The 144,179-nt window shown below is 39.0% G+C and overlaps 4 protein-coding genes across 7 annotated transcripts; 2 read left to right on the top strand and 2 right to left on the bottom strand.

Annotated features, from left to right (window-relative positions):
• Window positions 1-2,961: 2,961 nt before the first annotated feature.
• Window positions 2,962-9,334, top strand: LOC104585850 (phosphatidylinositol/phosphatidylcholine transfer protein SFH1-like). Of its 2 annotated transcripts, XM_010242859.3 has the most exons (11): window positions 2,962-3,327; window positions 3,412-3,440; window positions 4,482-4,565; window positions 4,688-4,741; window positions 5,267-5,344; window positions 5,495-5,548; window positions 6,098-6,157; window positions 6,231-6,326; window positions 7,904-8,005; window positions 8,195-8,275; window positions 8,692-9,334. In XM_010242859.3, the coding sequence occupies exons 1-11, from the start codon at window positions 3,273-3,275 to the stop codon at window positions 9,010-9,012; spliced, it is 1,014 nt and encodes a 337-aa protein (XP_010241161.1). In that variant the 5' UTR covers window positions 2,962-3,272; the 3' UTR covers window positions 9,013-9,334. The 2 variants fall into 2 exon arrangements, with proteins under 2 accessions (XP_010241161.1, XP_088752728.1); XM_088896602.1 differs by lacking the exon at window positions 6,231-6,326.
• Window positions 9,335-24,263: 14,929 nt separating this feature from the next.
• Window positions 24,264-35,285, bottom strand: LOC104585851 (WEB family protein At5g55860-like). Of its 2 annotated transcripts, XM_010242861.3 has the most exons (4): window positions 34,814-35,128; window positions 34,570-34,652; window positions 27,082-27,299; window positions 24,264-26,279 (listed from the first exon to the last, which is right to left on the bottom strand). In XM_010242861.3, exons 3-4 carry the CDS (start codon window positions 27,262-27,264, stop codon window positions 24,474-24,476), a joined length of 1,989 nt encoding a protein of 662 aa, XP_010241163.1. In that variant the 5' UTR covers window positions 27,265-27,299; window positions 34,570-34,652; window positions 34,814-35,128; the 3' UTR covers window positions 24,264-24,473. The 2 variants fall into 2 exon arrangements, with proteins under 2 accessions (XP_010241163.1, XP_010241162.1); XM_010242860.3 differs by lacking the exon at window positions 34,570-34,652 and having other exon boundaries at window positions 34,814-35,285.
• Window positions 35,286-41,647: 6,362 nt separating this feature from the next.
• Window positions 41,648-101,326, top strand: LOC104588709 (geraniol 8-hydroxylase-like). The gene is made up of 3 exons (XM_088895043.1): window positions 41,648-41,811; window positions 41,878-41,956; window positions 100,706-101,326. Exons 1-3 carry the CDS (start codon window positions 41,648-41,650, stop codon window positions 101,324-101,326), a joined length of 864 nt encoding a protein of 287 aa, XP_088751169.1.
• Window positions 101,327-130,785: 29,459 nt separating this feature from the next.
• PGLP2 (2-phosphoglycolate phosphatase 2) lies at window positions 130,786-134,794 on the bottom strand. Of its 2 annotated transcripts, none has more exons than XM_088896764.1 (11): window positions 134,591-134,794; window positions 134,414-134,481; window positions 134,198-134,293; window positions 134,021-134,092; window positions 133,856-133,927; window positions 133,560-133,619; window positions 132,994-133,046; window positions 131,998-132,095; window positions 131,806-131,905; window positions 131,165-131,268; window positions 130,786-131,038 (listed from the first exon to the last, which is right to left on the bottom strand). In XM_088896764.1, the coding sequence occupies exons 1-11, from the start codon at window positions 134,679-134,681 to the stop codon at window positions 130,938-130,940; spliced, it is 915 nt and encodes a 304-aa protein (XP_088752890.1). In that variant the 5' UTR covers window positions 134,682-134,794; the 3' UTR covers window positions 130,786-130,937. The 2 variants fall into 2 exon arrangements, with proteins under 2 accessions (XP_088752890.1, XP_010245044.1); XM_010246742.3 differs by having other exon boundaries at window positions 134,198-134,290; window positions 134,591-134,793.
• Window positions 134,795-144,179: the final 9,385 nt, after the last annotated feature.

Below are 144,179 nucleotides of genomic sequence, written 5' to 3' on the forward strand. Positions count from 1 at the left end.
AGAATTGGATGCCATAACAAGCACGGGCCAAAACTAATGGCTGGCCGTGATGGGTGTTTGATATGAGATGATGAATTCAGATCAAATTTTGGTTTGGTTAATTCAAATATCGAAAGCGGCAATTTCACGTGAGGTGCCAGTTGTTGTGCATCTCTTTCTTTTTTTATTTGAAAGTTGTGGGTGGACAGGGGTCCATGTGGCAAGGTTTGGCATCCACCATTCCCCAAACCAACATTAAATCATTTCCTTTTAGGGATATCATCTAAAACTCTTCACTACTTTTTTCACATTTCTCTTATCACAATTTTTCAAATCCTCCAAAGAGGCCCTTGTGAATGAATTAGTGAGTTGTTTATATTGATTTCTGATGGAAGTTGTCGATAATTTAAGTATTATTTTATATGACTAAATTACCCTTGAATGGTCAATTAAGTTTATTAAAATATATATCTTGAATATATGCTGGTTGGTCTAGCTGATGTAAACCTGGGTCTAGGTCAAGGGTAATTTTATCATAAACATATTTAATAAGGACGAGTAGCCATTCAAGGCTAGTTTGTCTTGTAAAATACTTAATGCTTATAGAGGCAATTTCTATTAAGAATCACCATTTGTGATCTAATGGTCCATTTGGTTGCCGAGAAAGGATGGAATGGAAAAGGATGATGAGAAAGAAATACATTTTTCCCATTTTCGCATCCGGTGTTTGTTTCCAGATAAACATTATGATCAAAATTCATTTTCCTGTATTTGTTTTCTATGATCAAGTTTGTCATCCTTTCTCACATTCTTCAATGACCTTGCATGGTCGACCACATGATATAAGATATCGCAATCACATTCTACAAAAATGATAACTATCATGTTCCATATTGTACATGGTACTTGCTTGCATTACATATTCTTTCTCATTTCATATAATATAAGATAATCATAGCTACTAAGCTGATCGCAAGAAAATATTAAATCTAAGATCACCTGTTAACTGAAACCAAAATCAAATGCTTTGTTGTTTGTGATTACTTGAAGCAAATGACTATCCAATAGAAGTTAGATCTGGTTCAATCATGCCAAATCTAAACTTACCTTCATCGAGAACGCCGATAGTGAGATCTAGATGACCAAGCACGGATGGAGCCAGTAGTGAGATTTGGATGGCCACCCATCAAACAGAACAAGAGTAAAAAGGGTATCAAAAAGAACGGGAATGAAGAGATAGTGTTGGAACTACACTTATCGTCCAATGAGAATGTTGGAGATGTGACTGTTGGACGAGAAGAAGGGAGGCGATGATGTTTGTGAGAGGTCTCTTGACAAAATTTTCTCGCCTTTTTTCCTTTTTCAGCAGGGTCTCACCATGGTTTTCAAAACCAGACCGGACTGGACAGTCGGACTAGAAAAACTAGAAACCGATCACCTAACCGGTTTTGTTTTTCCCCAAAACCATTGATTTTGGTCAGCAAATCGCTGAACCGGCTGGTTAACCGTTCAAACGGTTTTGACCGTTTTTCAATTTTCTTTTTAATTTTTTAATTTTTTTGTTAGAACCGGTAACCAAACTCCTGACCAGTTCGACTTTAAAAACCATGGATCTCACCAAATTAATGCGCCCCCGCTTATCAATTTTTGGGAACCTATGTCCCTAATGGTTCCTTTCCTTTCCCAAGTTTCCATTTGAAACAAACACACAGAAAAAAAAATATTCTTCAAATATGCTTCCTTTCTCATCCATTTCTTAGAAATCAAACGCACCATAATGCGAATTTTGGAAAAAAAAAAAAAAACACATTGGGGCTCCTTAAATAGATTTGGGTTTTTGGATAAACTATCCCCCTTGTACTATGGGGTTAGTGACAAATATCCCCAAACTTTCATTTGCCACAAAATACCCCTGCCCATTTACAAATGACGAATGCATTAAATTATCAAAATATCCACATGAGCTTTCCTTATTTTTGTTCTTCACCCTTTCTCTTAAATGCTAATTTATCAAAAATGCCTCCATTAATTTCTTCAAAAAAATAGCTAAATTAACGAGAATCATTTCATCGTCATAGATTTTTTTTTTGTATTTCTTGTTTAATTTCATTGACGTGAATATCTCTTCATCTTAAAATATAAAACTATCAACTTCTTTCTCCAATAAATCAAAAAAACAAATAAAATCATAAATTTATAGCTATAAAACCTCTACTTTGCATATCTTAATCCATCCAGAAACCTACAAGAATCTATTACAGCATTTTAGAGAGGCTTCAATGTTATAATAGAAAACTAATTGAATCATAAATTGTTTAAATAAGTAAAGGGTTGTTTGTAGATTTAAAAAAAAAAAATTAATCAACTGAACGAAAATAATTTTTAAAATTAAGGTACTCTAATGAATGGGTATTTATCGAAAAGTGAAAGTTCATGGTTATTTGTCACTGACCCCGTTGTAGGGGGGTTTTGATTTACTGATTTACCCTTTTAAACGTTGAAAAGTCATGTCCCTTATTTCTATTCTTATTGGATGGTCGAGATCATCTTGACATGGGTGGATGTCATAACTCACCCTCTGAATCCGGGGTTCTCGTGGGCTCACGGCTGTTCTACACCTACCAATTATCAGTATGCATGTCAATTACTATTTTATTTAATTTTTTTGAAAAAAATGTACATTTTTTATTTATAAAATTACCAATCAGCCCCAACGCGTAACTTTCTAATGATGAGACGTTTTTCATCTACGGTTCTACACATACTTATCGGCACTGTACCTCATTTGGTTCTTTGCTTCCTCTGATCCCTGACAACAGTGTATATATACACTGCTCCGATCTTCTACACTTTTTTCTATACTTTTTCATGCACTTCCATTCAATCTGTGACAAGTGTCCCCAAACGGGTCCCACACTCAAATTGCTATACTTGTTTCATCCGATTGGAATCTATAATTTTTTTCTTTTTTTTTTTAGATTTATGGAAATTTGTGTTTCTGCCTTTCTGCTTTTTTTCTTTTTTTTCTGAATTAAAGCGAAGCGAAGCGAAGGTGGGAATTGAATTGCAGGGAGAGGGAGGGGAGGACTCTGAGGAGACCCGCATTTATTGACGCTCCCCTGTTTTCTTTTTCTTTTGGTTGGGGTCAGCTTCTGTGTCATCTTTTTCTTTCTCTCTTTAATGGTCTTCTTCTCCATCGTTCGAAAACAGGGGAGACAGAGAAAAACTAATATTTCAGAAAAAAGGATCCTCGAATAACTATATTAAACAGCAATTTTGGCGAAAAATAGAAAATGGGTACCGCCTCTCAAGATGCGATCAAGCAATTCCAAGCTCTGATGGACGATGGTTAGCTCCTTCGATCCCCATTTTCTGTGTTGCTGATCTTGCATTGACGATCCCTGACTCTTTTTTTTTTGTCTGTTGTTGCAGTGGACGAGCCATTGAAGAAAACATTTCAGGTACGCATTCTTGAGCTTCTTGATCTATGTTCCCTATTTCTTCTGTAAGAATTCCGTGTGTATATGCATATATTCGTGCCCATACAGGGCTCTTCACTGAGATCTGTCTATACTGTTGTGCAGCTTGAGCTTTATGAAGTTGATCTTGTTAATAATTGTTCTGTTTTAAAAATTACTCAGTTTTGCTCTTGGACCGAGATTTTGTTCCAGTGCTGCTGTGTACAGTTTTTGTTATAATGGACATTTTTTTTATAATTTTTCTTTTCCTTCATCGTATCTTTTTTTTTTTTTTATTATGGTTTCATTTTGAAACTCGGGTTGCAGTTCAGTCGGTACACTAATTGTTTGTTCCATTAAGGTTGTTTGATCTATGTAATTTAGTGTTATCTCTGAACTCTGAGAGTCTTAATAGCTACATGGAATTTGCCTAATTACTTTTCTTGCTGTGAGAGTTTATCTGATTTTGTTTTAAAAATTGGGAAGCCTTATGTCGTCTTCGTTTTCAGTGAGCATCATCACTGAATGCACAAAACGCCACTATTTTGTCTCAGCTGACCCACAGGCTAACTCAACTTCGCTTTAATCCCAACTATTTGGGTCGGTTATACGACCATTTCTATAATTTCTTTTTTCTTTCTATTCTCTTAGTTGAAATTAGCTGGGGTTACATGGTAGCCAGACAATAGGTTTTCGGTTCTCATATCCAGTACAATAGATATAGACCTCATCTTTCTTCTTTCTGTAAAAGTAAGTTGAGAGCTGTCTTATGCAGCAGGAAGCAGGCCCAATTTTTCTTTCTTTTTCGCTTGAAAAGCAGGCCCAGTAATGTAAATGTTGTATTCAAGTTTTGAATTTTCTTTTCTATCAATTCCCGTTTTATGGGGTTTGGCTAAAATCAATTAGATCCGGAAAAAGAATGTGCTTTTTATTTATTTTTCTCTTGCATGTTACATGCATTCTTTTGTTCAATTGGAAAATTATATTGATATTTGAAATTTGGATTTTCTATAATCTGATCAAGGTTTGTTTCATGATGCCCAGAACATGCATCAAGGATACCCAGCTGAAACTTTAGTGCGGTTTCTAAAGGCAAGAGAGTGGAACGTCACCAAGGCGCATAAAATGGTTGGATACAGTTATATTGATTAAAATCTAAAATATTCTGCTAAATCATTTATACTTCTATGTCTAAAAAATCCAATTCTCTCTTTCTTTATTTGTGATGAAATATCTTTGTCTTGTTCCAGTTGGTGGACTGTTTAAATTGGAGAATACAAAATGAGATTGACAATATATTAACGGTGAGTGTTTGTATTAAATGTGATATACAATCCATTCTGTAGTTACCAGTCTGGGAAGAACAAGAAAAGATAAAAAAGGGTCTAATACTTTCTTTTCAGGCTTTGGTATGAGTTGAAGTCCAAACTGATATTTGGGCATCTTTTCTTTTGCATGTCTTACGTCAGCCAAATCATGTATGGCATTTATGTTAAAAAAGGCAATTATTCAATGCTGGTCTGCACCATATGAGGTCTTGGAAGGGATGGAATGAATACAGACCTAACCTCCACCTTTTTAGAATGAAGTAGCAGCTATCAGTCTTGAACCTTACACTTGTCAGCCTGTAATTTTACCATCACACCAAGCAGTGGCCCCTAATTGGCATTTTCCGTTGATTGACTAAACTTAATTGTGTTTTTTTTTTTTTTTTTTTTTATTGATAGGTTTCTTAGGAACTTCAGTGTAGTTTTTAAAACAAACCAAGAAAAGTAAAAACAAGGTCAATATGGTAGTTTTACTAATTTACTTGTTCTTTCTTGATGCAGAAACCCATAATTCCTATTAACTTATACAGAGCAGTTCGTGATTCACAACTTATAGGGTTGTCAGGTTACTCAAAAGAGGTCTGCATACAATTTCCATTTTCACCCTGTATTCAATCTGTGCATTTGTTTTTCTGTGACATTAGGTTCTCTTGCAGTTGTAGACAAAATCAACCATGCGAGCAAAGATTTGACATTCTAATTGCATGTTCTCCTTTCTTTGTCTGACAGGGCCTTCCTGTCTTTGCCATTGGAGTAGGTCTAAGCACATTTGATAAAGCATCTGTAAGTAACCATACTAGTAAAGTTCTGCCCAAAACGCTTAATGATTCTCAAAAAGGATTTGTTAGCAGTAAAGCATGGTGTGGAATACAATTTGAATGGAGGCTTTAAAAGTTGGTGTCTGGATATACCAGATACCAGTAATTTAGAAATGTAAAGAAGCTGAAAATCTAAGGTGTGTCACATTGAGTAGGATGTGACTTGGGTTGTATTAGATTGATTATTTGTTAAATTTTGAATGGGCCCATGCCCAATCCCAAACCTGAGCTCAACTCATTGTTTGTGCCAACTTTTGGAGTTGGCTGTACTTAAAAGATTTTTATCCTAAATTTATGAAACAACAGACCCCGCATTGGCGGGAGCCGCATGAGCTGGGCTTCCCTTTATGTTTAAAGGTACAATTATAATTACTTGCCGTTTAAATTATATACTCTCCAACATAGAATGGTGCATTATTGGCATATCTTTGAAGGAAGTATGTAATTTTCGTCTTTGACTTACCAGTAAATTTCCACTGTGTAATATTTACTTGTAAACTTTCCTTTTATTTAGGTCCACTACTATGTGCAGTCACACATTCAAATCAATGAATATCGAGATCGTGTACTTTTGGTAAGTACAATATCTGAAAATTCACATGCTTGTTTAGTTCCTGTTTCTCCTGTCTTACTACTTTCTTTTGTAGCCTTATGCAACAAAAGCATATGGGCGACATATTAGCACCTGTGTAAAAGTTTTGGACATGACTGGTCTAAAGTTCTCAGCTTTGAGCCAAATAAAGGTATTTCCTGTATTAATATCTTACATAAAAATGTGTTAAAAATGATTCTTAATTTAGCTCTTGTGATTGATATGTAATTTTTTTTCCTTCTTTCTTTCTTTATTTCCTTTTCCCTTCACTCCTTTCCCCTTTTTCCATCTGGGCTTTGCACGCACAGAGTTCCTTTCCAACCAATCACCCAGAAAAGGAAAAAAAAAAAAAAAACAGAACAAACTAGGCCATTTTACAATTAAGTGATATTTCTCAGAGGTTGCACCAAACAAACTAGGACATCAGAAAGTCATTTTGCCAGACTTTAGAGATCCATTAAGGCAAGAAAATGCCACCTAAATCTGTTGTTACATTATATTCTTTTACCAACATTAACAAAATACTCTCAAGGTAAGAAATAAGCTGTTAAAACTCCAGAATTAATGCTATCATCATCACCATTGCAACCATCATCATTATCTGCCACAACCCAGCTAAATGTGGCATTTTGATAGATATAGCTAAATGCGATTGATAGAATGAATTTTGTTCTCCAATTATGTTCTAAGTTAATCAGATAAAAGATCTGAGAATCTCAACCCAGGACCCTATTTGTTTGGTAGGGACAACCACTTCTATTCACTTACCTTGTCAACAAGTGGCTGTACTGCTGAGTCTCCTCAAAATGTTGTCATTTTTTATCTTATATCTTTTCATTTCTCCTCTCATCCATCTCAGTGTCTCCAGAATTACGTTCTAGTGTTCTGTTAGAAAGGCATAGCCAGCTGTGTTGATTGAATAAAACTCCTGAAGCACGCTGGACTTTATTTGCCCAACTTTAATTCTATTGCTTGCATTTCTTCCAGTCTCTCTCTCTCTCTCATGAATAATTAAACCAAGATATTGATAATACCAATAACATAAAAAGGAGTGTGTTGGCACTAACAGTTTAGGCTTGATAAACATTGATGAGTTTTAGATATGGTAATGTTGCATCTTGTTGTAAACTATTAAAAATGGTTCACCTATGTATGAAATATCTGAACACACACACACATGCAAAAAACACCAGAAAAAGATCAATTACCAACAGGAGTGAGATATATATTCCCCTTAGCTCCTTGAATATGGATAACTTGTGCAACAGTGGGAACTTCAGTTCAATTGTCCTATACTTGGCAGTAAAATAGCCAATGGCCCAGTATCTGAGATGTGTCACTCAGCATCCCTCCCAATATGGATGTGCAGGATCAAACCCACATAACTGCAGGCTCTTTGTGGCAAGATCTTTGGACCACACATGCACCCTGCATAAGATTTGAACAAACAAGAATAGCCAAATTATGTGGGTAATTGTGAGAGGACTTAACATCACATTACATTGCAAGTATTCATATTCTGATATAAAATTCTTGTTTCTTGTTCTTAACATACCCAAAATCTTAGCAAATGTCTGGACTGGTCTCCTGTGCTTATCCGGTTATCTGAAAAGTCCTAATTTGTCTTGTAAAGATAAATGATTATAAGGTTCTGTTCTCTCTATGGAACATTCTATATGAATGAATCTTCTCATTTTAGTTTTATTATTGTTTCATCTGTTGATGCAGCTGTTGACTACCATATCTACAATTGATGATTTGAACTATCCAGAGAAGACAGAAACATATTACATTGTAAATGCTCCTTATATATTTTCATCATGTTGGAAGGTAGCTATTGTCCCCTTCTTGGGATTTAATTCTTTTACCTTTATAGGTTACCCTATGCACATCCAGTTTAAAACTTTAAATTACTTTCCATCAGCATAGTTATCATTATTTCACTATAAGCAAGTTTTGTTCCTTTCTATCGTCAACAGTTTTTAGTGTGCCAACAACATCTTGATGAAATGTTGGCAGGTTGTGAAGCCTCTTTTACAAGAGAGGACAAGACGGAAAGTTCAGGTGCTGCAAGGTTGTGGAAGAGATGAGTTGTTAAAGGTAGTATATTTTTCCTCCATGAATTATTTTACTTGGATATAGACTACTTGAATACTTTGAAATGTACCTTCTTTGTAATAGTTCAATGTAAGTAGGGAAGTTGATATTCAGATAGTTTGGAATCTTAAAAGAAGTTAGGTTCCACACTTTGGTGAGGCTACACTTGCCTTTTTTTTCTTTTTCCCTACTGACCTCCCATTTAATTTCGATAGCAAGAGTTCATAGCATACTTAAGTGAAAAGATGTGTAACCCGAAGAAGGTCAAGCATGGAGTTGCTTGATATGCTGTTGGTAACCTAAATTTTGGTATTTCCATTACATGGGCTTGGTCCTGCCATTTCTTTCACAACAAACTTAAGCAATTTTATGTTGAATGACTGTAGCTTTAACATTGTTGGCCTGCAACCTGTATGCAGATAATGGATTATGCATCTCTCCCACATTTCTGCAAAAGAGAAGGCTCTGGTTCATCTCGACATTCTGCCAATGGAGCAGATGATTGCTTCTCCCTAGACCATGCATTTCATCAAGAGCTATTCAACTACATTAAGCAGCAATCAATGAACATGAAACCAGTTGCACCAATAATCAAGCAAGGGTCTTTCCATGTTGATCTGCCAGAGCCAGATCCAGAAGGAACCAAGATTGCTCTAACAATAGAAAGTGAACTTCACAAACTAGAAGATCGGAATGGTCTTTCTCGTTCACTAAGCGGCATGAATATGCATGGAAACTAAGATCAGAGATAGTCTCTTACTGTTAGGTAAAGAACCTCAACAGTTGATGCCCAATCACATGGTGAGATCTACAGCTATTTTAGGGTTTCATTATTCCTGTCATTGTCAATGTATCTATTGGAATGTAATGTTAGTGGCTTGCATCATCTTGATGCACGTGTTGTAGGAAAGGCTAATTTTGTTTTCACTCTTCACTCCACTTATCACCGTTAGGCTGGGCCAGTTTGAAGCTAATATTGGCCTGAAATGGAGAAATGAAAGTGTAAGCTTTTACTATTAAGTTAATATAATATGAGATCCTATGCCTAATTTGTTTTGAACATACTTGGTGTAAGCCGGTGGATTTGGCAGTCGTGGTCTATCTTGGAAACCCAGAGGAAAATGACCATGGGGGGCTACGTCAGAGGTTACAAAGAGACTAAAATTTGGAGAAATGGTAGGACTGAGGAGAAAGAGAGAGGGAGAGAGAATTTGGGTTTTGGATCTATTGAGTATATTGGGCTGGGCCCCCATGTGGGTATGGGGCTCCTATTTATGATATTTTTTTATTTAATTAATAATTAATATTTTAGAATGTTCTGACAGACTGACACTAAACAAGTGGAAATGGCTTCAAGTAAATATTGGATTCGGACAGGTTTGATTTAACTCGGGTTCTTGCTGGGTCAACTGCAATAATGTACTTTAATAAATTTACTGTTTTGTATTTAATGGGCATAAACTAATTTGGGCCATCAATATTTTGGACCAATGGAGTTATTTTATACTTTTTTTTCCTTTTCCAACCTTTGAAGCCCATTAGGGTTGCATCTTGCATCGTGAGAAAATGATGAAAGCTACTGAAACAAAACGCTGAGAAATGTGAAAAAGCATGTTTTATTTATTTATTTTTTTTCAGGTTGGAATATGATCATTACTTCTCTCCAGAGTCCAGCCCATCATTCCAAAAATAAAAATAAAAAATCAAACACTTCCTGTCATTCTTCTAAGGACACTCTTGTGGGGGTGGATAAGAGAGAGAGCTTAATTAATCTTAATCAATTGGCTAACAGTCGTTTCTAATTGTAGCTATTATTATCCATCGTAAAACAGAAACTGTTACATATGTTAGGGAACTGTGCCTTAAGAAACGGCTCCATTCACAAGCCCTATATAAATAATACCCCTATTATCCCCTTTTATGGCATAACTCTTGTTTTTTTCATCTCTGTTCGTTTGTTTGTTTCTACTTCTTTTACATTTTAGATTTTTTTTTTAAGAAGCAACCATAGACATTGGAGAATGGAGCCCTTAGCCATAGTTGGATTCACCGGGGGAGTGATCGGACAGATTGGGTTAATCATCTTACGGTTCCGGCCAGTCTTCAACTTCGTTAGTCGGCTGATTGAGTGCCTTCGACACCCTCGCCCACCTCCTCCTCGAGCCATCACGGCTGAGACGATCTTCGACGCCATAGAAGAGCGCCTTCGGGCTTGAATTAGGAAACTACCGTGTAAAATTACTCTATTTACATTATGAGTTTGACTATGATACTACGAATACATCATATCTGAAAAACTTGTGATCAATCAACCCGTATGATAAATATATTAACCAATCAGATGGTATTGTTTTTATCAAAATTCATATGATTTTTAATTGGTCAAAGCTCTTCTGATACCATATCTTTTCGACATCATAGATTCGGCCTCAGAAGTCAGAACTTGGACATTAAATCTGAGAAGGGGCTATTCAAGTCAGACTTGAGGAGAAAGGGTAATACGTCACTGCTTATGTAGAGTTGAGACTTGAGAGCTTTTTTTCACCAGCAAAAGCGTGAAGGAATCGTTTTTCAAATTTTAAAAGGTACAGAGTAAATACGGCACATGCCCGACAAAACACAACCTCTGGCTGAATTAAGGTTGACTCAAATACAATCTCTAAGCATCTAGAGAATGATTTACTCTTTCATGTTAGCATGGTGCATGCGTTTTACTCTTTTCCTCATTTTTTCTTCTTTGGTTGAGCATTTTCAAGTTATTTCAAATATCGGATGCCAACAACTTTTTTTTTTTTTTTTCTTTTTGCCTATGTGATGCCTAGCTGCACTCGGAACCATGGTTTTAGAACCGTCGTTGACTTGGACGGTCGGACCATTTGGCCCGGAATCCGTCCATGCAACCGGTTTCATTTTACCTCAAACCTGATCCCTAGTAAAAAACCGTTGAATCAGTTAACAACCCGTTGATTTGGATGGTCGACCCATTTAACATTTTTTTACTATTTTTTTTATTTTTTGTTAGAATAAGTCGTCCGTTCGAATCAGACGTTTGAACCGTTGACCCAAAAACCGATGACCAGAATGGTTCTATTTCCAGGTCGTTTTTTAAAACCATGCCCGAAACCCAATGATTTTGGCAACAAGAGCTCCAACTACACCATTTTAGATGTTTCTTGCAATGGAAACAACGCTTTTCTTTTTTTTTTTTTTTGCCCTAACTGGTATCGGGAACACATTGTTTCATGTAACAAGAGTTCTAGCTATCCTGGCAACAACCTTGATCTCAACTTGAGTTCAAGTGTTCAACTTCCAGAAGGATCTGCCTTGTTGGTTTGTATGGTATCTTCTATGCTTTTCTCCATGTTGCCATCTAGTTGAAGCCTTAGTGCCTTATGGCCTTTTTTCTGGTTATCTTTTTATAAATTTCATTTCACCCTGGCTGAGTTTGGAAGGAGTACAAATAATGTAAATATGTAGAGTGCAAAACCTTATATTTAGTATGCATTTACACTGTGCATATTTGCATTTGTATTCTTTCCAAACTGGGCCTAGGTTATATTTGGCTGCGGTGCAAATCTAAATCAGATACAAATTTTAGACACGGTTCAGTTTTGCATCTATTTATTTGCAACTATGATTCACACTTTTACCTGATATAAAATTTGTATTATTTTGTTTGATTTACACTCACTAGCAATGTAAATTTTATTTCTCAAAATATGATAAAAAAATTTTCATCACCTCCTCCTACTTCAATTCTCTCATATAAAGTGAAAACCATATCATCTAGCTTCCTAACTCACTCCCAAACAAATAGTCATCTTTAACTCTATTACTCCATGGGACTACAAAACAGGGGTAATCCATCCCCAAAACCCATAACCCCCCCCCCCAACCTTGGTGTAGGTGGGGCCACAGCATTTTACTTCCCATATTACTTTTCAGTTTTCACAAACAAATAAGACAAGGTCAAATCTAAAATAAAAGTAAATTACAATTTACACTCAGCCTATTTCCACTCTCATGCATTCACACTCTCATCTACCACAACCAAACACGGCCTAAAGGTCATTTTCAGACATTCCATTACAAAGTGACGTAATTCTAAATATTAACAGGCATAGTTTACATGCAGGATTAAACTAAAATTCAATGGTAGTAAAACATTATTTTCGAGTGTCTCAATTGGTAACACACCTGGTGAGTTTGGTATCCCATTATTTGTTCAATGATGAGACATCCTTTCAACTGAGCCCTACAGATATTCCATTATTTGTGGGCTATACTGTTGGATTTTAATCTCATAAGAGATTAAATCCAAAGGGTTTGATTGGTCAATTATATGAGAAATTGCACCTACACATTTGATTGAAAAATTAGCTTTTCTCTTACAAAACCCAGTTTTGAACTTGTTCCACATTGGAAAATTATAAGCTTTGTTTTCAGTATTTTAATAGGAGCTGATTTACACTCCTTAGAAATAGTAGAGAAGAGTATGGGGGTTTGATACCGTGCGCGCATGTGTGCGGCGCAACGTTGATGACCGTTGATCACCGTTGATGTGATGTTGACCGTTGATCACCGTTGATGAGATCAACGGTCATGATGCGATCGGGTGTGATCAAGAGGCACAATTCAAAGTCAACAGTCATTAACTGTTAACTACTTTTTAAACAGTCGCAATGTTTGAAATTGTGACTGTTCAAGGTGCCTTCTCTAAACCAGCACCTACCTTTTCTTCATACCTCTTCATAAACTATTTAAGGAGCATGAATCAGACTTCAAAAACACACATTTTCGAAATTCACTCTCTCTCTCTCTCTCTCAGTCCGATCTGCTACAGTCTCATAGAAGGTTTCCCCGGAGATTCTTCAACTTTGCTGGTTGCAGATTCTCGCCCAAGGCTCTGTTGTATCCTGGGAATAGATTTGCCTGTAACCCAACAGCAAACTCAGTGAAACTGAGCGGGGGCAAATAACGTTCTAAAGACAGTGTCTTCAGACGCGCCTCAGATCTTCTCCTCTAAAGTTACAGTGACCCCATTTTCCAACAATTTTAGAACGTTATTCTGTAATGGAGGTAGAAGCAAGCATGACTTCAATCAAGATGATGAACCAAGATCTTATTTGACTAGACCAGCTCGATGGAGCAAACTCCAGCCGATGACAAGACAAGATGATATTCTTTCTAACCACACTAAAACTATACTATCTGTTGGACTCGAATCTGCAATCACTTTCTGAACCCACTGACAAAGACTCAGAAAAACTAAAGAAGGAAAGAGCAAAATGAGAAGATGACTCATTTCTATGTCGATGACACATACTGAATGCCTTATCAGACCGGCTCTACAACTTCTACAAGGAACTTACATCTCCAAAAGAAATCTGGGAGGCCATGGAATTAAAATACAAAGTGCAAGAAGCATGTACAAATAAGTATCTTATTGCAGAATACTTTGACTTCACCATGAACGACCATAAACCCATACTGGAGCAAGTTCATGAACTATAGGTGATAGTCAACAAAATTCGATCCATTGACATCATCCTTCCTGAATCTTTCCAAGTGGGAGTAATCATTGCCAAACTTCCACCCTCTTGGAAGGATTACAGGAAGAAGCTTCTGCACAAGGCTAAAGAACTTACCTTGGAGCAAATTCAGCAACACCTTTGTATTGAAGAAGAGTCTCGGATTAGAGATAGTAGGGGTAAGACCCTGGCCAGTATGCTGAACTCTAAGGTCAATTTTGTGGAAAATGGATCGAAAAAGACTAACCCTGCATTACAAGTAAAGAAGAAGGATGGGAACTTCAAGAAGAGCAACAATAAGAAAGGATCTTGCTATGTTTGTGGAAAGAAGGGGCATTATGCCCGAGTCTGCCAACATTGGAAAGACGAAACCAAGTCTGCAAACATGGTAGAAGACAATCTAGTGGCCATGATTACTGAAGTCAAGATGGTAGAATCGTCTTCTGGATGGTGGTTTGATTCAGGAGCCACAGTCCATGTTTGCAAGGACAAGTCCTTGTTCAAGACATATGAAGAAATGACTGATGGCCAGGAGGTACAGATGGGAAACCAAACATGTGCCAAAGTTGCTGGAAGAGGCAGCGTAGAGTTGAACTTCACATCCATAAAAACACTGACTCTTTTGAATGTTCTCCATGTTCCTAACATTAGAAAGAACTTGGTCTCAATAAATCTTGTCTGTAAGAGGGATTCAAAGTTGTCTTTGAATCCAACAAACTAATCCTATCCAAGAATGGGATGTTTGTTGGAAAGGGATATGGTTGTAATGGTATGTTCAAATTAACTATTAATGAAGGAAAAGTTTCTGCTTATATTGTTGATTCTTTCTCTTTATGGCATGATAGATTAACACACTTGTTGAATACTTTAAAAATGAGTTTAATTCTTTCTGTGAAGAATTTGGAATAATACATCAGTGTTTTGCTCCCTATACCCCTCAACAGAATGGCCTGGCCGAAAGGAAAAATAGAACACTTACAAAAATGATAAACTGCATGTTGTTAAAAGCTAATGCACCCTTAAACCTGTGGGGAGAAGCACTCCTAACAGCCTGTCATTTACATAACATAATTGTTTTAGAGTTAATAACAAATGCCCATATGAATTATGGATAGGAAGAAAGCCTAATTTAGTATATCTAAAAGTGTGGGGGGTGCTTAGCATATTATAGAGTTCCAGATTCTAAAAGAACCAAGTTAGGACTCAAAGCTAAGAGAAGTATATTTGTTGGATATGCAGAACATAGAAAGACCTATAGGCTTTTAGACTTAGAGTCCAACATAATAATTGAAATTAGAGATGTTGAATTCTTAAAAAATAAATTGTGTTATGAATCTATAGAAAATGAATCCACAGAAAATGACAGATAACCTGAAAGAGAAACTCAGATCTCAATACCTGTTGATAATAATGAGACTAAAAGAAGAAATGACACAACTGTAACACCTACAATAGGACCTAGAAGAAGTCAAAGACAAAGAACAGAGAAACACTTAGGTTCAGATTTTATCTCTATTCAGTCAATTGTATTTTTGGTTGAGGGTAATAGAGAGAAGATTTTAAATAAGATACCTATTGTCCTAAACATTGAAAATGATCCAAAAACCTACAGTGAGGTCATGACCTCTAGAGATGCTGCATTTTGGAAGGAAGTTATAAATGATGAAATGGATTCAATAATGTCAAATAACACATGAGTACTAGTAGACCTGCCTCCAAAATCAAAACCAATAAAATGTAAATGGGTATTTAGAAGAAAATACAACACTGATGGAACTGTACAAACTTTTAAGGCTAGATTGGTAGCTAAAGAATTTAGTCAAAAGGAAGGGATTAATTACTTTGATACCTATGCACCAGTAGCTAGAACAACTTCTATTAAAACACTCATAGCATTATCATCAATTTATCACTTATCTATTCACCAAATGGATGTTAAAACTGCTTTATTAAATGGTGATTTAAATGAAGAGGTTTATATGGAACAACCAAAAGGATTTGTTCTTCTTGGAAATGAGAAGAAAGACTGTAAACTAGTTAAATCACTATATGGATTAAAACAAGCACCTAAACAGTGGCTTGAGAAATTTGATTCTTGCATTCTAGCTTTTGGTTTTAAACATAATAGTGCTGATAGATCCATTTACTCAAAATTCACTGAAAATTATGGAGTAATTGTATGTCTTTATGTTGATGATATGCTTATTGTGGGTACAAATATTGTTGGCATAAATGAAACTAAAAACTACTTATCCTCCGTCTTCAAGATGACAGATTTAGGAGAAGTAGATACCATCTTGGGAATAAAAGTTAAAAAGCATAGTATGGGCTATGCATTAAGCCAATCACATTATATTGAGAAATTTAAGAATTTAGGGTTCAAAGAATATAACACGCCATATGATTCTAGTATAAAGCTAGTAGAAAATACTGGTAGAGCAATTGCACAACTTAAGTATGCTAATGCAGTAGAAAGTTTGATGTATGTTATGCTTTGTATCAGACCTGATATTGCATTTGCAGTAAGTAAACTCAGTCGGTTTACAAGTAATCCCGGTGCAGAGCACTAGAAGGCAATTGGGAGAGTTCTTGAGTATCTCAAGAGAACCTTGGAACTTGGCTTGTTTTACTGTGATTATCCAGCTATACTAGAAGGGTACACTAATGCAAGTTGGATTACCGGTAATGGAGATAACAAGTCCACCTCTAGATGGATTTTCGTCCTTGGTGGGGTGCGATCTCTTGGGCATCCAAGAGACAAACTTGTATATCTCACTCAACTATGGAATCCGAATTCATAGCCTTAGCGGCTGTTGGAAAATAGGCTGAATGGACTAAGAATTTATTATTGGATATAAAACTTTGGCCTAGTCCTATACCTCCAATTTCCATTTACTATGATAGTGAGGCAACTCTATCAAAAGCATACAGTGGTACCTACAATGGTAAGTCTAGACATATAAGTCCGAGACATGAATTTATTGGGCAATTGATTTAAGATGGAGTCATCGCTATAACCTGTGAGGTCAAGTGGAAACATGGTTGATCCTCTTACCAATAGCTTGGCCAGAGAATTGGTAAGAATGACAACCAAAGAGATGAGATTAAAACCCTTCACTTAGTCATTTGTAATGGTAACCTAACCTTAACTAAAAAACCATCAGTATTAGGTTTAATGGGTAACAACAAGTTACAACAATGTGACTATTAGCACTGACATTGAGAAATTTCCTATCACAACATAAACAGTGTTGTCCGTTATGATGAGAGGTTGAGTTAAACTCTTAATGAAGTTCTGAAATGTGTCAAATAACAGAACACATAGTGGAACTTCACCTATGTGAACATAAAAGTGGTGCCACTTTTCATGAGAGTTTGGGTTTGCTCTCGGGATTATTCATGAAACCAAGAAAGAAGCACATGGACATAACAATGCTGAGCAAAACTTGAAATTCTTGTAGAGACTGGACATTTTTGTGCGTATGGGTGTCTCCGGTCTGTTTTGAGAGTAATTGGTTTAAGGTCTTACCACCAATAACTTTGACAAGGCTCTGAGATATCTATATTAACAAAAGGTTTAAGTTGATAAACACCTTTTGTATGCATAATTGTGTCATAGTAGTTTGAATTGAGAGAGAACTATGTAATTGATCAATCAATGTGGGGGATTGTTGGATTTTAATCTCATAAGAGATTAATTCCAATGGGTTTGATTGGTCAATTACATGAGAAATTGCACCTACACACTTGATTGAAAAATTATCTTTTCTTTTACAAAACCCAGTTTTGAACTTGTCCCACATTAGAAAATTATAAGCTTTGTTTTCAATATTTTAATAGGAGCTGATTTACACTCCTTAGAAATAGTAAAGGAGAGTATGGGGGTTTGATACCGTGCAACGCGCGCACAATGAGGCGCTTTAGAAGCGCGTGCGCAAAGTGCGGCTTTGGTTTTGGTGCGATGCTGACCATTGATCACCGTTGATGAGATCAACGGCCATGATTCAATCGGATGTGATCAAGAGGCACAATTCAAAGTCATCAGTCATTAATTATTAACTACTTTTTAAACAGTCACAGTGTTTGAAATGTTAGACAGTTTTGTATGCCCTTAGCTTCAATCAGAATGATGTACTTTATGAGTTTATTGTAAATGAATAAAAGGGCATATTTGATTCATGTTTCCTTGGTATGTTTCTGTGTAATACCCTTAAACTGGACACTTAATGAGACTCGTGTTAGTTTAGAATGTTCACAGCCAGTGGGTCGGTCTGGGGAGACCTATCCTAATAAGGCTGACACTGTGGTGCCACCAAGTCGGTTGGGGTGGCCTGTCTCAGCTGCCAGGGTGAGACCCTAGGCACATACAGTGTAGGATTAATTGAATCTTTGAACATGACCAGATTTCTAGTGATGCCCTGGACCTTGGAGATTAATGGGCAAAACTGGAAAGTTACACCCGACCCATAGACTCGATTATGATACTGCACTACGTGTCGGATTGTTCTGTCTTTGATGTACCAATCAGTGAGATCTTTAGCGGGGGTCAAAACCTGGGTATGTTGGGATAGTATGAGAATTCATCTGAGTGGGTGATCATAGTGACAAGATCAGCCCCTTTGTCGGACAAAGGTAATGATCGGGGATGTACTCTCACTGATGGAAACCAAGACTGCCGGCAGCCGATTTCAATCATTGAGATTTGTTTTTGAAAAATATATTTTATATGAGATATAAAAGTATATATATTATAGTTTCTAAAATGTTTGCAAAAGGTTTTAATTCCCGGGATCCATATAAGCAGAGAGTGCAACACTGTTCCTTGCAGCCGAGGGAGAGGTCCTCTCTTGTCGGGCAGTGTTTGATCATTATGGGTTGAGAGGTAAGTGTAAGACCATTGAGGGTAATACCTGATGGGTTAATTTTGCATCTGCCCATAGTCCCTAGGTGTTACAAGGTGGCTTGGCCCAGGACCACTTAGGGTAAGTGTTGGGCTCATAGAGCCCATTCGATGGGTTTCAGGCCTTGTAACAAAGGCTGGGCTGAACCCATGTGGCTGATGTGTAGATCAATGCTTGGGTCCCATGCCATACAAGGAAGCCCAACTAGGCAACAGTTAGGAAGGCTAAGTGAGCATATAAGCTTAATGGGCCTAAAGCCCATTTCGAACTGGACTATTTTAATAAGTTAAATATGGGCGAATTCTGAGATAGATCAGCAGATAGGATAGGGTCTTAACCCCATCCACTCAGAGAGTCCAGATCTGAATATGATTCAGATCTAGAAACCCCCTAATGAGATTAGGAGAGGGCTGATCTAATATGCAGATAAGATAAGGGTTTATCCTTATCACCTAAAGAGATGATTGATCCAAACTAATCTTTTAGAATTACAAAAGAAGGAGGGGGCGGTAGCCTTTAGTAGAATGAAATAATCAGATCCTCTTCAGAGCTGAAATCACAGAAGAAAGATTTCTGCAATCCCTGCAAAGATCTTTCTTGTCGCCTCCTTCCTGCAGCCGCCAGACATCCAGTTCGATCTCCAGTTGTGGGAGAAGTCAAGATTCGATCTTGACATCAGTTCTTTGAGAATGAATTGACAAGAAGCTGTGCTCACGTGCCATTCTGTTGTTTCTTGCAAATGACAGAATTCTTGGAGAAGAATACTACTGATTCTGCTCCATCCTGCACTGCGCCATCTTCAGTGGGAGCAGTCTTTAGATCCTTCCTTGGGCGTGAACACCTTCGTTGGGAGATATTGTTTCTCCGTATCAAGTATAACCCTCTCCTACTCTTTTTAGTTTAGATCTGGTTCAGTTTATGGTTCAAGATTGATCATTGAAAATATGATTTTCTAAATAGGGAACATGATTCCCAATTGAAGGGAGAGAAAATTTTTGAAATTCGCCCCTTTATTCCGCAAGATTTGGGCATCCATACGATAGATCTCTCATCCCTTCATGAAATTGTGACTGTTCAAGGTGCCTTCTCTAAACCAGCACCTATCTTTTCTTCATACCTCTTCATAAACTATTAAAGGAGCATGAATCAGACTTCAAAACACACATTTTCAAAATTCACTCTCTCTCTTTCTCAGTCCGGTCTGCTACAGTCTCACGGAAGGTTTCTCCGGAGATTCTTCAATTTTGTTGGTTGCAGATTCTTGCCCAAGGCTCTGTTGTATCTTGGGAACGGATTTGCTTGTAACCCAACAACAAACTCAGTGAAACTAAATGGGGGCAAATAACGTTATAAAGACAATGTCTTCAGACACGTCTCAGAGCTTCTCCTCCAAAGTTACAGTGACCCCATTTTCCAACATATACCAGCAACACAGGCCTAGGGGATGTTTGGTATCAATGTCGTTTATCAAAAAAATGGTACTACACTAGAACCAGTTCGGCGTTTTCATTTTTTGTCACCCTTCATGCTGTTAGGTTCAGGTGTTTTTTGAAAAAACGATAAAAAACGCCCATGCCTTGTAAATCACAATCTTCTTAATGCATGAAACATCATATTTAACGTTTGATGCATCGGTGAGTCGTTGCTCCTAACGGAACTCTGATGTAGTACTGATTTGTACCAAATAGATTGCAAATACAAGAAAAGTGATGATGAAAATCACCTTTCCAAACAGAAAGAAGGTGAAAAAACGTTGCTTTACTACCTATCTAGCAGAAACAAAACACTACCAAACTGATTAACATGCACCAGCTTGGGCGTACGTGTTTTTCTTTTCTTTTTTTTTCTTTTCCTTTTATTTTTGTTGTTGTGAAATCGGGCCTGAAAAACGCCCACATTACCAAACACCATCCTATTAGGGGTATTCTCAAACAGAGTTTGGATTTGGTGTAAATATATGACCAATCATGAGTATACACACCGGAGTTCCATATGCATATGCATGGGACTCACATGTGGTAGGGCCTCCATGTGTACAGAACACTGGTGTGTTCATTTGTAATTAGTTACCTAGCGCTGTTTGTACAATTTTTTCTGTAGCTGTTCCCAGCACTTTCAACATTGACACGTAGGGTTGCAAACGGATCGGATTTAGGGTATACCTGATCCAATTCAATAAGAAATCCGACTGATCGGATTTGAATTCAAATATCTTATTGAATATCCGATTCAATTTCAATTGTAATAAAAAAAACTTGTTGGTAAAATATAAATAATGTATTATAATATATAATATAATAATTATATAAACAATATATATATCTACATTTATAACTAGTGGATCGAGTTGGGTTATATTCGAATTTTGATTCGCCAACTAAATGGGTCGACTTTTCTGATTCGATCTGCTTTGTTAGAATCAGGGGGTATCCGGTGTTTTCCAATGTGAATTGTTTTTCTTGTTGCAAGTTTCAAAATCAAAATAAAACTAACTGATGTGAAAAAAAAAAAAAAAAAAAGCCATGTTCTTGGTTAATTGATTATACGTGTTTTTATTTTCAAAATTAAAATAAAAATCATGTTCTTGAGTTTCTAGTTTAAGGAACATGCTTTCATCTCGTTATTTACTATCATGTTTCATAAATTATATAGTTTCTATATCACAAAAATTGTTTTTATTTTAAAAATCATCATTTTTATGGTTTCAGAAACATGCATGTATTGTGTTTTTGAAACAAAACCAACTTATTCTTGCATTCCAACACAGGAAACACAATTAAACAACATTCATGTTGTAGAACGCCTCCTTTAACAAAATAAATTGAAAACATATCTAGTAGCTTCACTTTTTTACAGATGACTAAAGGCCCATTTGGTTCACAGGAATAAGGTTCTGGAATCGGAATCAAAATGGGCCATTCCATTCCAACTGGTTGGTTGGGCTGAATCAGAATCCTTTTCCCATTTTTGGTGGAATGGCATTCCCATTCCAACTGATTTCAACTATGGAATAGACCCTTCTGATTCTGATTCTGATTTCGAGAAATCTTCAAATCCAGTTCCTATTCTGACTGCAAACCAAACAGACCTTAACATGTTTCTTTGTGTTTTTGTTGCAACAAAATTGTATTTTCAATTCAATAACTACTCCTAGTCTCATCAGAGAAAAGCCGAAATGAAGCTTGAGAGAATGGACAGGATTTGAATCAGCCACTGTATCAGGCACAGGCAATGATGCAAGTGGTATAAGTTGGCCAGCAATCGGGTTGATGCCTTGTTGGGAGTGAGGGGCCTGGTGATGGGGTGGGTGGTGGTTCTTGCTTCCAACGGATGCAAACAATCTTGGGTCCAATTCCATTTCAGCCACCATGTGTCCAACCATGATTCCTGCAGACTGCGAACTTGCAGACTCTTGAGCCTTGGAGTGGAGCCTACATCTTCTTCACCTTATAACCTACGTTTCCAATCTGTTCTCTCTTACTACTTCTGACTGAAGTTTCTTCTTCTTCTTCTTCTTCTTCAAGTCATCATTTCTCCGTTTCACTGCGATTGCCTGGTTTTCCTTCCATTCCGTGATCGTTTGAAGTTTATATGATCTTGCGTTTTTATTGCCATTCCTTGCTGATGTTGTTTTTGAGATTATATGGATTTTAGCTGAGATTCATTTAAATTTCTTTATGGGTCGTTGAAGACCCTTTGGGCCTGACCTTCTGAAGAACCTCCTCGGCTGGATGTCTTGATTTGAATCAAGGTAATCTGTTTTTCATGAGTCGTGTCTTGTATATGTAAATCCTAATGTTGGTATATTTAGAAGTATATATATTGATTTCTTATTCATCTCCATCAGTAATTTCTGCTCAATCTAAATAGATAGAAAAGCTTAGGAAAGAACTTGATATCTGAATCTGAGCCCGGAGCGCTTGAGCTATCTGGTTTTATATTCTAAATGGTACAAATTAATTCTATAGACGATGACTGGTATACATCGGTCGTACATATCACACAGACGAACAACAACAGTCAACAGCGTTAAGTGGTGGGTAAATTGTAAAATAAAGCTTTTCTGGGAACCAAACATCCAACGTGGTGATGTTCTGTTATCCATGTCTAGCTTCTCTGCAAAATTTCTCTGATGATGATGATCATTCATTAGATGAAAGTTGTTAAACACAGAAGACAGAACAGTTTCTGTGTTTGACTGTGAGTTGTAATACCGTGCTTTCTTACTTCTGATGGAAACCCGTGAGTTAATTAACGGCCATGGCCATGCATACAGCATTAGCAGTTTCTGGGTTGATGATCCCTTGATGAAGACAGTCCATATATTACTATGCTGTGGTTAATAGTTGATTTAAAAGGTTAAGACAGACAAAACTCGGAATGAAATGGATAGAGTACTGTTAGAATGCATGATATTGGGAGAAGTAGCGAAGCATATCAAGCTAATTGAGCTCAATCAGAAAACCAGTTTCTGGGTTGATGATCCAGTTCTCAAGATCAGAAGAACCTTAGGCCTTATATCCAGCCCCTTGGAACTAAGTTCCAGGAGTTGCAGACAGAGGAGTTCAATTCAGTTCATGGGTTATGCTCTGTAACCGTCCAGAAGTCGAGAACAAAAAATGGTGGTAATTACATCTGATCTATAATCCTTCACTGGACTGGTAAACACGTTTCTTGGAAGGAAAACAATTTGGATACTCGCAATCTCCTCTTACCAGGTTGGGTTTTGGTCCTTGGAAAGTTAGTTCTACGATAATCACCGTTACAGCCATGTTACTGTCTTTGTTTTTGGGTTCTGTTGAGCATTGTTCCTTCTGAACCCTGCAGCGAACTTGGAGAAACAGACGCACAACTTGAAACGCTTGGTTCGAACTCCCAAAATTATTAATGCAAGTAGATGTACATCCAACTTCTTCACAGTTTCAGGATGTCAAATGCGAATTGGGATCTACCATCACCATGTATAAGCTGTGCAGTGTGAGATTATGTTAGTAGAGGGTTAGAACGTGTTTTGTTGGCAGGTGATCCGGATTCGCCAAATGCAAGGTGTTATGCTTTTGTCCCTTCTCTGCTATGGTTTGTTGTTAACAAAGATATTCCATTTTCGGCTTGATGCTGATTTACTGAAAATCATTGCAACATCGAAGCCACATCATCAGCCTTGGAGAAATCGGCAGTGAAATCTGTTTGATTGGCTGATTTTGAAAAAAAAAAAATTTTGACCAAAAATCGATTGTTGAAATAAACCTTTTTTCAGGAATAACCATTTTCGGTGATTCTCCGATTTTTAACTTATTCTGATTTTTTGAAGATGATATGGCATCCAATGATGCGTCAAATAATAACTCCAATACAGAAATAATCAATTCTTGTTTAAAAAAAAAAAAATCACCAAATTCTGAAAAATCAGTAAGGAAAGAATCCGCATGGATGCCAAACATCACCGTAGTTTATACATGCACCATTAATAACTTTCCCCCTAAACCCCTTTTTTGGCTTTTCTGTTTTGTAAATTGTGATGAAGCCGCTGGATTACAAAATGTGATAGGCTTAAGAAGATTTATGAGCAATAAATTCAGTCTCGTTCTCTTATTTTTTTCTCCCTCTCATGACAGAGACAGATAGACAAAAGGAAGGAAAAAAACAGAGTGATCTACATTCCCAATATACAAAAAGCAAGGCATATTATGGATGTTTTTTTTTTTTTTTTTTTCCTTCATGACCCCATTCACACGTGCACAGACAATCATATTCATGGCTAAACAAAATTCACACAGGTTTCTCACCAGGGAGATACGAGGGAGACCCACCCTCAAGTTGGCTCTTCTTCTTATGATGATGGAAGACGCCGCTCAAATTTGGTATCAATGCCTTCATTGCCACAGGTATTTTATCCTTGTCCATCTTACGGATTGAAGAAACGTTCTCTGATGGGTTATGCTTCTGAATGTGGTGGTGGTGGTGGTGGGCATTGTGCAGAGATGTTTCCACAGGCATCTGTGTCTCTGCCAGAATCCGGCTTGCAGCTTCAGTTGCCCTCTTTTGCTCTCTCTCACGCCACCTCTTTAGCTCTCCTTCTATTGCCCTCTTTGCTGCCTCTGCCAATTCTGCCCTCTTCAAAGCCTCCTCCGTTGCAGCTTTTATCTCCTCAATCTCCTTCTCGTTTGCCTCCAACCTCTTGAGAGCTTCATTTTCACTTGCCTTCACGGCTTCCACCTGAGCCATTGCAGCAGCTACTTTCATTTCGGCCAACTTATCAGACTCCTCAACTTTCCGGCTCAAAGATTCAAACTCCTCCTTTGATATTGTGATATTGGCACCAGATTCAGATGTTGATGCACGAGCTGCATTTGTTCTTTCAGACAAATCCTTAATCTGATCAAGGGCTTTTGCCTCTGCCGCTTTTGCTTCTTCAGCCTCCTTCAATGCAACCTGTAGCTTCTCTTCTGCTTCTTCTAGAGCAATCTGGGTAGCTTGAGCTTCCTCCCTCAGCTCTTCTGCCTTTTTCATCATGGCTTCTGCTTCAGTCTTTGCATTTTCAGATTCTGATGTTAGCTGCAGCAGTGTTGAGATCAGTTCATCAGAAGCACGTTTTGCTTTAGATTCTTCAGCAAGGGCTGCCTCAAGCTCAGCCTTGCTTTTCCTGAGCTTGACATGAAGATTCCCAGCAACAGATTCAGTTTCAGTTTCTTTCTCCTTTAATTCTAAATGCTCTTTCTTAATGCTCTCTAGCTCCAGCTTAAGGGAGTCCACCAAGCTCCGGAGGGAGCTCTCTTCTTCTGCCACTTTTTGCAGTGCCTCTTTGGCATCATCAAGATCTAGTGTCACAGTTTTCACTGAATCCAAATCAGAAGCCCGGACATCTTCAATCTCCTTTTGCAGAGACCCTATCTCAGCAGCTGTTTCAGCTAGCTTTGCCTCAAGGTTCCTGGTAAGTTCGGGGTCGAACTCCTTTTTTATGGATTGAAGCTTCTTCTCTGCTTCTTCCAGAGCAGCTTTGTAAGACTGCCGTTGAGCATCTTTTTCTGCAATAATATTTGCCTGCTCCTCCTGGGCTTGCAAAGAAGCAAGCTTTACATGGATAAGTGATTCTTGTGCTGCCACTATCTCCTTTGAGAGTTCACTAGCCCTCTCTTTGCAAGTATTCGCTGCACCTTCAGCCTCTACTGCTTGCTGGATGGCAGCAACTTTTGCTTCCATGGATGCCTCAAAATCTTGGCGGATTTTACTGAGTTCCTGTTTTGCAGCATCAAGCTCAGTCATAGCAGCAGTATACTGTTCTCTTGTCCTTTCAAAGTCCTGTTTCCAAGCACCACCAGTTCCTGCAAGGCCTGTAGAATTTTCCTCTTCTAGTTGCTTAACCTGATTTCTAGCTCCTTCTGTTGCTTTAATTGCACACTCCTTGGATTCGTTTACAGTTTTGAGCTTGTTTGTCAGATCCTCAACAGTTTTTTTGGCCTTTTCAAGCTCAGCATGTGCTTGGACCTTGGTGGTTTCAGCATTTCTCAACTGTTCTTTGAGCTTGTTTAGTGCTTTTTTGGCCAAATGAAGCTGGGTCTCCTTTGCGAACACCCTCTGAAGCACAACAAAAAAGAAATTGGGAGAAAAAAATTTAGAGGACCGATTAATTTAGCTGGCACAGAAATCACAGAATATTGCAGCCTGGCTGCACCAAGCACAAAGAAGTACCATTCCGATGCACAATCAGCTGGCTCTGAGATGATATATTGAGCTAATAGGGTTATCTCATACTTAAGTCATTGGCACATTAGGAAAACTATGTAACATGGTACAAAGGTGATCTGGCCAACTTAAAAACTATATTTTTATCAATATTAAGAGACTAAATTTGGAAAAAATAAATTGTTATCAGATTTATGAGAAATCAATTGACTATTGATTATCATAGCCAAGGTTCAAAATTTCAAATATTACATGTCAGTGAGTATCATATGATACATATCAGTTTTTGAAGACAAGCATACCCTAGATTAAAAGAAGGCCATTACCTAATGTTGGTTCCAGCTATCAGTGGTCTTGGGAGGAGTAGACTGGATTCAGTTCTAGCCTTTGGCATTTTTTTGCACAAAGAGGCCACTCTCAGGCTTTAACCTGCATTCTCACGCTTGCCATCCCAAGATTTTACCATTACACCAAGTAATGGCCCCTCAAGCATACCCTAGATCAATAACCCGTTTTTTCCTTTATAATGGAGAACGGTTTCAGAACTACATGAAGTATTATTAATAAATTCCTCAAATTCAAGGTGATAAATGTGATATAACAGCAGAACAGACAATGGACGTATGGAACAGCTAATGTTAAAATGGTAATGATCCTCATCTAGATTTTCAAATACAATTAATATCAGAAATACCTCTATAGGAGGTTTTGACTTTTTAATGATAGGTTTCTCCCCTGAGAAAGCTCCTACACCGAACAAATTAACAGCATCTTTGACAGACTGAAATGGTGCCCTGGTATCTATCTCTCCCACCTCTGCTCTTGGAGAACCTGTAGTATTTTGGCGATCTTTTGTGCTCATATTGCTCTTCTCCATTGCTTTATATGCTTTTGTTGTCCTCCAATGTCCACCTGTTGATGTAGTTCAGGAAAATTATAAACATAGGCTGATATTAGGTGAAATACAATGAAAAAAAGGATGCATTTTTTATTGGTTACATATCAAATGTTTTCAAACATCTAAAAGCTAATCTGCCACCTGGGTGAATCCATCAATAAGCAACAAAGGGTTGTTTGGCTGCAAGGAAATCCAGTCCAAAAATGAGATTGAGAATCAAATGGGGGGAGAGGGAGGGGGGGCTTTACTCATTGTTCCATAACTTCTGAGAATGCAGATGATAATAAATGCGGAGAATGATGCAAACAATAAGTTTAGATCCTCTGCTGAAAAAATCATGTATATAGCACTCCCATAGAGATCTCTGTTGATACCAGCAGCTGTATCATGGTGCATATGGAATGAGATAAATCTATAGATTTTCCATGGAGCAAATTTCTTAAACTACCCCTACTGTTTAGTTAATTGACAAACTGTACCCTTACTGTTTAACTATTGTCTTAAACCACTCCTACTGTTTCTGACAATTAACTAGCTCTACCCTTGCTATTGGCATCCATTAATGTTTCATCAAAATCCGTACACACGTGATACCACGTGACGAATAATTTTTTTGAAAACCCAATATACCCTTTGTCCTTTTGTAAGCTGCCAGGTAAGAATCAGCGCCAGATTGGTGGGAGGATCATGCGTGCCATTGTCACTGCCGCTCACTCTCGTGCTAAGGTCGCCATGCATGACCTGAAGGATGGAAATAAGAGGAAGATAGAAAGGCGGGAGCCGAATAGAGCTCCTTGGCGGCAATAAAAATTGAAGACCCTTGCAGCGACCAAAATCCAAAGTAGCTTCCCCATTCAGATAGAAGTTGATGCTGGGAGTCCCATTTGCTGAAGTGGATCAAAGCACATCTGTGTTTGTCATCCATGGAGTAGATCCAGATTCAATGACGGCCGCCTGAGTTACCCTTGTTTGTTCTATCCCTCTCCAACCACCGGCAACCAGTGACAAGAAGCCTCTCCCTTCTCTCATTTTCTCATTCCCTCCCCCTTCTCTTATATTGGTTTGCAGATGTAAAATCATTAGGTGTTTTAGGTTCACCGTATCTCCTCACCTAGAACCATGGAGATCACCTCGGATTTTGACGCATTTGCCACCAGTAATGATTTTTCTAAGGCCGATTTAGTAGTAGACGGAGAATGTGTGTTTTACAGTGGTTGGGTTTTCAAAAAATGGAGTGTAGCTGAGGTCCTTGGTCTTATGAGCACCGAATACAGATCGAGTGAGTGCTTTCTATGGTGTCGACAAAACGGTGAGAGACAAAATAGTAAAAGAATCTCTTTAGACCGAGTTGGGAAGGTAACAGGAGTGACCTACGATCGAAGCCAACGATTCTGAAGGGTGGGTGAGAGAAGAAAAGTGAACATCCAACGACAAAAGGGATGATGAAGAATGGAAAAAAAAATAGTAGAAAATCGTTGGAGGAGGGGGAAAGAGATCAAGAAGGAAAGAGAGGAGGAAAAAGGAAGAGAAAGAAATGTGGCTGGAAGGGGGGTCTTTCTTCCACCGTCGTGTTCGGTGCTTCGGGAGGTTGAGGACGATGAATAGTGTTGGTGAATAGTAGATTCCACCAAATGGGCCACTACCTTCTCTCTCTCTCTCTCTATTGATAACTTGGGTGATAAGATCAAGGAGTCATCCACAGTGACCATGCTGAATAGAGAGCTTCTGATAAAAATGTAGAGTTCTGATCTGAAAAGAAAATGCAGAGTTATTTGTACTTGATCGACTCCTCAGTGGCTTGAGGTCTTTATGGTCATTGCTCGTTTATCAATCTTCAAATTACCAACGAGGATCAACACCCGGGATTGAAGGATAAATTTGATATTTAATTATATTTTGAAAATATGAGAAATTATGAAGGATAAATTTGACTTTTCACTTTTTTCTGTCAATGTTTAACGGCAATGGCAATTGTCAGAAACAATAAGGGTGGTTAAATAGTAAGGGTACAGTTTGTCAATTAGCTAAATAGTAGGGGTAGTTTAAGAAATTTGCCTTTTTCCATGACAAGGGAATATATACACAGGAGTTGATCAGCAAAGTGTTGGGTGTTATTCAATATTGGTTGTTGGCACAAGAAATGTTTAAGGATTAAGAATTAAGACCCTAGCATGGACTAGCTGATAGGGTCTTAAATAAAACTAGACATTTTGACAAGGAAAAGATCCTACAGAAAATACGAGTAGGCAACCAGACAACTCTTAAATAGAATAGATAGTACACGACCTATAATTATAGAAAGTTAGATGATTGATTGCTCCTTGCATATGGTTGATGATTCAAGTATAACAAACTACAGATAGAAGGTTTTTGAATCCTTTACAAAGAATAGTCTAATACCAAAATGTTTCTATTAGTCATAAAAAAAAAAAGAAACAGTCACATACCAAAATAGAGGGGTGTAGCTGGACATTTGTGTGATAGGAGAAAACCACATAGATTAAAAGGAAAATTCTATAAAACAACATCTTTAGGCCAGCTATGTTGTATACAGCAGAGTGTTGGACAATCAAGAAACAACATCTTTAGAAATGAGTGTGGCAGAAATGCAAATTGCTAAGATGGATGAGTGGAAAACTAGAAAAGGTAGTAGGACCAGGAATGAAGCCATCCGTAGGAACCTAGGAGAGTTCCAATAAGTGATAAAATGAGAAAGAGTAGATTAAGATGGTTTGATCACATGCATAGAAGACCACCAACAGCTCCACTTAGAAGAAGTGATTTGTTACAGGTGGAAGGGGCTAGAAGAGCTAGGGGTAGACCAAAAAGGGCATAGATAGCAGTAAGAAATTATTTAAGCACTAATAGTTTAACAGTGGATATGATTTTAACTAGAACAGATTGGCAAAACAAGCTCCGATTAGAGAATTTGCTCTCTGATAAATGCCTCATGACCTCTCTTTCCACCTAAAACCCACTAGAAATGCCTATTTCAACAATTGTACTGCCTACTACCTTCCTCATCAAGGCAATTGGTGATCCACCTCTACTCCATCAACTCCCTCAAAGCAATATCAATGCCTGTAACCATGGGACTGGTTGCAAATAGAATTAACAAATTAACAATATTTTTCTGATCAAAGAAAGTGGTGTTCCACCTCTACTTATACTAGAACTTCTGAATAGACTCCCCCATAGCCAAACTAATGATCATTGTTAAATAATAGTGAAGACATTAATTATCTATTTGGCACAACTTACCAATCCCTAGCAACCTAGGTTACTTTCTCAACAAAGCGAGTGGTGTTTTACCTCTACTTATATAAAAAATTCTGCATAGACTCCCTAAAAAAGACTCAATGGTCATTGCAAAATGGTATAGGAAGAGAAGACATTAACCATCTATTTGATACACAACTTGCCAGAACATGAAGAGGATGGGGCCATTGTTTTAGAATAAGCACCTTGAGTGCACTTAGGCACACAGGTGAGCTCAATCCTCTAATACGCATTTCTACATCTTTATATCCATATCTAACTCATCGGATAGGGAATAAAGTCTAATTTGTTTTTAACCAACTGACAGTCTTATCTGACACCAAAAGACACCCTTTCCACTTTAAGGATGTTTTCTTTCTTTTAAAGCCTTCATATACACAACTTTTGTATCTTGTTGATGACCTAAACATGCCAAACCGTCTTTTTGTTTTCTATTTTCATTTTCAGGTAGGAGTCTCAACCATAAGTCTTACTCTAGAACCTAGTGTCATAAAAATGCCAACAAGCAAAATAAAAGCATCAAATGGCAACTGATCTTTGGTTCCTGCTCCCAATAGAAGAGGAATTATTAGTTGTCGAATCTACCAAAGGCAGCAGAAAAAAAAATAGAAGGGGACAAATAAAGCTAAAAAGGAGATTTACAGCAATTAGCATGGCACCAGGAAGGATATGATAAAAAATACTAATATTCATAAGAACCTAGTATTAGACCCAATAGATAATGTCATGATAAAATGAGGCTTAGTTGAGTTGAGTGATGAAACACCAATTATAATGTGAAATGTAATCTGAAAAAGAAAATTTATGGGAACTACAAGTTGAGATTCACTGCCACTGGATGTTGTTGGGATGTAAGAGATAAGGAAAAAAGGAAAAAAGATCATATCTCAAATATCAAGTGAGATTGCTGCAAAATGCAAATGACAAATTATGTAAATTTATATAATTCCATGAAATGATAACCTGATACCAATTAACATAAAAAAATGAACACATAATGCTAAATATCGTGTATTCTACTTTTTATTTAAATGAATTTTCTTTTGCAATAAAAAACATAAAAAGGGTTAATGGCTTTGTTGTCAACATTATTTCAATAAAAAAACATAAACCTTAGATCCCAGTCTCTAAGGTTTTCATGAGGTTAAAAGGTGGTCTATTCGGATTGGGACCTAACAAGCTCGTCAGAAAACCAAAGGATTAGTCAAAAAACGACAACAAAACTGTACTAAAAAAACTAGAAAAATGCTAGAAGTGGCAATTTGGGGTTTGAGTGTCTTGCTTGGTATTTGTTGGGCATCAGGCTGTTTTGGTATTCTAGTTTACTTCGTCTTTATATTGTATTGTATTGTTATGGGTAAGGGGCATTCGTTAGTTGGGTCCTTTTAGTTTGTTGGCTGATTTGGGTTTGTTTTGTCTCATTGGTTTTTTCTTTGGGTTGGCCTTTCTTTTCGGGTGATTGCTTATCACCTTCCTTGTATCTTCTTTTTTTTGTTTTCTTTTATCTTCAAAAGAATATAATGATAATTGTTATATTAGAAGGATATGATTCCTTAATTTAGCCTTCCTAGAGTCAAGATAAACCTTTCCTCAGCAGGCAGCTGCTTCCTCACTTCCCAATGCAACTATGCAAAGCCCACATACACGTGTAGTCATTATTATTAGGAATATCAATTTTCAACCACCTCATGAACTGGAAGGATCTCTCCATTTGAAATATTTACATAGTCTAGAGAAACTCAATTTTGTCCTTAAACTCAAGCACCAGTTCACAACTTCACACATAAGTGAGAGATACAAAGACCAAAACAATCCTCAACAAAGAATGTCATCTACATATCTATATGCTAGTAGTGACCCGTGTGATGCTTGGGCAGCTGTTTGAAATGGAATTTTTAATGGAAAAAATGAAGTAATAACAATTCACCAAAGTTTAGTACTAATATATTTATAATTATTTGCATATAAAATAATAGAAAAATAATTTTCTTTTTTCTTCTTTCTAAATTATTGAGCTTCAAACATATTCCTTTTTATATAATTTGTATTATGCAAAGTACTTAAATTAAGTGGATAGACATGATGAGATCAATGGCCAAGTTTAAAAAGAAACAATTTTAAATTTGAATTGACCAAGGTAAAAACAATTGAATCAAAAGAAACCATGGGGGACACGGTTCATGCAGAGGTCCAAGCTGTTTTACAGAGGGATCAAATTGGAAAAGAGTTGAACCTCAGAAATCTGGTCATAGAAGGAGACTCCAAAGTGGTAATTGGGTGGCTGAAAGAACCGGAGGCAGTGGCTTGGCCTTTCAGGGGAAGATGAGAAGATTCAAATGGCTAACTTCTAATGTAACAATCAGAATTCAGTGGGAGAGAAGATCGGAAAATGGACTGGCAGACATACTAGCTAAGAAAGGGGTGAATAGGAGTCAACTTTTCTGGGCTATACTATAATTTATTTTGATTTCTGAAGCTGCATCTCACGCCTCTTGGGAAAACTAAATGTTGTATCAATTGTAAACCATTCTTAAAAATTTTTAATGAAATGCTTTATTATTCATAAAAAAAGGAAGCCATAAAACTCATCTATGTTAAATTAATAAATAAAGGAGAAAAACCTGACAACAGATAACCCATCGAAAAGAGCAATGATCTCCCTAGAATTTTGTAGAAGAAGAATATTGATTCACCTCATATTGTTTAGGCAATGGGGAAAAATAAGATAAATAAATCATTTGATGCAAGTTGTGCTATAATTGAAGATGTTTTTGACATCTTAAAAATAGATGTTTTTGAAGAAGAATAGGTTCTTTGGTTAGTTAAGTTCATGGGAGACATTTTGAAACTTATGTTATTGACATTTTGGGTGGAGTTATGGTTGAGTAAAATTAGGAAAATTTAATAAAGATGCCTAATGTAAAACTTAAGTTATTAGGGTTTGTATACAGGCCTCACACGAAATCTCCCCTTCTCTCCTTCACACATGTGAAATATTAAAAACCCTCTTATGCCTTAATTTTCGCTATTAAAATATATTTTTTGAAATAATAAAACCATTCTTAACTCCCTCCCTCTCTCTCTCTCCCCAATGGTCAATGCTGTAACATCTCTCCTAAAGGGCAGCCCAGTGCACGAGGCTCCCGCAAATGCAGGGTTTGGCTGGGGAGGGACAGAGTATGCAGCCTTACCCCCTGCACATACAGAGAGTCCATTTCCAAGATTTGAACCCTACCCAAGTCCCAATGGAGCAACCCAACTGTTGCGCCAAGGCCCACCTCTCCTTCATTAAAACCCTCATTTCCTATTAAATATCTTTGTAACTCTTTTTTTTTTTTTGATAGATAATATCTTTGTAATTCTTTTAACCATGTCTAATTAAACATGGGTATAAATTAGATGGGTTGGGTGGGGTTAAGTGCCAACACTAGACCAACCTTGGCTTGGAACCAAACTGATGTCAAAACCCAAATTTGCCAACCTAAACCTATCCAAATTTCTATTCAACCCTATGCTCCATGCATTTGCATGGGTTTTCTTGCTAGTACTATGATAGTTTTGAAGCAAATAGGGTGTTTCTTATCATCCATCCCATTAACCAAAATTCATGGTAATTATACCTATCATCTACCACAACTCCGCATAGACCCATATACTTGGTACTACATAATTTCTTGTTACCCTCATGGATAACCGTTTTATATAACAAAAATCTGTGAATTAGCGGATAATGAATGAATATTCTTGATAATATATGGGCCAACAGGAAATTAGATATTCTGTCAACAATAACAACAATAATAAATGGGCCATCAGGCTGTTTTGGTATCCATCCCGTTTCACGTTTCGAGTTTTTCTTTAACAAACTGGAAAGTAATTTCCTCACAATAATAGCTTGAACATTCCAGCCGTGCTAATCTTTTTTTATTAAATCGAAAATATATAAAGCACAAAGTCTCTTCGAACTAGTCAAGAAAAAAGTATTAGTCATGAAAAAGAGTTTACCCAATTATTCCTTTAATCTCTTTGTTGTGAAAATGACGTTTTTATCCGGTTCTTGTACTAGATGGCCTGTATTAATTTCAGGTCTGCGCTTATGAACAAACAACGTTATCAAAGAAAAGGGTATTCTACCAAGAAATCAAAAACGAAAGAAAGCAACGAAACGTTAAATCCTTTAGGTGAAGGGTGGGAGGGGGGGCATGAAAGTAGAAACAAAGCAATAGAAAAGAAAGGAAAGGAAGAGTACCTGAAAATTACTTAGCCGAAAACCCTAATCAAAGCGTATCCGGAAGCGAGGAGCGAGGGTTATAACCCTAAAAAACGCGAGTAATCACGAAAAGATCTATCTAAGAATCTCCGTCCAATAATAACCATGTACAGGCTTAAATAATGGAGTAATCAACGACAACGAATCCTCTTCCACTTCTCCGATCATCTTGTTTTACTATATTCCCCCTGCCCGAGGATCAAAACTCTATAAATCTCCTAAACCAACACGAAGCACGAGAGAAGACCTTTCGGATCCGTCAAAGCTCCCGAAAACCAAATAACGGGTTCCTCCTCCTCGTCGGTAGAGAGAAGCGGAATTAAATGATTTGCAGAATTTTGAAAATATCCTTTCGTGGATTGAGCGTGTCCGGAATCCGAGAGGGGCTGACGGAAAATGACAGAAGTTGCAGAAGAGAGAGAGAGAGAGAGAGATGGGGAGGTGGGGGTTTGAAAGTTTGAAAGTCATATTTGGGACAATTTTATATTTCTGCATGTCTGTAAGAGAGAGACAGAAAGGAGTCCCAGGTCAGCACGTAGCACCGTCCAAAACTCCAAATCCTGAAAACATGTCAATGTGTGGAGAGAGAGAGAGAGAGAGGACAAAAACCAAATTAAACCCTCGGGTCCGGAGTCGCAGTTAGTTTTTCTCTCTGGAATCGCTCGACCCGGCCCATGTCGGCCCACTATTTTCAGTTTTTCTAGATGCTGTTTGTTTTGCGGTTTTTTCTGTGTTTCTGATTTTCCATTTTTCGTCCTCCCGCGTTCCCAAATTCCAAATTCCAAGTCTCAATCCCAATAAAGCAAACAAGGACTTTGGTTTTTTGGTCTTTTTAGAAATTTGAAGGCGAGGATCATAATTTGTAACTTTTCATCATCAGAGACAGCAGAGGCCGTAGTAAGCTCGATGCCGGATCCCCAGAAATCTTTTTTTTACGTTGTCTCATCTCACGTAAAGAAGAGATTCTCTGGGCCCACCACCTGGATATCTTACCACCCTTCCGCTTCCTAAAAAAAGTGCCATAATTAATAAATTTCATTTCCGTCCCAAAAAACAGTGTTGCCTTTGTGGGCCCCCGCCTTGGGATGGAAATGATGCATCATACACATCAAAAGTTGATCCAACCCGCAAACCCAATCCAATACAAAGAAACGGGTTAGGGTCCCTTATCACACAACCCCAAAAGGATTTCGGGTTGGGATAGGTCACGGGTCACCACTGGGTAACTAAAATTTCAAATCGGTGTTTTGACTAAAATGATTGAACCATTCAATCGTTTGAATCGGATGAATAAATCCATATTTAACGTAAACTTTGTTGATTTGGTCAAAGACCGCTTGATTTGATTTGGGAAATTCTAAATCGTTTGAGTCGGATGAATAAATCCATATTTAACGTAAATTTTGTTGATTTGGTTAAAGACCGCTTGATTTGATTTGGGAAATTCTAAATTGAACTATTGATCCATTTAGCATGGGTCAATCGATCAACCCTAATCAGAATATTTAGGGTTAAGGCTTAGTTTTTACACGAAATGATCCCAAAATGCTTTGACCCGAATCGATTTCGGATCTACACATTTCCTTCCACTTTTCTAAAGTGGGACCGCAAAACAAGTGTAACTCACTCACTCACGGAGGGATGGCGAGATGAAATGATTAAAAAATTGTAGAAATTAAATTAAAAAAAAAAAAAAGTGCCACCTCGAGGGAGGTTGGTGGGTGGGGGGAGGCTAGGGTGAGGTTGTCCTGGAATTGTCTGTTTGTCACCCACTTTCCAAGGTCCCAAAATAAATCCTCTCTTTATTGGTGTCATTTTGTTTCGTAATAACAGATGAATCGGATGTGAGATGAATAGCTTATTGTTTTGTCTTTTAGCGAATATATTATGCAAAAGAGCAGAAGGTTACATGCTTTATAACGGTTAAAGTTGAGGTTTTTTTTTTAATTAAGTTAAAGTTGAAGTTGATTGACTAGTATTAGGGCTGCCGTAATTGGGTTGGATTCGGATTAGACTCAACTGCATCCAAATTTGATTTGATTCTTTATAACTTAAATCCAAAGCCATTGAATTTGTATTACATCAGAACTAGCGGAGGGGCCCTGATTCGCAAGGGTTGGAATGGAACCGTCGATCTATTGATCCGGTCTCTGGCCAAAAACCATTCAATCAGTTAACAAATTATTAATTTGAGCAATCGAACCATTGACCTATTGAACAATTCAATAATTTTTTGTCATTTTTTATTTTTTTAATTGGGAATCATCTAGGCAACCGGTTTCGTTTTATTCTAATCTCGGTCCCTAGCCAAAAATTGTCAAATCGTTCGATGACCCATTGACCTGGCGGTTGAACGGGGCCATCCATTTGAACCAAACAGTCAAATCGTCGACTCAAAAACCGGTGGCCAGAACAATTACGCTTTCAGTCACATGCTCGAATAACATAACACGTATGGTACTGCTAAATGGACCTCACACACTCAATTTTTTGCCTATAATTTTTGTTGTCAGAACGAGTCGTCCATTTTGTTATTTTTTAATTAGGAACCGTCCAGGCAACCAATTTTGTTTTACCCCAATACCGGTCCCTGGCCAAAAACCGTTGAATCGGTCAACGACCCATTGACCCGAGTGCTCGAACTATCAACTCATTAACCCGTTCAATGGTTTTGGCCGTTTTCTTATTGTTTCTAATTTTTGTTGTTAGAACAGGCCATCTGTTCAAATCGAACGATCGAACCACCGACCCGAAAACCAGTGGCCATAATGGTTCCATTTTCGGGTTGTATGAGTTACATGCTTGAATGACATAACATGTATGATACTGCTCAATGGACCTTATACACTCAATTTTTTGCTTGTAGTTTTTGTTGTCAAAATGGGTCATTCATTCAAACCAAACGATCGAACCGTCAACCCAAAAACCGGTGGCCAGAATGGTTCCATAATTTTTTTGCTTGTAATTTTTTGTTGTCAAAACGGGTCGTCTGTTCAAACCAAATGGTCAAACCATCGACCCAAAAACCGATGACCAGAACGGTTCCGTTTTCGGGTCGTATGAGTCACACGCTCGAATGACATAACACATATGATACTACTTAATGGATCTCACAAACTCAATTTTTTGCCTATAAATTTTGTTGTCAGAATGGATTGTCCGTTTGAACTGGATGATCGAACTATCAACCCGAAAACCGGTGGTCAAAATGGTTCCATAATTTTTTGCTTGTAATTTTTGTTGTCAAAACAGGCCATCTGTTCGAACCGGACGGTCGAACCATCGGTTGTCAAAACGTTATTAACAACATTTATCAATAATAGTAAGTAATTATACTATTTAATTAAAAAATCATTAATGATAGTTTTAATAATATTATTTAGTTATTTTTAATGTAACAGTAATTATTAAGTTTATGAATAAGATTTATTAACAATATTCATTAAATTAATAATTACCAAAATTAAATTAAATTAACAGTATTTATAGTAATAGCCAGTAATTATAATATTTTATTAAATAATCAATAACAATACTTTTACTAACATTTTTAATTATTTTTAATATAACAATAGTTACTAAATTTATTAATAGTATTTATAATTTTAATTTAAAGTAAAATTAAAGTAAATATCTATTTATTAACAATATTTATAAACGGTAATTATTAATTATAATTACTAATTATATATTTATTAAATTACTGTAATAATCAGTAATTATTAAAATCGGGTTACTAAATTTATTAACAATATTTTAATTTTAATTTAAAGTAAAATTAAAGTAAATATCTAGTTATTAACAATAATTATTAATTACAATCATTAAGTATATATTTATTAAATTACTGTAATAATTAAATTATTAAATTAGTGTAATAATTACTCACGTGGGATCTACTTGCATGAGTAGATTCCATTTCTTGGATGTAGAGAGCATCCATTTCCTATTAATATATTTGATTATTTATAACCTAAATCCAAAAGCCATTGAATTTGTATTACATCAGAATTTATTAGGGTTATCAACGGGTCAGGTACAAATAGAATAAATCAATGTTTTGGTCGAACTATTTGGACAGGAAACTGATCAGGCAACTGATTCTATTTTACCCTAAACTCAGTCTTCGACTAAAAATTGTTGAATTGGACAATGACCCATTGGCCCAAGTAATCAAACCGTTCAATCCATTCTATAGTTTTTTAGCCATTTTTTATTTTAATTATTTTTTTTTGGAAATTATCCAAAACCCACCATCAATTTATCTAAATTCTCTTAAACTCACCAAAACTTTTCAAAACATCCAAAATTCACCATGTCAGTGAGATTTTATTTTCTAAAACTCTTCATCCGTTACAACACCATTAAATTTGAATGACCCAATTTATCCACGTCATCCTAAGTGCATATTTCATGACTAAACTGCCCCTGAATGGTGAGTCAGCCTATTAAACAATTTTTTTGACCGAAATGCCCTTAAGCACCCAGTCCTATTTCATATATAAGATTCATTAGTGAGAGTCTTTCTAGCTCCCAACCGTGTTCTTCTCTCAACGAGTGTTCTTGTTTTCAACCCTCTCAACATCAAAGGAAGGGTCTTCTTGTTCTCAACGTCCAAGGTAGGGCCTTCTTGCTCTCAATGTCCAAGAAAGGGTTCCTCACTAAGAGTCTTTCTTGCTCCAAACGGGAAGTCTTAAGAGATTTGCTCTACCACGATCTCTACTGTTTGTTTGCTTTCTTAGGTGAAAATATTTACTCCTTGCTCTACAACGATCACTACTTTAAGAGACTCTTTTGAAGGTTAGGGTTGGAGGTTCGTCACTCGTATAGAACGGAAATGGAAGCAAGGTGTTTTGAAATTTCTAATCCATCTTCATTTAATTCTGATGAGGGCAGATTTGTCCCTCCAGTGAAATTAAGACACGTGGCACTTCGTGACAACTAGGCGACACCCAGGCAACAACTTACCAAGTTGGTGTCACCCCCGAGCACCGGCCTGGCGCGGCCTGCGGGCGGCCTGCACGCCGCATGCCTGTTGCCTGGCGCGCGGCCTGCACGAGGCTTGCGCGCTGCTTGGCGCGCGGCCTGCGCGTGGCTTGCGTGACCTGGCCGACCTGGATCAGCCTGGCACATGATCCGACCTGGCCGACCTAGCCGACCTGGATCAGCCCGGCACATGATCCGACCGACCCGACCTGGCCGACCTGGCAACCCATAAGACGCCCACCGATAAACAGCATGCATAACCCACGAGCTCGGTAGCTCACCAAGAAGCTCACCAAGGAGCTCGGTAGCTCACCAAAGAGCTCACCAAGGAGGTAGGCAGCTCTCCAAGGAGCTCGCCACCAAGGAGCCAGGCAACTCGGCAGAGCTCACCACAAGCAGCTCGGCATAGCCCAAATGAGCTCGACATAGCTCCCCCGGGCAGCTCGCCACTTGTAGAGTAGCTCGGTACAGAAGAGTAGTTTGGTGTATCGCAGGAAGATCTCCTGCTTGACAACCGTACCTAACAGATCTGGTGGCAGCGCCCACATCTCTTGCCAGGCGGCGTCGTGCCTGCCGTCTCTAAAAAGAATAGCATGCCTGACGAGTCCGTACCCTGTAGCAGCAGCCTGCACCTGTCACCTCAGTCCTGGCAGTAATGGCTTGGGCAGTGGCGGTTACGCCTAATGTGACTGGGCACCACTATATAAGGACTCTGACCCCCAAAGCCAAGGGGGGAGGGGAATGGAAAAATGGAGGTAATCCCTGCTCTCTAGCTCTCTCATTTCTCTCCAAGCTCTCTGCAATCAGAATGCTAACTTAGGCATCGGAGAGTCCCGGTCGGGTAAACACCCCCGGGTCCTCTGATTCAGTTCTCGCAGGTTCCTCAGCTCCCACCGCCTACAAAGAGGAGGAAAGGATGGAGTTCTCGCAGGTCCCTCAGCTCCCACCGCCTACAAAGGAGAGAAGATCACCTCATGCAGAGGGCAGTCGGGTTGTGCTACACCAGGGAGCTCCACCACCCTCTAAGTTACAGGACGCCTAGGAGCAGGTCAAATGACGAGTCCACCCAGGCAGTTTACCACCAGGGAGCTTGTCACCAAGTATCTCTCCACCAGGGAGCTCGTCACCAGGCAGTTCTCCACCAGGGAGCTCGTCACCAGGCAGTTCTCCACCAGGGAGCTCGTCATCAAGTAGCTCTCCACCAGGGAGCTCGTCACCAAGTAGCTCACCACCAGGGAGCTCGTCATCAAGTAGCTCTCCACCAGGGAGCTCGTCACCAAGTAGCTCACCACCAGAGAGTTCACCACCAAGTAGCTCATCACCAAGCAGTTCGCCACCAGGGAGCTCCATCATCCTCTGAGTCACAGGCCACCTGGGAGCAAGTCAAATGACGAGGTACTTAGCCAAAAAAAATTGATACATCACAAAAATTGGTACATGACCAGAAACGGTTACATCAAATTCCATCTAAACGTCTACTTGTATGGTCACTGCTTGTTTAGTCCTTTTTTACTTTGACTAAATGTCAAAGTATTCGGAAAATGGTTTCAGCCAATACATATGGAAGTATTTTGATGTTTATGCTTAGCACCTTCCCATCTAGCTTCCTCATTTTAGGCTTTGCCTTCTAAAGTAGGATGGGTCTATCAGTTTTTTTTAGTACATATTAGACTTTTTTGCTGAGTGTAATAAAAGATCCAAACATGACTATTCAAATCAGATGATGAGAGAGGCAATAATCCGACCGTTCTTCTTCTCAGACAATGAGAGAAGTAGCAGTCGGTGAGAAGTTGCGGACTGTATTCGGACTACTCTTCTTCTCAGACGATGGGAGCAGTCTTGATGAGCATCCGACCATTCTTCTTCTCAGATGAAGGTATGAGAGAAGCAGCGACCGGTGAGAAGTTGCGGACTGTATTTGGACTGCTCTTCTTCTCAGACGATGGGAACAGTCTTGATGAGCATCCGACCATTCTTCTTCTCAAACGAAGGTATGAGAGAAGCATCGACCAGTGAGATGTTGCGGATTATTCTTCTCAGTCTGTTCTTCTTCTCAGATGCATCCTGTTCTTCTTCAATCTCAAACGGAGGGGAAGCAGCGGCCAATGGAGGAAGAAATTAGCGGCTAATGCTTGGGTTTTGGGTTGAATAATGATGGGGGTAATTTTGGTATATTGCAAAATGGATCGAAAATAATAAAGAGTAAAATGGTAAATTAGCGATGCTGGTTAGTCAAGTTACTGCTATCTCACTGGTATGGTGAGTTTTGGACGTTTTGAAAAGTTGTGGTGAGTTTAAGAGAATTTAAATAATCTGATAGTGGGTTTTGGACAATCAAACCGTCGACTAAAAAACTGGTGGCCAAAACGGTTCCGATTCCGGTCAGTTTTTAAAGCATTGAAATAAATCATGAGTCGATTATTAATCATGACAAAATAAAATCATATATCCAAAACATCTTAGTTAATAGTCAAGCTATTGAGTTTTACTTGACTATATTGAAAATTGTATTTGTTTATTTAAATAATAATTTAGAATTTAAATTTTGATAATGTAACCTTAATAAAAATGATATAAAAATACTAAATTATTTGTTTGTTAATAAACTCAATATTTTTAACTAATATTATCTTATTTATTATCTATAAAATTTATCATTTCAAACATAAAATATAATTAAAATTGTATGAAAATTAAGAAAATAATATATATAAAATAAAACAATAATTTTTAGGTATGAATCAGTTGGGAACATGCAAGCAACAAAACTGGTGCAATTATTAATCAGGACAAAATTATCAAACCAAAATCATTATAATCAGTTTGGTTGGTTTAAGTCTGTTGGGTAGACCCGACCCATTAACAATCCTAGAATTTACATCGACACTTTACTTGTATCCCTTAAAATTATTTTTAAAATAAAGAAATTTTAAAAAATAGTCACATTTAACTTATACATAAAAAATACATTTGGGTCCATATGTGATATTGGGAATATTTGAGTTGGTGAATTGGATTTACTAAGTTGGAATAAAAATAGTCAAAGGCCCCAAGGTAAATCCCTTAAGTTAGTAGTGAGAATGAGGTCGGTTAGGCTGAGTTGTGTTGGACTTGCCAAGCTAGTTGTACGAACTAGAGAGCTAAGAGATGAAGTGATCTAAGAGTGTTTAGATAGTCAAGGTAGCAAAAGTGTCAATATCTCCCATTGGATAGTGTGCCCTTATATTGCCCAAAAGAGTTCTTGAACTAGGGCTGCAAGTTGGGCCGGGTTAGTTCCGGTTGAGGCCAATCCTAGTCCAACCCCAAGTTTTAAATCCCCAACCCTAACCTTAACTAAATTCCTTCAACCTTCTTCCCATTCCTTAAAATCTCGTAGAACTTCTTAATCTTAGATCTTAACTCAACTTTCATTACATATATTAATCCTATGTTTTATTAGTATTTGCTTGTTGATGTTTTTATTTGTTCTTTAAGTACAAAATTAAAAAAAAAAGTGTTTGAAATGACTTATAATAGATCTTTTATGGGAAACAAGTTATGGGTGGAAAGTAACAGAGAGGAGATAAAGAATAAAATATTCAGAAAACATAAAATACGTTATCAAGGTTTTAGTATTTCCAATTAGGATTAAGTGAAGTGATTATCTTAAATGAAATAAATGATAGTATGTGGTGGTGGCTATATACATATATATATATAGTGTGTGTGTGTGTGAAGTAGCCTGAATATTCTCACTATGAATGAACCCAATGGAGATGAATCTACTAGACGAGTTCACATCTCTGCCCCACAACACCCCACAGCACATCCCCGCCGTGTATTGAGAACATCTCCCGATGATAGTACCAAAACCAATGATATCATCATCGGGAGATGTTCTCAATACATGGCAGGGATGTGTTGTGGGGAGGGACATTGTGGGGCGGAGATGTGAACTCCTACTAGACTACTTATAGAGTAAAAAGTGAAATTGCTTACACTAGATGAAGTTAAAGAATTTATAATCATAAAAAATGGGAAAACTTAAAGGATATCATACCTCCTAAGCCACATAAATAAGCAAAGATGACTTTTGCATGATGTACTTTGCTACTGACCAGCTCTTGTTGCAACTCATGCACCTTTTCATTGCTCCTAGATGTTTTGAAAAACTCCCAAGGTTCAAAGCTATGTAGCCCGTTGAGTAAAGTAAATCGTTGCTGGAAGCCCTCTATTGTTCCGTAGCAATCACCGCATTATTCAAGCAAGTTCAGCCATGTCTCTTAGGTTCTAGGGTGAGTTTTCGGGTGGCTATTGGGTTTTCTCAGTTTGTGGGTGAAATGGAACGGGTGTTATGGTCGTGGGAAACAAATCCTAAGCACCTAGGATGTGTGGGAGGGGGTATGGAAACCTAAGAACGAAGACAGTGTTGTTATAACTACAACAATGGTATAGGAGGCTTGGAGGTGTTCTAATGAGCTTGGAGGTGGATGAGGGAAAATGGGGGTTGGTTTGGACATGAAGAGAGGTATTGTCTAGCCTAATAAGTATAGAATTCTCTCTCTAGGCTAGCATGTGTGTGTTTGTGTGTGAAAACTGAGGGGATGTTTATAGATTATTGGAGAGGATTCTAGAAGGGAATGGAGGGCTGAGATTTGAGAATAAAGAGATCAATGGCTATGGTTTAAAGGGATTTTGGAAGAAAATTAAATGAGAGAAGGGGTTATCATTGAAGGGATGAGAGATCCATCATATGGATGGCCGAACCCTACAAGAAGGTTGGGCGAAATTCCAAAAATTCCTCTCTCCCATGTGGGAATCACATTCCCTATTTTAGAAAATTGCATTTTCAAATATCAATCTCGAACCCAAACGAGACCAAATCTGAAACCAAAAGGGAGTGGAGGGATAAACCTTATACGAAGTAACAATAACCTCCAATGAAGGTGTTTACGCCCAAGGAAAGATCCAAAGACTGCTTCCACCGAAGATGACACGGTGCAGGATGAAGCAGAATCAGTAGGATGGCTCTTCAGCAAAAACCTGATTCTTCAGCAAGAATCTGATGGAGGTGTTAGACAGTTTTATATGCCCTTAGCTTCAATCAAAATGATGTACATTATGAGTTTATTGTAAATGAATAAAAGTAAATATTTGATTCATGTTCCCTTGGTATGTTTCAATGTAATACCCTTAAACTGGACACTTAATGAGACTCGTGTTAGTTTAGAATGTTCACAGCCAGTGGGTCGGTCTGGGGAGACCTATCCTGATAAGGCTGACATTGTTGTGCCACCAAGTCGGTTGGGGTGGCCTGTCTCAGCTGCCAGAGTGAGACCCTAGGCACATATAGTGTAGGATTAGTTGAATCTTTGAACTGGACTAGATTTTCAGTATTGCCCTGGACATTGGAGATTAATGGGCAAAACTGGAAAGTTACACCCGACCCCTATACTCGATTATGATACTGCACTAAGTGTCGGATTGGACTGTTTTTGATGTACCAATCAGTGAGATCCTTAGTGGGGGTCAAAACCTGGGTATGTTGGGACAGTCTGAGAATTCATCTAAGTGGGTGATCATAGTGACAGGATCATCCCTTTTGTCGGACAAAGGGAATGATTAGGGATGCACTCTCTCTGATGGAAACCAACACTGCCGGCAACCGATTTCAATCGTTGAGATTTGTTTTGCAAAATATATTTTATATGAGATATAAAAGTATATATATTATGGCTTTTGAAATGTTTGCAAAAGGTTTTAATTCCCGGGATCCATATAAGTAGAGAGTGCAACACTGTTCCTTGCAGCCGAGGGAGAGGTCCTCTCTTGTCGGACAGTGTTTGATCATTATGGGCTGAGAGGTTAAGTGTAATACCATTGAGGGTAATACCTGATGGGCTAATCTTGCATCTGCCCACAGTCCCTGGGTGTTACAAGGTGGCTTGGCTCAGGGACCACTTAGGGTAAGTGTTGGGCCCATAGAGCCCATGTTATGGGTTTCAAGGGGTGCACTGTCCATAGCAGTGTATTCGGCCAGGCCTTGTAACAAAGGTTGGCCCGAACCCATGTGGCTGATGTGTAGATCAATGTTTGGCTCCCACGCCATACAAGGAAACCCAACTGGGCAGCAGTTTGGAAGGCTAAGTGAGCACACAACCTTAATGGGCCTAAAGCCCATTTTGAACTGTGCTGATCAATTTAAATGAGGGGCGGATCTGGGATTAAGTTAGTTGATAGGATTGGGCCTTGACCCTATCCACTCAGAGAGTCCAAGATCTAAATATTTTTTAGATCTAGGAGCCTCCTAATAGGATTAGGAGAGGGTTGATCTAATCTACAGATAAGATAAGGGTTCTCCCTTATCACTTAAAGGGACTTCTAATCCTAATATGATTTGGATCAGCAACTCCTAACGGGACTAGGAGTTGATCCCTTTAAGCCTATAAAAAAAGGAGGGGGCGCCAGCCTTTAGACACACAACAACACACTGAGTCTTCTAGTCTTCAGAGCTGAAATCACATAAAAAAGATTTCTGCAATCTCTGCGAAATTCTTTCTTGTCGCCTCCTTCCTGCCGCCGCCAGACCTCCAGTTCGATCTCCAACCTTGTGGAAGAGATCAAGATTCGATCTTGATATCAACCCTTTGTGAAAGGACTGATTGGAAGCGGTGCTCACGTGCCATCCAGCTATTCTTACGAAGGATCAGGTTCTTGGAGAACGCTGTTGATTCTGCTCCACCCTACACTGCACCATCTTCAGTGGGAGCAGTCTTTGGATCCTTCCTTGGGCGTGAACACCTCCATTGAGAGATAATATTTCTCTGTATCAGGTATACTTCTCTCCTACTTCTTTTGGTTCAAATCTGGTTCAATTCATGGTTCAAGATTGGTCCTTGAAAATATGATTTTCTAAATAGGGAATGCGATTCCCAGTTGAAGGGAGAGAAAAAATTTTTGAAATTCGCCCCCTTTATTCCACAATATTTGGGCGTCCATGCGATGGATCTCTCATCCCCTTTAGTGGTATCAGAGCCAGGTTCAAATCTTGAACCAATTTGTTTCAGATCTGAACCTGTGCAAATGGGCAGAAGTCGTTCTACCCAATTTGCGCAGATAAGGGTTTTGGGAAATTTGTTCCCAAAATTTATGGGCGAATAATCTGAAATTAATTTTATATAAATCTGATTATTGTTTTGAATTGTTCTTTATGATTTTCTTGATTTATGGGCTGTTTGTACAAGAGGAGATCGAATTCTTGATTTGCACAGGGAACCTGCGATTTTGTAGTTTATGGATTGTTATATTACATTTGGTCTGTAAAATAATTTTTTTTTTTTAATTTTTAGATTGAATGTATATGTATTCGATCTGATGTAATTATTAATAGAAATTAGGATTTCTATTTATGTTATTTTGGATCGAAGATGGCGGCGCAGAGAAGGAGATCTCGTAGAAAAGGAGATTTCGCAGATGGGAGAATTGCAATCTGCGATTTGTAGTTTATGAAACTGCAACCGGTGATCTAACCTCTGTTTTGCAGGATGGAGTGTGCGAACAGACCTATGAGACTGATTATTGCTTTTCTTTTATCAGTATTTAATTTCAGATTATTTTCTTGAATTAAAGATCAAACCCTAGACCCATTCGAACCAAGATTGGTTCAAATTGTTTGGACCGAATCTAGGGTCAATCAAGGCTGAAAGTCAGCCCTAATTTTCCCACTAATGGGCCTGAGGATTGATAATTAATTAAATAGTTAATTCGGCCCAACCTGTAAAGGCCCAGTTTTAAATAGTTAAAACTACTAAAAGCCCACTTAACACATAAAGCTATATGGGCCGAACCAATCAACCCTAATTCAGCCCATATACCAAGATAATATTAATGGTTAATATTATGGATTCAAAATGAGCTTCAAATGGATTTCACAGATAACTAATTGATTTGATCAATTTATCCTTGCATGTGATGTATGGATGTGTGATGTGCAATGTACATGGGCCATAAGCGCTTGGCCCATGCTCAATCGACAGTGGCTCTTGCGCACACCATGGCTGAATGCACATCATTGCCATGGTGTCCCTTTTGGTCATTAGATGACCTCCCTCAGTGGTGGGCCCCACACCTCATGGAGAGGTTACGTGCAGGACCCTAGCCGATTGGGCCCACCGAAATCTGACTTTATGAAAGCCAGTGGGAGCCACTTGGGTTTGACCTAGATCAAACTAGGGCGTAATTAATTGTTCCCTCCAGCTAATATGAGTGCATGTGATAGGGAGATTCATATGATGAACTCTCTAAAGGCCTTCCATCATTAGCATGAGGATGAGTCCTTCAGTAATGAGGAAACACACCAGAAAATGGGCTATCCATTTGCTATTGGGCTTGTCTGAGTGTTTCATAAGATGATAGGGGCATCATAGACCGATGTGGGAGGGGCTTCACCAGAAAATGGGAACTCTCTCATGGTACCTTGGCGTTCACGAATTTGATGGGTAAGCACTCACTAGACAGAAAGGTTTACCTGAAAACGGCTTTGAACCTTGTCTGACTAAGGCCAAAGGGAAAGCTCATATGATGAGTGGATATGATCCTTTACAGAAAGGTGGTGGGGTTATGCAGCTGAAACAGTTGGCTCCATGCACCCTACATGATTTCCCACATTTCTAGAGACAACCCGGAGTCTCCGTCACTAAGAAAGGAGGGAAATCTCAGAGATGAATAAATGGGAATGGAACATAGATTAAAATCCATATCTATGTAATGAACATGAATCAAATTAGGTTGTGGACTGATGTTTGCTCTTTTATCAGAAAATGGCAAACGAACAATTTGCAAAGCAGCTTGATGACAACAAGCTGAAGGGCCCAAACTATGCCGACTGGTACAGGAACCTTATGTTGGTCTTAACCTCTGAAAAGTTGGATAAGGTAGACAAGAATCTTGCCCCGGATCGTCCGGGTGAAAGGGCTTCTGAAGCCCGGAGAAGAGAATACCAAGAATGGGAGGAGAAAAACTCCCTTGCCCGCTGCTATATCTTTGCCTCCTTGGACAATCCAATTCAGAGGCAGTTCGATCAAATCGAACTTGCTAAGGACGTATTGGACAGTCTCAAGACAATGTATGAAGAGCATAATCATTCTACTCGGCAGAAGGTCTTGAAACAGTTCATGACCGCACAGATGTCTAAGGGTCAACAGGTCCACGACCATTGTCTCTAAATGATGGGTTATATCAACGAACTGGAGGGTCTTGAATCCGGGCTGGATCTGGTAACACAGATCGATGCTATTCTCAACTCTCTGCCTCCATCCTTTAATCCATTCATCATGAATTACAACATCAACAAGCTGAACGTCAGCTTGCAGGAACTCAGCAATATGTTGCAGAGGGCCGAAGAATTGATTAAAAAGGATGAGCCCATTGCCATGCTTGTTGAAACTAGCAAATCGGGCAAGAAAAGGAAGGCAAAGAGAAAGCCCTAGAAGATGGCTGCCAAACCCAAGAAGCAGAGGAAGGACAAGGCATCAGATGCCTGTCACTTCTGCAAGAAGACCGGCCAGTGGAAAAGGAACTGTCCTACCTACCTGGAATCCAAGAAAGGTAATCTCTAAACATGTGTTATAGAAACCAACTTTTGTCTTCTTTAGTAATACGATTACTATTAAAAGAAATAACAGATTCATCGCATACAGGGAACTGGAGAACGGTCTCTATGTTCTATATCCCTCTCTAGAAACCAACATAACCGAAACTACATCAGTTGAAATCCCTAAGAAAAGTTTCTGTGATACAGTTAATCCCACGTGCCTATGGCATTACCGGCTTGGCCACATCGGTGTTGACCGAATCACACGGATGGTAAAGGATGGTCCTCTGGATTTTCTAACTGTAGAAGATCTTATCACTTGTGAGCCTTGCCTGCAAGGCAAGATGACAAAACAGCCATTTAACGGTAAGCCTGAAAGATGTAAGGCACACTTGACCTTATACATACTGATGTATGTGGTCCCCTTGAGTGTTAGGACACAGAATCAACACGTGTATTTCATCACCTTCACTGATGATTTCTCACGATATGGTTACGTGTACCTAATGAGCCACAAGTCTGAATTCTTTGAAAAGTTCAAAGAGTTCAGACAAGAGATTGAGAAACAGTTAGGGAGAGAAATTAAAGCCCTTCGATCAGATCGAGGTGGCAAGTATCTCTCTAACGAATTTAGGGACTACAAGGACAATGGGATAGTATCACAGTTTGCTCCTTCTGCTACATCACAACTTAACGGTGTTTCAGAGAGGAGGAATAGGACCTTATTGGATATGGTCCAGTCACTTCTCATACACTCAGAGTTTCCCACATCCTTTTGGGGTTACACAATAGAGACTGCGATTTACGTGCTGAATCGAGTTCTAACCAAATCGGTTCCGAACACTCCATATGAACTTTGGACCGGAAAAAAATCAAGTGTCAGACACTTGAAGATTTGGGGTTGTCGAATACACGTTAAAAGAATGAGTGCAGACAAGTTGGAATCCAAGACCAGTCGTTGCCTATTTGTAGGCTACCCAAAAGGCTCTGTGGGCTACCTATTCTATGACCCAAGTGAGCAGAAGGTGTTCTACAGCCGAAATGCACAATTCTTGGAATCAGATTACATCCTGGACACCCATCGTAGTTCTTGATGAGGAGAGCTCAAGAGTAGTGGGAGATGTCCCACAAGTTCCAGGTAGTGACCAACCTAGAAGATCCACTCGGGTATCCAGACCACTGATCCGTTATGGTTATGACGAGGATAGTTACCTGGTGGAAACCTTGACTAGTGAGGAGGATCCCGTGACTTACGCGGAAGCTATGTTGGACATAGATTCCCAGAAGTGGGTGGATGCCATGAGAGCTGAGATGGACTCAATGGAGACCAATGGAGTTTGGACTCTAGTAGATCCGCCCTCCGGGGTAAAAGCAATCCCTTGCAAATGGATTTACAAGAGGAAGAAGGGGCCCGATGGTAGGGTTGAGACCTTCAAAGCTTGTCTGGTGGCGAAAGGGTACACTCAGAAAGATGGCATCGATTATGAGGAAACCTTTTCACCTATGGTCATGCTTAAATCCATTAGGATCCTACTAGCTGTAGCAGCATACCATGATTATGAGATTTGGCAGATGGATGTCAAAACTGCATTTCTAAATTGAAATCTTACTGAAGATATCTACATGCAGCAGTCGCAAGGCTTCATAGCTGCTGGTCAGGAACACATGGTATGTAAACTGAATAGATCCATTTATGGACTTAAGCAATTTTCTAGGAGTTGGAACATCCGTTTTGATTCTGCTGTCAAATTGTTTGACTTTAAGCAGAATCCGGATGAACCCTGTGTTTACAGGAAGTACAGTGGAGATAAGGTTACTTTCTTGGTTCTATATATAGATGACATTCTACTCATTAGGAATGATGTAGGGATGTTAATTACGGTGAAAGTATGGCTTTCACAGTAATTCTCCATGAAAGATCTTGGAGAAGCCTCCTATATACTGGGTCTTCGACTCTATAGAGGTAGATCGAAGCGGATAATAGGATTATCCCAATCTGCTTACATTGACAAAATATTCAAAATATACAATATGGAAAACTCCAAGAAAGGAAATGTTCCTTTCAAGCACGGAGTCACTCTCTCCAAGAAGATGTCTCCAAAGACCTCTGAGGAGATTGAGAGCATGAAAGACGTTTCCTATGCCTCTGCCATAGGGAGCATCATGTATGCCATGCTCTGCACTCGTCTTGACATTGCTTAGGCAGTGAGTGTAGTAAGCAGATTCCAAGCCAACCCAGGGCAAGAGCACTGGACTACTGTGAAAAACATACTTAAGTACATTCGAAGGACAAAAGAATTTTGTCTGGTATTCGATGGTAGTTCACTACAGATCCAAGGGTATACAGATGCCAATTTCCAGTCGGATCTAGATGATAGAAAGTCTACATCTGGATATGTTTTCACGATAGGATCGTGTGCTGTTTGCTGGAAAAGCAGCAAACAGGGGTCCATTGCAGACTCCACGACCGAGGCCGAGTACATTGCCGCAAGTGAAGCTGCCAAAGAAGCCGTGTGGATGAAGAATTTTGTTCACGAGTTGGGTGTAGTTCCGTCCAGCAGATCACGCATCCCATTGTTGTGTGACAACAATGAAGCCATTGCTCAGGCTAAGGAGTCACGAGCCCACTCAAAGTCGAAGTACATCGAGAGGAAGTACCACGTACTGTGGGAGATTGTTGATAGAGGGGATGTCCTGATTCAGAAGGTAGCGTCAGCGAAAACGTAGCAGACCCATTGACGAAACCACTATCACAGAAAGTGTTTGAGAAACACGTGGAAAGCATGACACTCCGGCTTGTACCTGATTGGACCTAAGTACAAGTGGGAGCTGTTAGATAATTTTGTATGCCCTTAGCTTCAATCAGAATGATGTACATTATGAGTTTATTGTAAATGAATAAAAGTACATATTTGATTCATGTTCCCTTGGTATGTTTCTATGTAATACCCTTAAATTGGACACTTAATGACACTCATGTTAGTTTAGAATGTTCACAGCCAGTGGGTTGGTCTGGGGAGACCTATCTTGATAAGACTGACACTGTTGTGCCACAAAGTCGGTTGGGGTGGCCTGTCTTAGCTGCCAGGGTGAGACCCTAGGCACATACAGTGTAGGATTAGTTGAATCTTTGAACTGCACCCGATTTCCAGTATTGCCTTGGACCTTGGAGATTAATGGGCAAAACTGGAAATTTATAGCCGACCCCTAGACTCGATTATGATACTGCACTAGGTGTCGGATTGGCCTGTCTTTGATGTACCAATCAGTGAGATCCTTAATGGGGGTCAAAACATGGGTATGTTGGGATAGTCTGAGAATTCATCTGAGTGGGTGATTATAGTGATAGAATCAGTCCCTTGGTCGGACAAAGGTAATGATCGGGGATGCACTCTCTTTGATGAAAACAAAGACTACCGACAGCCGATTTCAATCGTTGAAATTTGTTTTGCAAAATATATTTTATATGAGATATAAAAGTATATATATTATGGCTTTTGAAATGTTTGCAAAAGGTTTTAATTCCCGGGATCCATATAAGCAGAGAGTGCAACACTATTCCTTGCAGCTGAGGGAGAGGTCCTCTCTTGTCGGACAGTGTTTGATCATTATGGGCTGAGAGGTTAAGTGTAATACCATTGAGGGTAATACCTGATGGGCTAATCTTGCATCTGCCCACAGTCCCTGGGTGTTACAAGGTGGCTTGGCTCAGGGACCACTTAGGGTAAGTGTTGGGCCCATAGAGCCCATGTTATGGGTTTCAAGGGGTGCACTGTCCATAGCAGTGTATTCGGCCAGGCCTTGTAACAAAGGTTGGCCCGAACCCATGTGGCTGATGTGTAGATCAATGTTTGGCTCCCACGCCATACAAGGAAACCCAACTGGGTAGCAGTTTGGAAGGCTAAGTGAGCACACAATCTTAATGGGCCTAAAGCCCATTTTGAACTGTGCTGATTTGATCAGTTTAAATGAGGGGCGGATCTGGGATTAAGTTAGTTGATAGGATTGGGCCTTGACCCTATCCACTCAGAGAGTCCAAGATCTAAATATTTTTCAGATCTAGGAGCCTCCTAATAGGATTAGGAGAGGGTTGATCTGATCTATAGATAAGATAAGGGTTCTCCCTTATCACTTAAAGGGACTTCTAATCCAAATATGATTTGGATCAGCAACTCCTAATGGGATTAGGAGCTGATCCCTTTAAGCCTATAAAAGAAGGAGGGGGCAGCAGCTTTTAGACACACAACAACACACTAAGTCTTCTAGTCCGCAGAGCTGAAATCACTGAAGAAATATATCTGCAATCTCTACGAAGTTCTTTCTTGCCGCCTCATTCCTACTGCCGCTAGACCTCCAGTTCGATCTCCAACCTTGTGGGAGAGCTCAAGATTCGATCTTGATATCAGCCTTTTGTGAAAGGACTGATTGGAAGCAGTGCTCACGTGCCATCCAGCTATTCTTACGAAGGATTAGGTTCTTGGAGAACGCTACTGATTCTGCTCCACCCTGTACTGTGCCATTTTCAGTGGGAGCAGTCTTTGGATCCTTCCTTGGGCGTGAACACCTCCATTGAGAGATAATATTTCTCTATATCAGGTATACCTCTCTCCTACTTCTTTTGGTTCAGATCTGGTTCAGTTCATGGTTCAAAATTGGTCTTTGAAAATATGATTTTCTAACTAGGGAATGTGATCCCCAATTGAAGGGAGAGAAATCTTTATTTGGATCTGAACTCTCTGAGTGGATAGGGACAATCCTTTATTCTATCTGCTGATCTAAATCCAGAACCGCCCCCTTTTAATTAATCTCATTAAGCTAGTTCCAAATGGGCTTTAGGGCCATTAAGTCCATCTGCTCACTTACCCTTCAAACTACTGCCTAATTGGATATCCTTGTATGGCATGAGACCCAAACATTGATCTACACATCAGGCACATGGGTTCAGCCCAGCTTTTGTTACAAGGCCTGGCCGAATTCACTATAGGAGACAGTGAACCCCTGAGTTCATCACCATGGGCTCTTAATAGGCCCAACATTTACACTAAATGGTCCTTACGTCAAGCACCTTATAAAAACACAAGGACTGTAGACAAATGCAAGATTAGCCCATCAGGTATTACCCTCAATGGTCGTACACAACCTCTCAACCCATAATGATCAAACACCGCCCGACAAAAGAGGACCTCTCCCTCGGCTGCAAGGTACAGTGCTGCACTCTCTACTTACATGGATCCCGGGAATTAAAACCTTTTGCAAACATTTTGAAACCAAAATATATATGTATATTTCTATATAAATATATTTTGCAAAACAAATTTCAATGGTTGAAATCAACTGTCAGCAGTTTAGGTTTCCATCAGAGAGCGTGCATCCCGATCATTCACTTTGTCCGGCAAAGGGGCTGATCCTGTCACTATGATCACCCACTCAGATGAATTATCAGACTATCCCAACATACCCAGGTTTTGACCCCCTCTAAGGATCTCACTGATTGGCATATCAAAAACAACACAATTCGAAACCTAGTGTAATATCATAATCGAGTCTAGGGGTCAGGTGCAACATTCTAGTTTGCCCATCTATCTCCAAGGTCTAGGGCAATACTGGAATTCTGGTCTAGTTCAGGGTTTCAAGAAACCCACACTAAATGTACCTCAGGTCTCACCCTAGCAGCTGAGACAAGTCACCCCGACCAACTTGGTGGCACATTAGTGTCAGCCTTGGTTGGATAAATCTCCCCATATCTATCCAACGACTGTGAAGATTCTAAACTAACACGAGTCTCACCAATAATAGCATGAATCAAATATGTACTTTATTCATTTACATTAAATGTCATAATGTACACCATTCTGATTGGAGCTAAGGGCATACATTGTCTAACAACTCCCACTTGCACTTAGGTCCAACTGGGTATAAGCCGGAGTCCATTTTCTAAATCTCGTAATCATGGTATGTTGCTACAACTAGCAGGATCCTAATGGATTTAAGCATGACCACCGGCGAAAAGGTTTCCTCATAATCGATTCCTTTTTTCTAAGTGTACCCTTTCGCCACAAGATGAACCTTGTAGGTCTCAACCTTACCATCGGGGCCATTCTTCCTCTTATAGATCCATTTGCAACCAACTGCTTTTACCCCAGGGGGCGGATCTACTAGAGTCCAGACTACATTGGTCTCCATTGAGTCCATCTCAGCTCTCATGGCATTTACCCACTTCAAGGAATCTATGTCCAACATAGCTGTCGTATAAGTCACAGGATCCTCCTCACTGGTCATGGCTTCCACCAAGTAACTTTCTTGGTCATAGCCGAAATGAACTGATGGCCTGGAAACCTGGGTAGATCTTCTAGGTTGGTCATTAATTGGAGCTTGTGGGACATCACCCACAACCCCTGAGCTCTCCTCATCAAGAACAACTTCTTGACGATGATTGTTCAGGATGTAATCGTCTTCTAAGAAATGGGCATTTTGACTACAAAACACCTTCTGTTCTCCTGGGTCATAGAATAAGTAATCCATAGAGCCTTTGGGGTAGCCTATGAATAGGCAACGGCTGGTCTTGGATTCCAATTTGTTCGCACTCGTTCTTTTAACATGTGCCGGACAACCCCAAATCTTCTAGTGTCTTACACTTGGTTTCTTATCGGTCCAAAGGTCATAGGGAGTCTTCGGAACTGATTTGGTTGGAACCCGGTTCAACACGTATATCGTAGTCTCTAATGCGTAACCCCATAAGAATGTGGGTAACTCTGAGTGTACGAGAAGTGATCGGACCATATCCAATAAAGTCTGGGTTCCTCCTCTCTGACACACCATTTACCTAGGGTGTAGCAGGAGGAGCTAGTTGTGATACTATCCCATTGTCCTTTAACTAGTCCCTGAATTCGTCAGAGAGATACTCGCCACTTCGATCCGATTGAAGGGTTTTAATTTCTCTCCCTAACTGCTTCTCGACCTCTTGTCTGAACTCTCTGAACTTTTCAAAGGATTAAAACTTGTGTCTCAATAGGTACACGTAACCATACAGTAAGTAATCATCGATAAATATTATGAAATAAACGTGCTGGTTACGTGTCCTAACACTCTTGGGACCACAAACATCAATATGTATAAGGTCAAGCATGCCTATACATCTTTCAGGCTTACCGTTAAATGGTCGTTTTGTCATCTTACCATGAAGACAAGGTTCACAGGTTGGAAGATCTTCTACAGTTAGAAAATCCAAATGACCATCCTTTACCAACCTTGTGATACAATCTATGTTGATGTGACCAAGTCGGTAATGCCACAAGCATGTGGGATTAACTGTATCACGGGTTCTTTTCTTGGGGATATCATCTGACATAGTTTTGGTTAGTTTCCAGAGAAAGATGGAGAACATAGAGACCATTCCCAAGTTCTCCGTATGCGAGGGATTTGTTATTTCTTTTGATAATAATCATATTAAAAAAGAGAATAGAATATCCATCCGCACACAGTTTTGAAACAGAAATCAAATTTCTTATCAAAGTGGGTACATAAAGACAATTTTTCAGAACAATAATTCCTTCTCTGAAAACTAACTCTATAGTTCGAATATCTGTAGCTACAACACTTGCAGAAGTCCCCAAGTAAAGAGTCACCTCCCCGTCACTCAGTCTTCTGCTTGTCCTGAACCCCTGTTGTGAGTTACACGCATGAGTTGAAGTCCCGGAGTCAATACACCAGGAAGCAGAAGTTACAAACAAATTGGTTGCTATGACAAAGGATTAGAAATTACCTTGTTTCCTTGGTCTCTAGGTACTGAGGACAGTTTCTCTTCCAGTGGTCGGCCTGCTTGCAGAAGTGACAAGCGTCTGATGCTTTGTCCTTCCTCTGCCTTTTGGACTTGGTAGTTTTTTTCTGATTCTTTTTCTTTGCCTTCCTCTTCTTCTTGCCCGATTTACCAGTTTCAATAAGCATGGCAACAGGCTCATCATTCTTTATTAGTTATCGGCCCTCTGCAACATATTGCTGAGTTCCTAGATGCTAACATTTAGCTTATTCATGTTGTAGTTCATGATGAACTGATTGAAGGAAGGAGGCAAAGAATTTAGGATTGCGTCAACCTTAGTGACTTGATCAAGCCTGGATCCAAGAGCCTCAAGTTCATTGATGCATCCCATCATCTTAAGACAATGGTCATGAACTTTCTCGTTCTTGGACATCTGCACGGTCATGAACTATTTCAAGACCTTCTGAGGAGTAGAGCGATTTTGCTCTTCATACATCATCCTCAGACTGTCCAAGATATCCTTGGACAATTTGATCTGACTGAACTGTCAATGTATCGGATTGTCTAAGGATGCTATGAGGTAGCAGCGGGCAAGGGAATTTTTCTCTTCCCATTCTTGATAGTCCCTCCTACGGGTCTCAGAAACCTTATCACCCGAACGTTCCGGAGCAGGGTTTTTAGCTACATTGTCCAATTTTTGGACGTCAGGACCAACATAAGGTTATGGTACCAGTTAGCGTAATTTGGGCCCTTAAGTTTGTTGTCATCCAACAATTTAGCAAATTGTCCATTTTCCATTTCTGATAAAGGGCAAAACAAACATCAGTCAACAACCTTATTTGATTAATGTTATCTACATAGATATGCTTTTAATTGATGTTCCATTTCCATTTATTCATCTCCAAGATTTCCCTCCTATCTCAGTGACGGAGACTGCGAATTATGTCTCTAGAAATGTGGGAAATCACGTAGGGTGCATGGAGCCAACTATTTCAGCTGCATAACCCCACCACCTTTCTGTGAAGGATCATATCCACTCATCTTATGAGCTTTCCCTTTGGCCTCTGTCAGACAAGGTTCATTGCCATTTTAGGTTAAACCTTTCTGTCTAGTGAGTGCTTACCCATCATATTCGTGAACGCCAAGGTACCGTGAGAGAGTATTCCATTTTAGGATAGGCCCCTCCCACATTGGTCTATGACGCCCTTATCATCTTATGAAACAATCCAACAGATCGAGCAGCAAATGGATAACCCAATTTTATGGTGTGTTTCCTCATTACTGAAGGACCCATCTTTATGCTAATGATGGAAGGCCTTTCGAGAGTTCATCATATGAATCTCCCTATCACATGCACTCATATTTCAGTGGAGGGAACAAAATATTTCGCCCGAGTTTAATTTAGGTCAAACCAAAGTGGCTCCCACTGACTTTTATAAAGCCAGATTTCGATGGGCCCTGAATGGCTACGGTTCTGCACGGTTCCTCTTTGGGAGGAAGCTAGTGTGGGGCTCACCATGAAGGGAGATCATCCAATGGTCTTAAGGACACCATGGCAATGATGTGCATTTAGCCATGGTGTGCGCAAGAGCCACTAACGTATCAACATGGGCCAAGCACTTATGGCCCATGAACGTTGCACATCACACATCCATACATCACATGCAGGAACAACATAATTGATCCAATCAATTAATAACTGTAAAACCCATAATTAAAGCCCATAAATATTCATAATATTACTGATTAATATTATCTAGGTATTTGGGCTGAATTGCAAAGAGCAGTTCGGCCCATATAGCTTTTAAGCTGAAATTGGGCTAAAGCAGTTTTAATACATTAAAACTGAGTTTTATAGGTATGGGATGAATTGAATCTTGCAATTAACCTTCAACTCCTGGACCTATGAGTGAAAAATTAGGGTTGGGAACAGCCCCCATCGAACCACAGATTCGGCCCAACCAGTTTGGTCCAATCTGGTTCGAATGGGTGTAGGGTTTGATTTTTAATTCAAGAATATGATCGGAAATTAAATTACTGAAACAAGGCATTCAAGAATCAGTAGGAGGGCTGTTCGTAGGACTGCTACCGTGCAAAACAAAAGTTAGATCGCAGCATGCAGTTTCCAAAACTGCAAATCGCAGATGGCCGAACCCCAATATGTGAAAATCTCCTCCTTGCATTTTCTGCTTCAATTTCGAATGAAATAAAATAGAAAACCTAATTTCTATAAATATTATATTAAAATAGAATTCCTACACCTTCTGTCTAAAAAAATAAAAAAAATATTTACAGACCAAGAATGTAAAAGAACAGCAAAAACGCAAATTTCTTGCGCCATTAAAGATTTCGATCTCCACCGTACGAACAACCCAAAAATCAAGAAAAATATGTAGAATAATTCTAAATATAATTCAGATTTATAAATATTTAATTTCAGATCAATCGCCCAAAATCTGGGAACCGGTTTCCTAGAAAATCGCTAATCTGCACAAATCGGGTATAACACCTTCTGCCCATTTTCGCAGTTCCAGATCTGGTTAATTTTGGTTCAAGATTTGAACCTGGGCTCTAATACCACTGAAGGGATGAGAGATCCATCATATGGATGGCCGAACCCTGTAGGAAGGTTGGGCGAAATTTAAAAAAATTTCTTTCTCTCCCATGTGGGAATCACATTCCCTATTTTAGAAAACTGCATTTTCAATGATCAATCATGAACCCAACCAGACCAGATCTGAAACCAAAAGGGAGTGGAGGGATATACCTGATACGAAGTAACAATAACCTCCAATGAAGGTGTTCACGCCCAAGGAAAGATCCAAAGACTGCTTCCACCAAAGATGACACAGTGCAGGATGAAGCAGAATCAGTAGGATGGCACTTCAGCAAGAATCTGATTCTTACCAAGAATCTGATGGAGGGCTAGTGAGCACGACTTCTGATTACCTTTTCTGCCGAAAGGTAATATCAAGAACACTTCCACATCGCTCCCATAGGTGGAGATCGAACTGGTATGGCGGTAAGAGTACGAAAGTGTTAGACAGTGTATGCCCTTAGCTCTAATCAGAATGATGTACATTATGACATTTATTGTAAATGAATAAAGTACATATTTGATTGATGTTATTGTGGTGTGTTTCTGTGTAATTCCCTTAAACTGGACACATATGAGACTCGTGTTAGTTTAGAATCTTCATAGCCATTGGATAGATCTGGGGAGATTAATCCTGCCAAGGTTGACACTGATGTGCCGCCAAGTTGCCTAGGGTAGCTTGTCTCAGCTGCCGGGGTGAGACCTGAGGTACATGCAGTGTGGGTTTTCTTGAAACCCTGAACCGGACCAGAATTCCAGTATTGCCCTGAAACTTGGAGAATTGATGGGCAAAACTGGAATGTTACACCTGACCCCTAGGCTCGATTATGATACCGCACTAGGTGTCGGATTGGACTGTCTTTGATATGCCAATCAGTGAGAACCTTAGAGGGGGTCAAAACTTGGGTATGTTGGGACAGTCCGAGAATTCATCTGAGGGGGTGATCATAGTGACAGGATCAGCCCCTTTGTCGGACAAAGTGAATGATCAGGGATGCACTCTCTCTTAAGGAAACCAAAACTGTCGGCAGTCGATTTCAATCGTTGAAATTTGTTTTGCAAAATATATTTATATAGAGATATACATACATATATTATGGTTTCGAAATGTTTGCAAAAGGTTTTAATTCCCGGGATCCATGTGATTAGAGAGTGCAACACTGTTCCTTGCAGCCGAGGGAGAGGTCCTCTCTTGTCGGGTAGTGTTTGATCATTATGGGTTGAGAGGTTAAGTGTAATACCATTGAGGGTAATACCTGATGGGCTAATCTTGCATCTGCCCACAGTACTTGGGTTTTTATAAGGTGGCTTTATCCATGGACCATTTAGTGTAAATGTTGGGCCCATTAAGAGCCCATGGTGATGGGCTCAGGGGTTCACTGTCACCTACAATGAATTCGGCCAGGCCTTGTAACAAAGGCTGGGCTGAACCCATGTGGCTAATGTGTAGATCAATGTTTGGGTCCCACGCCATACAAGGATACCCAATTGGGCAACAGTTTGGAGGATAAGTGAGCACATGGACTTAATGGACCTAAAGCCCAAGTCGAACTGGTTTAATATAATTAATTAAAGAGGGGCAGTTCTGGGATTTAGATCAGCAGATAGGATAAGGGAATGTCCCTATCTACTCAGAGAGTCCAGATCCAAATAGAGATTTGGATCAGGAAACTCCTAATCCAATTAGGAGGGCTGATCTTTATCTGCAGATAAGATAAGGGATTATCCTTATCTCTTAAAGAGAGTCCAGATCCAAATACAAGATTTGGATTAGGAAAGTCCTAATGGGATTAGGAGAAGCTCTCTTTGAGGCTATAAATAGAGGAGGAGGGCGAACCCTAATTCACCCAATCAGATTACTGAGATTAGAGAGAAGACAACTATAATGGGACTGACACCTTCTTCTGTTCTTGCCTCCTCCTGTTGCTGCCACCTTTGCTAGTTTGATCTCCACCTGTAAGAGCGATCAAGAAAGGTTCTTGATATCAGTTTTTGGTGAAAAACTGATCTGAAGTCGTGCTCACTCACCCTCCATCGAATTCTTGCTGAAGAGTTCGGTTTTTGCTGAAGAACCACCTGTTGATTTTGCTCCACCCTACGCTATGTCATCTTTAGTGGTTGTAGTCTTTGGCGTTTTCCTTGGGCGTGAACACCTTCATTGGGAGTTACTACTACTCTGTATCAGGTATTTCCCTCTCCTACTTTTTGGTTTCAGATCTGGTCTAGTTTAGGGTTCAAGATTGATCATTGAAAATGTAGTTTTCTAAAATAGGGAATGTGATTCCCACATGGGAGAGAGAAAAATTTTTGAAATTTCGCCCAACCTACCTGCAGGATTCGGCCATCCATATGATGGATCTCTCATCCCTTCAGTGGTATCTGAGCCAGGTTCAAATCTTGAACCGAAATTGATCAGATCTGAAACTGCGCAAATGGGCAGAAGGCGTTCTACCTGATTTGAGCAGATAAGAGATTTTCTAGGAAATCGATTCCTAGATTAAGGATGATTGATCTGAAATTAAATCTTTTAAATCTGATTTATATTTAGAACTGTTCTTTATATTTATCTTGATTTATGGGTTGTTCATACGGTGGAGATCGCAATCTTGATTGGCGCAAGAAAACTGCGATTTGCAGTTTCTTTACATTCTGGTCTGTAATTAATTAATTTTTTTTTAATTTTCTAGACTGAATGTATAGGAATTCGATTTGATGTAATATTAATAGAAAATTAAGGTTTTTCTATTTTATTTCAATCAAGTTCGAAGTTGATCGCGTAGAAGGAGGAGATTTCACAGATTAGGGTTTCGTTATCTGTAATTTGCAGTTTGAGAAACTACAAACTGTAATCTAGCATCTGTTTTGCAGGTAGCAGATCTTCGGACAACCCTATTACTGATTCTTGAATGTTTGTTATCAGTAATTTGATTTTAGATCAATTCTTGAATTAAAATCTTGAATTAAAAATCAAACCCTAGACCCATTCGAACCAGATTGGACCAAATTGGTTGGACCGAATCTGTGGTTCGATGGAGGCTATTCTCAGCCCTAATTTTTCACTCTTGGGTCAAGGGATTGATAGTTAATTGCAAGATCTAATTCGACCCACACCTATAAAGCCCAGTTTTAATGTGTTAAAACTGCTTAAGCCCATTAACTACATAAATCCTATATGGACCGAACTGCTCTTTGCTATTCAGCCCATATACCTAGATAATATTAATCAGTAATATTATGAATAATTATGGGTTTTAATAATGAGTTTTACAGATATTAATTGATTGTATCAATTTTATCCTTGCATGTGATGTATGGATGTGTGATTTGCAACGTTGATGGGCCATAAGTGCTTGGCCCATGCTGATACGATAGTGGCTCTTGCGCACACCATGACTGAATGCACATCATTGCCATGGTGTCCCTTAAGATCATTGGATGATCATCCCTTCATGGTGGGCCCCACACCTCCTCAAGAGGAACCGTGAGGAACCCTAGCCGTTTAGGGCCCATCGAAATCTGGCTTTATAAAAGTCAATGGGAGCCACTTTGGTTTGACCTAAATTAAACTAGGGCGTAATATTTTGTTCCCTCCATTGAAATATGAGTGCATGTGATAGGGAGATTCATATGATAAACTCTCGAAAGGCCTTCCATCATTAGCATGAAGATGGGTCTTTCAGTAATGAGGAAACGCACCATAAAATTGGGCTATCCATTTGCTGCTTGATCTGTTGGATTGTTTCATAAGATGATAGGGGCGTCATAGACCGATGTGGGAGGGGCCTATCCTAAAATGGAATACTCTCTCACGGTACCATGGCGTTCACGAATATGATGGGTGAGCACTCACTGGACAAAAAGGTTTAACCTAAAATGGCAATGAACCTTGTCTGACAGAGGCCAAAGGGAAAGCTCATACAATGACTGGATGTGATCCTTTATAGAAAGGTGGTGGGGTTATGCAGCTGAAACAGTTGGTTCCATGCACCCTATGTGATTTCCCGCATTTCTAGATACATAATTCATAGTCTCCGTCACTTAGATAGGAGGGAAATTTTAGAGATGAACAAATGGGAATGGAACATTGATTAATAGCCATATCTATGTGGATAACATGAATTAAATTAGGTTGTGGACTAATGTTTGCCTTTACCAGAAATGGCAAATGGACATTTTGCTAAGCTGTTGGACGACAACAAACTTAAGGGCCCAAACTATGCTGACTGGTACCGTAATCTTATGCTGGTCCTGACCTCTAAAAAACTAAACAAAGTAGCTAAGAATCTTGCCCCGGAGCGTTCGAGTGATAGGGCTTCTAAGGCCCGTAGGAGAGACTACCTGAAATGGGAAGAGAAAAATTCCCTAACCCGCTGCTACATTGCCTCCTTGGATAATCCGATACATTGACAGTTCGATCAGATCGAATTGTCGAAGGATATCTTGGATAGTCTGAGGACGATGTACGAAGAGCAGAATCGTTCTACTTGAAAGAAAGTCTTGAAGCTGTTCATGACCACGCAGATGTCCAAGAACCAACAGGTTCATGACCATTGTCTTCGGATGATGGAATATATTAATGAACTTGAGGCTCTTGGATCTGGCTTGACCATGTTACGAAGGTGGACGCCATACTAAATTCTTTGCCTCCTTCCTTCAATCAGTTCATCATGAACTATAACATGAACAAGCTAAACGTTAACATACAAGAACTCAGCAATATGTTGCAGAGGGCCGAGGAACTGATAAAGTAAGATGAGCCCATTGCTATGCTTGTTGAAGTCAACAAATCAGGCAAGAAGAAGAAGAAAGCAAAGAGAAAGCCTTAGAAGAAAGCTGCTAAGTCTAAGAAGTGGAGGAAAGATAGGGCATCAAATGCTTGTCACTTCTACAAACAGACCTACCATTAGAAGAGAAACTGTCCTCAGTACCTGGAATCCAAGGAACAAGGTAATTTCGAATCCTGTGTCATAGAAACCAATTTGTTGGTAACTTCTGCTTCCTGGTGTATTGACTCTAGGGCTTCAACTCATGCATGTAACTCACTACAGGGGTTCAGGATAAGCAGAAGATTGAGTGACGGAGAAGTGACTCTTTATTTGGGGACTTATGCAAGTGTTGTAGCTACAACTATAGGAACTATAGAGTTAATTTTCAGAGAATGAACTATTGTACTAAAAGATTGTCTTTATGTACAGAATTTGAGAAGAAATTTGATTTCTGTTTCAAAACTATGTGCGTATGGATATTCTGTTCATTTTAGTAATACGATAACTATCAAAAGAAATAACAAATTCCTCGCATACAGAGAACTTGAGAATGGTCTCTATGTTCTCCATCATTCCCTGGAAACTAACATAACCGAAACTACGTCAGATAACATCCCCAAGAAAAGAACCCGTGATACAGTTAATTCCACGTGCCAATGGCATTATCGATTTGACCATATTAATATAGGTCGTATCACAAGGTTGGTAAAGGATGATCCTTTTGATTTTCTAACTGTAGAAGATCTTTCAACTTGTGAACCTTGCCTTCAGGGTAAGATGACAAAACGACCATTTAACGGTAATCCTAAAAAGATGTACAGACACGCTTGACCTTATACATACTGATGTATGTGGTCCCATGAGTGTTAGGACACGTAACCAACACGTTTATTTTATAACATTCACCGATGATTACTCTCAATATGGTTACGTGTACCTAATGAGACACAAGTCTGAATCATTTGAAAAGTTCAAAAAGTTCAAACAAGAGGTCGAGAAACAGTTAGGTAGAGAAATTATGACCCTTCGATCGGATTGACGTGGCGAGTATATCTCTGACGAGTTTAGGGACTACTTAAAGGTCAATGGGATAGTATCGCAGCTAGCTCCTCCTGCTACACCACAACTAAACGGTGTGTCAGAGAGGAGGAACCAGACTTTGTTGGATATGGTCCAATCACTTCTCGTACACTCAAAGTTGCCCACATCCTTTTGGGGTTTCGCATTAGAGACTGTGATATACGTGCTGAACCGGGTTCCAACCAAATCAGTTCCAAAGACTCCCTATGAGCTTTGGACCAGAAAGAAACCAAGTGTAAGACACTTGAAGATTTGGGGTTGTCCGGCACAGGTTAAAAGAATGAGTGCGAACAAATTGGAATCCAAGGCCAGCCGTTGCTTATTCGTAGGCTACCCCAAGGGCTTTGTGGGTTACCTATTCTCTATCCTAGGAGAACAAAAGGTGTTTTGTAGCCGAAATGCCCATTTCTTGGAAGATGATTACATCTTGTACAATCATTGTCAAGAAATTTTTCTTGATGAGGAGAGCTCAGGGTCAGTGGGAGATGTCCCACAAGTTCTAGGTAATGACCAACCTAGAAGATCATCCCGGGTTTCCAGGCCTCCAGTTCATTTCGGATATGACCAGGATAGTTACCTGGTGAAAGCTATGACCAGTGAGGACGATCCCGTGACTTATACGGAAGCTATGTTGGACATAGATTCCTTGAAGTGGGTAGATGCCATGAGAGATGAGATGGACTCAATGAAGACCAATGGAGTTTAGACTCTAGTAGATCCGCCCCCTGGGGTAAAAGCAATTGGTTGCAAATGGATCTAGAAGAGGAAGAAGCGCCCCGATGGTAAGGTTGAGACCTACAAGGCTCGTCTTGTGGCGAAAGGGTATACTCAAAAAGAGGGAATCGATTATGAGGAAACCTTTTCACCGGTGGTCATGCTTAAATACATTAGGATCCTGTTAGCTATAGCAGCATACCATGATTATGAGATTTGGCAAATGGATGTCAAAACTGCATTCCTGAATGGAGATCTTAGTGAAGATATCTACATGCAGCAACCACAAGGTTTCATAGTTGCAGGTCAGGAACACATGGTATGTAAATTAAATAGATCCATATATGGACTTAAGCAAGCTTCTAGGAGTTGGAACATCTAGTTTGACTCTACCGTCAAAATGTTTGACTTTGAGCAAAATTTGGATGAGCCCTCTGTTTATAGGAAATCCAGGGGGGATAAGGTTACGTTCCTAGTTTTGTATGTAAATGACATTCTACTCATTGGGAATGATGTAGGAATGCTGACTACGGTGAAAGTATGACTTTCATAGCAATTTTCCATGAAAGATCTTGGAGAAGCCTCTTATATACTAGGTCTTCGACTCTATAAAGATAGATTGAAGAGGATAATAGGATTATCCCAATCTGCTTATATTGACAAAATAGTCAAAAGATACCGCATGGAGAACTCCAAGAAAGGAAATGTTCCTTTCAGGCATGGAGTCACTCTCTCCAAGGGTATGTCTCCCAAGACACCCGAGGAGATTGAGGGCATGAAGGGCGTTCCCTATGCCTTAACTGTAGGGAGCATCATGTATGCCATGCTGTGCACTCATCTTGACATCGCTCAGGCAGTGAGTGTAGTAAGCAGATTCCAAGCCAACCCTGGGCAGGAGCATTGGACTACTGTGAAAAACATACTAAAGTACCTTCGAAGGACAAAAGAGTTTTGTCTGGTATTCGATGGTAGTTCACTACAGATCCAGGGGTATACTGATGCCGACTTTCAATCAGATACAGATGATAGAAAGTTTACATTTGGATACGTTTTCACGATAGGATCGTGTGTTGTTTGTTGGAAAAGCAGCAAACAGGGTGAAGGGATGAGAGATCCATCATATGGATGGCCAAACCCTGCAGGAAGGTAGGGCAAAATTTCAAAAATTTTCTTTCTCCCATCTGGGAATCACATTTCCAGTTTTAGAAAACTGCTTTTCAAGGACCAATCTTGAACCAAGAACCGAACCAGATTTGAACAAAAATAGTAGGAGAGGGATATACCTGATACGAAGATGCAGTATCTCCCAACGAAGGTGTTCACACCCAAAGAAAAACTCCAAAGACTGCTCCCGTTGAAGATGACACAGCAAATGGTGGAGCAGAATCAGTAGGATCCATCAAATGAACCGAATTGTTTAGCAAGAATTCGATAGAGGCAGTGAACACGACTTCTGATCAGCCTTTCACCAAAGACTAATATCAAGACTCTTCTTGATCGCTCCTACAAAGGAGATCAAACTGGCAGTGTGGCGACAACTAGAGGAGAACACAACTGGTTACGTGTCCTAACACTCATGAGACCACATACATCAGTATGTATAAGGTCAAGTGTGCCTGTACATCTTTTAGGCTTACTATTAAATGGCCGTTTTGTCATCTTACCCTGAAGGCAAGGTTTAAAGGTTGGAAGATCTTCTACAGTTAGAAAATCTAAAGGACCATCCTTTACCAACCTTGTGATACAATCTATGTTGATGTGGCCAAGTCGGTAATACCACAAGCACGTGGGATTAACTATATCACGGGTTCTTTTCTTGGGGATATCATCCGACATAGTTTCGGTTTGTTTCCAGAGAATGACGGAGAACATAGAGACCATTCCCAAGTTCTCTATATGCGAGGAATTTGTTATTTCTTTTGATAGTAATCATATTAATAAAGAGAACAAAATATCCATCTGCACACAATTTTGAAACAGAAATCAAATTTCTTTTCAAAGTGGGTACATAAAGACAATCTTTCAGTACAATAATTCCTTTTCTGAAAACTAACTCTACATTTCCTATATCTGTAGCTGCAACACTTGCAGAAGTCCCCAAGTAAAAAGTCACCTCCCCATCACTCAGTCTTCTGCTTGTCCGGAACCCCTGCAGTGATTTACACGCATGAGTTGAAGTCCCGGAGTCAATACACCAGGAAGCAGAAGTTACCAACAAATTGGTTTCTATGACAGGATTCGAAATTACCATGTTTCTTGGTCTCCAGGTACTGAGAACAGTTCCTCATCCAGTGGTCGGCCTGCTTGCAGAAGTGACATGCGTTTGATGCTTTGTCCTTCCTCTGCCTTTTGGACTTGGTAGCTTTCTTCAAAGCTTTTTCTTTGCCTTCCTCTTCTTCTTGCCCGATTTACCAGCTTTGATAGCTATAATTATAACCCTAGCAAGTGCACTAATTATCAAGTAGTATAAAAATATCAATCCCACGAGGATTTAACAAAATAAGTATTAGAACTACAGCCTTCTTTAATTATTTGGACAATCGAATTTCAGATTTGAAGATAAAAATCAATGAAAAACAGAAAAAGAAAACAAGAGCAGAAGTAATCAATGCTGAAGTATGTAACGATTGATTGAATTCGCTAAGACTTTTGGTCCACCTAACCATTCTAATGAATATTAATGTATGAGATTACCCAAGATAATTTGTCATTTCCATAAGCTGAAGTCTTTCCAATTTTATTTAATATTCTCTCTCGAGATATACTAATACTACTTCTATCAGATAACCCTTCGTTCTCTCGACTAGAGTTCTCAAGGTAGAATTGCATTAAGTTCAAGGGAAAACTATTATATTCAGATGAATCATGTGTATATACCCCTATATACCATTCAATTCACACTATGAATTATGTGGTCAACTATGTGAATTTCTCTCTCGATTCACTCACATACGCCTGATCAATTAGGAGATGGTCACTCCTAATAGCATTAAGCAAGATAATTCATAGACTATATGAAAATCACGATCTTGAATAAATCAGAATAAAAATATATTCATTGATATGATTAGGCTTCCCACAACCCCAACTACAGATAAATTAGTTCATACTAGCAGAAATAAAACAAACAAGAGGAAAGAAAGAACTCATGGTTTCGCCTTTGGAGTTGAGATCTCCTCTTCTCCTTGCCGCCACCTCCTTCTTGCAGATTTCTTGCTTGATAGCTGGATTGCTCCTCCGCTTCTTGATGATCTCTCTAGTCCACCCTCTACCCCTTTATATAGCTTAAGGGGAGGGGTGGTCTCCTACTCTTTCTTGAAGTTAATCTCTCAAAAATAGAAAGTCCTACTCTAATCCTACTCTTATCTCTTTATCTAATGAACTCAATCTCTTTATCTTTATGGGATTACATCATAAATTTATATCTGATAAGACTCTTCTCAGTTTCTTGTTCTTGGATTCGTATTAGATCTCCTTTGCGAATTGGACTGCTGCTAGGCTTTTTTGCAAGTTGGGCTTCAGCTGCGGATTGGGCTTTCCTATGAATTTGTCCCAAATTCGGGCCCAGATTTGACTACGATTCAGGCTGAAACTGTGAAATCCCAGAACATAAAAGTTGTGGCTTTTTGTCTTATCTATCCAGCGGGTCTTGAATCAGCCCAATTGGAGTTCGGATACGCGAGTTAGGCCCAGATTACTGAATGGTGCCGAAATTGTGAAAAATCATCCGATTTGCCTTTCTTTGCTCCTGATGCCTTCTTTCATGCCCTGAACCGAAATACAAGAAATATAAGTCCAATTAAGTACTAATTAAGTATGCAAGATAGAATATTTGGGATAAAAATGTGATAAATTCTACTCTCATCAAGCTTCAACAAGCATGGCAATGGGCTCATCCTTCTTTATCAGTTCCTCGGCCCTCTACGATATATTGCTGAGTTCCTAGATGCTAACATTTAGCTTATTCATGTTGTAGTTCATGATGAATTGTTTGAAGGAAAGAGGCAAAGAATTTAGGATGGCATCAACCTTGGTGACATGATCAAGCCCAAATCCAAGAGCCTCAAATTCATTGATGTATCCCATCATCTTAAGACAATGGTCATGAACTTGCTCGTTCTTGGACATTTGCGTGGTCATAAACTGTTTTAAGACCTTCTAACGAGTAGAATGATTATGCTCCTCATACATCGTCCTCAAACTGTCCAAGATATCCTTGGACAATTCGATTTGATCGAACTGTCACTATATCGGATTGTCTAAGGATGCTATGAGGTAGCAGCAGGCAAGGGAATTTTTCTCTTTCCATTCTTGATAGTCCCTCCTACGGGTCTCAGAAGCCCTATCACCTAGATGTTCCGGAGCAGGGTTTTTAGCTACATTGTCCAATTTCTCGGACGTTAGGACCAGCATAAGGTTACGGTACCAATTAGCATAATTTGGGCCCTTAAATTTGTTGTCATCCAACAATTTATCGAATTGTCCATTTGCCATTTCTGATAAAGGGCAAAACAAACATCAATCAACAACCTTATTTGATTCATGTTATCTACATAGATATGACTTTTAATTGATGTTCCATTTCCATTTATTCATCTCCGAGATTTCCCTCCTATCTCAGTGATGAAGACTGCGAATTATGTCTCTGGAAATGTGGGAAATCACATAGGGTGCATGGAGCCAATTGTTTCAACTGCATAGCCCCACCACTTTTCTGTGAAGGATCATATCCACTTATTTTATGAGCTTTCCCTTTGGCCTCTGTCAGACAAGGTTCATTGCCCTTTTAGGTTAAACCTTTCTGTCCAGTGAGTGCTCACCCATCATATTCGTGAACACCAAGGTACCGTGAGAGAGTATTTCATTTTAGGATAGGCCCCTCCCACATTGGTCTATGAAGATGACACTGTGTGGGATGAAGCAGAATCAGCAGGATGGCTCTTCAACAAAAACCTGATTCTTCAGCAAGAACCTAATTCTTCAACAAGAATCTGATGGAGGGCTAGTGAGCACAACTTCTGATTACCTTTTCTGCCAAAAGGTAATATCAAGAACACTTCTTGATCGCTCCCACAGGTGGAGATCGAATTGGTATGGCGGTAAGAGCAGAAGACAGGAGCAATCGAACTACAGGTTCTTCTCTCTTTGTAATCTTTGAACTGAGAATTGCCTGTTGGTGGTTCTCCCTGCTCCTCTATTTATAGCCTTTAAAGAGAGCATCTCCTAATCTCATTAGGACTTTCCTAATCCAAATCTTGTATTTGAATCTGGACTCCTTTTAAGAGATAAGGATAATCCCTTATCTTATCTACAGATAAAGATCAGCCCTCCTAATCTAATTAGGAGTTTCCTGATCCAAATCTTTATTTGGATCTGGACTCTCTGAGTGGATAGGGACAATCCCTTATCCTATCTGCTGATCTAAATCCCAGAACCGCCCCCTTTTAATTAATCTCATTAAGCCAGTTCGAATTGGGCTTTAGGCCCATTAAGTCCATCTACTCACTTATCCTCCAAACTATTGCCCAGTTGGATATCCTTGTACGGCGTGGGACCCCAACATTGATCTACACATCAGGCACATGGGTTCAGCCCAGCCTCTGCTACAAGGCCTGGCTGAATTCACTGTAGGAGACAGTGAACCCCTGAGTCCATCACAATGGGCTCTTAATGGGCCCAACATTTACACTATATGGTCATTGGGTCAAGCCACCTTATAAAAATCCAAGGACTGAGGGCAAATGTAAGATTAGCCCATTAGGTATTATCCTCAATGGTCTTACACTTAACCTCTCATCCCATAATGATCAAACACCGCCCGACAAGAGAGGACGTCTCCCTTGGCTGCAAGGTACAGTGCTGCACTCTCTACTCACATGGATCCCGGGAATTAAAACATTTTGCAAACATTTTGAAACCATAATATATATATGTGTATCTCTATATAAATATATTTTGCAAAACAAATTTCAACGGTTGAGATCAACTGCTAGCAGTTTAGATTTCCATCAAAGAGAGTGCATCCCCGATCATTCACTTTGTTCGACAAAGGGGCTGATCCTATCACAATGATCACCCACTCAGATGAATTCTTGGACTGTCCCAACATACCTAAGTTTTGACCCCCTCTAAGGATCTCACTGATTGGCATATCAAAGACAACCCAATCCGACAGCTAGTGTAGTATCATAGTCGAGTATAGGGGTCAGGTGTAACATTCGAATTTTGCCCATCTATCTCCAAGGTCCAGGGCAATAATGGAATTCTGGTCCGGTTCAGGGTTTCAAGAAAACCCACACTGCATGTACCTCAAGTCTCACCCTAGCAGTTGAGACAAGCCACCCCAACCAACTTGGTGGCACATCAGTGTCAACCTTGGCAGGATAAATCTCCCCAGATTTACCCAATGGTTGTGAAGATTCTAAACTAAATGAGTCTCATATGTGTCCAATTTTAGGGTATTAAATAGAAACACACCATAATAACATGAATCAAATATGTACTTTATTCATTTACATTAAATGTCATAATGTACATCATTCTAATTGGAGCTAAGGGCATACACTGTCTAACAATCATGACAGCTTTGGGAGATATATCCTCTCAATCAATGAAGACAATTAGTGGAAATTTTTACAAATTGCCTAAATTTAACATTCCAAGTTTAGGTGATTGGTTTGATTGACTGGAGACTCCTTACCGAGTTATGTTTTAAATTTTAATATGGTTGTAGAGGCTGGGAGAAAGATCTGATCGTGAAGATTCATTGGTTCGAAGTTGTAGTGAAGAGTAATCCAAATAGAGGGCTTGGATCGAGTCTAGTTTCGGGTCTCAAGATGAAAGGGATAACGGTGTTAGAATTGGACGATTTTAGTATCATTGGACTTGTATTTGCGAACTTTATTCATCTACATGGTTCGATTTTTTTTTTTATTTCATGTGGGATATGGTTCAGGATAAAAAAAATCCTTATCAGATGATCAAAATCAGTTCTGGCTTTGGGTCTTGAGATGAAGGGGTAAACGATGTTGGATTTGGGTAATCTTGGTGTTATCGAATTTGGATTTCCAGGATCTATGTAGTTTTGGATTTCTTATTTGATTTGAAATGAGGTTCAGGATCAAAATGATACCTAAAGGATGATCAAAAGCTATTCCGACTTCGAGTGTTAAGATGAAGGGGTAAACGTTGTTAGATTTGGAATTTGGGATCTACATGCCTATGGTGTTGGGTTTCTAATTTGACATGAGATAAGGTTCAAGATCAAAATGATCTTGATTGGATGACCGGAATCGGTTCCAGCTTTGGGCGTTAAAATGAAGAGGTAAACAACATCGGATTTAGGTGATCTTGATGTTGTTGGATTTGTAATTTTGGGATCTACATACTTATGGTTTTGGATTTCTGATTTGACATGAGATGAGGTTCAAGATCAAAATGACTCTGATCGGATGATTGGAATTGGTTCTGTCTTTGGGTCTTAAGATGGAGTAAATGATGTCAGATTTGAGTGGTCATGGTGTTGTTGGATTTCAAATTTTGGGCTCTACGTTGTCAGCACCCAATTTTTGCTCAGCCCCCCACATGAACCCCAATTCACCCCAAATTCCCGATCAGACCCTTCCGATCCTTTCGAAACACCCAAAACCCAAAAATCTCAACTTTCAGCCCAAAAGCTCTCTAATCCCTTGACCACTAGATCCAACACCACCACCAGACTCAGGACCTCCTAGAATATCTATCCATAAAATTTCAGCTCCAATTTACTTTATTTATCCTCTCATCAAACGAAGATTCCATTTCGACCTCTGTCGTTAGCCTAAACACTCAGAACCTAGATTCCCTTGATCTTGATACATCTGAACCAATCAAACCACATCATTAAACTCTGGATACATGAAAACACTTGCCCATAAAGTTTCAATCCCATATTCCCTCATTTGCCCTTACATCAAACCAAGATTCCATTCTAAAACATCCCGTTAACCTAAATTCCTACAATCTCGACCCTCTAAGACTAATCAAACCTCACCATCATATCCTAGACACCTCCGTATACCCACCTATAAAATTTCAGTCCGAAACACCTTCGTTTACCCCTCAATCGTGACTAGATTTTGTTTCGACATCTGAATTAACCGAATCGAGCGCTTTCCAGATCTGCCCAATCCGGGTCTAGTTGGCCTAATTTGACCCCACCAATCAAATCAGAATGTCCGAAAACTCCACCCTATGAAATTTCAATAAAAATACCCTAATTTACCCTTCTATCTAAAAAAATTTCATTTTGGCCAATCTCGTTGGCTCGCTCATACAAAACCCTTATCATTTGTCAGATCCATCTCAACCCTCTATTTTTTGACATGAAACCTTAGCTATCCATGCAAGAACCCCTTGGTCTGATTCCCTTAAACCTGCTTGAACCAAAATTCACCAATTACTCAAAATTACAAAAAAAAAACCTCTCAAAGCTCAAAATTACCAAAATGCCTTTCCCTCTCCCATCCGAGTCTTACCCAAACTAGTTTAGCCAACATCTTGGGTTTTGGAGTCACTATAATGTGAAACAATTATTGATGTCATTCTCGGAGGTCCCATCACCTCCATTTGTATAAGTTGATGGGTGGCGACTCCATTCCCACCCCAAGTGAGCCGTTTTCCCGACGCTCAAATACGTTCCTGTGTTACTGGATTTCTGATTTGATGTGAGATAAGGTTTAGGACCAAAATGATCTTAATTGAACGATTGAAATCGGTTCTGGCTTTGGGTGTAAAGATGAAGGGGTAAATGGTGTTGGATTTAGGTGTTGTCGGATTTGAAATTTTGGGATCTACATACCTATGATTTTGGATTTCTGATTTGATGTGAAATGAGGTTTATGATCAAAATTACTCAGACCAGACAATCGAAATTGGTTTTGGCTTTAGGTGTTAAGATGAAAGGGTAAATGACATCAAATTTGGGTGATCTTGGTGTTTTCAGATTTGGAATTTTGGGCTTTACATGCCTATGGTGTTGGATTTCTGATTTTATGTGAGATAAGGTTTAAGATCAAAATGATCTTCATCAGACGATCGAAATCAGCTCTAGCTTTGGATGTTAAGATGAAGGTGTAAACAGCGTCGGATTTGGATGATTTTGGTGTTGTTGGATTCAGAATTTTGGGCTCTACGTACCTATGGTCTTGGGTCCTTGGTTAAGTGGTAGCTGAAGCATGCTTGAAATTTAAAGTGTTGCAGAAAGATTGAAGAGCTCAAAAATTGGGTGTCTACAAAGCACATGAGCATTTACAAGACTCTGCCCTATTGTATGAGATTTTGTTTACATATTATGGGAGGCTTATGGGTGTTACCATTGGGCTCAGTGTTGAAGATGTTGTTTGCACATTTTCCCCCTCCATGTTTGCTTTCAACACCCCCTCCATGACAACTACTATTGCTCAAACTTCCATCCACGTGCCAACAGCAGCGTGGGTCGGCCCCGCCCAAACTGTCTTCCTCCATTGTTAACCCAGTCAACATTGCCATGGTTCGCATGCAAACTGACAACCATTTTCCCCAGCCCAACAATGTAAGCCCTGGTTATGATGCTCTATAGATGTAGCGGCGATGGTAGGGGAGGAAAAACAGGGGAGCTCATCTGGATTGGAAGAGTCACCGTCAGACTGAATCTCAACGAGGTTTCTGACAAAAATAAACTGGTTGGCGGGTGGCGATATATTTGACAAATAGTTACTGGGCATGAACGTTGAATGATTTGTGGGTGAAGCATTTTTGGTTGAAGCATTAAAAAATAAGGGCTTTGACAAAATAGGTCTCGTTAAACCAGAATCTGAGATCCATTGGCAAAACATATATCAATTCTTTTTCTTTCTTTTTTTATTAATTTTTTATTTCTAAGAAGATTCTAAGAGAATACTAGGTGCTTCTAATCCTAATTTGGTCACCGATGCATCTTTCTTAGATAATAAAGATTTTTGGTTTGCTGAATGGGTTTTGGCCATCTTGTCGATGCATCTTTCTTAGATACTTTAATGAAATGGGTTTTGGCCAGAAGCCGTGCCTGTTTATAAGGAGTTGGTTTTGCAATTTGTAGTATGCAACCATTTGTTCACATTGATCCTACTTCAAAATAGCTAAACCAGTTGTATGTGCACTTTACAACTTCGCATGGTTTAATCCATTGGCTTTCCTTCAAAGTTACCTCCAAGGTTTGAGAGACGAACACTCGAAAATTCAGTTTGTCATTGAAAAACTAGGTAGCGAAGTGATGATGAAATAGGGGAGAGAACAATGGGGAAGGAGAGAGAGAGAGAGAGAGAGAGAGGCCGGAAGTGGAGGAGGTTATCGTCACCACTGGGTTTGCTACAATTGAAAGGAAGAAGAAGAAGAAGAAGAGGGAGAGGGACAAAGGTAAAATTGGGTTTTAAAAAATTTATACGTCATGTGGTGTCACGTGCATACAGGTTTTGATGAAATATTAGTGGATGCTAACGGTAAAGGTAAAACTAGTCAATTGTTAGAAACAATAGGGGTAGTGTTAGACAATAGTCAAATAGTAGAGGTATACTTGCGTTATATGAGGCCTAAGGCATTGTCATAGGACTTCGTGCTTAAGATGTTTCATGTATGTGCATTTTGTGAAGCCTATGGGCATAAGGGGCTCTACGTTAGAATTGTTGTATATTGTGAGTATGAGTGTTTGTTGTGATTTATAAAATTGCGTTATAGGAGTTTTTAGGTTATGTTATGGCATGAAAGTGCTGTGCTTACCTGTATGAACATTGTCCACTGCAGTTTCTATAGTGTCTAGATTTGTGTACTTACAGATGGTATTAGGCAAGTGGAGAAATATAATATGGGTTCAAGCATGCACGACATGCAATGTAGTGCATTTTCAATACATGCAAATCAACACCAAAATATGCATACCAAACATAAAAACTCATAAAAATGTTTCTACCATGCCTAGGTGGCATAAATGACTCGAAACATAAAAGAAAAATCCAAAAAAAATGCTTAATGTAGGATTTTTGAGCATGAACATTTTTGTTCTCAAAGATTAGGACAAAAAAATGCCCACGCTGCCAAACACCATCTATATTACTTAGGGTAAAATACTTGAAACTTCCTTAGTAATGAAACTACTCCTCTCTTTTCAAAATAAACTTAGGCCTCCTTAGCCATTAATTTTAGTAGATAAGTTAAAAAGACAATTTACCCTTAACAATGTATAAACCAATATCTGAAAAACAAATATCTACAATAGTCTTCTTATAACTCTATAATGAGCTCTTTGCTTATGATTTGCATTGTCGTCAAGGGAAATTTCCAATTCAATTTATTATAAACTTCCATAAGTTCTTTATAAACTACAAATATTGCATAAGTGATTAAAATACAACCCATTTTGTTGAGTCATACCCAATAAATTGTATCAACATTATATATAAAAGGCAACTTTATACCTTACATCTCTCTAAAATCTTTTTCTTTTTTGTCTAACCAAAAGATACTTTTTCTGCTCATAGTTCTATTGCTAACATTTTCATTCTTTAATGGTGAGGTGTTCTTAATGATACAATATTGCATTGACAATCTCCAATTCCCTGGTATATGGAGTTTTCCTACAAATCTTCTCTTCTCTGTCTTTGATGTTGTTCTCCTATTGCACTTGCACCGAGCTTTTGAGTCATAAATACCTCTCCTTCATTTTATTACATAATTGGAAGTTTAATTTCAAAACTTTGTATATATATATATATGTGTGTGTGAATGAGTTAAGGCTGAAATGTAATGAAAAAGTAAGAAAAAGTTTAGAATGAAAAGGTTTCTTTGTTCATGAAAGTAAGCTTTCTTTTCATCTTATTATTTGTTATGTTTTCTGAGTACTATTGGTTTCAGCCTTGAAACTTTGTTTTTGTAGAGTTTAAAAAAGTTGTTCTCTCTCTTGTCTACATCTATTGGTGGTATTACTTTGTTTGTCTTCTTACAATAGGTCTACATTTCGTACCAAAGCCCTAATTTCAGCTATGGCTACACACGTCTCATATGTTGAGTGTACAGTCTTCAAGTTTGATGGTTAAAATAATTTTGAACAATGGAGGGTTCAAATGGAGATTTTCTTTTCAAAGTGTTGGCGTTTGGGATGTTCCATAAAATGGTTGTTATGAACCAAACAATGAAACTAAACTCTCACAAGCACAAAAACAAGCATAGGAGAAAGTCCATTCTAAGAATAATCTAACCTTGAATTGTATGTATATAAGAACAGAATTACCCATTTTTTAAAAGATTTTTCAGAAGAAAAGGACAAATGAAGCTTAGGAAATTTTGGGTAAAACTCACTTAGGTGATGGTCTTATAAAAAGGGCGAAGTTGTAGACTTACCATAGGTAGTTTAAAACTTCTTCAAATGGGAAAATTGGAGAGTATCTCTAACTATTTTTCACAAACCTTGGCTCTTGTTAATAATATAAAGGCAAATGATGATAATATTCAAGATCTTCAAATCATTGAAGAGTCCAGTGATCTTAAAACCATGACCATGGATCAATTGCAAGGTTCTTTAGAGGCATTCACACAAACTTGAAACTAGGCAACAAAGTTTTAACCAAAGGAGTCAAAGTTATAGAGGAAGAGGAAAAGGGAGAGCTAGTAGTGGATGAGGAAGAGGGAATTACTCACATCAAGGGCGTGATAAATCCAAAATTCAATATCACACTTGCATGAAATTTGGGCACTACCAACATGAGTGTAAATCTTACATTCAATGTCGTAATTGCAAAAAATATGGTCACTATGAAAAGGAGTGTAAATTTAAGGCTTTTAAGTGGAAGAGAATTATTTGCCAAAGTGGCTAAAACACAAAAGTGACAGTACAAGAACTTTATTACTTACAAGTCACATGACACAAGAACCAAAGAATCCATGGTACTTGGACACAAGTTGTAGCAATGTGGTAAAAGGGAATTGTTTTCTAAATTGGACGGAACATTTCATTCCGAAGTAAAGGTTGATAATAATATTAATAGCAAGCCAAAAGGATGGTTTTTGGTTGCCAAATATCGATTTTGCTGACAAAGATTGTGAATCTTGTGCCACTTGAATTAATTCATTCAGATTTATATGTTCTATGGATGTTCCTTCCAATGGAAGTTGCAGGTATTTCATTTCGTTTATTGTTGATTTAAGTAGAAAGGTATGTGTAAATTTTTTGATGCATAAATTCAAGGCATGTGATACATTCAAAAAATTCAAGGTATATATTGAAAAGCAAAGTGGTCACCTTATTAAAATCCTTACAATTGATAGGGGCACTGTCAGCACTTGATTTTTGTTCGGTCTTTCACTTGAACCTCTAATTCACCCCAAATATCCGATCAAGCTCTTATGATCCCTTCAAAATGCCAAAAAAGTCCTAAGAACCCAAATTTTGTCCTAAGAGCCCTCAAAACCACCATTAAATTTACTCGATACTAAACCGATGGTCTCGATCAACCCCGTTTACACTTTGACCCCCAGATCAAACCCCACCATCAGACTCAAGACCTCCCAAAATACCTTCGTTTACCCTCTCATCAAGTGAAGATTCCATTTTGACCCCTTTCGTTAGCCTAAAACACCCACAACCCAGATTCTCTCGATCTTAACACATCCGAACCAATTAGACCACACCATTAAACCCCAGACATACCAAAATACTTTCCCATAAAGTTTCAACCCAAGATTCCCCCATTTACCCTTCCATCAAACTAAAATTCCATTTTGGATCCCCTTATTGACCCAAATTCTACAATCTTGACCCCTTGAACCAATCAGACATTTCTAGTAGATCCTAGATACCCTAAAATGCCCACCTATAAAATTTCAGCCCAAAATACCTTTGTTTGCCCCTTCATCGCACCAAGATTCTATTTTGAAGCCCTTGATTAATCAAACCACTACCCTCCTAGATCTGCCCTATCTAGGCCTATTTAGGCTAATCCAACCGTACCAATCAACTCAGAATGTTTGAAAACCCCACTCTATGAAATTTCAGCCAAAAATACCCTAATTTACCCTTTCATCTAAAAAGATTTCATTTTAGGCAATCTCACTGATCCACACATATACAACCCCTCTCACCAGTAAAAGCCATCTTAACCCATTGATCTTTGACCCCAAAATCCCAGCCATACATCAAAAAACCCTGGTTTGACCCTATTTTTTTCAAAATTACCAAAATTCCACTAAAATTTCAAAATTATGAAATTGCCCTTTAACTCATATAAATTTAACCCATTCTTGCTCATTCGCTCTAATACATTCTAAAATTCTAATTAACGAAACCACTCAGAGAATCCACTATTCACCATCGTCTTCTTTACTCTAACCAACGGCAATGGTGATCCTCTTCAACTTCGATCTTTCTCTCTCTCTCTTCTTCTTCTTCATCTTTCTTTCACCATCTCTGCCTCTCCCCTTCTATCATTGCCACTACAACGAATTACTACAATAGATTGAATCAATTTTCATTCTCCCCCGGACTCTTAGCTACCTCCTCTGATAACCCCACTATTTTCATAGCCTCTTAGTAAATTTGTCTTTGTTATCTCTCATTTCCCCCTCTCAGAACCCCAACCGAACACATGTCATTTGTGTTCTCTCATTTCTTCATCATCGTCACCGGTGGAGTAGAGCAATAGTGACGATAGCAATTCAAAACCCCCTCTCTTATTCTCCCTATTTTCCTTTTCTTTTCTTTCCTCTTCCTTCTTCCTCCTCCTCCTCTTCCTCTCCTTTCTCTCTATTTGGCCCATTCGCAGATCTCTATTTACAGAGAAGTCTTCATAGCTGCGGCAACCTCCCTGTCATTCTCTCATCTTCTTCCTTTCTCCTCTCTTTGTTCTCTCGTCCTTGGCGTCTTCGAATGCAACTAGCGGTGGTGATTGGGGGATTGTCATCAGAGCTTTCATCTTTAGTTGGCCAGTAAAAGCCATATTCAAGTTTGTTTCATCCCCACCAACCTCTTGATGAAATCCCCACCATCAATCTCTGTCATTGGAGGGAGGAGATTAGGTGCAACACACTTCCTGTTCCCTTGTTGCAACGGTTGGTTTTAGGCCAAAACCCAACCAAGTAAACCCCTCCACATTATCCTATGCTAAACTTGGGATCTTGGTGCGGGGGGGTAATCGGTTCCAACCAACCAGCTCCTATAGGTGCTCAGTACCAACCTAGTCTTAATATGGTTTCTTCAAGAACTTCTGTTAGTTATTTTTTTTGAATTGTAATCGTTAGTAGTTCTTGATTTACTTTTGAAATTGGTGTTCTTGTGTGATGATTTTTGCCTATAGTTTAGATTCTACCTATGTTAAAACTGATAAAACTAGAATCCTAATATCGTATATCTGTTCTTCGAGTTTTTTATTGGATTAGGTTGCTATTTCTTGTGTACCTGGTTATTTGAATGTGTTGAACAATTATTTCATTCCAATGAAGCTAATAACTAGAGGAAGCAATAAGGGGGTTGACTTGTAGATCAGACTATACAAGGGAGGATGTGGATTTTAAAGGATAAAGCAGATTCGAGAAAGAGTAAAAAAATAGAATAATGATAAAACCAAAAAATTTGGGAAAGGGGAAATTGACAAAGAAATTGAGAATTTTTTAGGGTAGAATAGGATAAATAGACAATAAATCCAATGAATAAACATAGAAATTGGGTCCAATAAAAATGAAAAATGATAAATAATTGATAAATCTAAATTTAAAGAAAAATGCAATAATAAAAAAATATATAATGAAAAGAAACATAAAAACATAAAGATGCAATGAAATTCCAATTATTTATATAGATTTTAATTGGAATTTCTGATTATGTTTAGGGCACCTGATGTTACCGTTTCTGGTCACGTACCAATTTTTTGTGATGTATCAATTCTTTTTGGCTAAGTACCTCGTCATTTGACCTGCTCCCAGGAGAGGATGGTGGAGCTCCCTGGTGGTGAAGTGCCTGGTGGTGAGCTACTTGGTGACAAGCTCCCTGGTGGTGAGCTACTTGGTGACGAGCTCCCTGGTGGTGAGCTACCTGGTGACGAGCTCCCTGGTGGTGAGCTACCTGGTGATGAGCTCCCTGGTGGTGAGCTACCTGGTAACGAGCTCCCTGGTGGTGAGCTACCTGGTGACGAGCTCCCTGGTGGTGAGCTACCTGGACGAACTCGTCATTTGACCTGCTCCTAGGCGTCCTGTAACTCAGAGGGTGGTGGAGATCCCTGGTGTAGCGCAACCCGACTACCCTCTGCATGAGGCGATCTCCTCTCCTTTGTAGGCGGCGGGAGCTGAGAGACCTGCGAGAACTGAATCAGAGGACCTGGGGGTATTTACCCGGCAGGGACTCTCCGATGCCTAAGTTAGCATTCTGACTGTAGAGAGCTTGGAGAGAAATGAGAGAGCTAGAGAGCAGGGATTACCTCCATTTTTCCATTCTCTCCCCCCTTTGTCTTTGGGGGTCGGAGTCCTTATATAGCGGTACTAGTCAAATCAGGCGTAACCGCCTCTGTCAAGTCAGGCATAACCGCCTCCGTCTCTCTGCCGCAGCCGTTTCTGACAGAGCTGAGGTGGCGGGTGCAGGCAGCTGTTGCAGGGTACAGCTCTACTAGGAAAGGGACAACTCTCAGGGCTAGCAGGCACGACGCCACCTGGCGAGAGACGTGGGCACAGGTCTCTGGATCTGTCAGGTACGGTTGTCAGGCAAGAGATCTTCCTGCGATACGCCGAGCTGCCCCTAAGTGGCGAGCTACCTATGTCGAGCTCTTCGTAAGACGCCAGGCTGCTTGTAAGTGCCGGACTTCCCTAAGTGGCGAGCTACCTATGCCGAGCTGCCTGTAGGTGCCGAGCTGCCCCTAAGTGGCGAGCTCTTCGTAAGACGCCAGGCTGCTTGTAAGTGCCGAGTTGCCCCTAAGTGGCGAGCTACCTAGTTGTCAAGAGGCTGCACTTAGTTGGCATGAGGTGCCATGTGTCATATTTTCACTGGAGGGCCAAATCTGCCATCATCATTTGCCCCCCACTCCCGAGCTGAGAGTAACTCGGCGAAGGGAGTGGATTTCTCCTTTTGGCCCGTAAGTCGACGAGCTAATAAGTGCTGATCCAATTTCTTAGGCTCTAGGAGCTGCCTGCAAGTGGCGAGCTGCCTATAAGGTGTGGAGGTCTTCGCTAGTTCAGTACTATAGCCCTTAGTTTCTAGGGGCAACTTATAGTCCACTTTTGCTGATTTTGCCCATGCTGAAGAAGCAACTGAGTCTTAAGCAGTAATGTGGCCCGTAGGCTTTGGGAGCGACTCGTAGTCAACTCTTCTTGATTTTGCCCATGCCAAAGAGGAGACTGGGTCTTAAGCAGTTGTGTTGCCCATGCCGTAGAGGCGACTGGGTTTTTTAGCAGTAATGTGGCCCGTAGGCTTTGGGAGCGATGTGGTGTCGGGCTAACCAGGTGCCGAGCTACCTGTGAGGTGCCGAACTGACCAGGTGCCAAGCTACCTGTGAGGTGTCGGGCTGACCGGGTGCTGAGCTCCCTGTGAGGTGTCGGGCTGACTGGGTGTCGAGTTGCCTGTGAGGTGCTGAGCTGACGAGGTGCCGAGCTGCCTATAAGGCACCGAGCTGACCAGGTGCCAAGCTACCTGTGAGGTGCCGAACTGACCAGGTGCCGAGCTACCTGTGAGGTGTCGGGCTGACCGGGTGCCAAACTACCTGTGAGGTGCCTTAGAGCTATGATTGTGCTGCGTCAGCCTCATAATGCCGGTCACCTACTCCTACAAGAAGCTACTAGGAGCTCGACCTTCAGGGGCAGCACTACTAACTTTAGGTCCCCAGCTCACACAGGAGCCTTGGAAGAATCGACCAGCAAGGGCACCCGTGCAGTCTGTTGGCCGCCGACTCCCGCGGAAGCCATGAAGAACTCTTCTTTGTAGGGGGGACCTCACGAAGAGGACTGACGAGGTTTTATCTGAATTGAAAGTAAAGTTGGTAGAGCTACTTAACCTGTTAGCTCCCTGCATAGTCTTTGAGTTCATACAAAATGGGAGGAGAGAACTTAGCTTTTGTAGGATGAGAACTTAGCCTTTTGTCGTGTGTTCCCATAGACAACGCCAATTGATGTAACTGTTTCTGGTCACGTACCAATTTTTTGTGATGTATCAATTTTTTTTGGGTAAGTACCTCGTCATTTGAACTGCTCCCAGGAGAGGATGGTGGAGCTCCCTGGTGGTGAAGTGCCTGGTGGTGAGCTACTTGGTGACGAGCTCCCTGGTGGTGAGCTACTTGGTGACGAGCTCCCTAGTGGTGAGCTACCTGGTGACGAGCTCCCTGGTGGTGAGTTACCTGGTGACGAGCTCCCTAGTGGTGTGCTACCTGGTGACGAGCTCCCTGGTGGTGAGCTACCTGGATGGACTCGTCATTTGACTTGCTCCTAGGCGGCCTGTAACTCCCTGGTGTAGCGCAACCTGACTGCCCTTTGCATGAGGTGATCTCCTCTCCTTTGTAGGCGGCGAGAGCTGAGAGACCTGCGAGAACTGAATCAGAGGACCCGGGGGTATTTACCCGGCGGGGACTCTCCGATGCCTAAGTTAGCATTCTGACTGCAGAGAGCTTGGAGAGAAATGAGAGAGCTAGAGAGTTGGGATTACCTCCATTTTTTCATTCTCTCCCCCCTTTGTCTTTGGGGGTCGGAGTCCTTATATAGCGGTGTCCAGTCAAATCAGGCGTAACCGCCTCTGTCAAGTCAGGCATAACCGCCTCTGTCTCTCTGCCGTAGCCGTTTCTAACAGAGCTGAGGTGGCGGGTGCAGGCAGCTGTTGCAGGGTACGGCTCTGCCAGGCAAGGGACAATTCTCAGGGCTGGCAGGCACGGCGCCGCCTGGCGAGAGACGTGGGCGCAGGTCTCCGGATCTGTCAGGTACGGTTGTCAGGCAGGAGATCTTCCTGCGATACGCCGAGCTGCCCTTAAGTGGTGAGCTACCTATGCCGAGCTGCCTATAAGTGTCGAGCTCTTCGTAAGACACCAAGCTGCTTGTAAGTGCCGAACTGCCCCTAAGTGGCGAGCTACCTATGCCGAGATGCCTGTAGGTGCTGAGCTGCTCCTAAGTGGCGAGCTCTTCGTAAGACGCCAGGCTGCTTGTAAGTGCCGAGCTGCCCCTAAGTGGCGAGCTACCTAATTATCAAGAAGCTGCACTTAATTGGCATGAGGTGCCAGGTGTCATATTTTCAATGGAGGGCCAAATCCGCCCTCATCAGCACCCATATTTCTGGCTGTGTGTTTTTAGTAACTGGATTTTCATATTGCATTAGTGACATTTATATCCAATTTCTAGATTTAGTTCTGTCCTTCTGATGCTATTCTAGGCTTCTGTTCGATGTGTTGCAGTTTCTATGGTTTTGGTTGAGTATCACGGCTTTACTGTACTTTTTGGATATAAGAACCTTCCTTTTTTGCTAGGTATTTGAGGTGACCATTGTTGGGATTTGTGGTGAATATGTTTCATGATTGGCAGAAAATGGATTATTGAAATAAATTGTTTCTTTTTTTTTTTGCATTTGGTATTTGTGATGGTTGGAATATTGCTGATATCTTCTATTTGGTCATCCAAATGTCCCCTGCCTGGAATCTAACCAACTTGGCTACCCAGACTGGTGAAGCATATTACTTGAAAATTTTCTGATTCGGTGTACTCAAATCTCATGTAGTATTCATTGCTATCAAAGATTAAGCATTGTGTTAATTGTCGAAAAGCGGAGCTTGTAACTGCTTTATATTCATTTATCAATAAAAAAAAAGGGAAAGAAGTAAAAGAGAGAATATTGCTAAACAGAAAAGAAAGAATGAAGAAAAGAAAATTCATTTTGCATGACTTCATTTGGATTTAATTAGATTATCTTGGTTTTGGGGATTTTGAAAAATTTTCCCCTTGTTTATGATCATTAAATATGTACATTTTTTAACCCATAACGTGCTTAAAGATAACTTTTGTAGAAGTTGATGTTTAATGTCGTCAAAAGTTTTATTTCCTTCTTGATGACTACACCATTTGATCCTTCTTTTCATGGGGCTGGGAACTTCAATCTAAGCACTAAGCACGTTTTGTTTTGAGATGGAAGGGGCTCAATTTAAAAGTTCAGTTTCTTTTTATTTCTTTTTTGAGGTTTTTCATTTTGTTTACTTAACCTTTTAGCTTTTATTGGTGCCCAAGACTTTGAGTTGCTTTTTTCCTTCTTTTTCTTTTTTAACTTTAACCATGAAAACTAGAAGCATTACTAGCAGTTGGTATGCTTTGCATTGATTATGAAAGAAAATATTTCTGTATGCAACTTTGTGCTTCTGGTACTGTGTTAACTTCTGCTTGTTTGATTTCAATATGGTAAATATTTTCTTTTTTTTCTTATTTAATGTAACTTATTGGTTCTTTGTTCAGGTTTTGAAACCAGGACCAAAGAACAAGGTTCGAGTTGTTGGTACAACATTATTAAACATTGCAGAATTTGCTTAAGAGCTTGAAATAAATGTCCCTCTCATTCTGCTTAGTGGCAATGTTGATCCTCAGCCCTCTCTTTGTGTATGTGCTTTTGATCATATTTATTTCTTTCTAATTGTCAGTTATACCTCATTTTTCTAGACTTTCCATTTTTCTTTAAATTTATAGATTTGTTTTTATCACAGTTATCTCTCAGCTTATTGGAATTGAGAACCACCCAAGAGCATGCAGAGACAATACCAAGATTGATAGTTTCGGTTCCACTATCACCTCGGTCTGGAGAATCTATCTGCGCTCTCAAAGCAGGTCTAAGAAAAGTAAAAATATTCACAAAGTATGTATCAACTCAAAGATCTAAGAAGGCTTATATCTTTTTCTAAACATAGGCTTATATCTTTTTCTTAGGCATCTTTTTGAAAATTCTACTAAACAGTTAAACTTTTGGGTCCCACTAAAACCTTACAACCAGTAGGACGACTTGAACAATTGAACTTTGGGGTGTCAACCAAACCGGAACAATTGACTTATGAGTGCCAACCACACCCTTGCACAAAGACATTAATGCCTCTTCAATAACCTGATAAAACAAATACAATGCAAACTATATCGAATGCAATAGTGTGCACAGACTATAGGCTCAACAACTTGAAGAGTTGACCTTTGGGAATCAAAGAAACTTCTTCGAAGATCAAAGAGATGTTCTTGTGAGCACATTGCTGTTTGGTTTTTCATGGAGGATGTAAAGCCATAAAGAGTAATTGGTGATGAGGACAGAGAAGAGAATGAAAATATTGAGCAGAAGAACAAAGAGAAGCTCCTTTGAATCTTGTGTGCAATGCATGTCGTCCGAGTGATTTTCAGTTCATGGGACATTGGTGGGCAATGGGGTTGGGTTGGTGGTGAGTGGTGACTTATATTTGGTTTTGAATTTTTAGGAAAACATAAATAAAAAGAATAAGAATGATAGTTTTTAGCTTGGGAATTTTGGTTTAAGTGGGACCCTCTTATATATTATTTTTTACATTCCTTAATTTATACATTAAATAGTTTTTATTTTATTCTTAGTAATGTGTGAGATTTAACATGCTGGAGTTTCAAGTAGGATCCATCTATAATTTTTCATTTTTTTTGGCTTGAAAAATGTTACATTAGCATTTCTTATTATTTTATTCATTATTTAATGAATTTGTCAATGACTTCTCTAACATCGTTTATTTCTACCTAATGTTGGCCTTTCTAACTTAGTTCGAAATCGAAAACAATCCTTTTAATTATATTCCTTAGGGTCAAAAGTGGCTTTCTACACTACAAGAAAAAGCGGTGTAAGGCACCGCCTTAGATCTAAGGTGGCGGTCATTAGTTTGCCCCTTAAGCCACTACCAACTGACAGGTCTGAAGCGGTTCAATGATCTCTAAAGCAGCAGTATGCCACGACTGTCGGCTTAGCGTTAATAAGCATGGCGGTTTAGACTGTCGCCTTGGGTTTGTCAAAACATTGTTTGCATTTTTAGGTAGCGGTCTGAATTGCCAGCTTAGATATTATATGACTGTCATCTTAGGTTTGTCAAAACGTTAAATTGCATTTTAGGTGGTGGTTTAAACTGCTGACTTAGATATTATATGACCACCACCTCAGGTTTATCAAAACATTATTTGCATTTTTAGGTGGCGATCTGAACTGTCGGCTTAGGTCTTATATGACCGCTACCTTAGGTGGCAGTCTGAACCGTTAGGTTAGATCTTATAAAACGACCGCAATAGATTTACCAAAATGTTGCTTCCATTTTTGGTGGCAGTCTGAACAGTTGGCTTAGATCTTATATGATCGCTGCCTTGGTGTTGTTTATGGCTTAGCCAACGTTTGCATGTCTGTCAACATTGATTTTTTCTTTATTTTTATATCAGGTCAATTCCAACATTCTTTTTTACACCTACACTTTAGTTCCAACATTCAACACTTTAATACTTGTTTAATACAAACCTCATGAAAATTAATACTTTAGGTGAGAGTGGTCTCCTTAAAAGACAAAGGAAGACCAGAAACAGGGAAACAACTGAAAGGTTAGGGCAAGAGGAAGTGAAGAGATAGTTAGATAGGATGATCAAGGAATCTAATGATTGAGTGGATCAATGGTCGAATGAATAGCTTTCGTTATGAGGATGATCCTCATTTATAGGGAGGGATCCCGAGGTCTCGAAAGGAAGGAGCCAAAAGTGCTCGATTTCTATTGGAAAAGAGAATATTAGACTCATTGTCAGTCAATGATGAGGGGTGATTTGGCACAATCTAATAGATGGAGAACACGTGGACGCGATCTGTCAGCTAGATTATGACTCAGCACCTTCAGATATCTCGGCAGGTTGGGTTACCTCGGATGTCTCGATCACTTCAGATAGCACCAAAGCCCAAGTACCTCGGATGACCAAGCCTGCCGAAGTGACACGTAGCAGAACTCTAGAAGCTTCTCAGCTACCTCCAAGCCTTTCGGGATCACGCCATGCAACTGTATGCCTTATCCTCATCCCGCCCGAATCGGATGGACACGTAAGCCTTATCAACTAGCACATTTTCCACCTTTCGGAGTGGAACATACTCCTATAGCTCAAACCGAAGATCTCGGGAGTGTTTCATGAGACTCACGAAAGCCCAGCTATATAATGGCATTAACCCCTATTGACCCAGGTATGCATGATACAGTGCATTCTAGCACAGTATCCACCTTTCGGAGCAGAACATACTCCTACAGCCCAGACCGAAGATCTCGGGAGTGTTTCGTGAGACTCACGAAAGCCTAGCTATATAAGGGCATTAACCCCTAAAGACCCAGGTACGCGTGATACAATGTATACTAGCTCTCAAGTTAATTACTTTCAGCTCGCTACTCATATTCAGTACTAACTTAAGCATCAGAGCGATCTCGCCGGGTAGGCCACCCCAGGTTCTCTAATCCATCTGTCTTGCAGTTCGACTAGTCAACTTCATAGCCAGCATCCGAGCTTCCTTCCATCTATGAGCATTCAGATCGTGCATTATCAATTGGCACCGTCTATGGGAACCGCGACAGAAAAACTAAGTTCCTAGCTTACCTTCTTTGCTTAATGGCATCCTCAAGCAACACCGGAAAGAATGTTGAGATGACCGCCTTTGGGGGGTAGGAGCAGACCTCTACTAACCAGGAGTTCCCCACGGTCTGTATCGGCCAATTTACCATGCCCCTCAGTATTTCGGGGATTATGACTACAGACTCAGCGGGCACAGTTCCGTACCCAGCCGTTGAACGTTCTACTCCCCAGTTGAGTACCACCTTTTTAGTCCCTAAGCCCTCCGTGGTTCCTCATGGAGTCGGAACTTAGCAGTTCGACGAGCTGGTGCAGAGTGTTAGGATGATGCAGTTGTAGATGTAGCTGATTCTTCAGTTCTAGTAGTACCAGTAGTATTAATTCTACCAGCAATGTCAATAGCAGTTTCCGCCACTACGGTCGAACCAAAACCAGAACCCTTAGCAGAACAGGACTCAAAATCAACCTCAGTAAAATATGCGTTGATCTCCTCCCTGAGGTGTGGAGAACACCCAGGTCCCCACTCCTCCCTTGGACTGAACCCAACCTTGAGACAGAGTCGAAGGTCAGCGCACACCCCCACCTTCTCAAGGGGTGAACTAGAAAGATCGGCTTGAAACAGTCACCACACTAGGACCAACCAGCAGCAGCCAAGGTTCAAAGTATCGGATGCACTTAGCATATCGGGAAGGCAATTTTAAAATACGTATCGAGATACGCTTTGGATACGCATGCGTATCAGAGAAAAATTAAGATACGAAAAGATACACATAGAAACACTATAAAAATTTTAGTATAACATAAAAATACACCAATAACACTAAATATAAGGCTTTAATAAGATATATACATTAAATTAATATATTTTAATAGAATTTATAAGGAACCGCATCATACTCAAGTACTCAACATATGTGAACATCTAAACAATTTTATTAAAATTATAATCACATCAATATTTAATAATTCAATACGGTCTCTATGTTCTCCATCCTTCTCTGAAAACAAACATAACCGAAATTATGTCGAAAATGATCCCCAAGAAGAAAACTCATGATACAGTTAATCCCACGTGCCTGTGGCATTATCAACTTGGCCACATTAATATAGATCGTATCACAAGGTTGGTAAAGGATGGTCCTTTGAATTTTCTATTTGTAGAAGATCTTCCAACTTGTGAACCTTGCCTTCAAAGCTTATAGAAGATTTTCTATAGGCATGCTTAACCTTATACATACTAGTGCATGTGGTCTCCTGAATGTTAGGACACGTAACCAACACATTTATTTTATAACATTCACCGATGATTTCTCACGGTATGGTTACGTGTACCTAATGAGACATAAATCAGAATCCTTTGAAAAGTTCAAAGAGTTCAGATAAGAGGTCGAAAAATAGTTGATGAGACACATTAAGGCCCTTCGATTAGATCGATGAGGCGAATATCTCTCCAACGAATTCAGAGACTACTTAAAGGAAAACGGGATTGTATCATAACTAGCTCGTCCTACTACACCACAATTAAACGGTGTATCGGAGAGGAGAAATCGAACTCTATTAGATATCGTTCACTTCTCGTCCACTCAGAGTTACCCATATCCTTTTGGGTTACGCATTAGAGACTGTGATTTACATGTTGAACCGGGTTCCAACCAAATCCGTTCCTAAGACTCCATATGACTATAAACCGGTTAGAAATGAAGTGTAAGACACTTGAAGATTTTGGGTTGTCTAGCACATGTTAAAAGAACTAGTGCTAACAAATTGGAATCCAAGACTAGCCGTTGCCTATTTGTAGGCTACCCCAAAGGCTCTTCAGGTTACTTATTCTATGATCCAAAAGAGCAAAAGGTGTTTTGAATCGAAATGCCTACTTCCGAGAGGAAGATTACATCTTAGATAATCTTCGTCAGGAAGTTGTTCTTGATGAGGAGAGCCCAGGGGTAGTGGGAGATGTCCCATAAGCTCTAGAAAATAACCAACCTAGAAGGTCTACTTGGGTATCCAAGCCACCAGTTCGTTACGACTATGACAAATAAAGTTACTTAGTGGAAGCCACAACCAGTGAGGAGGATCCCGTGACTTATACGAAAGCTATGTTGGATATAGATTCCTTGAAGTGGGTAAATGCCATGAGAACTAAGATGGACTCAATGGAGACCAATGGAGTCTGGATTCTAGTAGATCTGCCCTTGGGGTCAAAGCAATTGGTTGTAAATGCATTTATAAGAGGAAGAAGGGCCCCGATGGTAAAGTTGAGACCTACAAGGCTCGTCTTGTGGATAAAGGGTACACTCAGAAAGAGGGAATCGACAATGAGGAAAACATTTTCGCTCGTGGCCATGCTTAAATCCATAAGGATCCTGCTAGTTATAGCAGCATACCATGATTACGAGATTTGGCAAATGGATGTCAAAACTGTGTTCCTGAATGGAGATCTTACTAAAGATATCTATATGCAGCAACCGCATGGTTTCAAAGCTGTAGGTCAGGAACACATGGTATGTAAACTTAATCGACCCATATATGGACTTAAGCAAGCTTCTAGGAGTTGAAACATCTGGTTTGACTCTACCGCCAAACAGTTTGACATTGAGCAGAATCTGGATGAGACCTATGTTTATAAGAAGGCAGTGAGAGATAAGGTTATGTTCCTGGTTTTGTATGTAGATGAGATTCTACTCATTGGGAATGACGTAGGGATGTTAACTACAGTGAAAGTATGGCTTTCACAGCAACTCTCCATGAAAGATCTCGGAGAAGCCTCCTACATCTTGGGTCTTCGACTCTGTAGAGGTAGATCGAAGAGGATAATAGGATTATCCCAGTCTACTTACATTGACAAAATTGTCAAAAGATACAGTATGGAGAACTCCAAGAAAGGAAATGTTCCTTTCAGGTTGATTAATGTACACAAAAATTTAAGCATGATTAATATAAGTGTTAGACAGTGTATGCCCTTAGCTCCAATTAGATAGATGTACTTATTGTCATTTATTGTAAATGAATAAATTGCATAATTGATTCTTGTTATTATGGTGTGTTTCTATGTAATACCCTTAAACTAGACACTTATGAGACTCGGTTAGTTAAGAATCTTCATAGCCGTTGGATAAGATTTGGGGAGATTTATCCTGCCAAGGCTGACACTAATGTGCCGCCAAATTGGTTGGGGTGGCTTGTCTCAACTGTCAAGGTGAGACCTGAGGTATATGTAGTGTGGGTTTTCTTGAAACCCTGAACTGGACCAAATTTCAGTATTTCCCAAGACTTAGATAGATGGGCAAAACTGAAATGTTACACCTGACCCCTAGACTCGACTATGGTACTGCACTACGTGTTGGATTGGACTACCTCTGATATGCCAATCAGTGAGATCCTTTACCAGGTCAAAACATGGGTATGTTGGGGCAGTCCGAGAATTCACCTGAGTGGGTGATCATAGTGACAGGATCAGCCCCTTTGTCAGACAAAGTGAATGATCGGGGAATGCACTCTCTCTGATGGAAACCTAAACTACCGACAGCGAATTTTAAATGTATTTGAAATTTGTTTTTGCAAAATATATTCATATAGAGATATATTTACATGTTATGGTTTCACAAAATGTATGCAAAAGGTTTTAATTCCCGGGATCCATGTGAGTAGAGAGTGCAACACTGTACCTTGAAGCCGAGGGAGAGGTCTTCTCTCGTCGGCCAGTGTATGATCATTAAGGGCTGAGAGGTTAAGTGTAAGACCATTTATGGTAATACCTGATGGGCTAATCTTGTATCTGCCCACAGTTCTTGGGCCTTCACAAGATGGCTCGACCCAAGGACCATTTAATGTAAATGTTGGACCCATTAAGAGCCCATGGTGATGGACTCAGGGGTTTACTATGACCTATAGTTAATTTGGCCAGGCCTTATAATAAAGGCTGGGTTGAACTCATGTGGCTGATGTGTAGATCAATGCTAGGGTTCCACGCCATATGAAGAGAACCGAACTAGTTAGCATATAATGGGTTAAGTGAGCAATATGACTTTATGGGCCTAAAGCCCATTTCAAACTGGACTTAAGTGGTTTAATTAAAATGGATCATTCTAGGTTTATAATCTCTGATTGGGATTAGCAGTTGGATAAGATAGGTTTATAATCTCTGATGTGTAGATCTAAATACAACATTTAGATTAGGAAATCTCATTCCTAATCAGATTAGGAAGCTGATCCTGAAAGGATTATAAATAGGGGGTGAATTCCATAGAGAAAACACATTCCTTTCTGTAGTCTATTCTCTCCCTCAGTTCTTGGCACCATCCCAGTTTGATCTCCACCTTTTGGAATGAACAAGAACCATTCTTGATATTGTATCTTGGTGAAGAAACAATCAAAAGTCATGCTCACACAACTCTACTCGATTTTTGGTGAAGAATCCCAGGTTCTTGCTGAAAAACCCTTCTTGTTGATCATGCCTCAACCTACGCTGTGTCATCTTCAATAGAGGCGGATTTGGTATCCTCTTTGGGCGTGAACACCTATGTTGGGAGTTCTTTTTGATTCCGTATCAGGTATATCCCTCTCCCTCTTTTGGTTTCAAATCTGGTTCAGTTTTGTTTCAAGAACGAACCTTGAAAATGCAGTTTTTTAAATTAGGGAATGTGATTCCCAAATGGGAGAGAAAGAAAAATTTTGAAATTTCGCCCAACCTCCCTGCAAGGTTCAACCATCCATATGATGAATCTCCCATCCCTTCAATAAATACACTGTTGGTTTATGTTCAATTGGTGTGTTTCTATGAATTACTTCTTAAACTAGACACTTATGAGACATGTGTTAGTTTAGAATGTTCTCAACCATTAGATAAACTTGAAGAGTTTATCCTAACACAGTTGACACTAATATGTTGTCGAAATAGTGGAGCCGCTTGTCTCAACTGTTAGGGTTAGACCACAAGCATGGTCAATGAGTGTTTAGATGAAACACTAAACCTAGACAAATTTTCAGTTATGCCCTAGACCTAAAGGTGTAAATCGGGTCGGGTTGTGAGGCACGAAGCACGGCCGGCCAAGGGCCGACACGACACGGCCCGCCTAGGAATATAGCCTTTGGGCCCCCTCCCAAAGGGGCCCAACGGCTAGTTTCAGCTATTGGGGGGTTTTATAACAACTAGTTTAGGGGGCATTTTGGGTAAAGTTATAAGTAACTTTACAATAGCCAAAATACCCCTCCCAACAACTAATAATAAATAGTTTTTTGGGTATTTTGGGCAATTGATTATGTTCAATTCCTATAAATAGCCCTATCCTCCACCATTCTCATCACACCAATTCAACAATTCTCTTAAACTTTTCTCTCTCTCTCTCTCTCTCTCTCTCTCATATTCATACATTCTCAATTATCTACAATCTGAGAAATTTTGAATACCTGACTGTTTGATTCTGCATTATCCAATTCTCAAGTCTCAACTTTATCGAAGTTTCGACTTTCAACAAGAAGAAGGCTTGCTCAACCAGGTCAAGTATCTCAATTCAGGACGCTTGGACATTGAAAGGCTTCAACCGTTGAAATCAAGTTGGGATACAGGTAAGTTGAATTAGATTAACTTTTATCTTTTTAGAATTAAAAAAATGGTCTGCTCTTCTTAAAATCGATTCCCCAACATGTTCACCATGGATGACATTCAATCGCTTCACGATAGTGTTAGCATTGATGCGATTGATGTCGATGGAAGTGGAACTTTCACCCCCGGTAGTAATGATACTATCAGATAAAGGAGGTCTTCTAAGCTGAGTAGCCCGGTTTGGAAAGTTTTCAAAGTAAGGGATATTGAGGACAACGGGAAAAGGGTCGTTTGCCAAAAATGTTGGAAAGACTTTAGTTATTGTAGCAAGGGTGGTATGACTTATTTGAGCAGACATCTGCTCACACATGAGCGAGAGGAAGATGAAGGGAGAGAAACAACCCAAACATATATTAGGAGGGGGACTAGTTTTGGAACTTTTAGATATTCACAAGAGAAAATGAGAGAAGAACTTGTTAAGTATATTGTACATGCATAACAACAATTTATATCAGCTGAAGATCCAAAGCTAGAGAAATGGTTGCATTGTAAACCCACAATATAAAAAAGTTTCTAGGAATACTATAAGAACTTATGCTTTAAAAACTTTAATTCATATAAACAAAATTTAATTTCTTTGTTCGCAAATCTAATTCTAAAGTTGCAATTACTTCGGATGTTTGGACATCCAAATTTAATATTAGTTGTATTTGTATTACCGGTCATTTCATTGATGAAAATTGGCTTTTGAATAAAAGAATTTTAAGTTTTACTAGGCTTGAATGACCACATAGTGGCCCAACTATTGTTGTAAGTATTTTAAATACTTTAAATGCTTATGGAATAAAAGAATTGTTTTCTATTAGTTTTGATAATGCCAGCAATAATGATTCTGCAATAAATATTTTAAAATCTCAATTAAAACCATGTTTAAATGGTAAATTATTTCATATTAGATGTGCAGGTCATATCTTAAATTTATGTATTCAAGATGCCTTGAATATTATTTCAAATCATATTTCAAAAATTAGAAATTGTATTATTATATATATATATATATATATATATAAAGTTTAGGAGCAAGAAAACAAGTATTTAAATAATTATGCCAAAATTATGGTTTAAAATATAAACATTTTATATTAGATGTAAAGCATAGGTGGAATTCTACCTATGCTATGTTAGAAAGTTGTATATCTCATAAATAAATTCTTTCTGATTTTAATAATTTAAAAATGCCTAATGATATGATATTTGAGGAAGACTGGGAAATGGCAGTCTGCATAAGAGATTTTTTAAAACATTTTTATGATGCAACAAATGAATTATCTGGAATTTATTATCTAACTAGTTGTAATTTACCATAACAATTAATGGAAAACAAATTTAAAAATATTGGGAAAACATTTCTCCCCTTTATTGTTTAGCTACAATATTAGACCCTAGGATTAGGAAAGATGGTTTAGATATTTTACTTGAAACATATTGTGAAAATATGAATATTGATATAGGAAATAAAAAAGAAGAAATTAATAATTTATTATTTGAAATATACAATTTGTATGAATCCGAAGTTGTAGGAAATATTCCTACAATTGTTCATCATCTTCTTCTTCTACTTTTGACCTTGAACCCAGTATTAGAAGAGAAAAAACTTTTTTATTTAATAAGTAGAAGGTAGAAATCTGCTAGTTTTACAAGTTCATTTACTGAACTTAATTTTTATTTACAAGCAATTTTTTCTAATTTAGGTGAAGTATCAAATAATTTTGATATTTTAGCCTGGTGGAGTGAACACTTGAAAAATCATCTGGTTCTCGCCGCCATGGCATATGATCTACTAACCCCTCCAGTGTCTACAGTTCCATCAAAGTCTTGTTTTAGTGTAGGTACCAAGGTGTTGGGTGACAAAAGAAGCTGCATGAACGATGAGAGCATAGAGATGTGCATCTGGTTCAAGGATTGGCTAGATGTAGTAGATTACATGACAAGGGAGGACATGATACAACATCGGACATTTCACCCGAAGTAGATGATGAAAGTCATGAAAGATGATTCATGAATTCTGACTACTTGTATAGAATTTTTCATTTTTTTCAAATTATTGTAATTTTTTTAATTTTATTTAATTTATTTGATATATTTTTTTAATTTTTTAACAATGTAATTTTATATTTTCAATTTGTAACCATATTGTATTTTTTATATTTTATTAATTTATTCCATTTTTATATTTTATTCATCCAAGTATGCATTGATCCAATCATTGTATTTGTAATTCATTAATTTGTACCATTCAAATTTAAATGAAATAAAATTCCTATTTTTCTTCCAATTTGTTATTCCATCATTCTTATTTCAATTTGGTTAAGTATTTTTTTTTATTTATGTGTTAAATAACTTAGATTTCTCATTTCCTAATTTTTTAAATAGTTCCCAATTCCCAAAGTTCATAGGAAAGATAAATATTTTAGTTTTACAATTTTACTAAGAAAAGAAATCAAAATTTTCAAAAAAAACAAAAAATTGAAAAAAATAGTGCAGCCCGGTTCGGCCCAGGCCCAAGGCCCGCTCTGTGGCCTAGCCCACCACGACCCAAGCCCATGGCACAGCCTGCAGCTCGGCCCAGCCTAGGGCCATGTGCCGGCACAGCACGATGGTGTGTCCGGAAGCGTGTTGTTAAGCACTTCGGAACACCAGCTTAATATTTATAAATTTTTTCCGATTCTCAAACAATTACAAATGTAATAAATGGGTGAGAATAGGTCATATCCACAGGGAAGCGAGGGAAAAATTAATATACACTCATATCGGACAAGAGAACACAAGAGGGAAGTGTAAAAATATAAAAATTAATTAATTAAACTGAGAAAAATATACAATTCAAACATTACTGAAAGTTAAAAGTGCAAAAACATAAATAAATACAAAAATAAATTAACAAAACAAATGAAATAAAAATCTGTAATCCAATCAGAGGTAGTAGTCTACGGATCTATCCTTTGACCCTCGAACTTCTTGAGCTAGGCCTTCCGTCTTACCTGGCCGAATTGCAGATCTACAAAAAATAGAACGAAGATCAAACGGAATGAAAATAAATTGCAGAAAGTAAATAACGAAATTGGAATTGGAAGAACAAAAATTAAAACTAAAATAAAGTAAAAGTGGTTGGGATCCGATTCTAGAGGTGCTAGTAGTGGTGCTGGCGAACTGCAAGTAGGAACCCCTCCTCTTGCCTAGGCGTCCTCCTCTTCCTCTACCCTTGAACTTCTCAAGATCAACCTTCCGTCTTACCTAGGGGCAAAATCCAACCCTTTCTCAGGAGCTCTTGGGTCCTTTTTATAGAGAAAGGTGGATACAATTGAAATTAAAGAGAAAGAAGGGGGCAACAGCTAGGTTTTAGCAAAGTTATGGGTGCCCTAGGGTTTCTAATGGAGGGTTAGGATGGTTTTTGGGGTGATCCTAAGGCTGAGAATAGAAGAAGCCCAATATTATGTAGGGCTGAGATTTGGGCGCCCATAAATGAATGGAGGAGATTGAGGTGCCTAGGGTTGAAAGGTGGAGATTAGAAGAGTGGGTGGCGCCCTAGAGTGGATGGTTGAGATATAAGATGGAGTAGAGGGCTGAGATCTAGTGGTGATGAGCTAAATGGTGAGGATTAGTAGTTAGGTGGCGCCCTAGGGTTTAAAAGCTGCAAAAAGAGTGCCCTAGAATGAGTGGTTGAAATTAAAAGAGGTGGAGGGTGGAGATTAAACACCTAGGGGCAGATAGGGTTTGCTAAAAGTGAAAAGATTGGGTTAAAAGGCGTCCTAGGGTTTGCTAAGGCATGGGGAGCATGCTAATACAGTAGAAGGGGCGCCAAACTAGGTTTAGCAGATAGGAGGCGCCCTCCTGCTTTGAGTTTTTCACAAAAACACCCCCTCTCTCAACTGGATTTCACACCAACTTCCCAAAAGCAACATTTCAGTCATGAAAACTTCCCAGTTTTGCACAGAATTTGCACAGAAATCCTCAGAAGTCACAACATTGAAATTAACTAGGAAAATGACACAATTTGACTACTCTAAGGCCAAAAATTTCCAACGGGGAGGATGGCACGGCTTGTGACGGCCCACCTCTACTCAGACCTTAGAATTAGATTGGCAAAATTGGAAAGTTACACTTAACCTCACAATTGGTTATGATATTGCACTAGGTCTTGAGCTAAGCTGTTTTTAATATTGCCAATCAATGAGAGCCATTATAAATCAAATACCTAAGCATGTTTGAGCAGTTCGGAAAATTACCTAAATGGGTTTTCATACTGATAGGAATGGCACATTTGTTAGATAAAGTGAATATTAGGGCTTACAGTCTCTCTAATGGAAATTTAAACTGTCACTATAAGAAAAATGGTCTATAACGACAAATTTATTCACTACTAAAGAACAAGAAATTCACCACTAAATGTCTCTAGCGACTAATAGACTTCTGCAGCTAAAAGCCGCGTTGGTAAAACATTTTGCGGCAAATAAATTGTCTATCGCTAAAATACTGACCATTAGTAGTAGAAAAAAATTAAATAATAGAAAAAATATTTGCCGCTAAATACATAGCATTCATTGTTAGATTAGGCTATAGCGGCAGATAATCCGCCACTATTGATAAAAATAATGATAAATATATAATATAGTGGTGTTTTACAATTGCCGCTAATGCAATGAGTTGTCATTCTAAAAACTTATAGCGGCAAAATATCTACTGCTATAAACTAATTTGTGGCAAATATACTACATAAAGCGGCGGTTATATTCGCCGCTAAAAGCATTTCTTTGAACCGCAGCTATCTCACTTTTCATAGATCAATAGATGCTTATGATGTGGATTTGTAATTTGTAAACCCTGTATATATTTATGCAAAAGACCATATTTTTGTATTTTTAATTCAAAGTTATAAACAATTCAATAACAAAATATAATATAAACATTTATATTTAAATTCGAGAGTTTTCATACATCCATTATAATAAATTTATTATAACTAGTTGTCTTGTTATATATTAAACCAAAGAAATGTAAAAATTGTGACTTCTTCAAATGCCTATTCCCATATCCTATTTACATATTCAACCTGAAAAAAAAAAGAATGAAAAAATTAATGTTAAATAAACTAAATTACATATGAAACATCATTTAAAAGCAATTATAATAAAAATATAACTTACACAAAGTGATGGCCAAGATGTGTAGGTGACTAGGAATCCGGTGTCACTCTCACTCTAGCTTAACCTGCAGGCCTTGTTCCTGTGTTTTGTGTAGGATTTTGTTGTTGCAGGGACCGATACAACTTCAACAACCAGTGAGTGGGCGATGGCAGAGATAATGAGAAAAATCCAAGATGAGTTAGATGATGTAGTGGGAAAGAACAGCACGGTAGAGGAATTGCATATACCAAAGTTACATTGTTTGGATGCAGTGGTGAAAGAAAACCTGCGTTTGCACCTAGTAGCGCCATTGTTGCTCCCCCGACACCCAAGTAAATCTTGCTACGTGGCAAGATATACCATCCCTGAAGGTGCTCAAGTTCTGGTGAACGCATGGGGAATACATAGAGATCCTGAAGCTTGGGACAATCCCTTAGAGTTCCATCCGGAGAGTTTCTTGACAAAAAATGGAAAATGGGATTATAGTGGTAATAATTTTCATTACTTTCCATTTGGCACAGGAAGGAGGATATGTGCAGGGATTCCCTTAGCAAAGAGGTTGCTCCCCTATGTTTTAGCTTCACTGTTGCATTTGTTTGAGCGGCGATTTGCCGACGGCACGGAAATTGATATGTTGGAGAAGACTGGAATAACTTTAAAGAAAATGATTCCTCTCGTTGTAGTTCCCAAGCCAAGGTTGCTTCTTGAGAAGTATGGCTACTGGTTTTGTGGATGAAATTTCAACTGCCACATCAAGAAGCAAGAAGGTAAAGTTTCAATAAAGTCAGGTGTGCAATCATGCAACATGAGCTGGGTAAAGAGTTGTTAATCAATTGTTCAAAGATTCAAGTTTTCTTATAGCTATTAATCATAAAATGTCTCCAAAGGAAGTAGTCATTTCTTGGAGGAAAGGGTAGAGATGTAAAATGGGAGTCGGCACGGCCCAGCCCGCTTGTGGCCCACGCAAAGTGCAGGTCGTGTTGTGCCGGCCCACGGGCCGTCCTAGGCTAAGCCACCCTCCTCATGGATAAATTGGGGGGTTGGCCCAGCACGGCCCACGACCCAAGCTCATGCGGGCCTGGGCCGAGCGGGCTGTAGACCATGCTGTGGGCATGCATCGTACCGGGTTGGGCCACAAACCGGGCCTCGGGTTAGGCCGAACCGGACCAGATTGTTTTTTGACATTTTTATTTTGAAAAATAAAAATATTTAAGTAAAATTTAAATATTTAACTTTCCTTTGGGAACTATTTGAAAAATAAGAAATCTAACAAAGAAATGAAAAAAAAATACTTAACCAAATAAGAAGTCAAAGAGACAAAGACTCAAAGTAAATAACAAATTGGAAGAAAAATAGAAATTTTATTTCATTTAAATTTGAATGATACAAAGCATACAATGGTTGCATGAATGAAATATGAAAATTGGAACATTGAATAAATTAATACAATATAGTTATAAATTGAAAATAAAAATTACGTTATTAAAAAATATCAAATAAATTAAATAAAATTAAAACAAAATTTACAATAATTTGAAAAAATGCTATATAACTATTGAGTATACAAAAATATTGACTTCATCATTTTATCCTATTGTTCTTGACTTTGATCATCTGTTTCAGGTGAAACATCAGGTGTAGTGTCATGCCCTTCTTTATCTTGTAATCTATCTTCACCATCCAGCCAATCTTTAAAGCAGATGCACATCTCTAGGCTTTCATCATTCCTAATCTTCTCTTGTCGCCCAACACCTTAGTACTTACACTAAAATAAGACTCTGGTGGAACTGTAGACATCAAAGTGTTTAGTAGATCGCATGCCATGGCAGCGAGAACTTGATAATTTTTTGCATGTTCATTCCACCAGGCTAAAATATCAAAATTAAGTTCAGTAAATGAACTTGTTGTCGAGGCAGTGAATTTCTGCCTCTTACTTATTAAATAAAAAAAGTTTTTCTCTTCCACTATTGGACTCAAGTTCAGAAGTGAAAGATGCAACTGTACAAATTATAGAATTTTTATTATTCCCTATTACTTCAAATTCATATAAACTATACATTTTAAATAACAAACTATTAGTTTCTTCTTTTTTATTTTTAATTTCAAATTTCATATTTTCACAATATGTTTCAACTAAAATATCTAAACCATCTTTCATAATCCTAGGATCTAATATCGTAGCCAAGCAATAAAGAGGAGAAATGTTCTCCCAATATTTTTTAAATTTATTTTCCATTATTTCAACAATACTTTTAAATTGTGGATTATTTCTATATTTTGCAAAACAATCACTAATTATTATTAATTGATAAGCTAAATTACAACTAGTTGGATAATAAATACTCGATAAATCATTAGTTGCAACATAAAAATGTTTTAAAAAATCTCTTATACAAATTGTCATTTCCCAGTCTTCCTCAAATATAATATCAATAAGCATTTTTGCATTATAAAAATCACTAAGAATTGTTTGTGAGAAATACAACTTTCTAACATATCATAGGTAGAATTCTATCTATGTTTAACATCTAATATAAAATCTTTATATTTTAAACCATAATTTTGACATAAATATTTAAACTATTGTTTTTTTGCTCCAAAACTTTTAATATATATAATACAATTTCTAATTTTAGAAATATGAGTAGAAATAATATTTAAAGCATCTTGAATACATAAATTTAAGATGTGACATGCACATCTGATATGAAATAATTTACCATTTAAACGTGGTTTTAATTGAGATTTCAAAATATTTACTATTGAATCATTATTACTAGCATTGTCAAAACTAATAGAAAATAATTTATTGTCAATTCCGTAAGCATGTAAAGTATTTAAAATACTTGCAGCAATAGTTGGGCTAATATGTATCCATTCAAGCTTAGTAAAACTTAAATTTTTTTTATTTAAAAGCCAATTTCCATCAATAAAATGACCAGTAACACAAATATAACTTATGAAGTCAAAATATCAAAAGTAATTGCAACTTTAGAATTAAAATTTGATAACATATAAATTAAATTTTGTTTATATGAATAAAAAATTTTTAAAGCATCTGATCTAATAGTATTCCTAGAAACTTTTTTAAATTGTGGATTTACAGAATTATGTAACCATTTTTCAAGTTTAGTATCTTGAACTAACAAAAATGGTTGTCCAGCAGCATGTACAATGTATTTTGCTAATTCTTGACTCATTTTTTCTTGAGAATATTTAAAAGTACCAATCCCCCCCCCCCCCCCGCCCAATTTGTGTTTGTGTTGTTTCTCTCCCTTTTTCTTCTTCTTCTTCTTCTTTATGGGTGAGCAAATGTCTACCCAAATGGCTAGTACCACCATTGCTACAATAGCTAGAGCCTTTCCTACATTTTTGGTAAACAACTCTTTTTCACTTCCCCTGAACCTCCTCTATTTTAAATATTTTCCAAACTGGGCTAATCAACTTAGTGGCCATCTTTTTCTTTCCCCTAGTATCAGTACTAGGGGTGGAAGTTCCATCAATATCAATAGGATGCTAATACTACCATCTACGACTGAATATCATCAACATTGAACATATTGGGAATAGGTTTTGGGAGGAATCGGCCATTTTTTTTAATTCTAAAAAAAAATAAAAATTAATTTAATTATACTTACCCGGATTGCCGGTTCGGAATCCCAACTTGATTAATGGTTGAAGCCTTTCAATTCTAAGATTCCAAGCCTCCCAAATTTCTATCTTGAGAGTTGAGATACTTGAGCTTTTGAGCAAGCCTTCTTCTTTTTGAAACTTCAATAAAGTTCAGAATTGGGGAATCAAATAATGTATGAGAGTTTGAGAGGTTGAGAGATTGGACTTGAGAGAGTATGAGAACTAGAGAAGAGATTAAGAGAATTGTTGAATTGGAGTGATGAGAATGGAGGATAGGGCTATTTATAAGAATTGAAATAATTCAATTGCCCAAAACACCCTAAAAACTAGTCATTTTATAGTTGTTGGGAGGGGTATTTTTGTCATTGTAAAGTTATTTATCACTTTACCCAAAATGCCCCCAAACTAGTTGTTATATAGATGTTGGATGGCTTGCGTGCCATCGTGTCATGCCGTAACGAGCCGGCCCAAATTCTAGCTGGGCCGTGCCAAGCCGCAGGCAGCACAACCTGATTTACACCTCTAGGAAAGGGGGTTGATGTTAACCTTGTAACCCTCTATGCTCCATATGTTGTCTCTGTGATGACCAAAAAGAGACTTATTGGATCATCTCTTTCGTTTATTGTCCTATCTCTAAAGTTTAAACATATTTCTAATCTTGTAGTTGGAGAAGACAAATGTTAGTAATTCACCATCATAGCCTTTCATGGACTACTATTATAAGAACAAATATAAAAAGTAGAAGCCTCAAAACAGGGGTCGACACTCCAAAAATATTTTGCTATTTCATCAATTACTTTTGCTATGAGTCCGGGTTTTCTCTTCACAGCACGTTGCAGCCATACATCAAAAACATCTTCCATACTTGTATTTTTTCATTCATGGGAGATGTTCCCAATGCACAACTGAAGGGGCAGTGAGGTGGGTGTGAGAACCATTTTGTGGGTACTATTTTCTGGCGAAATTCTGGCTACAACCTACAAGGGGGCATTTAATGAATTTATTAATGATTAATTGTAAGCTAATGGAAATGGAAACGAAGGGAAATCAATTTACCTGAAAAAGCAAGAACATAACGGAGAGAATTGATTTGGTATTTGTAAATGACTCATGGAGGAGCTTATACCCAAATGCCACTCTTATAAATTTACTCTTCCTAGCTTCTGATCACTCCCCACTTTTACTCCATATAGATTTATAAAATCATATAGGACCCAAACCTATTAGGTTCGAATCTTTGTGGTGTCTTGACCTAGAAATATAGTGGTTGTGGGTCAGGCTTGGAACCTAGAGGTGAATGGTTCTAGACATCCAATCTGTTAAAAAAAAGAAACAAATTAGTCAAAAAGTCAAAAGATTGGCATAAAAATCAATTCGGTAATTTGGAGAGTGCTCTGCGAAAACAACTTGGAAAATTCTTGTTTGTGTAGAGGCTTACTAGGCCCAAACATCTCATATAGACTCTCGATCAAATTGGGGGATAAGAATAAATTCTTAAACACTCTATGGCCACCATTAGAAGATTTCGAAATAGAATCATGTGGGTGAAAAATGAGGAGGGCTCTTGGCTAAGTAATATATATTCGAATATTTCAAATTTTTTCACTAAAAAATATGAGCAAAGATTTAAATCTGAAGGTACCAGTGGAATAGATAATTCTATTAATGAAATTAATGAGTGTATCACTGAGAATCAGAATAGACAAATCATTAGAGAAGTCATCAATGTTGAAATCCTTGAAGCTCTTGAATCGATAAAGGAGGTAAAGGCTCCTGACCCTAATGGGTTGAATTCTTTATTTTTTAAAAAAATCCGGTATATTATTGGGGACTCTCTTTGTAATGTGGCAAAACCATTATTTCACAATGGGAAGCTATGTGGTATGTTGAACAAAACATTTATTACCATGATGCCCAATTTATCATGAGATTCTTTAAAATTTCTAGTAAAGATGATCTTGATAAACTCTAAAGAGAATTTTGGTGGTCAAACACAAATAGGAAGAAACCCATTCATCTCATAAAATGGGATAGAGTATGCACTCCCAAAAGAAGGGGGTTTGGGTATGAGAAAGGTCCATTGGGTGAACTAGACAAATCTAGAAAAGTTAAGCTGGAGATATTAAATGATGAAGAAAACCTTTGGGTACAAGTAATTAAAAATAAGTACATGAAAAGTAAAAATTTCTAAAATGTTAAGGCTAGAAAGGGTATCTCTTGGCTAAAGATCTTATTAAGAAGGGTATTCGATGGTTGGTAGGTAATGGTGGATCCAATAGTTTCTGGAATGATCAATGGGTGAGTGGTAAGGCATTGGTTGAAGTAATAAATTATGAAAGTATAGAAAATAACAATCTTCTTGTTTTGGATATGATAGATCACGAGAGATTGTGTCAGAATGAAGATAAGATACATACAATGGTTCCAGACCATATCTGGTAGAAAATAAAACCAATCTTTGTTTCTTCAAATACCATGAAGGGTAAATTAACTTGGGGTCTCAATTCCAAGTAAACCTTTTCTATTAAATTGGATTATATGTTAAAATCCCCCTTAATTCTCATTGAAGATGAGTATACTTAAAATTTTCCTTTATCTTCTTCTAAATGATAGACTCCCTACCAAAAGTCATCTTAGGAAAAAGGGAATTAACATGGATGGCTCTTCTTGTTTTTGTGGGAATGAGGAAGATATAGGGCATATATTTAAGAGTTGCACCTATACAAAGCAAATTTAACTAACGATTAGCCTAACCTTCGAGGGCCCAAGTGAAAATGACCAATCCCTAGTGGATTGATGGTTTAGGATAAGCAACAATATAGAGAACAAAAAATGTATTTCAAGGGAAAAGTAGTCGCTATTGAAAAATAGAAATCTTAAAGTCGTAGGGCTCTTAGTATGTTAATGGAGAATTTTAATCTATTAAAAGACACAACCAATGACCAAAGTGGAAAATAATGGAAGCCTATCATGTTGAGGTATCCCAAAACCAGGATCATCAAAATAAATTTTGACGTTTCATGCAATAGTGAAGGCAATAGCTCGATTGCTAGCATTGCTAAAGACCACTCAAGTAAGTTGCTCAATGTCAAAGCTTATAAACTTGGTAATTCTATTGGAAGGGTTAGAACTCAGACTAGACATGACCGAACCAAATCTAGTGGCTACCCAATTTTTTCAACCCAACCCAGGAACCAATTTCCTAATGATTTTGAAATCTAAAATTTTGGAATCGATGTTGCACTAAACTGGATCATATTTGAAATCCAAATTAAAATTGATTATACTTGATGCTGAGACCACAATGTACAACCTCCATACTGGTAGTTCACACCCAATATCAGACTCAAAATCAGCTTCCAATTGAAGATGGCTCAATTGTGTGTGTGAAGCTAATTCAGCAAAACCAATTCCCAACTTGCATGGATCGATGTGGATATGTGAACCTAGTATCCTCTAATATTTTTCTTCTAAAACACAGTAGAGAACTAATGAGAATTAGTCCATAACATAGATGGTTCAAACTAAGGTTTGTGGGAAGTAAGGAAGAATGGAAGAGAGCAAGAGGATAGCGAGAATAGAGTAAATTGTTCCTCCCCCTCTTAGTCCCTTATATAGAGCACTCTCCTAATTCTATTAGGACCTAATCCAAATCAGATTTGGATAAGGACATTATCTCTAATCAAATAAGGATTATCTTCTTAAGAAAATGGGTGCTCCATACCCATTTTCAATCTAAATCACATGACAACTTGACCACTTAACTAACAGACCCTTATGTCCATTTCCTTTAATACTTCATGTCCCTATTCCATAGTCAATTTAGTCATGAATAATGTATAACATGGGACCCACAAAAATCTTACACGAGTCCATAAGGGTTTGGCCCCATCTTTAGAAGAGATTAGGATGAATTCACTGTTCAAGGGCAATGAACCCCTGATCCAATCAACTTGATCTCAATTTGGACCCAACATTTATACATAAAAGATCCTTGGATTCAGTCACCCTATGAAGATCCAATGACAATGGGTTTATGTATAATAAAGCCTACCAGGTAAACAGCCCTGTATTGGTCTTTTATACATAACTTCTTAGCCCATAATCATCAAAACATTGTTTACAGGGGAAGAGCTCTTCCCCAATTGCAAAATGCATTGTCACACTCTCTGCTCGAATGCATCTTGAGATTAAAACCTTTTGAAAACATTTTTGTAAAATAATAATATAACATATGAGTACATTTTGCAAATCAGATTTCTAATACAATTGAAATCCACGGTCAGTAGTTTAGGCTTCTATCAAAGAGAGTGTATATCCTGATATTCACTTTATTTGACAAAGGGGTTGATCATCTCACTATGATCACCCACTCAGGTAATTTGCTAAACAACACCAACATACTCAGATATTTGACTCCTAATGGATCTCACTGATTGGCATATCAAAAATTATTTAGTCCAAAACCTAATGTAGTACCATAATCAAGTTTGGGATTAAGTGCAACTTTGCAATTTTGCCCATCTATCTCCAAGTTTTAGGGCATAACTGGAAATTTGTTTAGTATCAATGTTTCTTTCAAACACCCACTGGCTTTGCTTGGGGTCTATCCTTAGCAACTGAGACAAGCTACTCCACCAATTTGGTAGCACACCGGTGTCAGCCTTGTTAAGATAAACTCCCCATGTTTATCCAATGGTTGAGAACATTCTAAACTAACACAAGTCTCATAAATGCCCCAGAGTCAATACACCAAGAGGCAGAAGTGACCAACATGTTGGTCTCTATAACCTGAGTTTCAAAACTACCTTCTTTCTTCTTCTTGAGGGATTCAAATATTGAGGATAATTCTTCATCTAGTGTCTAGTCTACTTGTAGAAGTCACACTCGTCTAATGATTTGTCTCTCTTCTACTTCTTTGGCTTGCCAATCCTCTTTTGAAATTTCTTCTTGCCCTTTTGTTTCTTCTTTCCAAACTTGCCTTCTTCAAAAAGCATGGCTACTAGTTTGTCCTTTCTAATCACTTCTTTGGCCCATTGCAACATACTGACGTGCTCTTGCAAGTTAGCTTTTAGCGTGTTCATGTTGTAGTTGAGGACAAACTGATTAAAGGACGTGGATAGGGAGTTTAGGATGGCATCAGTTTTTGTATCATCATCTAACTTGGAGCTAAGAGCCTATTGTTCATTTATGAACCCCATCATCTTCATGACATGGTCATGAACCGGTTGGTTCTCAAACATCCTAGTGGTCATCAATAGTTTGAGGACCTTTTAGCGTGAAAAAAGATTATGCTCCTCATACATAGCTATCTAGAATTTCTTTACAAGATGTTATTTTATCGAATAGTCTCTGGATGGAGTTGTCCAGTGAGGCGATTATTGGAATAGGGTTATAATCCATTAGATGGATGGCTGAACCATGCAAGATGGCTGGCCAAAATTTTAAAAACTTTTCTAACCTTTTGGAGAATCAATTTCCTGGTATTTGAAATCTGAAATTTCATGATCATTCTTGCATTGAACCAAACCAAATTTGAAACCAAAAGGAAGGGAGATTATACCTAATATGGAGACCACAAATTGTAGCTCCCAAGGTGGTAGTTCACGCTCAATATCAAACCCAAAACCGTTCTCCAACTAAAGATGGTGCAATGTACAAGAACCGATTTAGCAACACTTGTTTTTCAGTAAATCTGCTATCCAACTTGTTTGGGTCGAGTGGGGTAATTGAGCCTAAAATTTTTCTAAATTTCTCTTGAAAACAAAGAAGAAAACCAATCTAAATTAGCTCTAGAAAAGCCTAGGTCATTCAAGGGTTTCTTGGGAGACAAAAGAAAGCAAGAGAGAGAGGTGTTCTAATCTGGTTCGCACTTTTCTTCTTTTTTCTCCTTATAGAGCACTCTCCTAATTTCTCCTAATCAAATTAGGAGACTATCCAAATCTAATTCGAATCTAGACACTATTAAGAGATAAGCATTATCCTCTTAAGAGGATAGGTGCTCCATACCCATTATCAAAACCAGATTTGACCCAAAGCACATGACCTAGAGCACTCTCCTAATTAAGTTATCATGTGACAACTTAATTAATCATATTTATTATGGGCCTTAAGCCCATTTACTTCAAAGGCCCATGACCCTAGGTGTTGCATGGCCACTTTACACCTAAATGATCATTGGATTTAGCTACCCTATAAAAACCTAAAGATAATTGACTTAAGTGAGATAAAGCCCATCAAGTAATCAGCCTTGTAATAGTCTCTAACACTTAACCTCTTGGCCCATAATGATCAAAACATTGCCCGACAGGGAAGGACCTCTCCCCTGGCTACAAGGTGCAGTGCCAAACTCTCTACTCAAATGGATCCCGAGATTAAAACCTTTTGCAAATCTTTTTCATAAAATAGTAGTACATAACATATAAATACTTCTGCAAAACCATATTTCAAACACAGGTGAAATCCACTACTAGTAGTTTAGGTTTCCATCAAATAGATTGTAAACCCTGATATTCACTTTGTCCAACAAAGGGGCCGATCCTATCACTATGATCACCCACTTAGGTGAATTTCCAAACTGTTCCAACATACCCAAGTGTTGACCCTTGATGGATCTCACTAATTGTCACATCAAAAACAACGTCCAACACCTAATGTAATATCATAATCAAGTTTGGGGTTATGTGTAACTTTCCAATTTTGCCCATCTATCTCCAAGGTCCAGGGCATAACTGGAAATTGATCCGAGTTCAGTGTTTCTTCCCAACACACACTACCTACACCCAAGGTATAACCATGGCAGTTGAGACAAGTCGTTCCAACTGTTCGGCAGCACACCAGTGTTAGCCTTGGCAAAATAAAGTCCCCAAGTCTACCCAATGGTTGAGAACATTCTAAACTAACACGAGTCTCATAAGTATCCAGTTTAAGGGATAATTCATAGAAAGCATACCAATATCACCATGAAACAATAATGTACTTTATTCATTTACAAATAAATGTTCATGTATGGTGTGTTTGAAAGCATGTCGTTAACCTCTTCACAACACCAGTTTCAATATTTATAAATTTTCTGATTCTCAAAATAACTACAAAATGTAGTTAGTGGTGAGAAAGGGGTCGTATCCACAAGGAAGCAAGGGAAAATTGCTACGTACTTCAATCCGGACAAAATAACAAAATTTGAGATTGCTGAAACACAAAATTTAATTAACTAAATTGGAATCCATTAAAATAAAATTCTAAAAATGCTGAAAGTAAAAATTGCAGAAAAATAAATAAATAAAAGAAATAAAAAAAATCTACAACTCAGTCAGAGGTAGCAGTCTCTGGATCTATCCTTTGACCCTCAAACTCCTTGAGCTGGGCCTTCCATCTTACCTGGCCGAATTTCAGATCTGCAGAAAGGAAGACAAAAATTAAATTTGATAAAAATAAATTATAGAAATAAAATAAAAACTGAAAATTAAAGAACAAAAAATAAAAACACACGTAAAAAGTAAATCTAAAACTATAGAAAACTAGTTGGGATCTAGATCCAGAGGTGGTAGTAGTGACTAGGCGAACTACAAGCAGGAACCCCTCCTCTTGTCTGGGCATTCTCCTCTTTCTCTACCCATGAACTTCTCAAGAATAGCCTTTTGTCTTACCTGGGGGCAGAACCCAACCCCTTCTCAAGACCCTTGGGTCCATTTTATAGAGAATGAGGGATAGGTTTGGGATTAGAGAGAAAGAGAGGGGTGGCAGTTGTGTTTTTGCAAAAATATGGGCGCCCTAGGGTTGAGAATGGAGGGTTAGTATTGTTCTAAGGTGATCCTAAGGCTAAGAAGAGAAGGAAAGGGTGCCCAATATTATGTAGGGCTGAGATTTGGGTGCCCAGAATGGAGGGAGCAGATTTGGGAGCCTAAAGCTGGATAAATGTGATTAGTTGGTGTGATGTGGCACCCTAAGGTGATTGGTTGAGCTTTAAGGAGTGAGGTGTAAGGTTAAGATGCTATCTGGGGAGAGATTTAAGGGTATAAGGGGCTGCTAAGGCTTAGATGGTTGAGATTAGAAAGAGGTTGCAGTAAAAGGTGGGGATTTAGCAGTTAGGGGCGACTAGGGTTTCTTAACTTAGGTGAAGAAAAAAGGTTGCTAAGTCTAGGGTGTCCATTGACCTTTTATTCTCTCTTTTATTTTTTTTGTGTGTAAAATTCAACACTGTTCAGGGTAGTCTACTATCTCTATTAATTTGAAGAATTTTTCGTCTGATTTCTCAATCTTTCTCTTCTTATCTTTATAGGGGCAAACTTGGGAGTATTTTCAATTTCTAAACGGTTTCGACAACATTCAAACAAGACTAGTTTAACTCCTGTCACTTTCTACCAATCTCTACAAAATTCAATATTCTTTTATCAGTTTCCTCAACTTTTTCTGTTTAGGAATCTCTTTTAATGGAAAAAAAATTAAATTTTCAACGAAATTTTAATTCTACAAATTTAAAGGCTTAGCTTCTCAATTTTTTTTTAAATTTTTCTCTCTTTTCCTCACCCCCCATCTTAAATGCCATTGTCTCCAATGGCATGACTAGAATAATGCAAAAGGGACTTAGGCCAAAGGGAACAATCAAGAGCTAAGGATTCAACAGGGTTTCAGGATTTGCCAACTAAATTCTGAAACTTATTCCAAAGAAAAGACAAACTCTAATAAAACTTCATCGGATTGTCTCCCAACCAGCACAAAGTTTAACATCTTCAACCAGACGCATTCACTCACTTCTCACATCTACACTTCCAGACTCGCTTTCTTCTTTACACAGATAGGGCTCAAATTGGGCTAACCAAAGGGTAGACAGGGCATCTACATGGTCGTCCACTGCATCTACCTTGAACTCATCTTCACCTAGGTTTGGATACTGAGTGGCACTAAATACATTTAATCAGACTTTCTGCTCCCCAAATGAAATGTCCATTTCTCCCGATTTACAGTTGATGTTTGCATTGGCAGTTGCTAGAAATGGACATCCTAAGATTATTGGATAATGGTTCAGTTCCTCAGTTGGGGTCATGTCTAGGATGATAAAATCCATTGGGAAGTAACAATTCTCCACTCTGACAATGGCGTACTCAATAACACCTTGAGGAGTCTTGACTAACCAATTAGTGAGTTGCAGAATTACTGGGTAGGTTTTCCAGGGGAGCTGGTTTAGGAGAACTGCACTAACATCTGTCGAGAGCGTCACTTTTTGTAGGGCCAATCGTGACTCCCTCTTTTGAGTACACAACTCTTTTAAGAACTTGGCGTAGACCGGGACATGTTGTATCACATCGAGGAGAGGGATGTTAATATGGACTTGCTTGAATAACTCCCTGATCTCCTCGTTGCGAGTCTCTTTTGTCTTTCGCAATGGCCCGACTATGAGTGCGGTTGGAAAGGGAACTACAAATCGGTTCACTATAAATTCTTCTTCTAAATTTTCCTTTCCTTTTTCTTCCCCCCCTAACTTATGGTCTTCTTGTTCCTTTTCTTCTTCATTGATGTTTTCAAATTTCTTTCTCATACGGGTCCTCTAAAATCCACCCACTCCTTAAGGTCATAATAGCCTTGGCATTTTCAAACTAAGGGTTCTTAGGAAGTGGTTGAATCTGCTGTGGAGGAAAACCCGGTGGTTGATTTCTAGGATTTGCAACCGGTTGACTTGGTAGTTGTCCTACTTCTCTCCTCGCATTGGCTTCGGCTAGCTGTCCTATTTGGCTCTCTAATCTAGCGATGGACTGCTGTTGAATTAGAATCAGCTGCTAAAGCTGCATGAATTTGTCATCAACTGTACTGGCCTGAGGAGGTTGTGGGTAATCCTAATAAGGTTGGGTTGGCTGGTTCCTAGGGTAAGTCTATTGGAATTGGCTCTACACTTGTGGCTTCTAAAATTGCTAGGCCATGGAGTTAGATGGATGGTACTGCTAGGACTGTGTGTTCGGTTGATGTGTCCTCCAACAAAATTTAGGGTGATTTCTCCACCCAGGGATGTAAGTATTTGAAAATGGGTCATTATTAGGCCTCGAGAAACTCTGGGCTGCCTGAACCCATTCTTGGATAAATGGCAGAAATTTGGCTGCCGTTGGACAATCATCAACTTGGTTGGTCGGGCTGGCACAAATGGAACAAACTTTAGGATGAGGTGTAGATGGGCCCGGTTGCTGGTTATAGGTGAAGAAGTGATTAAGATTTTGGGCTAGAAGATCTACCTTGTCCAATTTTCTAGAGATTATATTCAGGTCCATTCTTGCCTCGAGCTCTATACTGTTCCTGACTTCGTAGAGCCCTGCCCTCTTTGAGGGTCCCACCGACCTTTCATAGGAATATAATGATGCATTGTTGATAGAATTTTCACTCAATGTTTTGAAAAGAGCATACGCTTCATCCTCACTTTTACTCATAAATGCCCCCCCACAGGATGCATCTACCATTTGTCTGTATCAATTAGTCAAACCTTCATAGAAGGCTTGGACAATCTGCCACTTGGACAGGCCAAGGTGTGGGCACTTTCTCAACAACTCTTTCATTCTCTCCCAAGACTCGTGAATTTGTTCACCTGGTGTTTGGGTGAATTCAATGATGGCTCTCCTCATGGTGTTGATTCATCCTATAGGATAGAACTTTCTAAGGAATTCTTGTTGCATTTCTGCCCAGGTTCTAACAAGTCTCCCCATAGTTACCAACCAGTGCTTGGCCTTGTCTTTCAAGGAGAAGGGGAAAAGAGTTAATCTAAGGGCATCGTCATTAAAGTTTTGGATCCTTACAGTGGAATAGATTTCTAGAAACTCATCTATGTGTTTGTATGGGTCCTCACTTGGGTTCCCATAGAAAGAGAGCAGCATCTGGAATGTGCTTGCTTTAATCTCATACTGCAAGGCTTGGATATCCGGCAACTGTATGCAGGATGAAGGGTTATACTAGGTCTGAGTAAAATACTCTTTCAACTTTTTGGGCTATTCATCATCGATCCTGACCATTTGGTTGCGTTGCTAGTGATGGAGGTATCTCTCTATCTCAGGTATCGGTTCTACTATTTCTCTCCTCAGAGATCTCCTTCCCAACATACAACTTAGAAGTCCCTTTTTATTCTTTTTTGAAATTTGAAATTTTAATTTTGAATTTTAATTTCAAATTTAGATTTTGATATTTAAATTCTGAAATTTAAACTCAAATTTCAATTTTTAAATTTTTTAAAAGATGCAAGCATTTCACACACAGCCTAGGGGCTGACCTAATCTTTACTAAACTAGTGTTCAACCAATGTGAATCCTCTTAGGTTCACATGGAATTACACCACTTCCATTGGTTAGCCAGATAAGAGGTGGGGATGTGGAAGGCTCCCCTTTTCTCTCGCAAGGACCTAATTAAGTAACCACAAAACCCGCTTAGGCTTAGCCAGTTAACCTCTTTCCTTAGACACCAACCACCGGTTATGGAAAGTAATTACAAGCTTCCCTAAAATTCAGCACACTTTTGAACCAAATGTGTGGGGCCTCCTAAAGGATCCTGTTATCCAAATTTTAAATTAAGGTTTAGGGTGAACCGCATGTGAACGGGTGGTGGTTTTTGGGCCAAGGAAGGGTGATGAAATCCCCACCTTATCTTATTTAAATTGGATTGCCCTTAAATGGATTAACGGAAAAACATAATAAACAAAATAAATGCAACTAATTACAATGCATGAATAGTTATTTCTGATATGCAAATCAGCAATAAATAATAAAACAAATTAATTCAGCAAAAAGAGCAATTAAAAAAAAATGAAAAACCCTAACACATTAACAACTAACAAGATGATTTCAGCAATTAAATAATCCTATATGATGCATGCTCTAGAACATATCAAACCCTAAATGTTGGAATGCAAATGCAAAAAAACAATTAATTTTTTTTTTAAATTCGAAATTTGAAATTTAAATTCAAATTCAAATTCATATTCATATTTTGAAATTTAAACACAAATTCAAAATTTTGAATAATTTTCTAATTAACTATCAATTATTCAATTAGACCACTAATTAAGGGAGCAATTAATTATAGCAACAATTAATCACAAAAAACAAAAAAATAAAGGAACTAATTTTGCAAAAAAAAAATTAATACTACAGAAATGAAGATTAAGAAGGGAGTTCGCTACTCTAAAGATTAACCAGAAAATTAAAAAAAATATATATGAGTATGCAAACAATAAAAATCCAAGAAATGAAATGAGTTTCTAATCTGAAAATAAAAACAAAAAAAAAAACAAGATTAAATTGGGACAACTATACCTGAATCACAATCCCAATTTCTCTTCTCTTCTCTTTTCTTCAGTAGTCTGACAACGCTCCGGTACCCCACCTTTGCAATTACATCCGACAAAATCAAAGAGAAACAAGAATTAAAATGAGACTACAGATCAAGTAATCAAACAAAAATAAAAAAATAATAATAATAAAACAGATCCGAACGAAGCAAATAAAATTTTTTTTCTCCGTTGCTTCCCTAGCAACGACACCAAAAAACTTGGTGTGTCTGGAAGCATGTCGTTAACCACTTCAGAACACTAGTTTCAATATTTAGAAATTTTTCAATTCTCAAAATAACTACAAAATGCAATTAGTGGTGAGAAAGGGGTCGTATCCACAGGGAAGCGAAGGAAAAATTGTTACGTACTTCAACCAAACAAAATAACAAGATTTGATATTGCAGAAACAAAATTTAATTAACTGAACTGGAATCCATTAAAATAAAATTCTAACAATGATGAAACTAAAAATTGCAAAAAAATAAATAAATAACAAAAATAAAAAAAAAAAACTAAATAAAAAAAATCTGCAACTCGGTCAAAGGTAGCAGTCTCCAGATCTATCCTTTGACCCTCGAACTCCTCGAGTTGGGCCTTCTATCTTACCTGGCCGAATTTCAAATCTGTAGAAAGGAAGACAAAAATTAAATTTGATAAAAATAAATTGCTGAAATAAAAATAAAAACTGGAAATTAAAGAACGAAAAATAAAAATACGCGTAAAAAGTAAATCTAAAACTATGGAAAACTGGTTGTGATCCAGATCCAGAAGTGGAAGTAGTGGATAGGCGAACTGCAAGCAGGAACCCCTCCTCTTGCCTGGGTGTTCTCCTCTTCCTCTACCCTTGAACTTCTCAAGAACATCCTTCTGTCTTACTTAGGGGCAGAATCCAACCCCTTCTCAAGACCCCTTGGGTCCTTTATAGAGAAGGAATGATAGGTTTGGGATTAGAAAGAAAGAGAGGGGCGGTAGTTGGGTTTTTGCAAAAATATGGGTGCCTTAAGGTTGAGAATGGAGGGTTAGGATTGTTCTATGGTGACCCTAAGGCTGAGAAGAGAATGAGAGGGCACCCAATATTATGTAGGGCTGAGATTTGGGCGCCTAGAATGGAGGGAGCAGATTTGGGTGCCTAGAGCGGGAGAAATGTGATTGGTTGGTGTGATGTGGCACCCTAAGGTGATTGGTTGAGGTTTAAGGAGTGAAGAGTAAGGTTTGGATACTGTCTAGGGTGAGATCTAAGGGTATGAGGGGTTGCTAAGGCTTGGATGGTTGAGATTAGAGAGAGGTTGTAGTGCAAGGTGGGGATTTAGTAGTTAGGGGCGGCTAGGGTTTGTTAAGAGGTGAAAAGAATGAGTAGGGAGGCACCCTATGGTTTGCTAAGAAGAGGGAAATATGCTAATACAGTAGGAGGGGCGCCTTTCTGGGTTTAGCAGATAAGAGGCGCCCTCATGTGCTCAGTTTTTCACAAAAGCACCCCCTCTTTTAGTTGGAATTCTCACCAGCTTCCCAAAATCTGCAGAGAACTCTGTAAATTTTCCAGTTTTTACCCAGAATTTGCACAAGGATCCTCAGAGGTCACAACATTGAATTTAACTAGAAAAATGTACAGATTAGTTAGTCTAAGGTCTAAAATGCCCCTAAAATGATGCCTTAATACAGAGTTATCAATGTACATCAGTCCGACTAGAGCTAAGGACATATATTGTCTAACAACAATGATGTAATAATGGGCAAGAGAGTTTTTCTCTTCCCATTTCTAATATTTCTTCCTTTTAGCCTCGAAGGCTATTCACTAGTATGTTCTGGTGCTTTTTGGTTAGCAGTCTTGTCCATGGTTAAGGTTGTAAGTCCAATCTACGTAAATGGGTCCTTTGAGCTTGTTATCATATAGCAGCTTAACGAATGGTCTGTGTGCCATTTCTGATAAATTGTATGAGTAATTAGTCCATGACCTAATTATCATTCCATGTTATATACCATAGAATGGACTTTTATCTATGTTATATTTCCATTTGTTCATCTTTGAGGTTTGCCTTCATCTCATGGATGGAAACATTATTCATGTCTCTGGAAATGTGGGGAATCACATAGGTGCATGGAGTCAAATGTTTCAACTACATAACCCCATCAGTTTCTATGTAGGATCATGAATATGAATCCACCCATGTCTCATGGGTTTTACCTTTGGCCTCCATTATGTAAGGTTTATAGTCATTTTAGGTTAAACCTTTCTAATTGGTAAGTGTCAACCCATCATATCAAGAGCCCCAATGTACTATTAGAGAGTTTTCCATTTTAAGATAGACCCAGCCCACTAGTTTATGACACCCCTATCATTTGATGAAGTAATTTAATTGACTATCTCAATGAAATAGATAGTTCAATTTTATGGTGCATCTTTGTTCACCAATTCAGCTTGTTTTCATGCTAATGATAGAAGGTCTTTACAGATATCATTCTATGATATTCCCTTATCATCTACAACTTATATTATTGATGAGGGAACAAGTTTATCAGTCTTTAGGTCGGTTTAGGTCTTATCATAGTGGCTCCCACTGACTTTCATATAGTCAAATTAAATGGACCCAAATGAGTTAGGGTTCCCTCTTTGGAGAGGAAACAAGAAAAGGGTCCACTAAGTGAAAGATCATTCAATGATCTAGGGACATCATGGCAATGATGTGCATTTAGCCATGATGAGCGTAGAAAGCCACATAAAGTCTTCAAATGGGCCAAGCACTTTTGGCCCATTTGCAAATCACATCCATATAGCACATCTCACATAATTGATCAAAAATCAACTTAAAGTTTGTAAAACTCAGATCCATTTAGATTAACACATTATCAGGCCATTTATTGGACCCACTTATCCAATAAAATTTGATTTGGTATAAAAGCCCAACTACAATATAGAAATCCATGCAGAAATGGCTCATCTTGCTTTTATCTAAACCGAAATAGGTTTCACAAGTGTGGGCCAATTTAGTCCATGTAATGGCCCATCAAACCATTGGACTAGATCTAAGAATGATCACTTAATCATCTAAATGGTTGTTAACAGTCCCCAAAGAACCCTAAGTTCGACCCATGTAAGGTGAACCAAAACTAGGTAAATCAACCTAGGGTTTGGTGTCCAAAACATACATCAATTAAAAAACTATGATCTAAAAAATCTCAAACATGATTCATAATCAAAACATCAAAATTAATCAACCAGAAGACAATAAAATGAAACAACTAGGGATCATAGTATGATGATCCAAATCATATCCAGACAATCTATAGGGATCCATGTTATCTCCAAATCGAACTTGCAACCCACCATCCTCCACGATATTTAGTTTGTTCTCCAATGTAAACCAACTTAGAAAAACCCTAATTTCTATTGCTTACATCAGGAAAAAAAAACCCTAGAATATTTTGTCTAGGAAAAATAAAAAATAATTATAAACCATGAATATCAAAATCGCATAGTTTGGATTAAACTTGCCACCAAAAAAAAATTTGATCCCTATCACACATTCAACCCAAGAATTCAAGAATTCACTAGATTTTTTTAAGTAATATTAGAAAATAATAAATAAATTTTAGATAATTGGTTCCAAACTGAGAACCGAATTCTCGGTTCATATACTCACTAGGTCAAATCGGCTAGACTAGTTCATGTCAATTTGATATTTGTTTCAAATCTGATTTGATTCAATTCAAGAACTGAAGTTAATGCTCTAATACCACTATTGAAAGGGTTAGAAGTCAGATTAAACATGGCCAAACCAAATCTAGTGGCTACTAGGGGTGGATTCTAGCCGAGCTGAGCCAAATACTTGGCTATTCAAGCTCGGCTCGCAAGAATAGTATCAGACTCAAGCTCAATTCGAGCTAGAGACTTGAGCTAGAGCTTGGCTCGGTTCATAGCTCGCAAGTTCGAGCTCGACTATAAGCCAAGTTTTTTTTGAAAAATAAAAATTATATGTATAAAATTATTTTTTTATTTTTAGACAAAAATTAAGAATTATAAAATTTATTTAATATTATATATACAAAAAATGACTATAAAAATTATTTTTATTTTGCATACAAGAAAATAAGAATTATAAAAGTTTACTATTATACATAACAATAAAAATATTATTATATATAATAAAATTATTTATTATATATATTTATATATAATAATAAAAATGATTTATTTAATACTAGGCTCGCGAGCCACACAAGTTGAGCTTTACTAGGCTCGAGCTCGACTCAATTAGCAAACGAGCCTATATATCAGGCTCGAAGCTCGGTTTAAACCGAGCCAAGCCGAGCTTTTCATGAGCCAAACATGAATACCTTATGAAAGGCTTAGCTCGTAGCCACCCTTAGTGGCTGTCCAATTTTTAAAATTTTTCTAACCTAACCCAAGAATCGATTTCCCGATGATTTTGAAATCTAAAATTTTGGGATCGATCTTGTACTGAACCGGGCCAGATTTGCAACCCAAATTAAAACGGATTATACCTGGCATGGATACCACAGTGTACAACTCCTACAGTGGTAGTTCTCACACAATATCAAAGCCAAAATCAGCCTCCAACTAAAGATATCGCAGTTGTGTGTGCGAAGTCGATTCAACAAAACTAATTCCCAACTTGCTTAGATTGATGTGGTTGTGAACCTATTATACTCTGATGTTTTCCAAAACATAGTAGAGAACTTATGAGAATCAACCCCTAACATAGCTAGTTCGAGCTAGGGTTTGTGGGAAGCAAGAGAGAAGAGAAGAGAGCAAGAAGATGGAGAGAATATAGTAAATTATTCATCCCCTCTTAGTCCCTTATATAAAGCACTCTCCCAATCCTATTAGGAGGTGATTCAAATTAGATTTGGATCAAGACTTCTGTCTCTAATTAGATAAGCACTATCTTCTTAAAAGTATGTGTCTCTCCATAGCCATTTTCGATCTAAATAACAAATTGTCATGTATAGACCTATTCACGGGCCAGGCTTTGGGCCGGGCCCATTAGAATTTTGACAAAAGCCAAGCCCGAGCCCGACCCATGAACAGGTCTAGTCATGTGACCACTTAACTAATCACATTAGGAATGGGCCTTAAGCCCATTTTTTAATAGTTCACGTCCCAAGGTGTAGTAGAATGGCCACTTTAGGCATGAATATTGTATGGCATGGTATCCATAAAAGTCTCATACAAGTCCATAAGGGTTCAGCCCCAACTCCAAAGGAGGTTAAGCCAAATTCACTTCTCATGAGTAGTGAACCCTTGACCCAATCAGCTTGGGCTCAGTTTGGGCCCAACATTTATACATAAAAGGTCTTTTGATTCAGCCACCCTATAAAGACCCAACAGTATTGAACTTATGTATGATGAAGCCCATCAGGTAATCAGCCTTATAATGGTCTCTTACACATAACTTCTCTACCCATAATCATCAAAACACCACTCACAGGGAAAGACCTCTTCCCCGACTACAAAATACAATGTCACACTCTCTGCTCAAATGAATCACAGGATTAAAACATTTTGCAAACTTCTTCATAAAATAATAATATAACATATGAATACATTTTGCAAATCAAATTTTTAATACAATTAAAATCCATTACCAACAATTTCAATTTCCATCAAAGAAAGTGTATATCTTGATTCACTTTGTCTAACAAAGAAGCTGATACTATCACTATAATCACCCACTCAAGTAATTTCCTAAACTACCCCAACATATCCAGATATTTAACTTTTGATGGATTTCATTGGTTGGCATATCAAAGATAGTTTAGTCCAAAACATAGTACAGTACTATAATCAAGTCTGGGGTTAAGTGCAACTTTCCAATTTTGTCAATCTATCTCCAAAGTCTAGGACATAACTAGAAATTGTTATGGATTCAGTGTTTCTTCCAAACACCTACTAGTTGTGCATAGGGTCTTTCACTAGAAACTGAGACAAGCTGCTCCACCAATTTGACAGCACAGCAGTGTTAACATTGTTAGGATAAACTCTTCAAATCTATCCAATAGCTGAGAATATTTTAAACTAGCACAAGTCTCACAAGTGTCTAGTTTAAACAATAATTCACAAAAACACAGATTTAAACAAAAAACAATAATATACTTCATTCATTTACTGATAAATGTTTATATATATATATATATATATATATATATATATATATATATATATATATATATCAATTTGATTGAAATTAAGAGCATATATTGTCTAACAAGTTTCAACATAAATCAAGCTACAGCATGAGATATATGCAAAACTCATAATCTAGCTTTGAACTTCAAAGATTATCCTATCATCATAGAGAGACTCCAAATTAGTCATCTTGTGTCTCAATCAAAAGGTAGATCTACTATGGAGATTAAAAAGAATTATCTCAAAATTGTCTTTAGCTGGAAGATGTGTTCAATAGAGGTCTGACATAGCGACACGTGTATCGCGAGGAAAATTAGGCAACGGATTGGCTGGTGCACGAGGCTTAAACATCTTCAACAGACTCTTTGTTTATTAATTTATCTTTATTTCCTTGGTCTTTGTCGTATATTTGTTCTGATTTTTGGGGGCGTGATACCCGATCTTATGTAGCCCCTCTTGCTTAATTCAAAAAAAAAAAAAAAGACAACTACTACTATAACAAAACATATAAAAAATTTTTTGGTAACTAAAAGACAATAGAATATAGCATGTATATTTTGTATATTTATGCACTTGAATTTGGTCTCTGTCACCAGAACATGTCCGGAACCAGTTTTGGCCTTTAGTTATATTGCTGATAAATATATGCATTCCGTCTATTTCAAGTTGTCTCCAAGCATTTCAAAATTTAGGGTTGCTTTTGGTGAATTGAAATTTAAGTTAATCATATGGTTTCATGTTGATAAGTGGTAGAGCTGGCATTAGTTGAATTCACATCTGCACCTCACAGAGGGCACCCCACAACATATCCCAACTGGTGTACTAAGAACATCTCCCACTGACAACTTCGGAAGATGTTCCCCAATGCACGCTGAGATGTGCATGTGGGGCGTTTGTGGGGTGCAGATTAACTCATGACAATAAAATAATTGCAGCAGCGAGTAAAAAAATTCAATGAAGTTAGAGCAGAAGGTTAGGAATATTCAAGGTGTATATATTTTCAGATGCAGAAGCTTTAATAAGAAGAATCAATGGTCGCAGATTGGACAAATCTTGGCATTTTCAGATATGAATGGAATGGGAGTTATGGAGTTACTTCTTTACTATAAATATTCAATATGCACAAAGGGGTCTGAATGTTCTGGCCCAACTCAGCTTATTTTGATTGTAAAAATCAGGAAGATCTAGCATATCAACATTGAGCCTGCATGACTTCCACATGCCCACAAAATGTGACTAGAGGCAGCGAATGAGGAGGATTATTTTCTCAACCTGCTTGGAAGTAATTGAAGCTGCTTCCATTGTGGAGGCTCTGAAATATAAGCTTGAAATAAACAAATTAGGATATTAGGATGGGATAGCAGCAGAAGGTGTGCAACACATTCTCCTTAATTGCAGGTTCTCCTATGCAGTTTGGTCGCACTTATTAAACCTTTTTGGTGTCTCTGGGTGGTTCCCTCAGACCTAGAGTCACTAGTTAATTTCCTCCTGGAACTTAGTAGGATTGTCAAAGGTTCTGTGGGGCATGGCACCTGGTGCATCATGTTGGAGTGTATAGAAAGGAAGGAATGACAGAAATTTCCACAATCAAGCAATGTGAGTTGAGAAAATCTGTAGCAAGTTGGAAAGGTTGCTGGTGAAATGGGCTTCTGTCCATAATTGTTTCAGTGGTTTCAAAGTATTGTCACTTCTTTAAGCACTGCAGCAAAATTATTTTTGGCTGTATCGAGAGAACCTCTCTCCCTTTATCTTCAGCTTTAATGAAATATTTCATCTCCTTTCAAAAAAAAATGATTCATTATCTTCCTACAGCTTGAAGATTGATTGATTGCTAGAACTCTTGAACCAAACCATATATTATTCAAAAAAACACTTGATATGTTCCTTTATTTTGCTTTCACTTTTATTTTATAATTTACATTCTTATCTTACTTTTTTTAATTCAAAAAAGATCTTTAGGTTCACAATTGCATCTAGATTTTATTGGGAAATGCAGATGGTGCTTGTTATGCATTTATACACCAGGACCTTCAGTGAACATTTCTTGGCCAAAAATGGTATTGAACAAAATCATCCATCACCCCATCTAGAAGCTTGATTTAGAAATATTGTACAGATGTTTTAGAAATATTGCACAGATGTTTATGACATCCACAAGGATTTGAAAGTCATTTGCTTACAACTGCGTGAGCGCAGCTACTCATGATCTCTCATCCGTGCCTGGCGCATGGTAAATGGCTAAATGTTGGCCCATGGCAGGAGTTCCAGTTTCCTCTGGCACCACCCAATAAGCCTATTTCATTGAACTTTTTTTTCTGAATGAAGGGATTCTGAAACTCTCCCTCTTCTTGCGGAGGATCACCATCCCCCATGTCTTGGAATGCTCATGATTCAAGAAAAATTACAAGCCTACCAGTTTCAAGGATTTGAAGGTTAGGACCTCAAGTGACTTTAATTTACTCTTCAGCAATTCAAGGGTATTTAACAATTTTAGAACTACAGATACAATCAACTAAGTTCATTTTGAGTAGAGCATTAGATATTTTGAAGCTCAAATAATGATACTGTTCCTGTTGCCTAGTAGTTAAGCTAAAAGCTCTTCATCTCCTTGCATCCGCATCCATTACCTGTAAATATTTATCACTTGTCTATATCCAGTAATTTTGTTGGTGGAATTTGAGAATAGTTTTGTTGTTTTTGGCTGCAAGTGGACTCTTACAGATTTGGTGAGCCTCTTTCAATATAATTTTCTCCACTCTAACAAGAAATGAGGGAAGATGCTTATTCCTATGGTCCATCTGGGAGGAAAGGAATCAAAGACTTTTTAATGGAAAGGCAAGGTCCAGAAGAAATATCATAGAATCCATCATAATTAAGTTATCTCATTGGGCAAGACAGTTAGTCTGTCTGATCACTTTTCCATGGAAGACATCTTTAGTAATTGGTTTTGGGTTGCAAAATCTTCATGTAAAGCCCCCAAATCATCTCATCTTGGAAGCATCTGACGGTTGCAAGATAAATCTGAATTTTGATGGGTATAATAAGGGCAATCTAGGTCCATCAAGCAACAGCAGGACTTTTAGGGATAGTAATGGCCATCTTTCTTAAGACCGCTTGGACATGGAAGCTCTACAAGAGTTGATACAACATGGAAATGGAAGAGGATTCGGCAATGTTGATTAAAGGCGCTTTAGGAAGAGAGAATCTCGTAACAATACAAGAAATAAAAATACTGACAAAGGATAATATTGTAAGTGCAAAATGAACTTCTTTGTTTGATATTACCTAACCCTACCACAGAGAGCCCGCAGTTCCACAGGTTTAATTAGGGGTGCAACTTGAGCGGGCTTGGGTTAGGAGTTCTGTCAAATTTTGAATGGGCCAACCTGAAGCCCAAGCCCAAAACAGTGTAAAACATTAACCCAGGCCAACCCGATCTGCAATAGATTTGATCCAACACCTCCATTTTCGGAGGGATGTCAAGTGACCAACTCAAACTAATAGATCATCAACAAATTTTGAATGAACATAAAAATTAGAGAATGGGATTGGCTGATGCTTCATCAAACAAGGGAAAAACTAAGGGCAGTTATTTTGGGTAGGAGTGATGATCCTTTCTAGCCCAGCCAAGAAGCCTGGCAAGCAAATTTCTAGGCTTTTTATTGGTAAAAGAAAGATTAATTCAAAGATAAAGCACTCAAAAGATCCAGAGGACCACCAAAAAGAGGAAGCTTCCATGCAGCATTGGCCACTTGATGAGTGACGCTATTCTTCAATTGCCTGACAAAATGCCAGCTAAATGATACACAATGGCTGAGAAAGGTAAGTATGTCACTCCAAAATGGAGCAAGGGGAGAAGAAGGAACTCGAAGGACTTGCCCTTTGCTAAAGAGGTAGCAAGAAGAGAATCTGAAAGAACTGCTACACGTTGAAGGCCCAGCCTAAAAGCTTCCTTGCATCCCATGAGAATTGCAAGCACCTCTGCCGTTAAAACATCAAAGCACTGGACCTTGGCACCTCTATAAGCCAAAACTCGGCCATCACTATCTATAACCGCCCAAGCCAACCCCGACACACCAGAGGCCTTATGAACACTAGCATCACAGCTTATGAAGGAATCTCAATCAAAGTTCCATCAAAAGAAACTCCCCTGGACACCCCCTCCTCCATGCCTTCTGGCAGCTCCTCCCACAAAACCCCATCTCTTGACTGTTTAATTTCAGCCAGCAACTTCAAGCTTGCCTGTAAGACTTGAAGAGATGAAGAATACTCCCCTCCAAACACCAAATCATTCTGAACACTTCCAAATATTCCAGCAAGAGATTGCAAGGAAGGCCCTCTTACCAGTCTAACCACCGAAGGAATCATTATTTTGAAGCCAGCCAACCACCCACTCTGCAAACGGCCATTGATTCATATCAGCTGACCTGAAACTCAAACAACCCGCAAATCAAACAGGACTGGCAAAGTGACAATCCAATAAGAGGTGTGTCAAGTCCTCTTCAGATGCTCCACAATGAGGACACCCCATTGTATCCGAGATGTTTCTGATGACTAGATTCTTATTAATAGCCAATGCACCGCTACAAGCTCACCAGAGAAAATTTTGGATTTTCTTGGGTAACTCCTCATACCTTCTTGTCCGGCGACGCCTCCTTTGGGACCTTTGCTTTCCTAATGAAGCGACCAGGCTACATAGTAGCCAAAATTGACCTTACACTGACCGTATGTGCTGAACCGCCGCCATATGAACTTATCCTCCTCAGCAACCCACCCTAACTAATTTTCAAAATAGCATTAACTTCTGTGAACAAAATTGTCAGGAGCTTTATATTCCATCATCTAGGATGTGCCAGCATCAGATCTCTAACAAAAACAACCGGGCGATCATGAGGTCTTACTGAAATTATTCTAAAATGTGGGAGGTCAGGGACCCACGGATTCTCCCATTTCTTAACTCGAGCCCCATCGCCAATCCTCCATTTCAAGCCTTACTTTAATAACTGCAACCATGCATCAGGCTACGCCATCCCCAGGAGGTATTCCTTTCAACAACAGCCTCCAATGGAACACCAGGGAAAATGCACACTCTTCATCACTCTACCCCATAGAGTACTATGATCATGTAACAACCACCAAGCTAGCTTAGCCAGCAGCACCCAGTTAAAGCAACTTGCTTCCCAAAATCTAAGCCCCCCCCACCAAACTTCACAGCACACATCTTATCCCATGCAACCAACCTTAGTGACTAGAAAATAAGGTACATTTAAAGATGAAGATCAAAGAGTCTTGGTAAAAGATCAAAAGGATGGAAAAACTATTTTGAAAAATTATTAAATGAACAACAGGGAGAATGTGCTAATGGAGGAAAATACCAATATTAGTAGTGTTAAAAATAATGTGTACATTCATAGAGTTAGACCTACTAAAGTAAAAGAGATGATGAAACAGGATTCAAATAGTCGACCCCCTATAAATGCACACTCTTCATCTCTCTACCACAGAAAGTACTATTATCATGTAACAGCCTCCAAGCTAGCTTAGCCAGTAGCACCCAGTTAAAGGAAACTTGCTTCTCAAAAACCAAGCCCCCCTCAAAACTTCACAGCACACATCTTATCCCACGCAGCCCACCTTAGTTTAGGATTAGAAAATAAGGTGCATTTAAAAATGAAGATAGAGTCTTGGTAAAAGATAATTAAATCAAGAAGTCGGAAAAACTATTTTGAAAAATTATTAAATGAACTACAGGGAGAGTGTGTTAATGGAGGAAAATCTATCAATATTAGAAGTGTTAAAAATAATATGTACCTTCGTAGAATTAAACCTACAAAAGTAAAAGAGATGGCGAAACAAGATTAAAATAGCCGACCCCCTATAAATGGAATAAGGCATGACGATGATGACAACGATTAGAATTCAAGTGCCCCCAGATGAAGTTAAAAAATTTATTATTTAGTTTCTAACAAACTCCCTGAGAAATCTTAAAGTGACCCATCACAAACAGAGGAGCCACCATCCCTATTGAAATTCACTAGCACCTCCCTCCAACCTGCGCAAGAGACTTCTACTTCCAGCCCTGAATTTTGGCTTTCATCTCTCAACTATATTAGAAAAGACCTCTAACTTTTTCCATCCAATGGTTGTCGGCAGCCAAGATATTTAGAAATACTACTCCCAGCCATAATCTTCAAAATTATACTTATTACCTTTCGAAACCTAAAAGGAGTATTCCTGGTGAACCATAGCTCTGATTTCTGCCAATTAATAGATTGTCCCAACAGGCCGACACTTGGATATACAACTGCATCACTTTACTAATGGTTAAGGCGTTAGCAACATCCTCTTTGAAGAACAACAAGCAATCATCAGCGTAGAACAAGTGATCAACTGGTGCAGCATTCCGATGAATTTTCATGGGCACTAGTGATCACTTGTCCATATCCTTCTTAATCAAACCTGTAAATGCTTGAGCTGCCAAGATCAAATGATAGTGAATAAAGGTCCCCTTGTCAAATTCCTCTCAATGTGGTGACCCTTCCTTTTGAACACCATTGATATTAAAAGTATAAACAACAGAGGAGATACAGCCATAAACTAATTAAAGCTAGTGATCATTAAGGCCCAACTTCCCGAACACGGCCATCAAAAATGACCATTCTAGGCAATCGTAGGCCTTATTAAGGTCTAATTTGATGACCATATTGAAGGATCTTCCTCAATAGTTGGGCTTTGGCCTGGGTTTCATGCTCAGGCCAGACCTGAACCTAGCCCTGCATTAAACCCAAAAATTTGCGGGCCACGCTGGGCCCAATACTTTAGGCCCAACTCAGCATGGCCTCCTCAGCTACCATACTTGGGATTGCGAGGCATCTTTCTTTATCCTCCTATTTTAATAAATTGATGCTGTCTATTAAAAAATAGTTATTGATTTATTTCTAGGTTTTCTGTTTTCAGGTCTCGCCTTCACTATACATTGTTGAAATAAAGAAAGCAGATGGAGATAAACTCGAGTACAAGGTAGTGTCAAGATCTTCTTACCATTATCTACATTTTTAGGAGCAAATCAATATAGCCAGCATCCTCAAGCAAATAATCCCATACCCTGCATTCTATGGTCTAGGAAAAGAATAAAGAAAGACTTGAAAATATAGATAGATATGGCACTTTTTGGTCAAAGAGCTCCATTACTGAGATATGCATCACCTTATGAACATACCCATTCCCATATGATTAAATAGCTAAAATCTAACAAGGATACCAGATGTTAGCATTTTTTTTTGATAAATCTGTTAAAAATTTTATATTGAATCATGCCAATGGAAGTGCTGAACCATGAGACTTAGAATTTAGAAATTGTGCTTAATGTGACAATGATTTACATTCAGCTTCTTCTTTGTGGATTATATTTGATACTCTGACTACAAACTTTTATTCTATCCTTGCTATTTCAATTATCATCATGAGTCTGTTGAATACATCTCCATGAGAAATGCTCTGCTGCTTTGAGGGTGTAACTAAACCATATATATGTAACAAATATCTGGATTTTTAATGTTGGAGGTACCCATTATACATTAGTTTAAACTTGTATTAACAGTATTAATAATTATGGACTTCAACCAGTAGATCTTAATTAATTTCTGCTAATAGTTCATTAGTTTTAAGTCTTACCAACTAGCCAGTTTTTTTTCTTGTTTTGATAACTATACCAACTATCTGGTTGGAACCTTGCATCGACAAAAGAACTTATTTTCATTTTTCAGTAACTAAGTCAGAAAAGGAGGATATAGACTAGTATCTCTAATTTGAAATTTGAAAATAAAGCAAGGAATAATTCTTTTATGGTAGCTTTGATCATTTTTTCTTGGTAAAAGTGGATTTGATCATTTTGAACCAGCTAAATAAATACAAATCCACTGCTCGGGAAAAGGAACTTGAATTCAATTACATTATGCTCAAGTAAAATTTGAAAACCAAATGAATTACCATAGAGATTTTCTAGCTAACACTGTCATCAGAAACAACTGCAATAGATAGAAATGGAGTTCATAATATTTCATGTGGAATCATAGTTGACAGGACTCATAACAACTAATTGGTGCAAAAGCAGATGTGGCAGTGAAGAGAATACACATATTCAATAAGGAAAAGAAAAGATAATGAGTGCATCAACACCAGCATCGGATTTGTGCAATGTAATTAAGATTTCAATTAAACAAATTGATGGAAATTTCGGATGACAATATATCAAAAATAGCAATGGGTTCATTGTCCCAATAATTCAAAAATGTCAGACACTTTAGAAGTGTAATAATCTGGGTGGATGTTGTTCAAAGGATCTTGAAGATCAGACAAAGTGGTCACACCTGCAAAAAGAAAATCTCAAGAGACATCAAGAGAGCTCATAATGAACATGGGGGAAATTTGGTCTTATCAGATTTCAAACAAAATGACACTGAAATACCAAGCAAAATAAAAGGAAATTTTTTAACCTGTAAAAACAAGGAGGGTTTTGCAACCAGCATTTTGTCCAAATAAAATATCAGTGTCCAGCCTATCACCCACCATGCACATTTTGGAGGTTGGTAATTGAAATCTGCAAAAAAAAGGATAAATGAATTTCTATAATATCTATATGGTAGAATATATAATTGCATGATACTATCATTAAGTTACAAATATATAAAGAGAGGGAGCAAAACCAGGAACACTCTTTTTTGAGGGAAACATTTCTCACTTAAAATGCTGCATTAAAGATTAAAAAGCCACTTAATGTATGCATGCACACATACATATGTACCTACAACGAACATGTATAGAGGGGCCTTAGTGATTGATCTAGGCCTATCATATACAGATTCAACACCATGTACATGGCCTGCCACATAAAGCCTTATCTGATTTATTAGACTCTCCCTCTTGAAGAATGCCAAACTGAACAGTGATCGAGATAAGCAAGATAAGGTTATCAGTAATCAGTATGTAAGTAAAGTTCATTGTGGATGAACTTCGAAGCCCAATATACCCCCCCCCCACCCACACCCACACACACATACACAAAAAGAAGGAAAAAGAAGGGGGCAAAACACCCATCTTCAACAGTCCATACACAAAGATCCCTAATTCCACTTACTTCTGTAGCAAAAAGTCCATCATGAATGTCGATGGTTTTCCAACCACAATTGGCTCCTTCTTAGTGGATCCACAAATGGCACCAACAATACATCCAGCACCTGAAACAAGGTCCAAAGCTATTATATAATGAAAATACATGTAAAGCTCAGTCTCATTGATGAAATGGTTGAAGTTGCAGCTTAGAACTAACCAGGCCATTCTTGCAGATCAGTCATATGGCCAACTGCATCACGATTGGTAGCAATGTAGAGGCACCCAGGATTCTCACGGATGCATAAAGTTCCATACCTGCCAATGCACACCTTGAACATTTCAGAAAGAAAATGTAGAAACCAAAGCATATTAGAAAATTTTTAAATATGTAACATGGGTGTCTTACTAATCAATTAATGACTGTCAAAATTAGCCAAGGCCATCGTCAGTAGGTTAAGGGGATATGTTTATATTTGTACATTCTATTGTTCTCACATTCTAGTTTCAATTGAACATTTTGAACTCCCTGCAGGTTATTAATGATATATTGGAGATATCCAGGGACAGTTTCTTGTTCTCAACCACTATAGAGTTTCCCCAGCAGTTACTCATGTATTCCAGGCTTCAGTGCTCTGTTACCATGTTACATAAATTTCATAATATCCAGGGACAGTTTCTTGTTCTCAACCACTATAGAGTTTCCCTAGCAGTTACTCATGTATTCCAGGCTTCAGTGCTCTGTTACCATGTTACATAAATTTCATAACCCTTGATCTCAGGTCAAAATGAATAGAAACTTCGGCATTGATTCAAGCATTTTAATGTACTTGTTTTCAGGTGCTGGAAGATGCCAGACACATGCAGGAGAATCAGCAGATGTTTACTAGTCCCCACTGACATGGGTAAAAATGAATATCACAGCCACCTAATCAATAACACTGTTTTGGGTAAATATGATCCCCAAGTTGAACGCATGATATAGAATTCATTTCTTACCATGCCATGCCTCAACGTTGGACCTTGATTTCCTGTATGTGTTGCATTTCCTCCACAGTACTGTCACCACAAACTGACCTGGCTGGTGTACCAGAGGTTTGCCGATGCTAGCATGTGGGCTCTTTAACTCTTGTCACATCAAATAACATAAAAAAATGATAATTACATGATAAGTAGAAACAATAGACAGGAAAGGAAGGAAGGGGACTTGTCGTACTGGAGCTTGTAGTAATTGATGTACTGGTCAAGTCCAACCACAACTGCTCCAACCTGAGAAAAGAGGAAAAAGAAGAATAAAGAATTGCTACTAGAAGATATATCAGTGACACATTTGCAGAGCACCTGGAAATACCTTCCCTTTAGCCTATGTTTGGTTTGAAGGAAAAGGTAGGGAAAGGAAAGGAAAGTCAGGGAAACCAATACAAGGGTTGTAAAGGTTTCCCTACCTTTCCCTCCCTTTCCCTACATTTTCCTTCAAATCAAACATAACTTTAATTTTTCATAGCATATAAAAGACAAATTTGTCATGTAAAGCGACAACATTTATGGAATGTTAACAGAATCGAAAACGAGACCTTCCTAGGATTTGAAAAAATAAATGCTTTCTTTTGGAATGGAAAAGCATTTTGTTAATTTTTTAGGAAAATATCCCTGATGATTTATACCAGATTATCAAACTCTGGTGTTCGAATGCCAATAGAAAGAAAGACAGAATAGAACCACTTTACTCTAAGTATCTACTAAATAAAATGCCAATAAAAAGTAGTTATAATGTTACATTACAGTTGCATCATGTTCAAAGAGACAATTTGGTTTCAGCTGTGCCCTCTTGTCCCCGTCTTCCTGCAATAGAGTGCCATTGTTCAGACTAGCAAACACAATATGACAACCAAGTAAACTGTGTATTCCAAAAACTGATGAGCCCATCTGGCCCCATCAAGATTTTGTCTCTGGTTAAGGGATTGTCATATTCTGATTTCTGAATCCCCAAAGTTTGCTTAGAGTCGGTATCACTACTGTTACTACCACTATGGAACTTGAACTAATTTTAGAACTAATGAAGGCATGAAGCTTTTTACAGGACCACCAAGACATGTGAAACCAGCGAGTTGAAGCTCTTCCAGTATGCCTTCCTCTCCAATCACATAAACCTACAATCCCCGCAAAAGAGAGTAGTTCAGAAACTGATGGAGATAAAAACGCAGCGAATCAGGAAATCCCAAGAAACAAATTGGATGTTTAACCTTTTTCTCTCGAGGGAAGTCTGTGGTTTTCAAGAACATGGCTGCAGCGAACGATGACGAGAAGATCTCATCCTGAGAGAGAAAGAGAAAGCGTGGATTACGAACGTGAAGCTCTGATAGGAAAAAAGCATTGTAAAGCTCCGAACAATTTTTCCCTTGGTTCATCTAATAGCAAACCTCGCTAACCACAAGTCCAAGCGAATGGAACTTTTTTGCATATTGCTTTCTTGATTTTGTTGAGTTGTTTGTGACGAAGACAATCTTCTTCCCCTGCTAAAAGGAAAACATCCACTCATACAATTTCTAAATGTTTTGATATGGAAATTCCATGACAGTACCCAACTAAGAAACAATACCAGAGACAGAGAGGTAATAGAAGTATAAAACTATTACCCTGGCACGGAGCATCTCCAATGTCTGAGGCACTCCTTCAATGAGCTTGTCGCCCTTCCAAATGACGCCTAAGAAGTGAAAAAATTTTCTTGAAAATGTTGGTCTGAGGAATTTGTAAGAAGTGAAAACCGAAAAATCGAAAATTTGAGCGATTAATGGCTGTTTCGAAGTTCTAACCATCGCAATCGAAGAGAAAAGCTTCAACGGAGTCCAGCAGAGCTTTGACGCTACCAGGAAAGAGTGCCCTGGACTCCCCGCTGCATTCCATTATTACGGTGAGAGGTCGCTGTTGATGCAGCGTGAAAAGCAGAAAAATCTGCTCTGACTCCCAGACGGTAAGTTGGAAGTAGTAAGATATAAGCCACGAACCAGAGCGACTGAGCGCGCACCACGACAGTAGGGCTTACATATTTAGTTAGGCTCTAATTCTACGCCACGCGTTACAATTCTATTGGTTAGAGGACCAAACCCATGTACCGGATTCAGCCTTCGCAAAACGGTTCTCGTGCTCACAGCCTTTTGCAGCCGTGCATAGAGAATATCACACAAAACGGTTTAAGTACGGTTCTGTGAGGACAGATTTCGATCTCGTCGGTGGCTCTGCCAAAGCGTTCTCGGAAAAGGTTGATTGGAACTTCCAACCTCAGAATTAATAAATGAGCTCGCTACAATGAATTGGATTTAGTCCTCGTACAGCGCACCTCACAGCGCTTTCAGCCATGCATTAGAATATTTTCCCTGCTTAATTTTAATGCAGGGATGCTATGTTCGTGTGTGAGGCACGATTTGTCTGGATTTCATTACGATCTCTAAAGAAAAAATCTAACCGAATTCGGATTTGCTATCGGCACTCCTCATGACATTTCTCCATGAACAACAAAATTTCTAAATGTGCGGTTGGGATGTCTTGCGAGGTTAGTGTGATGCTTTATGTTCTAACTGGGCAAATTTTTTAAATTATTCCTACTGTTTAGTTAATTGAGAAATTGTACCTTACTGTTTAAGTATTATTTTGCACCATTTCTATTATTTTCTAAATAATTGACTAACTCTACCCATATCCATTAAAATATGTACATACATGACATCATGTGATGTATAATTTTTTTTTCCAAACCCAATATTTGCCCACCATCCCTTTTTTCTAATCCATGCAAGAATCACTGCTGGTGAGCGGGACTATTACATAGGTTTTCAGATCCGACATTTCAAAGGAGGGAAGAGGAGACATAAGAGAGAGAGATGGCGTCGACGGGTTGTCAGCCACGGTCTTTTGCTCTCAACGAATCACCCCTTCTCCTCCTAACAAGGCTTCTACTTGAAGCCAAACAGTCTAGGTTGAACATAGGGGCTTTGATCTACGATGACAAGGGCTTCCTGTTCGCATACCGGGAAAGAGAGATCAATGGTGACAAGGGATTCACTAGCACTCATAATTTGTCATTCACCCCCAAACACATCTACCTATGCATTTGTGAGGGCCCACAGCTGCTGCCATGTCGGAAATCCCACCTCCGCCCAACTAGCTAGCTGCAAACGTTGTTTGCAACTCACAGAAGCCTTTCTCTCTCTCTCTCTCTCTATATCTATCTATCTATCTATCTATCTTTATCTCTCTGCCAGCAGGCCTCCATCATCTACAACTCACATTTTGTCATTAGATCACTCTACTAGCAAACCATCGTCATCTGCAATTCACGTTTCGTTGTAAAGGAGATTTAGCTAGTTCTTCCCCCGTCCCCTTCTCCTCCGTCTATTTTTGGATCGACCAAAATCGCTGGTGTCGCTGCCTCCACCCCTCTTCTCCTCTGTTTGTTTCTGGATTGACCAAAATTGTCATCGCCACTACAACTTGCAGTAGTAGCAGCAATGATCTTCTTCTTCCTCCGCCCCCCTTCCATTCTTTGTTCTCCCTCTTCAATCTCATCTACAAGCCATCCAATCAAAAGAATCTTGACAACCATGACTAGGGCTGTTCATAACAAGACCCAAACCGACCAACTCCGTCCGATCCAACTTGAGTTGGCCGGTTTTTCTTCAACATCGATCGGTTTTGGGTTACAAAAAAACATAAACCGAAACCGAACCGACCCAAACCAACTTAGATATATATATATATATATTAGCTTTATTTCAGAAATATACATATTATATGTAAAATTTCTGATATATAAAATATCAGTTTAAATCCATCAAATCATTTTTAATTTCCAGGCATCCAGCCTTTGCTTTCTTAGACTTGAATCTTTTACCGTTCACACCGAGAGAATCATTCACAAAACCGACCCAAACCGATTCAAACCGACCAGGTCGGTTTTACTTAGTACTGGGTCGGTTTCAGTTTCATTTCTAGGTAAACTGACCAGGTCGGGTCGGTTGGAAAATTGCCAGTAAACCGACCCAACCCGACCCGTGAACAGCCCTAACCATGAGAACCAAACCCTCTTCATTACTCACTAGATATTGGAAGCATGGATCATCGTATCACGGAAGCTTGTTGGAAAACCAACCCAAGACGAAGCATAGTCAACGGGTAACATTGACTTCTCATTCAAGGTCACCTCCACATTACCAAACCCAGATAACTCAGGCTGCTGCAAGCACCACTCATTCTGGGTCAGTTGAGAAGAGACCTAGCTCAGAAAAAGCTGTAGTTGCTGGAAAGTTTGGCACAGTGGTTGGGATGTCAATCCTAATGGTGACTTTGGCCATAATGCTCTTCTACGTAAACTTTGTGATATTTTAGTCATGTCACCATGGTTAAATTCCACCCCTCGCCTCCAAACAACTGTAAAGCCTGACATGGTCGCCGTTGTAGTTGTTAGAAACAATGCAAGAGAAGGGATAGAGAGAGAATGAGGGGAGAGGAAAATGGGATCGAGGGAGATTCAAATGACAACTTAAGGGCAAAAGGGACATTTCATCCATTCTATTACGATTTAACGGCAATGGCAATTGTCAAAACAGTAGGGGTGGTTTAAGACAATAGTTAAACAGTAAGGGTATAGTTTGTCAATTAGCTAAACAGTAAGGGTAGTCTAAGAAATTTGCCCTTTTAATTTTAGTTCCAAAATAAGTTGTGTATTATAACCTTATCTTATTCCAGAATTAGCATGGTAAGGAGAAATTGAATTTGCTCCTCATAGTGTGCTTCTCACACCAAGCTTACAATATTTGGAGCAAGAGTGGATTTGGTCCTCACAGAACCATCCTCGTATAGTCCTCACAGAAACATCTCGGTATGTGTATTTTTATTCATGGGGAGATATTCTCAATTCAAAGCTGGGAAAGGCTATGAGGACGGTTCTATAAGGACCAAATCCAAGTTCACTTGGAGATGCACATATGTAAGGTTGGTGTGAGGTGCACTTTATGAAGAGCAAATTTGGATTCTAGTCAAGAGGACTCTTTTATAGCTAGTCTAAATTAAATCGCTCCATTATGGATAATCAAAACTAGGCCGGCCCAACTATATTCGAATAAGCACTCACAAACCAAGTCCTAGTAAGATCCTATACATGCAGCCAGTCTAAAGTACACCTAATGATTACATGATTGATTCTATATAAACCAGCCCAACTCTTTCAAGAAGTATTGATAGGCAAGGTTTTAAAAATTGGATCGAACATAGAACCATTTTGGAGGATCAGTTCTACTGCTGCCAAGGATAGGTCAAGAGCAACAAGGTAATTTCACTTCCTTAGTCGAGGGCTGATGTGTTTGACTTGAGGATAAGAGAGCAAGTCAAAGGCCCTGGGTGTTATCCCAATGGCGGTGACTCCTACGGTCAAGTTAGTCAAGTGCAAACAGGGGGTCGGACGAGGCCTAAGGAGGGAGCTCAGACGAGGTCACCCAAGAGCAAGAGAGCTGGAGAGTAGGAATGAACCAAGTGATCTTACCAAGAGAGGGATGCCCCTATTTATATTTGACTTTGCCCTGGGAGTGGTTGGAGGTGGTTAGCAGCGGATGGCAAGGATCGCATCTGGTCGATGCCACGTGGCACCATCTTAGGGCCTACCACATGCGCCTACATCATTTGCCTCCCACTCTCGAGGCTATGATGGATGAGGTCCTACGGAGAGCTGAGTGGAGACATCGGCTTCGGTCGAAGAGAGTGCAATGACATCAATGGGAGGCACGGGATGGCGTATCGGGCAAGGACCTTGGCTGACGAGAGCTTCCCTTTGTTATCTAGTGGCAACTTCTTTGCAATTGACTCTGTTATGAGGAAGGTCATGGAAAGCCGAGGGCAAGGTATCGTGCCTTGTACAAGACGACCAATTGATGCCCGTCCTATGCATGGGTCTACTGCGACACCCTTGAAGCACATAGCGGAGGAGCGCAAGCACCTCACACCCGTACAAGGCACGATACCTAGCCCTCGGCCCTCCATGACCCTCCTCCTAACGGAGTCAACTTCAAAACAGCTGCCACTAGACAACAAAGGGAAGCCCTCATCAGCCGAGGCCAACGCCTTCGCGCTTCTGTGATGACGCTCTCTCTAACCAAGCTGAGGTCCTCGCCTGACATGCCATCCCGCGCCTCCTAGTGATGTCGTTGCACTCTCTTCAGCCGAAGCCGAGGTCTCCACTCAGCTCTCTACCGGACCTCGTCCATCACGGTCTCGAGAGTGGGCAAAGTCAAGTATAAATAGGGGCGTCCCTCTCTTGGTATGATCACATGGCTAATTCCTGCTCTCCAACTCTCTTACTCTCGGGTGACCTCATTTGAGCTCTCTCCTCATGCCTCATCCGACCCCCTCTGTGCACTTGATTAACTTGACCATCGAAGTCTCCGCCCCTGGGATAACACCCGGGGCCTCTAACTTGCTCTCTTATCCTCAGGTCAGACACATCAATCCTCGGCTAAGGAAGTGAAATTACCTTGTTTCCCTCAACCCACCCTTGGCAGCAACAAGTTCGAATGGACAACCCATTCTGATTTAAAAATAATTAAAAATAAAAAAACGGCCAAGCCATTGTCTAGGTTGATGGATCAACCACCCAGGTCAGTAGGTCGTTAACCAAATCAATGATTTTTGGACTATGAGCGGTTTAGGGTGAAACATAACCAATTGCCTAACCCATTCTCGGGTTAACCAATCCAACCACCCGGTCCAATCCAATTTTCAAAACCATGTTGATAAGTATAATCTCCGATTGAATTCTTAATAACTTCTAAAGCCTCTACTTTGAGTTAGGAATGAATGTAGACCATCTTAGCCATCCTCATGTCTAATGAGAAAATAAACAACTTCAAAAAAAAAGCATAATCCAATTTATCCTCGCTTAGCCTACTTGGACTATGTAGCTCTGATTTCGCTTCAAAGAGGACTTCTTCCCATGGTCTATAAATAGGGTATGCCCCTATAGGCTTTGGAACCTTTGACTAGACTCTCTAAAACCCATATAAGCACAAGAAAGTCATCCAAGGTTCTGTAATATAAGAAGATCCCCAATAGATGCAGCCCAAGTGAGAATCAAGCTTAAAACTCGATAAGATGAAATTACTTAAAAGCTGAAAATTTCGCATGAGGAGAAACAATTTCTCCCCAAGGGATCGAACATGGAATTTAGACCATGGCTTATCAAACCAAAAACAAAAATAAATCATAATTGAAGCTTGATGGAGATCACCAAAGACATAACAATCAACAATGGTAGGTAGTTCACACTAGGATATCAAAGATGGCTCAATCCCTACTTCACACTAGGACTTTTCTCCCCTTGAATGCAACAACGAATTGCCAATGAGAATGCCTTTTGAGTGTATTTGATCCACCAAAATAGATTGCTAATGTTGTACCATAACTGGTTTCAACAAGTTAAAGAAAAAACACCCTAATTAAAAACCTATCTCAAATCTAATGATAATGGTCTCTGTTACCGGTTGAAATGGACCGAGGGCAACACTGTCAATTCGCTCCTAAGCCGAGGTGTGGTTGAGTAGTCCGAGGCCTGAAGATGCCAAGGGCTGGTAGGCCTGTCCTGCGAGGAGCAAAGAAGAGAGTCGTCAGAGATCCCGGGTTGGTCCTCGAGGTGGAGATTCTAACGATCAGGTTAGTACGAGAGCGGTGCAGGGTGGATGAGGCTTGAGGTGTGAACACTCAGGCGAGGCCACAAAGGAGACTAAGAGTTCTCAAGTGCTTGTTCTTGATTCTAAGTTCCAGTATTTTACCTTGAGTGGGTTGCCTCCTACTTATACTTGAGGTTTGAATTATGTGGTCTAATATATGAATTCCTCTCCGATTCATTCATATAAACCTAATCAATTAAGAGATGGCCACTCCTAATCGCATTAAGCAAATAACTCAGACTATATGGAAATCACGATCATGGATGAATTATAATAATAAAAATATATTCATTATCATGGTTAGACTTTCCACAGCCCTAGCTATAAATAAATCAGTTCATGATAAATTAAATAAAGCAAACAAGAGGAAAGAAAGAACTCATGATTTCGCCCTTGGAGCTGAGATCTTCTCTTCTACTTGCAGCCACCTCCTTCTTGAAGTTTTCTTCCTTTGCTGATCTTCTTGAAGTTTTCTTGATGATCTTCTTGATTACTTCAAAGGGAACTTCAGTAATTGAATCCGTGATAAATTGACTCCTTGATGCTGGTACACCCCCCCCCCCCCTTTATATAGCTTTAGGAGGAGGGGCTGTTTCCAACTCCTCTTAGGAGTTCTTTCTTAAAATTAGAAAGTCCTAATTAGATCTAATCCTATCCTATCATATCTAGTTTTATCTTTCTAGAATTACAATTGAAATTTAAATCTGATAGGACTCTTTATTCTCGAATTCGAGTTGGGCTTCTTTAATAAATTTGGCTGCTACAAGGCTTTTGTGCGAATTGGGCTTTAGTTGTGAACTGGGCTTTACTACGAATTTACTTCGACTTCAGCCCCAATTTTGAACTCGACGCAGACCGAATCTATCAAAACCCAAAACATGAAAGTTGTGGAGTTCCCCCTTATATTTCCAGCACATCTTGAATCATCCCAATCGGAGTCTGGATGTGAGAGTTATTCCCAGATTACTTAATGGTGCCGAAACTGTCAAAAACCTTCCGATTAGCCTTGTCTTCCTTCTGACGACTTCTTTCCTTGCCCTGAATCAAAATATCAGCGTAGTGAGTCCAATTAAGTACTAATTAAGTATAAAAGACTGAATATTTGGGGATAAAAATATGAAAATTTTTTCTCTCATCAAAGTTGCCTGGAGGTAGGTGGGCTCGGAGGTCCGAATGTGGTCCATATGTGAGGGGCGTGGTCATCCGAGGCCGCCAAGTGCAGCCATGCCATTGGTTCCGGAATGCATGCCGAGCTCTGTTTCCATGCGCGCCCTGATTGGGTCTGCCCTAAGCGCCACCATCTAACATGCGCAAGCCCGCTATTGGGAAACGCCCTCTGCGCCTACATCATTTGCCCCCGACTCTCGAGGTCATGGTGGAGGTCTGAGTTGAGGACCTCGGCTTTGGCCAAAGAGAGTGCGTCAACTATTCTAGGAGGTGTTGCTGGGCCTTCTGGATAAGGGTCTCGACTTTGGCTTGTCGGGGAGGAGCATAATGAGGCCTGTGGTGGCGTCGACTTGACCTTTGTTCCTTCCTCTAAGGGGTACCATGGAGAATTCAGCTATATGGAGGTCTCGGCCTCGGCTTCAGCGTCTGTGCTAGAGATGGACGAGAGGGATCCTTGCCCCTTGCCCTGCTTTCTTTCTTATATCTTTGTTTATCCTTTTTTGCTAAGGGCCTGGTCTCCCCATCCGAGGCTTCATCTTTTGTAAGTGTTGAACATAAATACTTAATGAAACATTCTTTTTGCCTATCTTGTGCCTTCATTACTTGCTTTTTTTTTTGCTTCGGGGGTCTGTGCTCCCTTCCAAGAGATCACAAGTAGCAAAAAGTCGAAGTCTAAGGTTCCCTATTACTTAGTCACTCACCTAGGAAGTTAAAGGGGTTTGGCCAAGGACGAACTGTGTCGCTGAGGTGTTTGAGGCCCCTTCCATTAGTGAGGAGGAAAGGGAGTTTTCGTTAGCTCTCCTGGCCTGCACTTTGTCCCCTTAGGAATTGGTTGGGCAAGGTCGAGGTGAACCACCGAGGTGCTCAGGGTTGTGCCCCACCAAACCTTTGACGCGCTAAGTGTGTGAAGCCGAGGTGGACTATTGCCGCCAAGGGTCGGGGTGAGGAGTATACCTTGGCCGACCTGGCTTACCCTGTTTTTTCGAAGTGCCCTAGGGGTGATCCTTCGGGCAGCCAGGGTTACTGAGGTGCGCTTGATTGAGGTCACCATATTTTTCCTGCTTGAAGAGGTACTTAAAATATTTTCGTTGTGTTTGTTCGTTGTAGGCCGAGGTTATTAGCCGATGCTTGTAGCCAAGGCCCTTGCCATTCCCTTCCTTAGTAAGAAAGCGAGGCGGACATATTGTTTGTGAAGAACCATGTGTCCTGACCACCGTCTAGTCCAAGTGTGGAGCCTTAAAGGAGGTTGTATACGCATCAGTCAATCGTGTGGCCGAGGGGTCCTGGCCCCTTATAAAAAATAAGAACTTGTACACTAAAACACTAGGCCGAGGGGGAGGAACTTTGCACTTGCATTCACTGTTCAGCTACTAGGGAGTACATTCACTGGTAATACCTCCAGAGATTTTCCGAGTTCCATGTCTGAGGGACTGTTCTTCCATCTAAGTGTTCGAACCGAAATGTGTCGGGGCCAACAACTTGCTTGACTCTGTAAGGACCTTCCTAGCTGGGGCTGAGCTTGCCTACACCAGTCTCGGGCACCATGACTTTTTTGACGACGAGGCCTCCTTCTCTATAGTGTCTCTCTTTCACCCTTGAGTTATAGTAGCGAGCTACTCTCTACTAATAGGCTACTACTTTGACATATGCCTATTCTTGGACTTCTTCCAACAGGTCTAGGTTGGTTCAGAGTTCTTCGTTGTTCTCGACTTTGTTGTATCCCTCAGTTTGATGCGTCAACTGGCCGATCTCTGCTGGGATGATGGCTTCAGTGCCATAAGTTAGGTTGAATGCAGTCTCTCCCGTAACTATCTGATGTGTTGTTTGGTAGGCCCATAGGACGTTGTTTAGTTCATCGGCCCAGAGACCTTTGGCTCTGTCGAGTCTAGTCCTTAGTCCTTATAGGATATTCCAGTTGGTGACCTTGGCTAGGCTGTTAGTCTAAGGGTAGCCTACTGAGGTGTATTGCTACTTGATGCCGAGGGAGGCACACACTCTTGGAACCTTGCATCATCGAACCGCTTCCCGTTGTTAGTGACTAGCATGTTGTGGAGGCCGAAGCGCCAGATGATGTTCTTCCAGAAGAAGTTTTGTATCATCCTGGTCATGATGGAAGCCAGGGGCTCAGCTTCGACCCATTTGCTGAAGTAGTCAATGGCAACGAGGAGATCCATGCCCCACTGGACAAAGGGCCAAGGGCTAGTGAGGGCTGATAGGGTTGTGGCTGGTCAGTGGGAGATGTTGGAGTGTCTCTAGCACCAGTCACATTTTTGTGCTAGAATGGTTGCATCCTTCTGAACTGTCAGCCAGAAATACCCTTGCCTTAGTGTTTTTTGGGCCAAGGCTATGGCTCCGAGGTGGTTGTCGCATATGCCTTCGTGAATCTCTCGGAGCACATACTCACCCTCCTCCTAGAGCCATCGGAGGTAGAGCAAGGTAAAAGACCTTCAGTACAAGGATGGGCAACGATGGGGTCCATCCAATGTGGTCGAGGGTTGCGCCAGAGGTCCTTGCCAATTTTGAT

This window comes from Nelumbo nucifera, chromosome 1 (assembly GCF_055504915.1).
Source record: "Nelumbo nucifera cultivar China Antique chromosome 1, China Antique-T2T, whole genome shotgun sequence".
NCBI classification, from domain to species: domain Eukaryota; kingdom Viridiplantae; phylum Streptophyta; class Magnoliopsida; order Proteales; family Nelumbonaceae; genus Nelumbo; species Nelumbo nucifera.

Bases quoted from the DNA above. Each gene is read 5' to 3' on its own strand.
- LOC104585850 (XM_010242859.3), top strand. From the start codon at position 3,273: ATGGGTACCGCCTCTCAAGATGCGATCAAGCAATTCCAAGCTCTGATG. The intron at 3,441-4,481 runs GTACGCATTCTT...CATGATGCCCAG, and splicing joins CATTGAAGAAAACATTTCAG to AACATGCATCAAGGATACCC. The intron at 5,549-6,097 runs GTAAGTAACCAT...CCTTTTATTTAG, and splicing joins GCACATTTGATAAAGCATCT to GTCCACTACTATGTGCAGTC.
- LOC104585851 (XM_010242860.3), bottom strand. From the start codon at position 27,264: ATGGAGAAGAGCAATATGAGCACAAAAGATCGCCAAAATACTACAGGT. The intron at 26,280-27,081 runs GTATTTCTGATA...GTTGTGCTTCAG, and splicing joins AGTCAAAACCTCCTATAGAG to AGGGTGTTCGCAAAGGAGAC.
- PGLP2 (XM_088896764.1), bottom strand. From the start codon at position 134,681: ATGGAATGCAGCGGGGAGTCCAGGGCACTCTTTCCTGGTAGCGTCAAA. The intron at 134,294-134,413 runs GTAATAGTTTTA...TTTTCCTTTTAG, and splicing joins TGGAGATGCTCCGTGCCAGG to CAGGGGAAGAAGATTGTCTT. The intron at 133,928-134,020 runs GTTAAACATCCA...CGGGGATTGTAG, and splicing joins ACTTCCCTCGAGAGAAAAAG to GTTTATGTGATTGGAGAGGA.
- LOC104588709 (XM_088895043.1), top strand. From the start codon at position 41,648: ATGGGAGCAGTCTTGATGAGCATCCGACCATTCTTCTTCTCAGATGAA. The intron at 41,812-41,877 runs GTATGAGAGAAG...TCTTCTTCTCAG, and splicing joins ATTCTTCTTCTCAAACGAAG to ATGCATCCTGTTCTTCTTCA. The intron at 41,957-100,705 runs GTTTTGGGTTGA...TGTTTTGTGTAG, and splicing joins AATTAGCGGCTAATGCTTGG to GATTTTGTTGTTGCAGGGAC.